The sequence below is a fragment of the Bos indicus genome, chromosome 26, assembly GCF_029378745.1.
Source record: "Bos indicus isolate NIAB-ARS_2022 breed Sahiwal x Tharparkar chromosome 26, NIAB-ARS_B.indTharparkar_mat_pri_1.0, whole genome shotgun sequence".
In the NCBI taxonomy this organism is placed as follows: domain Eukaryota; kingdom Metazoa; phylum Chordata; class Mammalia; order Artiodactyla; family Bovidae; genus Bos; species Bos indicus.
The window spans coordinates 10422956-10552940 of record NC_091785.1 but is presented as its reverse complement, the minus strand read 5'-3'; the positions used below and the strand labels follow the sequence as shown (position 1 = coordinate 10552940).

Here is a 129985-nt window from a genome sequence, read left to right as displayed (position 1 = left end):
AAGAACCGAGTCCTAATCACTGGGCCACCACCAGGGAATTCCTCCATTGGCTTAAGTTATAATGAAATTGAGACCTTTTTTTTTCTATCATCATGGTAGAGTTAATGCATCTATAATTAAGGAGAGAAAATTTAGTATGGATATAAAATTTTTGAACACAATTAATATACTTGTTCTTTTTTTGGGTGAAAATAATAAATGCTATCTTTTTTGTCTGTAATACAGTATCATGTGTATAAATTAAAAAGTTTTTTATTGGAGTATAGTTGACTTACAGTGTTATGTTAGTTTCAGGTGTACAGCAACATGAATCAGTTACACATATACAAATAGCCATTCTTTTTTTTTTTTTATATTCTTTTTCCATATAGGCCATTACAGCATATTGAGTAGAGTTCTCTGTGCTATTACTTGTTATCTATTTTATATATAGTAGTATGTATATATCGGAGAAGGCAATGGCACCCCACTCCAGTACTCTTGCCTGGAAAATCCCATGGACGGAGGAGCCTGCTGGACTGCAGTCCATGAGGTCGCTAAGAGTCAGACACGACTGAGCGACTTCACTTTGACTTTTCACTTTCATGCATTGGAGAAGGAAATGGCAACCCCCTCCAGTATTCTTGCCTGGAGAATCCCAGGGACGGGGGAGCCTGGTGGGCTTCCATCTATGGGGTCACACAGAGTCGGACACAACTGAAGTGACTTAGCAGCAGCAGTAGTATGTATATATATATCAATTCCAATCTTCCATGAAAATGAGACTTTTAAAATGTTTTGGGTATTTGATTTTCTTTTATGAATTGCTTTTGCAAATTATTAGCTTGTTTTCTCTGTGTTTTTCAATTTGTCTGGGCTTTTAATTTTCTATGGATATTTGTCATCAGTTTGCTATATATATTACATATATTTTCTCTTTAAAATTTTTCAATTGCAGTGCCTTTCTTTAGTTATTAATTCATCATGCAGAAGTGCTAAGATATTACGAGTTAAGTCTCTTGAAGTTTTCACTTTGGGTTTCTGGATTTTCTGAATCTTAAGATAGTTTTTCTTTACTGAGGTTATACAAATACATTTCATATTCTTTTCAATATTTTCACAATATTTTTTTCTTAGAACTCTGGACCATTTGAAATTTATTTTTCAGTATGAGTAGGTATTTAATATGTATTATTTTTTCTTTCTAAATAGCTATTTAATTTAACCAGTATCAATGATCATATAGTCTTTTCTGATTCCACTACTATGAAAGCCACCTTTACTCTTTCAGCTTATATCACAAAATCCTGAATCTTCTAAGCTTAACATGATTTTCCTAGAGCAATTCTTCTCAGAGGGGAGTGATTTCATCTCCCAAGGAAGCTTCCGGCAATGTCTAGAGACATTTTTGGATGTCACTACTATAGGAGTCTTACTCTAGGGGTAGAGGCCAGGGATGCTGATAAGCATCTGACAGTGCACAGGATGGATCCTCAAAGAACATCCCAACCCCAACTGTCAATAATGCTGAGGTTGAGAAATCTTGGCCTATAGAGTCATCACAGTGTCATTTAGTTGCTAAGTCACATCAGACTTAGCAACTCCACAGACTGTAGCCTATCAGGCTCCTCTTTCCATTGGATCTCCCAGGTAAGAATGCTGTGGGTTGCCATATCCTTTTCCAGGGCGGGGATCTTCTTGATTCAGAGATTAAATCTGCATCTTCTGCATTGGCAGGCAGATTCTTTACCACTGAGCCACTTGGGAGGCTCACAGAGTCATCACAGTATATGAATATAAGCCTGAAAAAAGTCCTGTTTAGAAAAGGTATGTGAACACATTTTTAAAATCAGCATTTAAAACTACTGTTTTTTTGTATCTGTTGACAAATCCTCTGAGAGTTGTTTTGCAAATGAGCTTGTCATCACGATTTAGTACCTGTTTTGCAGGCAAGAAAAACAAAAGACCTTTCCTCATTGTCATTTCTATGCAATGTTCCCTATTCTGATAACTAAAATATTTTATACTCACCAACTGTAGAACACCATGTTTTATCCTCTGGATGACAGATACATATATTAACTGTGTGTTCAAAGCACTGGCTTTTACTGGATCAGATGGGGACCAAGTGTTCAAACCTGATGTCACCTCTTATAAGCAAGAAAACCAGACAGAGAATCATCTGATTGATGAGGCTGGTTTCAGTTCCCACCCTAAACCAACTGAAGCAAGGTATCTGGGCTTGGGGTCCAGGCATCAGTATTTTTATCATATGAACCAGATGGTTCTGAGGAAGACCGGGGTTTGGAGGTCACTGCCTTGCAGCGCTCACAGACATCCTGCCCGCAGGAGGAGAAGCTCTAATCTCTGTGCAGCAAATTGTTCCAGCCTTGTTCCTTCCCCAGAGATGAATTTGGTTCCAGATAGTGAAATAAGAAGGGGGGCTTCCAGGGCTAAAGATTTTCCTTGTACTCACCAACATAAAAAATGTAGTAAAATGATGATTCATAATGACACAATTTCTTTGAGTTTTTAAAATGTATAAGGAGAAATCATAGGGGTTGAAGAAACAAAAATAACAGCTAATGATAGTTTACTAGCTTCCTTTCATCTCAAGGTTGATTTAAACATTAATTATCATAAAACTGGACTACACTTAAAAAATATAGTAAAGCCTAGGGAACAAGAGCAGGAGGATTTGGTCTGAATGATGCTAGGTAGAAAACGCCATGGAGCACCTCAGTCTACCCACTGGGACGTCTTGCAAATAGTCTGATTAACTAAACTTTCCATGATTTATTGAGATGGTTGGCATTTATGGCCACCCAGTCCCAGAGATAAAAGAGCTCTCAAAACAGCAATGACAGGGCTGAATTTCAAAAATTGCTTCAACAACAGTGAAAGAATTTTCTTAAGTACATTGAACAATTAGGGGAAAGTTATCTTGAATTCTTTAAATCTTGGCATTCCCAATTTTTCAGCTTTTAGTAGATTTATTATATTAATTATCAAAATGATTTCCTGAAGAACATGTAAAAAAACCAGAAAATTTGCAATGAATTGACAAAAAATTCTGGTATATCTTTCCAACAGGGAATATAGAGCTTATTCTTAATCACATTAATACAGAATAAATGAAATATATCAAAACAAACAATAACAAATCCAGAAACTTTATGAAAACAATTTTAAAACAATGCCCTTAAAGACATAGAAGAAAAGCAGTTTTTTCCCCTGCTCTTTAAAATCTATGCTATACCTAATGAAGAATGGTATAATTGAGGATCATAAAAGACTCTAGCTGTCATTAGTTGCTTTAAAAATTTTTTTCCAGGGCCATTGAAGGGGTAAGTGTGAGAATGTGTAGATTTAGTTATGACGCCTAGAAGCACCAACTGAAGCCTCGGTCACAGGGGCACCTTGCAGAGAGTCCCACCTGGAAGGGACGGTCAATGGTAGTGGAATCCAACAGACCTGTGTTTAAATTCCAACTCTGCCTCTCATCAGCTGTGGACCCCTGGACAATTTTCTGATTTTCTTTTTTCTTACCTATAAATTGATAACAATAATAACACCTTTCTTGCATCACTGTTGTAAAGTTTAAGCAAAATATGTGTGTGAGGTGAACAGCATGATGCCTGGCACTCAGAGGCTACCTAATAATTTGTTATTTATTGTTCTTAACCTTATTTCTAGGATTATGTTCAATTTGCCAGGCTTGAGGTGGAGAAGACTGGAAATTAGGTTGATTACTTGGCAATTCTCTACCTCATATTTTAATATATACATAGACCCTGGAATGGGCAACCCCAACAACAACCTATGGTCTTTAGCTGGCAGAGTTTGCTGTATGGACTGGCCAGGCTGCTCTGGGCATCATGGGCTTTGCCATGACAGCACCTAGCAAGCAGGGAATCTGGAAGTTCTCCATCTAATAACCCTTGTGGACAGCCAAAGTAGAAATTTACTTTAAGGTTACATAATTTGGTTGTCTGTAGCAATTAAAATATCAAGTTTATTATTAGCTGTGTGTGTACCTTGCACAAACCTTTTCTGAAACAGGCAAAGACTTTTAAAAGACCTTCCACATTTTGCCCTACTGGGGATTGTCCACCTGCTACACCTTTCTGGAACCTGAAAACACTGACTCTGAACGTGTTTATGCATGTTGTGCTTCAGTCGTGTCTGACTCTTTGTGACCCTGTGGACTGTGGCTTGCCAGGCTCCTCTGTCCATGGAATTCTCCAGGCAAGAGTACTGGAGTGGGTTGCCATGCCTTCCTCCAGGGGATCTTCCCAACCCAGCGATCAAAACTGCATCCCTTGAGCCCCCTGCATTGGCAGATGGGTTCTTTACCACGAGTACCACCTAGGAAGCCCAGAAGTTTTTATAAATTCATCTAAATACCCTTAAAAAATTTCCTTACTTATTTTTTCACCTTTAAGAAGTCACTCCAGTTCCAGAGCATCTTTTTCTGCCCTCTTCTTTCTCCAAGAGATAGCCAAATGAGGAGAAAGACAAGCATATTCTCTTGCTTCTAATATAAAATATGAAATAAAAAAGCTTTTCTTTCTCTTTCTTCCCAAAAGGTTATCACTTATTTTCCTCTTTTATTTACCTAAATGTGCAATTCATTCTCTTTAAAAGAAATTTTTTTCCCAATATAAATTTTTATAACTCTCTGATGGGAAATCTGGCAATAAGTATTAAAAATTTAAGTATTCTTAATTCAGAAATTTATTTCTAGGAGCCATCAGTAGTGAACAAAAATATTTTCAAGGAGAGAGTGAAAAGTTGGAAACAGCAAAAATAGCCACATGAGTGAAATGGTTACAGAAATTCTACTTTATCCTTACCACCCAATACTATTTTGTTATTACAAAAATATTATAAATGTTTTATCATAGCTAATGCAAAAGTGTTTATATTTTAATGGGGATAATGAAGGCTATTACACAGTATTTATTGGCTATTTTTTAAGTTATAAGCAGACGTGAGGAGAAATGGGACCAGAGAAAAATCTATAAAATATTAAAAAGGAATTTTCTCTGGGGAGGGGGTTCAGTTACTGGTTATTTATTTATTTATATATTTTTGTTAGCTTTTCTTTATGTTTAAAAAAATGTCTGTCATTAACAGATTTTTCTTTTGCAATGATACAAGAACACAGTTATTTTTTTCAAACTTGAGAAAACATTCCCAAGCCTATTTTAATCTAACAGAAAGGCAGTGTCATTTAGGAGCAAGAAGAACTATAGCTGTGACCTACCTCAGTACAAAGTCCATTCGCTGAAGGTTCAGGAATGCTGTATCCTCAGCTCAGACACTACAGTATCAAGGGAGGTTGAAGTAGGAGAGGAAGCAGGATGCCGACCACGCAAAGCTTCTTCCCCTATAATCGGCCATCGTTTCAGAAACCAGCTTCACTGCCTCAGGGCTAAATTCTTCTGCAGTTGCGTTCATCTGTGGCTACCCTTTTCTCTGACGCCCTGGTGGAATTCATTAGGCAGTGTTTCCCAAGTGCAGATGTACAAGACTGGGCTATGGAAGATTTTAGCTGATACATGTGCATGGTTTTAAATAATGTTATATCACTTCGTATGAGAATTAGTCTCTGTATTAGTTTCCTATTGCTGCTGTAACAAATTACCACAAACCTGTCCTGTGCTTAGTTGCTCGGTTGTGTCTGACTCTTTTAGACCCCATGGACTGTAGCCTGCCAGGCTCCTCTGTCCACGGGGTTTCTTGAGGCAAGAATACTGGAGTGAGTTGCCATGCCCTCCTCCAGGGGATCTTCCCCACCCAGGGATTGAACCCAGGAATCTTGCATTGCAGGGAGATTTTTTCCATCTGAGCCACCAGGGAAGCTCATGATGTAAGTTTATTCTCTTATAGTTCTGAAGGTTAGAAATCTAAGTTGGAGGGGTTGATCGGGTTATATTCTTTCTGGAGACTTCCCTGCCTTTTTCTGCTTCTAGAGGCTTCCTGCATTCCTTGGCTCCTGGTGTATCACACCAATTCTGGTTGTTCCATTGTCATAGATCCTTTCTTTGACTTTGATCTTCTTGCCTCCCTCTTATAAGGACCCTTGTGATTACATTGGGCCTATGCAGATAACCTAGAATAAACTCTCCACCTCAAGTATCCTAACTTAAGCACATCTCTAAATTTTCTCTTGCCATATAAAGTAATATATTCACAGGTTTCTGGGATTAGGACATGGACATCTTTCAGCTGGGTGGGGGGAGGGCATTATTCACATTATTCATCCTACTATAGTCTCTCTATATAATTTCTTTCAATCTTTTGAGTGCATCAAGAAGAAAGTCTAACTTTGGTTTATGTCTCTTTTTCTAACACTTGTTAACTTCTCTTTCAAATGAAGAGCCCATATTGAACAAAAGCAAGGCAGTTCTGAAACTCCAGTGTCCTGAATAGTAATCAATTTTATTCTCAATCATTTCCTTTTCATTGTTGCTATGTTTATGCATGTGCACTCTGACTCTATGTGATCCCGTGGACCGTAGCCTACCAAGCTCTTCTGTCCACAGGATTTTCCCAGAAGTACTGGAGTGGGTTGTCATGCTCTCCTCCAGGGGATCTTCCTGACCCGGGGATTGAACCCAAATCTCCTGCCATCTCCTGCATTGCAGGCGTCTTCTTTACTGCTGACCCACCAGGGAAGCCCTATTATGATTCTGGTTATCCTCAAATTTTAGCAAATAATATTTTTCCCTCTCATTTACAGTAATTGTAGGAAGTTTAGTTTTAAAAGTTATTTAATTGAATAGGCAAAGTGATTTTGAGGCTTTTAAATAGGTAGTACAAAAGGTGGCATACAGACGGGGCGAACATTATGAATAACTACAGTTTAGGAAATACTGCCGTAGTAGAACCCACCCTAATTAAAATTAGGGAAGAATCAGGGAATCCAGGGATGGTTCTGCCTCTCACTTAGTTTTGCATGATGCCTCCCCGGAACAGACAAAATTTCCTTTCTGTCTCTTTTGACTGTTGGTTCTGTAGCTGCTTGAGGATGAGCCAACAAGACAGAGAAAAAGACCTTCCTTTTCATTCTTGGCATTGACAAATTGCCAGCAATCTATGGGGTAACATGCCGTGAGTGTTGGATTAGTGCCTATCACCTTGCAAATCTTGCTGAAGGGGAAAGAAAAGTCCTTGAATGCTGGTGGTCTTATTCTAGTAAATGACTGTAGATCAGGGCAGCGTAAGGAGGAAAAGGTCAGATCCATAGGAAAAGCAGCGATACAAAGCTGCAGCGTTCAGACAGGAGATGATCCTTTCAGTTTGAAGGTAGAGAGGAACCGGTGAGAAGGGAATAAATGGAGAATGTGGAGGATCAAGGGACTCTTCATGATGAAGACATTTTCCTTTTTTCTTTTTTTCAATTTTATTTTATTTTTAAACTTTACATAATTGTATTAGTTTTGCCAAATATCTTCAGAGACTTCACCAGGCCTTTCCTCAGGAGGCATTTGAGGAGGGAGGCTTCATCATTGCCATCACTTGGGGTTTTTCCTTGACACCATTCTCGGTGTGAGAAAGATTTCCTGAGTCCCTTGCCAACTTGCTAATAATGTGCTGATATAAAACTAGAGTTTAATTTTCTCTCTGTTAAAATCATAAGATATCTTAAATTATGAGTCTTATGTTAATAAAGTTTATAAAAGGATTTTCTTTACCTTTTATGTAATGTGCCCATGAATCATAGATTCTGTCTTTTCAGTATGTCTTGTATTTCACACTGCTTTGCTCAAATCTTTGATTATTTAGAAAACTAAGTCTTTTCAACAAAAGAATAATTTTTTAAAACTTGTAATTTTCTATATTTGCCTTTCAAACTTTAAATAATTGGAAATACAGATATGCATTGCACCAACCTCCCCACCCCAAAAATCTATTTAAAGAAGTTATTTAGTAGTGAACAATTTTATAACATTTTCATTTCCCACCATACACATGTATCAGTTTTATGGTATGAATAGTATTGTTTCACTATTTCATTATTAAACTGTTGTTAACATGTAAACATAAGCACTTTCCACATAGCCTTGTGATAAGTCCTGTGGAGTATGAGATTAGTAATTTTCCCTTCCCTCCATCCCAGTGCCGATGTGTTGGCTTTTGTTTTCAATGTGCAGAGCTTCTGCATCCCATTCTGTTGGCAGCATGCTTTGGCTACCTGGGACCAGGTGTTCATCACCTATAACAGAGTTTCCAGAAATCCTTTCTTGGAAGAGGGGGAAATGGCAGGGCACAGAAGGTACTTTTTTGTTGTGGCTGTTAGGTGCTAACTCTGATGAAGCTTATGGAGGGCACATAGGACTTCAAATAAATTAACTTTCTCAGTTCAGCTGAGAACTGGTTTGGTTAGGAGAACAGTTGGCACACAAAAAATCCCTGGTGCTTTTATGTATACTTTATCTGTGCATGCTGTGCATGCTAAGCAGCTTCAGTCATGTTTGACTCTTTGCAACTCCATGGACTGTAGCCTGCTAGGCTACTCCGTCCATGGGATTCTCCAGGCAAGAATACTGGAGTGGGTTGCCATGCCTTCCTCCAGGGGAGCTTCCTGACCCAGGGATCAAACCTGTGTCTCCAGCACCTCCTGCATTGGCAGGTGGATTCTTTACCACTAGCGCCACCTGGAAAGCCCCATACTTTATATAATGCTTTTAATGATTGTACCTCACAATCTGCACTCATCTCACACGCTAGTAAAGTAATGCTCAAAATTCTCCAAGCCAGGCTTCAGCAATACATGAACCGTGAAATTCCTGATGTTCAAGCTGGTTTTAGAAAAAGCAGAGCAACCAGAGAGCAAATTGCCAACATCTGCTAGATCATCAAAAAAGCAAGAGAGTTCCAGAAAAACATCTATTTCTGCTTTATTGACTATGCCAAAGCCTTTGACTGTGTGGATCACAATAAACTGTGGAAAATTCTGAAGTTATGACCAACCTAGACAGCATATTAAAAAGCAGAGACTTTGGCAACAAAGGTCCATCTAGTCAAGGCTATGGTTTTTCCAATAGTCATGTATGGATGTGAGAGTTGGACTATAAAGAAAGCTGAGCACTGAAGAATTGCTGCTTTTGAACTGTGGTGTTGGAGAAGACTCTTGAGAGTCCCTTGGACTGCAAGGAGATCCAACCAGTCCATCCTAAAGGAGATCAATCTTTGGTGTTCATTGGAGGGACTGATGTTGAAGCCGAAACTCCAATACTTTGGCCACCTGATGTGAAGAGTTGACTCATTTGAAAAGACCCTGATGCTGGGAAAGATTGAGGGCAGAAGCAGAAGGGGACAACAGAGAATGAGATGGTTGGATGGCATCACTGACTCAATGGACATGGGTTTGGGTGAACTCCGGGAGTTGGTGATGGACAGGGAGGCCTGGTGTGCTGTGGTTCATGGGGTCGCAGAGTCGGACCCGACTGAGCTAATGAACTGAACTGAACCATACTATTTTCATCATTATTATTTGTATTTGGGTTGGCTCTGTGGGAGATGTAATGAGACTGATGAGATTTTTGTTTGTTTTATTTTAAAAGTGACTGAAGTTTTGATGGGACTGAAGTGGCAACCCACTCCAGTATTCTTGCCTAGAGAATCCTGTGGACAGAGGAGCCTGGTGGGCTGCTGTCCATGGGGTCGCACAGAGTTGGACACGACTGAAGTGACTTAGCATGCATGCATGCATTGGAGAAGGAAATGGCAACCCACTCCAGTATTCTTGCCTGGGAAATCCCAGGGACAGAGGATCCTGATGGGCTACTGTCTATGGGGTCGCTCAGAGTCAGACACAACTGAAGCGACTTAGCAGCAGCAGCAGCAGCAAAGTCCTCTTACATGTTGAAATTGGCTAGGAAAAGTATTTCTTAACCTATCAAGAATACCAACAATCTGTTTGCATTCTACCCCAAAGCACTTAAATCACACAGAACTCTAAAATGTAATGAGAATCACATCAATGTTTTGTAATCATGGGCAGAGAATTGTGTAGTTAAGTCAGCGGAAGCTTTTAGAGCACTGACATTTCCCCTTAGGTCCCTATACATGTTAGTGATGGTGTCAGCATAAAATTCAGCTTTGGTTGAGTTGTTGTTTAGTTGCTAAGTTGTGTCTGACTCTTTGCGACCCCTTGAACAGTAGCCCACCATGTTCCTCTGTCCATGGGATTTCCCAGGCAAGAGTACTGGAGTCGGTTGTCATTTATTTCTGCAGGGGATCTTCCTGACCCAGGGATTGAAGCTGCATCTCCTGCACTGGGAGGTGGATTCTGTACTGCTGAGCCACCAGAGACAAGGAATTAACTTAAATTATAATTCTATATTTTCTTTGAACCAATAATTCTGGTTCAAAGATACTTTATCTTGTAGGTACAAATTATATTTGTACAAAGTTTAAACTGATATTTGTACAATATTTTCTACAATACTGCATGTAATTACAAAAAATCCTAATTCATCATAATCTCTATTAATGATGAATTTCCATGTAACCTTTAATAATGTTCCATGTGAACTGATGGAGAATGATTTCTAAGAGATAGTAAGTGATCAAAGCAAGACATGGTAAAGACTGTACAATATGGTACCAAAAGGAGAAAAAACTAAATGGCTATCTGTGGATTCATTTGAATAAGCAGAGCATAATCTGTAGAAAGACACACAAAAATATTGGTAAGAGTTAGGTGTCTTTGGAGGAAACAGTGCATGATAAGGAGTTGGGAGAAAGAGGAAAACTTACTTTTTATTCCCTATTTTTATCTTTCAGATTTTGTGCCTATGTATGGTAGAATAGAGTATCTTCCCCAATTCTTCATTCTTGTATAATAGCATTTTATATCCACACTTTTTGGCATGTGGTTTGCAGTTTCTTCCTGTAGGTGAAGCAGACTATTCTGCATCATTGAGGTAAGGCTTGGTCTTGTGATCTGAATTAGCTGAAGGCATGTGAACCAGCAGAGGTTTAAATATTCTAGCATGATCTTGTTCACCATCTTGTGTTCTTGGGATCGGTCACATGAAGAACATAATCCTGAGGGCTGCTAGTTCCAGAATGAAGAAAAGGTATGGCGCAGACCAGGACCCAACCTACAGCTTTGAGCCAAGCCCAGGTGATCTGTGTAAAATGGAGCCACACCAGCCAAACTGTGGACTTGTGAGCATAAAAAAATAAACGTTTGCTGTGTAAGCCACTGAGTTGTTTATTGCGCAGGATTGTTGTAGCAGTAGCTGAATAGGGCAAATCCTATCGAAGCTCTCTTAACTGACCCTCACTTAACCAGATTCCTATATTAACCAACACCCTTTTTTTCTCTATGTAAACATTAACTGATGGCCATTGCCTCTTAAATATTCATAATTAGCAGGGTAATCTATTACAGTCACATCCTTCCACTCCTTCCAGCTGAGTCATATGCTTACTAAGAGACCGATATCTGTTCTCAGTCTTACCTATTTGTTCTATCAGTTGAGTTATTGATAACTCATAGTTTATGATAACTCATAATTTAATTAAATGTGGCTAAAATAGGATGTGGGCTTCCAAGGAAGTATTAGTGGTAAAGAACCTGTCTATCAATGCAGGAGATGTAAGAGACACAGGTTCAATTCCTGGGATGGGAAGATCCCCTGGAGGAGGGCATGGCAACCCACTCCAGTATTCTTTCCCGGAGAATCCCCATGGATAGAGGAGCCTAGTAGGCTACGGTCCATAAGGTTGCAAAGAGTCAGACATGACTAAAACAACTTAGTATGTATGCACGCAAAACAGAACGTATTGCCTATACGAAAACTACCATGTGATCTTTGAATGAGCTCAATAAAAGTCACTAAAAACTGTGATAAAATTAGTTTAATCTTGGTAAATAAATACTATAAAGACGTAAAAGGATTTTATTTAAACTTGCTTCCCAAATTTTAAAAAATTGTCATCCCTTTTAAAGACACTAAAACTAAAAATGATCAATTATAGATTATTTATTGGAGAATGATTATATAGTATTCAGCATCCAAAGACCTTGACTCTGCATGCAAATATTTGTGAACTACTACACTTATCTGTTTTAAATTAAACTGCTGAAAGTACGTATTGTGCATTATTTATTAAATTTATGATTCCTTGAGGCTCATAGACAGTTTTCCATTAATTACATCTTCATGGAAGGAAAGGTCCTTTCCAGGTTCGCACCTGGAATTCATTCCTGAATGAATTCATTCAGGAATATAGAACTGACACTAAAACTTCCTGCTACTCTTGGAACTCTGTACTGAGTCCTAGACTCAGTGTCTGGCATCAGTTAGAGACTGAAATAAAGCACGACTTTAGAATCCCTAGTGCCTCTCTTCTGGTCCTCAGTCAGGCTTTCAGAAAGCTGCTTTAAATGCTAAAGGGTATGAATGCAATAGTATAAATTCCACTTTGATAATGAAGGCATAATGGCTGATCAGTTTAGTTTATCTTTAAAGCAAAACAAGAAATAATGAGCTCTCAAATGCTATCACTTAAGACTACTGTCTATGAGTTCTAGTACACTATTTTCAAAAAGCTTTATTCACTTTAACCTTGTTTTAAAGACAGTAGTCTACAGTGAAAAATTTTAACAACTAGAAATTCAGTTTATCCTAGTCATCCTCAATCTTGTCTCTGCAACCCCCTCCCAATCCCCCAGCTTGTAACAGTAAAACTCCAGGAATAGTTTGATGTGGTTTGTTTTCCATTCTGCTGTTCTTTTCAAGCTTGATGTGGATCAGGCTTATTTCATGGCTTGTCTACTAGATGACCATGTGACTATTGCTCAGACTGTGATTTTGAGAAAGCCACAGATTACAGCCATCTGAAATATTTTCCCAAATAACCTCCCGACAAGATTTTTCTAGGCCAGCACTCCTATGCTTACATTCAATCCTTTGAAAAAAAAAGGATGGGGAGTGGGTATTATTTGCATGAAGCCACTATATATATTTGAAATAAGAAAGACAAAGGCCTCCTTTAATTCTTCCCTGAAGTGTACAGTTAGCAGAGAAGAGTTTGCTAGAGCTTCTTAGATGAAAAGCATGGACTTGGCTCTGACTGAAAGGAAGAGATTCTGAGAGTTCAGATGTGGACATTTGCTTGAGAAAGAGCAGCACAGTTGGAATAATTCCTAGCTGGGATGCCATGATAAGAGAACACCTCAGCAAAAGCAACAAGGTGAAGGAGGCCGGTGTACATCTCACTGCTATTTAAGTAGACTAGTATTTCCCCAAAGCCTCTTATGGGCTTGGAAGCAACTCCTATCTGAAAAGTAGGTATATTGCAGTTAGGGATATGACTTCATCAAATCTATGATTTTGCTGTATACTCGTTTAGCAGCATCGAGGCCCCAGATGAAATCAAAGTGGTTCCAATCCGGCAATAGTTTGAAGTAACGGAGATTCCTGATTTGGGGGAGTATCCTGGCCACATCTCGGGGTGTGATAAGAATATCATTTCCACCTGCCCAAATAGCAGTAGGTACTTTCATGGCAGTCAGGTCATATAGTGGAGGATGACTCTACGGAAGACAGAGAAAGGACATTTCATGAGAGGAAGCTCCTCAGAGCAACAACTGACTTCAAATAAGTAGAGAGACTACTAGATGAGTATTTACAATGACCATAGGAAGACAGCATGCAATGGTCCCCATATTCAAGGAGTGTGAAGGAACAAGGCAAAATGGCTAAATAAATATTTGCATATAAACTGTGGAAAATTCTGAAAGAGATGGGAATACCAGACCACCTGATCTGCCTCTTGAGAAATTTGTATGCAGATCAGGAAGCAACAGTTAGAACTGGACATGGAACAACAGACTGGTTCCAAATAGGAAAAATAGTATGTCAAGGCTGTATATTGTCACCCTGTTTATTTAACTTATATGCAGTGTACATCATGAGAAATGCTGGACTGGAAGAAACACAAACTGGAATCAAGATTGCTGGGAGAAATATCAATAACCTCAGATATGCAGATGACACCACCCTTATGGCAGAAAGTGAAGAGGAACTCAAAAGCCTCTTGATGAAGGTGAAAGTGGAGAGTGAAAAAGTTGGCTTAAAGCTCAACATTCAGAAAATGAAGATCATGGCATCTGGTCCCATCACTTCATGGGGAATAGATGTGGAAACAGTGGAAACAGTGTCAGACTTTATTTTTCTGGGCTCCAAAATCACTACAGATGGTGACTGTAGCCATGAAATTAAAAGAGGCTTACTCCTTGGAAGGAAAGTTATGACCAATCTAGATAGCATATTCAAAAGCAGAGACATTACTTAGCCAACAGAGGTTCGTCTAGTCAAGGCTATGGTTTTTCCTGTGGTCATGTATGGATGTGAGAGTTGGACTGTGAAGAAGGCTGAGCGCCGAAGAATTGATGCTTTTGAACTGTGGTGTTGGAGAAGACTCTTGAGAGTCCCTTGGACTGCAAGGAGATCCAACCAGTCCATTCTGAAGGACATCAGCCCTGGGATTTCTTTGGAAGGAATGATCCTGAAGCTGAAACTCCAGTACTTTGGCCACCTCATGCGAAGAGTTGACTCACTGGAAAAGACTCTGATGCTGGGAGGGATTGGGGGCAGGAGGAGAAGGGGACGACAGAGGATGAGATGGCTGGATGGCATCACTGACTCGATGGACGTGAGTCTGAGTGAACTCTGGGAGTTGGTGATGGACAGGGAGGCCTGGCGTGCTGCGATTCATGGGGTTGCAAAGAGTCAGACACGACTGAGCAACTGATCTGATCTGATCTGATCTGATACAAAGGAGGGTATGTTAAATGCTACAAAACATTCCCCAAATATGATGGAAATGAAGACAAAGAAGAAATTATTTTCCACTGAGGTTTCATGTAAAGAGCAGTCATTTGAAGGGCTTCCCTGGTGCTTCAGATGGTAAAACGTCTGCCTGAAATGCAGGAGATCGGGATTTGATCCACGGGTCAGGAAGATCCCCTGGAGAAGAGCCTGGCTACGCACTCCAGTATTCTTGCCTGGAGAATCCCATGGACAAGGGAGACTAGTGGGCTACCATCCAAGGGGTTGCAAAGAGTTGGACACATCCGAGCAACTAACACTGTCATTTTCATTGAGGAAAGGTTGTATTTCAAAGATAAGGATGAAGGTGGGCAGGCAGATAGAGCATGTGTGCTGTGGTCAGGAATGGCAAGCTGCCCAGTGTACCCCAAAAGGAAACTATGTAAGGGAATACAGTAAGATATAAGACTGGAGACAGTCAAGGTCTAAATGCCAGGTTAAGGCAGTTGGGCATCCTTCAGAAGTTTTAGAGACAAGGCAGGGTCATTTCTCATAGCTCTGCCTAGTTTGTGGGATGACTTGAAGAAATTTGTTGGGAAGGGGTCCCGAAAAAATACAGGCAGGCAGTTTGGATTATCCTCAGAGCAGGATAACTGAAGCTGTTGTTCAGTCGCTAAATCATGTCTGATTCTGTGATGACATGGACTATAGCCCATCAGGCTCCTCTGTCCATGAGATTTCCCAGGCGAGATTACTGGAGTGGGTTGCCATTTCCTTCTCCGGGGATCTTCCTGACCCAGGGATCGAATCCACATCTCGGGCACTGGCAGTCCTATTCTTTGCCACTGAACCACCAGCGAAGCCCTCAGTTGAAGCTGTAGAGATGGCTAAACTATTCAAACACAAAGGGGAGAGATATGGGAAGAATTGTGGAGAATTCTGATAATTGAGAGCAGTGAGGGTTAGAGAGTAGCTAGTGAGAGGATAAAGAGAGCAATCAAAAAGGGAGGGAAAAAAAACAGAGTGTTACATTATGGAAATCCAAGTCTGGGTGGTAAGTTGCAAGGAGTCTATGGTAACTAACACTACAAGTGAGAACAGGCAATTATGTTTGGCAATTAAAAGCCACAAATGATCCCATGGACTGAGGCCTGCCAGGCTCCTCCATCCACGGGGTTTTCCAGGCAAGAATACTGGAATGAGTTGCCATTTCCTTCTCCAGGGGATCTTCCCCATCCAGGGATTTAACCCAGATGTTTCACATTGCAGGGAGACTCTTTATAGTCTGAGCCACCAGGGAAGGTACCTTAAATAGAACAGCTATAATAAAAGGATGAAGACTCAAACTACCTTTTCCAGTGTTCAGGAGTGAGTGGAGAAGTAGAGATACTTAACATATTTAGATATTAAAAAATGTTGATAAAAACAGAATGATGGAAGCATGGATTGATAGAATTGAAGGCTTGAGGGAAGGGTTTCTGTTTGTTTTTTTGTATGAAACAGGAGTTCATTTAAGATAGTAAGAGAAGCCAGTAAGAATAGATGAGAAGAGATGGGATTGAGGACACAAGACAGGATAACTTGGATAAGAGGACCATCATATTCTGAGAGTGAAAGGAAAGACAGAATCAAAAAGACAGAGAGATTTTAAGGTGGATTAGAGGGAAGTTAAGAAATTTCATTCATAGAACAAATGATTATCAAGGGACTATTGAGTGCCAGCTACTCTACCAGCTGGCACAATACTGAACAAAACAGAAGAAAATTCCTACCCTCATAAGGCTTATATAAGTTAATCTTTTTATTCTCAAGAAAACATAAAATGGACACAGAGGTTGTGTTGGGAACTTATGAAGAGGACACACTGTTGAGAACGGAATTAAAATTGACTTCCAGTCCAGGTTCGATGCACGATACTGGATGCTTGGGGCTGGTGCACTGGGACGACCCAGAGGGATGGTATGGGGAGGGAGAAGGGAGGAGGGTTCAGGATGGGGAACACATGTATACCTGTGGTGGATTCATTTCGATATTTGGCAAAACTAATACAATATTGTAAAGTTTAAAAATAAAATAAAATAAAAACTGACTTCCAATGATACAAAATTGCAAGCAAATAAAATAGAATTGGCCTGGAGTAGGGTAGGCCCAGCTAGCTTAACTGTAAATTCTGAGAACATTTACACTCTCAATTTTCACATCATATACTTCAATATTAAATCTTTTGGGTCAGTTTTGCCTCAATAAAGCTGTAAAAAGAGAACTTGATAATAATGGTTTTATGTGTATGTGATTTTTTGGTCTTATTTTCTTGTAAATATAAACAATATATAAATATAACATGTTCATGAAAAACAATGAAAGAGAACAAAAGTGTGTGAAATCCAAAATAAGAGCCTCCTTTTACTCCTTTATGTGCATCCACTTCACCTTTTCTTTCTTCCTTTTCTTGAGAGTTATCACTTTAACATGTGCTGTTTATTTTTTGGCCTTTTTCTAAGCATTTGCAAATATATGCATCTGTGAATTTATATTGTCTGAGAAACAGGAGAAAACTTTTGTGGGTAATGAAAATGTTCAATATTTTGCTTGTGATATGGTTACATGAATGGATATATTCGTTGAAACACTGAGTTGAGCATATAAAATCAGTGACTTATACTGTATGTAAATCACATCTTAATCATGCTAATAAAAAATAATATAATTATATACCACACTCATTGTCTTAGAAGCTAGCAGATTCATTTCCCTAACAATTCAATCTGTTACTGAGAAATTGAGGGCTTCCCTGGTGGCTCAGCAGTAAAGGATCCGCTTGACAATACAGGAGACATGGGTTCGATCCCTGGGTGGAAAAGATCCCGAGAGAAGGAAGTGGCAACCCACTCCAATATTCTTGCCTGGGAAATTCCATGGGCAGAGGAGCCTGGCAGGCTAATGTCCATGGCATTACAAAACAGTTGGACATGACCTATTGACTAAACAACAACTGAGAAATTGACTGGTCTGATCGACTCATTTGAGGCCCAGAAACAATTTAATTGACCTATGTTTGTACCCATAGCTTTAAGCATGCCAGTTTGGGAAAATAAAGGAAAAATTTAATTTAACATTTTTAGTTCATACTGAGAAACCCAGCTTCTGACTTAGAAAAAAAAATGGAAGCTTGGCAACAGCGTTGATTAAAAGCATTGGATGGCTAAATGAATACATAAATTTTGGTATGGAAAGTTAGAGGGAAAAAGATGCCTTAAGACTCCACTCCTTACAAGTGGATAATTCTCTTAACTTCTATGTGCAATTTTATTTTTTTCTGTTGGTATCAAGAAGTATGTATTCAGTTACTATATAAATTTTATCATACAATTTTAATTATTATGCAGCCATTAAAATTATATTAAAAATGTCTCTTGCAACATTAGTTATGTTTTGCTATGACTATAAGTAAAAAATAAGATTGAAAGTTGTGGAAAAGCAGTGATGTTGTGATTGGAAGAAATGTAACAAAATATTGATCTATCTAGTTATCTCTGGGTGGAGGGATTATAAACAGTTTAATTTCCTTAGTATATACTTCTTTTATTTTTAGATTTTTTGAAATAAATAAATATTTAAAATACACTATGAGAAATCTCTGTATACCAATGTGAATGTGACCAAGTGCCAGCTAGGATTCTTTTTACTGTCAAATAATTTATCATTATAATTTTTCAAAGCCAGCCTTCTAGGGTTGCTCTGAGTAACTCACCTGATTGTAGTGACGCCTGTTTTCAGCTTCACTTCCCCAGTCATAAGCTCTGAATTCATCAGAATGATAAAGCTGGAATGAAATGTTTTATAGAAAAGTAGTGTTGAGAATAAGAATTACGATTGTTAATAGCAAATCTTAGAAAAATATACTGTATGCTGGGAAGAAAATAAGGCTTCTGCATCACCGGAGGATATAAATAAATTTTGTCAGTGTGCAAAACAAGATCAAGAGAAAGGCAGGCCATGAATTCCTTGGTTTGAAGGAAAAGCTAGTGAGAACCCGAGACTCACTGAGGGAAATCAAACGGCAGGTATTTCTCTCTGGGGAAGGCTCAGTTCTTCTGAGGTTCTCCAAGTTTGTTTAGTTTCAGCTCAGAGCCTACTTTACAAGCTCGTATTGAAAATGGGATTCATTTATGTGACTGACTTGGTCTGCACATACCTTGTTCTTTCTCTTAAAATCCGGGGAAATGCAACTATAAAGATGCAGAAAAAGGTTAAATGGAAGCTAGCTGCCAAGCTTCTTAGAACAGACATGCTAACTCTGTCCTTTCAAATATAAAGAAAATAAGGGGAATGGTTTTCCGTGACAAAGACACTACCTGTTTTAAATGCAGGATGTTCTGTATTGATGATCCAGTGGGAGCATGGGACATATACACATCCATTCGGCTCTGAAGATAAAACAAAACAAAACATATTAAAGCAATGACCACCCAATGAAAAAACTGTGCCTTTAAGAAGCAGAGAATAATTATGCTAAGAATGAATAAACAAATATTGCAGTAGAATGGCAAGGCAGAATCCATTCCATTCCATTCCACGCTGTTTTATATGTTTCAAGTGGTGCATTTTATTTGAGGCTAACGTGATCCAACAAGACAGGGCACAAAGAACAAGTTTAAAGCCTCTTTCCTAGGATTTTATTTTATTTTTTAATGCACTGTATTATAAAATCAAGCTGACTATAGTAAGTGGTGGCTAATTCCAAACATGTGAAACTGCTACCTATTGTTGGACAACTATTAGCTTAAATTTGACCAGAGATGAAAGGATGAAGCTGCCTATTCTCTTCTCCAGTCTTCACACTGAATATCTAATCTTCTAGGCAGAGAAAATCTCTGCCTTTAAAATGAATTAAGAACACTGCATTAATTTATGTAATATGATAGATGCATCAAAATGAAACAAAGGGAACTTCCTTGGTGGCTAAGTGGTAAAGAACCCACCCGCCAATGCAGAAGACACAGGTTTGATCCCGGATCTGGGAAGATTCCACATATCGTGGAGCAACTAAGCCCATGGGCCACAACTATTGAGCCTGTGCTCTAGAGCCCAGGAACCACACTACTAAAGCCAGCATGCCTGGAACCTGTTCTCCAGAACAAGAGAAGCCACTGCAATGAGAAGCCCACGCACCTCAACTAGAGAGTAACCCCCACTCCCTGCAACCAGAGAAAGCCTGCACAGCAACAAAGACCCAGCACAGCCAAAAATAAATGAATAAAAAACAAAAAGAAGAACCAAAGGAAAGCTGGAATTTCTAAAAGCATCAAACGGCCCTCGAATCATTATACATACCATATTCATGTTTTTCTTGTTGGATCCTGCCCATAAAGACATAAATTCTCTACATATCACCCATAATATTTTATTGTTGCAGATTTTGATAGAAGGTGACTTCCCTATACTTTCTTCTAAAAAGAAACCTTTGGTACCAAACAACTTCTGTAAAAAATAAAAAATAATTATTCTTTCAAGAATCATTTTCAGACTTCTTGACATTCCCTTCACCCCGGAATGAGAATTCTTAGGAATCTATTTATATTCATTTATTTTTTTCCTGTTTTGCTCAAGGAGACCAAGTTATTTTGGAAAAGTAACTATTTATAAATCAATCTTTACCTAGGGAATATCATCAAACATAATTTACAAGGAGATGGTAGCAATGATCTTCAGCCCCAGATTAGCTAATTTATCCATTATGAAAGCTCCCCTGACATCAGTCCAATCAGGGATTACCTATATTTCTCATTAACTGGCAAAAGAAGTAGAACAGTTTCTCCTTTAAGGTCAAACATTGCCTTGATTAGGAAAGAAAAGCAGGGTTTTACCCATGTGCACATCACCTTTCTGATAGTGTACCAGAGTGCATGACTTTCATGCTAAAAAGTAGAGGAAAGTGTACTGAAGGGAGGGTGCCATTGGATAGAAGAAAATGATGTCATGGGCAACAGCTTGATTAAAACTTCTAGAGTTTATAAAAGCAAGCTTGGGTGGGGATCTCCGATGGAATGACTGGAGCTTCTAGGGGCAACAGATATTATGGAGGGGTAGGAGTAGAGAATGGGACTTAAATTGGCAGAAAGTTTGACAATAGGGAATTAGAAACTGAGATAAATTAGGGGAAATACCTACCTCAGACCTGACCTATGTAGGCAAAGCAATACATATGCAAAACAGGTATACTTAGTGATACATGTGTCTATCTCTGGATTTACTTTAACTAGTTTGCCTGCTTGGAGAAGGCAATGGCAACCCACTCCAGTACTCATGCCTGGAAAATCCCATGGATGGAGGAGCCTGGCAGGCTGCAGTCCATGGGGTCGCTAAGAGTGGGGCATGACTGAGCGACTTCACTTTCATTTTTCACTTTCATGCATTGGAGAGGGAAATGGCAACCCACTCCAGTGTTCTTGCCTGGAGAATCCCAGGGACCGGGGAGCCTGGTGGGCTGCTGTCTATGGGGTCGCACAGCGTCGGACACAACTGACGTGATTTAGCAGCAGCAGTTTGCCTGCTTAACTCTGCCCCAATGTAGAAAACATCCCAAATTAATGGATGCCAACACATTTTGAAATAGAACTATCAATCACACAAAAGGGAAGTTACATTGTGGTTTAGTCACTAAGTCGTGTCTGACTCTTGCGACCCCATGGACTGTAGCCCACCAGACTCCTCTGTCCATGGCATTTTCCAGGCAAGAATACTGGAGTGGATTGCCATTTCCTTCTCCAGGGGATTTTCCCAACCCAGGAATCTAACCTAGGTCTCCTGCATTGCAGGCAGATTCTTTACCAACTGAGCTATGAGGGAAGCATTGTATTCAGTCATTCAGTTGTGTCCCACTCTTTGCAAATCCATAGATTGTAGCTCTCTAGGCTCCCCTGTCCATGAAATTTTCCCAGCAAGAATACTGGAGTGAACTGCCATTTCCTCCTTCAGGGGATCTTCCTGACCCAGGGATTGAACCCATATCTCTGCATCTCCTGCATTAGCAGGTGGATTCTTTATCACTGAGCCACCTGGGAATCCCTAAGTTTATTGTTGCTGTTGTTCAGTTGCCCAGTCGTGTCTGACTCTTTGAGATCCCATGGACTGCAGTACACTAGGCCTCCCTGTCCCTCACCATCTCCCGAAGTTTGCTCAAATTCATGTCCATTGCATCGGTTCATGTCCATTCAGCCATTTCATTCTCTGACACCCTCTTCTCCTTCTTCTCTCAATCTTTCCCAGTATCAGGGACTTCTCCAGTGAGTTGACTGTTCACATCAGATGACCAGAATACTGGAGCTAGAGCTTTAGCATCAGTACTTCCAACAAATATTCAGGGTTGACTTCCCTTAAGATTGACTGGTTTGATCTCCTTGGTGTCCAAGGGACTTTCAGGAGTCTTCTCCAGCACCACAGTTCAAAGGTATCAATTCTTTGGCTCTCTGACGTTTTTACAGTTCAGCTGTCACAACTGCACATGACCATTGGGAAGACCATAGCTTGACTATACGGATCTTTGTTGGAAGAGTGATGTCTCTGTTTTTCAACACATGTGTAGGTTTGTCACAACTTTCCTGCCAAGAAGCAATCACTTTCTGATTTCATGGCTGCAGTCACCATCTGTAGTGATTTTAGAGCCCAAGAAGGGGAAATCTGTCACTACTTCCACCTTCCCCCCCTTCTGTTTGCCATGAAGTGATGGGACTGGATGCCATGATCTTAGGTTTTTTAATATTAGTTTCAAGCCATCTTTTTCACTCTCCCTCTTCACTCTCATCAAGAGGCTCTTTAGTTCCTCTTCACTTTCTGCTATTAGAGTGGCAGTATTTGAATATCTGAGGTTGTTGATGTTTTTCCTGTATATCTTGATTCTAGCCCGGCATTTCTTATGATATGCTCAGTGTATAGGTTAAACAGAGTGACAACAGGCAGCCTTGTCATACTGCTTTCTCAATCTTGAATCAATCAGCTGTTCTATACAGGGTTCCAACTTTTGCTTCTCAACCCACAGACAGCTTTCTCAGAAGACAGGTAAGATGGTTTGGTATTCCCATCTCGTTAAGAGCTTTCCACAGTTTGTTATGACCACAGAGTCAAAGGCTTTAGCATAGTTGATGAAACAGACATAGACCTTTTTTTTGGAATTCCCTTGCTTTCTCTACGATCCAGCAAATGCTGGCAATTTGATTTCTGGTTTCTTTTCGTTTCTAAACCCAGCTTGGACATTTGAAAGTTCTTGGCTCACATAATGCTGAAGCCTAGCATGCAATATTTTAAGCATGACCTTACTAGCATGGGAAATAAGTACAATTTTCCAATGGTTAGCACATTCTTTAGTACTACTCTTCTTGGGGATCGAAATGAGGACTGACCTTTTCCAGTCCTGTGGCCACTGCTGGGTCATCCAGATTTGCTGACATATTGAGTGCAACACCTTGATGGCATTATCCTTTAAGGTTTTGATTAGTTCTATTGGAATTCCATTGCATCCATTAGCTTTATTAACATCAGTGATTCCTAAAGCCCACTTAACTTCACACTCCAGAATGTCTGGCTCTGGGTGAATGACCATGTCATTGTACTAACCCAGTTCATTAAGATCTTTGTTGTACAGTTCTTCCATGTTTTATTTCTATCTCTTCTTAATTTCTTCAATGTCTGCTAGGTCTCTACTGCTTCTCTCCTTTACTGTACCCATCTTTGGGTGAAATGTTCCCTTGATATCTCCAATTTCCTGAAGAGATCTCTAGTCTTTCCCCACAAAATATGATCCACTGGAGGAGGGAATGTCAAATCACTCCAGTATACTTGCAGTGAGAACCTCATGAACTGTATAAAAGAACAAAAAGATACGATACTGAAAACAGTATTGCATAGGAACCTGGAGTGTTAGAGCAATGAATTAAGGAAAATTGGACATGGTCAAGCAGGAGATGGTAAGAATAAACATAAACATCTTAAGAATCAGTGAACTAAAATGAACGGGAATGGGTGAATTTAATTCAAATGACCCTGACATCTACTATTATGGGCAAGAATCCCACAGAAGAAATGGAGTAGTCCTCATAATCAACAAGAGTCCAAAATGCAGTACTTGGGTGCAACCACAAAAGTGACAGAATGATCTCGGTTCGTTTCCAAGGCAAACCATTCAACATCACAGTAATTCAAATCTATGCCTCTATCACCTGAAGATGGTAGAGAAGCTGAAGTTGATCAGCTGAAGCTGAAGACCTAGCAGACCTCCTAGAACTAAGTTTATTAAACAATACCAAAAACCTACTATCAAATCAATCATTAGGGCTCATGAAAGTTCTTCCTTGTGTTAACTCACAAATCCTTTTTTTTTTTTTCCCATTCCTACCTCTCCACCACAAACCAGGATCTCATCTTAAAAATGAATTATTGATATCCTGACTTGTCTCTTTGATCTCATTTTGGCCACAACTTATTTTATCCTTCAATTCACATTTAAGGGGCAATCTTGATAAAATACTAGTCAGTGAGCTTTTTAGAGAAACAAAAAGCAAACAGAGAAAAACTTTTAATGGATAAAATCTTAAATTCACAATTGACCATCAAACCAGTTTTCCAACCAATGGAAAATAACCAATAAATAGTTGAATGAATAATTCAGCTGTAAAACCTTTAGGCTTTGGCATTTTCACTTTAGTAAATTGAAGCAAGCTCCCATATGGAAAGGGGTATATTATTCCAACTTATCTAACATCAAAGTCAAGGACATCAGTGATCAAATCAAAAAATGTCTTCCATTTGAGCACTGTGAATTCATTGACATGCCCAGTGGAACAAGAACAGAACAAGGAAATTGCCATAGCAGTCAGCTCAGCTAGAAATTCTGAGTTATACTCAGGTCTGTTAATAACTGAGTATAGTGAGTTATATATGAGAGCTGTAGATGCTGTGACGTAGACACACACACACACACACACACACACACACACACACACACAGCACCTGCCCCCAGAGTCTGGGATCTACAGATTTCAAAATGTCCTACTTTCGTTTCATAGATTTTCAAATAATAAGGGTCTATCATCCAAAAGGAGATCCTCATATACACTGTGGCAAAAGGAAGAACTTACCTTGATTGCAGAACTCGGAAGTTGGAAAAATCTGGTAAAAATGCCCGTGGGATATTTGAAAGAGACCACAGGACCCAAGGCAAAATTCATTTTGATTCTTTGTGCCAGTTCAGGCATGGTGGCAAAGGCTACAAACCCTAAGAAAACATGAGATAAGACAACCGCATTAAATTTAGGAGTAGTGATGTAATGTTTCTACTAACAAAAGTGAAGCTCTCCTTTTTCATTTTATTCTTCTACTGCAGCAATTGGGGGGGATGAATTGGGCAACTCTTCTGAGTTATTCTGCAAAGTTAATCTATTTTCAACCCTGTCTACTCTCAAATCTCCATTTCTTTCTTATTCTGGACATTTAACTTGGTTGGGGAAAGTTAGGGATAAATTGCTGAAGCAACTCCTGCCAAGTACACTGAGCATGCCCTCAACCCCCACCAAGCAGGGGCTAAGCGCTGGCAGTATTCTCACTCTACTCCAACTTGGAGATGACAGAGTCACGGAACCTCTAGAAATAAATGATCAGTTTGTAGGAGGTAAATCAATCAGCTCTTTATGCATCACCATATAGCTATTCTGGAGGAGGAAATGGCAACCCACTCCAGTATTCTTGCTGGGAAGATCTCATGGACAGAGGAGCCTGGCAGGCTGTAGTTTGTGGGGTTACAAAGAGTTGGACGTGACTGAGCACACACACACAGCTATTCCACGGTTTTTCTTTCTCAGAGTGGAACGAGATTGCATTGCTCCCAGTGCTTCATTGCATACTTACCAAACCTCCAGAATCTTCTCTGCTTCCAAAAGGTCCACCATGGTCCCAGGAAGGACCAAGTGTCTGCATTTATAAAACAATAGCATTGCATTTGTATCTAGCAATATGAGGGTGAAGGTGGTGGGGCTCAGGCCCACACAGGAAAGTCTATGTGGAGGTTCTCTTTGTTTTGATTCCCTGTTGTGCTTTCCTGGGCCCCCCTCCATTGTGTGTGTGTGTGTTTACGTGCACGCAAAACCATAGCAGAAGTTTTTTTTTTTTTCTGAATTTCTTGTTGAAATATTGAAACTGTCTTAACCAGAAAAGGAGCTGGCTGGGCACTGATACAAAAACTGAAACAGGCATAATAGCTCTCCCCAGAAGATGTCTAGAAACGTGCAGAGGTAAGTTTTTGATGGTCATACTGGCTGAAGAGTCCTACTCCACGCTGTATTTAATGGGCTGGGCCTGACTTGTTAAAAGTCTTGTGAAGAATCGTTCCTTCCCACATAACAGAAATTTCTCTGCTCAGGATGCAAATCATGCTCACTGAAAAATGTCATGCTTGAAATGCAATGCAGAGCCCTGATAATCAAATTGACTATTTTCCCTGCCAATCAGGTAATGAGAGCACATCTGAGTCTTACCTACTTTTCTAGTCACACTCAAATCATCTTTCTCCATACAATCTCTCCACAGCACCCGAGAACCCCATCAGTGAAGTCAAGATTACCTGGTGTGAATTTTGGGTGCCATCTCTAATGTGTTAAGAGACCTTGAAGGAGCCAGTTAATTTCTTTGAACTTCTGTTTTTTCTATGAGATGGGAATAATAGTGGTAGGCTTGTTCTAAAGCTTAGAGAGGGATATTGTAGTAAAGGTCCTGAATGAAAAGCCCTAAACATAGAAAATGCTTCTGTTAGCAATTATGGTATGATTATTTTCCTGTTAGTGGCAGGTTTTTTTTTTTGTTGTTGGGGGATAGGGTCCTCTTACTAGTTCTTTGATACTCCTTTAGTATATTCTCTCTAATGCTCATATGCTGCAAGCTAAGTTGCTTCAGTTGTGTCTGATTCTTTGCAACCCTATGGACAGTAGCCGGCCAGGATCCTCCGTCCATGGGTCTCCGGGCAGGACTATTGGAGTGGGTTGTAATACCCTTCTCCAGGGGATCTTCCCGATCCAGGGATCAAACCCAGGTCTCTCATGTCTCCTGCACTGGCAGGTGGGTTCTTTACCTCTAGCGCCCCCTGGGAAACAATGCTCACAGCCTCACAGCTCTCCTAAATTTGTAAGCTGCCTATCAGTATAAATAGGCTTCCCTGGTGGCTCAGCTGGTGAAGAATCCTGCAATGCGGAAGACCTGGGTGTGATCCCTGGGTCGGGAAGATCCCCAGAAGAAGGGAAAAAGGCTACCCACTCCAGTATTCTGGCCTGGAGAACTGTATACCCCATGTATAGACATGTATACTCCATTGTATAGTCCACGGAGTCACAAAGAGTCACACATGACTGAGCAACTTTCATTTTTACTCTATCAGTATAAAGCACTGGTAAATACATGTTTGTTCTTGATGATAATAGTGGTAATGTAGGATTATTTATTATCTCTCACACAGTTTCACCCAAACTAAGAGTACATTTTCCTTTAACCCAGTCTCTTAAAATTAGAAATTTTAGTGGAAGATTGATAACAAATTCATATTTTTAGTAGTATAGGGTTTTTAAATTTTTATTTGGAGCTAGATTATTGATTTCTTTTTTGAAAAAATTTGGGAAACCATTAAGAAGTATACATTCAAAGTACATTTCTTGGACTTTTAAAAAACTTTCTATACAGTGCTTATAGTTAACTGTATGCTAAGTCACTTCAGTCGTGTCCAACTCTTTGTGACCCTATGGACTGTAGCCCTCCAGGCTCTTCTGTTCATGGGATTTTCCAGGCAAGAATACTGGAGTGGGTTGCCATTTTCTCCTCCAGGGGCTCTTCCTGAGCTAGGGATCAAACCCGTGTCTTTTATGTCTCCTGCATTGGCAGGCGGGTTCTTTACCCCTTGTGCCACCCATGAATCATACACTGAATGTATATGCCCAATTTACTTATTATAGTAAGTTTTTGCATTCTGATTCACAAAGAAAACATTACTATATCTTTTAACATTTGTTCAAATATGAATATAATCCCTCTTTTTTATTTTTTAATAGTCCATGTGGGTTGTGAGGAAGGTATGATTGATGTATATTTAACATTCTTCAAGGATATTTCATGCAATTTGGCTTTACTTTTTCAGCCTGGAGGAGATCTGGAGACTCAGTCTTCGGAAATATTTCTTTGGAATTCCTGGCAAATTACATCACCATTACAACTGTGCTGCAGTGACTGGAAATGGATGAAAGATTCTTCCTACAAACTCACAGTCTCTGGAATTCAGGTTTACAGCCACTAGAATTACATTCCCACCGCAGGACATATAATTAAGGACACTGTAAATGTAGAACAGTGACTGTTCCTGATTCCAAGGTGAACCCTTGCATGGCTCTGACCCTTGTAAAAATGTTGACCCTTGTAAACATACCTATTGTAGTACCAAGTGAATATCCAACGAAATACAACTTCTGCTGACCAGTTTTATTTACAATGAAGTCTATTATTCCAGGGAGATCATATTTGGCCATTTCATGAAAGCTAAAGAATAAAACAGAACCTTATAAATATTTGCAGCTAAGTTCAAAACAGAGCACTTGCTCATTTATTTTTTATACACAGAATTTTGTGCTGTCCACTTACTTGGTTTGTGTTTCATTATTTATCCAGTTACATGTAGGCTATTGTGGTTTTTGTTTGCTACGCTTATATGTGTTACTTTCTAATAGCAGGAATGATTTCAAGGCTTGTGTATACTACATTTTCTGAAATTCAGTCTTGACATTCTTCCTCTTCACTCCCTTCTCTTGCATTTCTTTTGCTGCCCTTTACCTAATCTGGTTTGCACACCTCTCTCTCAGTCTCTCCCAGGGAACTTCAAGATGCTTAGGGCCATTTAACACCCAGATTTCAAAATGGAAGTAATTGTAAATCATGATTGTATCATGTACTAGCTGAGTAGTTTTCCGTAAGTTACTTAAATGCTCTGAGCTTAAGTGTCATCATCTGTAAAATAAGCATGGCAGTGCTATATGGCAGGGGAGCTTTGGGGGCTGGATAGTATTAAAGGAATGACTCTAGCAGCAATTAGACATTCAATCAGACATTGCTATTATTATTTCTGTCCATATATGGTTATATTCAATATATAGCAAAATCCTGTAGTACTGGTTCAGCCAACATTAATACAAATGTTGAGAGAACAAAAAATGCTTACATAATATATGGTTGAGTTAGGTACTTCACAAACTAAGGACCTGCTTATTAAAAGAACATGAGAGGAAATATAGATTGATACTTTCCAGTATAAGAGAATCATTGTGATGCCTTACAGTAAACAAGCTGCAAGTTCCCAACCAAGGACCAGCTACATGAAGTATTTCGTGATGCTTCCCCCTGGGCAAAAGCTTTCACCATAACAATCTGGCCTATTCTTCCTTTCCTTCCAACTTGTCAGTAGGTACAGAAATAAGGTATGGAATATTTCATTAATATGGTTCTGTTCTAGCAGCAGGCTTCAAACAACCAGGGAGTTTAAGCCTGAGAAAGGATACTGCAGGCATCAGCCTCTTCTCTGATGACAGCAGAAAACACTTTCATTAAAGCAAACAGTCAGCATGTCAAAAGATTCTTTCCTATTGCCTAATAACAAGGTTGTAAAGATCTCATATTAGAGTTTTCCTGAAAATGGTATTCTATACATTCTCAACCACAGTTCCTGTAGGTATAATATAGTACTGATATACATCATCTTTACAAAACTAATTGACAGTCCAAGAGAAAAAAAATTGTAATAGCATCACTAGGATAAAAATATAAGCTTCGTGAAGGTGGAGGCTGGTTTACTCTTGAATGCTCAGGGACTAGAACAGTACATAGAATATGCACTCAGTAAATATTGGCTGCATGAGTGCATACTTTGTTCCAGAAATTTTCTAAGCTGTCGTTCGAGGCATACTTTGTATTGGATAGGAACGTATGTTAAAATGACCTTGTTGAAATGATAATTCACTTGTCTAAGAATCAGTGTAAATCAGAGCGTCCTGCTGTTTCTTTCCTTTGAGCTGTTAGTAGAGACTGCAAGGAGCTGTGTGACTCCAAGTATCATACATTATTATTAATACCGTCCACACTATTATATTTAAAGGACTTGTCTCAAATTGTGTTCATGGTCTTTCTTAGATATAGTTTACCTAAAGGCCCAGAATTTCTCTTCGTTCACTGAGAGTGTTTTGTGTCTTCTTGACCAAGTGTTCCCCCGACTGTTCCCCATCCATACATCATAACCAGCATCAGCTAGAAGGAATCCAAGGCTGCCGTTGGCAAAATTCTCAAGCCAGGAGGTATTGTCTGAAAACAGGGCATGCTGTAGATATACAACTGGTCGGGCACCTAGAGGGAGGCAAGAAGGCAGAGAGAGAAATTTATAACAACTAAAGCGTCTCAGAAACATAAGAATCACACGCGCACACACACACACACACACACCCCCCACTGGAAAAAACCAAAACCAAAAAAAGACACATAATAAATATATTTTAATTCCCAATCTTGTCCAAATTCTATCCTCCCTTCTTTTTTTTTTTTTTAAACGAGAGGGAGAGAGAAAGTGAACATCAGGCTTCAAGGCCCAGGAGGTGCATATGTGCTAATCTCCTTCCAACCCATCTCGGAGGAAACACAGCTAAATGGGAAATGTCTATTTCCAAATGTCTCCGGTAATACTGAGCAGGAGCACCCACCGGGTTAGAAACTTTGCTGCTGCTGCTGCTAAGTCACGTCAGTCGTGTCTGACTCTGTGCGACACCATAGACGGCAGCCCACCAGGCTTCCCCGTCCCTGGGATTCTCCAGGCAAGAACACTGGAGTGGGTTGCCATTTCCTTTTCCAATGCATGAAAGTGAAAAGTGAAAGTGAAGTTGCTCAGTCGTGTTCAACTCTTAGTGACCCCATGGACTGCAGCCTACCAGGCTCTCCATCCATGGGATTTTCCAGGCAAGAGTACTGGAGTGGGGTGCCATTGCCTTCTCCTCTATCCTCCCTTCTTAAGCAAAGTCTTTCCTATAAATGTTTGTCCTTTTATACTTCATAGTGGCTCCCCCCAACTCTTCATCATGCTTGGTGTTGCAAGATTTAGCAAAAACAAAAATAAAGATAAACAAAAAGACCCAAGATGCCCTGTTAAATTTACATTTCATATTAATAATGAACAAGCTTTTTAATATCAGAGAAGGCAATGGCACCCCACTCCAGTACTCTTGCCTGGAAAATCCCATAGATGAAGGAGCCTGGTAGGCTGCAGTCCATAGGGTTGCTAAGAGTTGGACACGACTGAGCGACTTCCCTTTCACTTTTCACTTTCATGCATTGGAGAAGGAAATGGCAACCCACTCCAGTGTTCTTGCCTAGAGAATCCCAGGGACGGGGGAGCCTGGTGGGCTGCCACCTATGGGGTCGCACAGAGTCGGACATGACTGAAGCGACTTAGCAGCAGCAGCTTTTTAATATAGGAGAAGGCAATGGCAACCCACTCCAGTACTCTTGCCTGGAAAATCCCATGGACGGAGGAGCCTGGTAGGCTGCAGTCCATGTGGTCACTAGGAGTTGGACACGACTGAGCGACTTCACTTTCACTTTTCACTTTCATGCATTGGAGGAGGAAATGGCAACCCACTCCAGTGTTCTTGCCTGGAGAATCCCAGGGACGGGGGAACCTGGTAGGCTACCATCTATGGGGTCGCATAGAGTTGGACACGACTGAAGTGACTTAGCATCAGCAGCAGCAGCTTTTTAATATATCATAAAATGAGGCATATGAAAAACTCATTTGCTCTTTATCTGAAATTCAACTTTAACTGGGCATCTCATATTTTATATAGTAATCCTACCCATGTCACACTCCCATTTTTTCATTTTGAAACTCTTGAATTCTTAAGCAACATGATTTTAGCTGCCTCTGAATGTGGATGGGAGATGAGATAATGCAGAGCGATCACAGTAAATGATTTGGTAAATAAAGACCACTGAGCCTTTGCAGATACTTTGCTTACTCTTCTCTCTCCCTTCTCGGAAGATTTGTGGTTACATTTCCCTCATAGTTCAAAAGGATACATAGCAGTACTGTTTGCAATAGCCAGGACATGGAAGGAACCTAAATGTTCGTCAATAGAGGAATGGATAAAGAAAATGTGGTACATGTATGTAATGGAATACATCTCAGCCATGAAAAGGAATGAAATTGGGTCATTTGTAGAGATATGAATGGACCTACAGAGTGGCATACAGAGTGAAGTAAGTCAGAAAAAGTAAAACAAATATCTTATATTAGCACATATATATGGAATCTAGAAAAGTGGTATAGATGATCTTATTTACAAAGCAGAAATAGAGACACAGATGTAGAGAACAAATACATGGATATCTAGGGAGAAAGGGGGTTGTGTGGGAGAAATTGGGAGATTGGGATTGACGCATATACACAATCTCTTTCCAAAAATGAGGAAATCCACTTTATGGGAATACAGCAATTTCTCACGTGAAATATAAGCAATGAGTTGACATAAGGTAGGCTCCACCTCCACATTGACTCCCTAAGAAGCAAGTCTGGCAGCAGTCAACTAGATCAGTCTTGCCATTTGTAATTTTCAGTTCTTCCCTGCCTTCAGAGAATTGGAATACAATGAGACTTCCTGTTAACTGTATAAAAATGAATCCAAAATTCAAACCAATTTTGATAAATCAGTCACTATCTTAATGAACAGCCAGTAACTTCTCCTGTACTAAATTTTAGTCATGTGCAATTCTCCTTCTCAAGATAGACATGTCTTGTACCTGTGATCTTGGTGTCTTTTCGCCCATGGGGAATCCGATTGACGCTGAGTATGTACCCGTCTTGAGTGGTTACTTCATACTCCTCACTGGGGTAGCCATTATAGGTGATGATTTCACTCTGCTCAGTAAAAATAGAAGCATTAGCTACACATTTTCTCTAAAGGTTATCAAAAGGAGCCAGAACAGAGCAGCTAGTGTGTGCTTATTAGGGTAAATTATTTGAAATCTGCAGCCCCAGGTAACAGTGAGATTAATTTACTACATAAAGTCATAATTAAAAAAATAAGTAGACTATTAGAAAGTGTCTGCTAGTGGTGAATGCTTTGGGGGATTTGGAGATAATATCTACCTTTGACCCGTTCTTCTGACAAAACTATATTCTCAAGTCAGTTGTCTCTTTTAAAGTACATATAGACATATTTTAATTGAAATGTAGTTAATTTACAAATTTGTGTTAGTTTCTGGTGTATAGCAAACCAATTCAGTTTTATACACATATACACAATATATATGTATTATATATATTCTTTTTCATATTCTTTTCCATTACGGTTTATTATAGGATATTGAATATAGTTCCCTGTGCTAGGCAGGAGACGATAGGACCTTGTTGTTTATCCATTCTATACATAATAGTTTGCACTTGCTAATCCCAAACCCTCCCCGTCCCCCTTCCTTTGTAACCACAAATCTGTTCTCTGTGAGTCTGCTCCCGTTTCGTTAGTTAGTTCAGTCACTCAGTTGTGTCCAACTCTTGATAAGTTCATTTGTATCATATTTCAGATTTCATATGTCAGTGACTTCATATGCTATTTGTCTTTCTCTTTCTGACTTACATGGTATGATAATCTCTAGGCCCATCAATATAACTGCAAATGGCATTATTCTTTTTACAGCTGAGTAAAGTTCCATTGTGTATACACAGAATGTAGGTATTACATCTTTCTGAAGTTTTTATTTTATACTGGGGTATAGTTGATTAACAATGTCGTTTTAGTTTTAGGGCTACAGCAAAGTGACTCACACACACACACACATATATATAAAACAATTGATGTTTATATATACAAATGTCAACTGTGAGACTGCACTTGGTTCAAAGGAATAAAACCACGGTCCAGTAGAGGGCAGTCACATATATTGTCCAGAGGGCTTAAAATCTGTGTTTGCTCAGTTGCCAGTCATGTCTAACTCTTTGAGACCCCATGGACTGTAGCTCTCCTGGCTCCTCTGCCCATGGAATTCTCCAGGCAAGAATACTGGAGTGGGCAGTCATTCCCTTCTCCAGGATCTTCCCTACCCAGGGATCAAACTCAGGTCTCCTACACTGCAGGCATTCTTTACTGTCTGAGCCACCAGAAAATCTCTAAAAATCACTTATGTTTAGTCTATATCAGATATTTTCTGCTATAACAGGAACTTCAATAATCTTACAACCTATTAATTTGCTTTACTTGATGTTCTTTGGAATTCTCCATCACTTACAGTACTCATCCACACTTCAGGATTTGCTTCTTTTTCCAAATTGAAGAATCCAGCAGCATTTAGAGTTCCACAAATCAAATAGGCTGTTGTTAGAAACAGCCACATGGTGGGAATGCCTGATAGAAAACATTTAATAACCACAAGTTGTTATATGTCAAAAGTGATTAATGAAATGAAATAGTCCCCCCGTGAAAACTTGAATAACATCCTGAGAAAGCTGAGACAGTGTAGAAGGGAGTAAATACAGTGAGCCAACTCTGAACACGATTAATCTATTTTTTCACATAGAAACTGCCCTGACATAGTTCAGTTCCAGATGGTGAAAAATTGAAAGCATTCCCTCTAAAGTCAGGGACAAGACAAGGGTGCCCACTTTCACCATTACTATTCAACATAGTTTTGGAAGTTTTGGCCACAGCAATCAGAGCAGAAAAAGAAATAAAAGGAATCCAAATTGGAAAAGAAGAAGTAAAACTCTCACTATTTGCAGATGACATGATCCTCTACATAGAAAACCCTAAAGACTCCACCAGAAAATTACTAGAACTAATCAATGATTATAGTAAAGTTGCAGGATATAAAATCAACACACAGAAATCCCTTGCATTCCTATACACTAATAATGAGAAAACAGAAAGAGAAATTAAGGAAACAATTCCATTCACCATTGCAATGGAAAGAATAAAATACTTAGGAATATATCTACCTAGAGAAACTAAAGACCTATGCATAGAAAACTATAAAACACTGGTGAAAGAAATCAAAGAGGACACTAATAGATGGAGAAATATACCATGTTCATGGATTGGAAGAATCAATATAGTGAAAATGAGTATACTACCCAAAGCAATTTATAGATTCAGTGCAATCCTTATCAAGCTACCAACGGTATTCTTCACAGAGCTAGAACAAATAATTTCACAATTTGTATGGAAATACAAAAAACCTCGAATAGCCAAAGCGATCTTGAGAAAGAAGAATGGAACTGGAGGAATCAACCTACCTGACTTCAGGCTCTACTACAAAGCCACAGTCATCAAGACAGTATGGTACTGGCACAAAGACAGAAATATAGATCAATGGAACAAAATAGGAAGCCCAGAGATAAAGCCACACACATATGGACACCTTATCTTTGACAAAGGAGGCAAGAATATACAATGGATTAAAGACAATCTCTTTAACAAGTGGTGCTGGGAAAACTGGTCAACCACTTGTAAAAGAATGAAACTAGAACACTTTCTAACACCATACACAAAAATAAACTCAAAATGGGTTAAAGATCTAAATGTAAGACCAGAAACTATAAAACTCCTAGAGGAGAACATAGGCAAAACACTCTCCGACATACATCACAGCAGGATCTTCTATGACCCACCTCCCAGAATATTGGAAATAAAAGCAAAAATAAACAAATGGGACCTAATTAAACTTAAAAGCTTCTGCACAACAAAGGAAACTATTAGCAAGGTGAAAAGGCAGCCTTCAGAATGGGAGAAAATAATAGCAAATGAAGCAACTGACAAACAACTAATCTCAAAAATATACAAGCAACTCCTACAGCTCAACTCCAGAAAAATAAATGACCCAATCAAAAAATGGGCCAAAGAACTAAATAGACATTTCTCCAAAGAAGACATACAGATGGCTAACAAACACATGAAAAGATGCTCAACATCACTCATTATCAGAGAAATGCAAATCAAAACCACTATGAGGTACCATTTCACACCAGTCAGAATGGCTGCGATCCAAAAGTCTACAAGCAATAAATGCTGGAGAGGGTGTGGAGAAAAGGGAACCCTCTTACACTGTTGGTGGGAATGCAAACTAGTACAGCCACCATGGAGAACAGTGTGGAGATTCCTTAAAAAACTGGAAATAGAACTGCCTTATGATCCAGCAATCCCACTGCTGGGCATACACACTGAGGAAATCAGAAGGGAAAGAGACACGTGTACCCCAATGTTCATCGCAGCACTGTTTATAATAGCCAAGACATGGAAGCAACCTAGATGCCCATCAGCAGATGAATGGATAAGAAAGCTGTGGTACATATACACAATGGAGTATTACTCAGCCATTAAAAAGAATACCTTTGAATCAGTTCTAATGAGGTGGATGAAACTGGAGCCTATTATACAGAGTGAAGTAAGCCAGAAAGAAACACACCAATACAGTATACTAACGCATATATATGCAATTTAGAAAGATGCTAACAATAACCCTGTGTACGAGACAGCAAAAGAGACATTTATGTATAGAATAGTCTTATGGACTCTGTTGCAGAGGGAGAGGGTGGGAAGATTTGGGAGAATGGCATTGAAACATGTATAATATCATGTATGAAACGAGTTGCCAGTCCAGGTTCAATGCACCATACTGGATGCTTGGGGCTAGTGCACTGGAACTACCCAGAGGGATGGTATGGGGAGAGAGGAGGGAGGCGGGTTCAGGATGGGGGACACATGTATACCTGTGGTGGATTCATTTTGATATTTGGCAAAACTAATACAATTTGTAAAGTTTAAAAAAAAAAAAACAACGAACTAGTGAAGGCTAATGTTTTCTCTTATTTTAATAAAGGATTTTCACTTAATTTAAATCTTTGCTTAACTGTGAGTTGCCAGTATATATAAAGAGTCAGAGGACAAGTTTCCACACCATAGAGAAGCTAAAAATGGAGTTATCCTTTAAGCTCCTCTAACATCCCACAAAATAAACAAGAGCAATGAACAATGAAGCTTCAAACAAACAGGTTTATGGTGAGTTTCAAGTGATGTGAAAACAGGTTTATGGTGAGTTTAAAATGATGTAACTATCTCTCTTGTAAACAACCAAAGGCAAATTTTGCACATTTGAATGTTCAGTGTCTCTTCTTTAGCACAGTTTAAAAGCATGCCTCCTCAAAGCAGTTTGACCAACATCACAATGCAGAGTACTTATCAAAGGGGAGCTGCAGTTCAGTGGTCTGAATTTGAAGTCCAGCCTCACCATGAACAAGATTTCTGACCTTGGGCAAGTTATTCAGTAGCTTTGTCTCTTGTTTTTCCTGCTGGTGATATTAGGATAATAAAACAACCTACCTTATGGGATTGTAGGGAGGATCAGTGACAAGCATTAGTCGTAGTGTAAGCTCTTTCACTATTTTTTTTTTTTTTTTTAATCTAAGAACGAGCAAGAGTAACATCAGAGAAACTTTATGGTAATAATTTAATGACAGACTTCTAGAGAAATTCAGAGTTTACTTTTGAAGTTCAGTAGCTTTCCATAAACTTGTTATCTGGCTGCAGTTGATTTTATAGCTACAAATGTTATGTAATTAAAGCCATTTTTGAAATTAATAATAGCTAATGTGTATTGAGGGCTCAGCTTGTGCCAGGCCCTGTTCTAAATGTTTCATGTATGTTATTTAGATATTGAAGAAATGCCATGGAAATAGCTACTGTTATTATCCTCATTTTATCAATGAAACTAGCGAAAGCTTAGAGAGATTAAAGATCTGTCCAAGGTTACAGCGCCAAGAGGACAGGAACACAGGAAGCCTTGGTGCAGAGCCCCATCACTGGCTCCCACTCCCCACCTGCCTCCCGGGTGTTCTGAGTCTTGATCTTACCTAGTTAAGAGAGCTTCTCCTGTTCCTCAGGACTCCTTATCGATGAGGGACTTCTGAACTTTTGCTTGTGACAGTGAGATATGATGATTGCAGCTAGAAGCTAGCAAAATGAGAGACAGGAAGCCCGAGGAAATGAAGAAATCCTGGACAGTGACACACAACCAAGGTTAACCTGTTTGACTGAATCCTCATTTCCATTGAAAGTCTGTCACCCTTGGAAGGGTTCAGCAACATTTTCAAAACAAGGCAGCCAACGTGGAAGTGTGTACTCAGGATCCTAAGGCAAAATCAGAGTTAGCAGTCATCCACCTTCTCAGTACCAGAGTTCACTAGGAGGGTCAACTGAAGCAGTGTTCGTGAAAGTGCTGACAGCCACCCGGTAACCTGCAACGTGCAGGAAAATGACTGATTGCAACAGGTGACAAGTTGAGGCCTTTCTGATTCACTTCTTTTTGTATTTTTTAAAATTTGTTTTTTAATTGGAGTATATTGCTTTGCAATGTTGTGTTGGTTTCTGCTGTACGACAATGTGAATCAGCTATATCCCCTTCCCTCTTGAGCCTCTGTCCCCCCGCCACCGTACCCCCACCCTACCACTCTAGGTCATCACAGAGCACTGAGCTGACCTCCCTGGGTAATACCTTCCCACTAGCCGTCTACTTCACATATAGTAGTGTACATATGCCAATGCTACTCTCTCAATTTGTCCCACCCTCTCCTTCCTCCCCTGTGTCACAAGTCCATTCTCATATTTGCATCTGCATTCCTTTCCTGCAGATATGTTCATCAGTACCATTCTTCTAGATTCCATACGTATATGTTAATATACAGATTTGTGTTTCTCTTTCTGACTTACTTCCCTCTGTATGACAGGCTCTAGGTTCACCTTTGGAAAAGGCAATGGCACCCCACTCCAGTACTCTTGCCTGGAAAATCCCATGGACGGAGGAGCCTGGTAGGCTGCAGTCCATGGGGTCGCTAAGAGTTGAACATGACTGGGCGACTTCACTTTCACTTTTCACTTTCATGCATTGGAGGAGGAAATGGCAACCCACTCCAGTACTCTTGCCTGGAGAATCCCAGGGACAGTGGGGCCTGGTGGGCTTCTGTCTATGGGGTCGCCCAGAGTCGAACACGACTGAAGCGACTTAGCAGCAGCAGCAGGTTCACCTTTGAGGCCAGAGAGTGTTTGGACATATCAATGTAGCAGAGGAAATGAACCCTTATGCCAAAGGGATTTGACCAGCTGTTAACTTTGGCATAGAGACCTGAGGAGAATGAAGACAATTTAGCTCTAAACCCCACCTAAAATACTGGATGACGGAGGCAGAAGTGCCTTCATTTCCTACTTCACTTTGAATGCTGGCAAAGCCCTAGCAGTAATTGAATCTCTTTCTTTTCCCAGTGGGAAGAATGGTAAGTTGCTGCCCAGGATAAAGTAGTTCCAGTTCTATTAGTCTGAACTCATTCCCAAATCCTTTCAAAAACACGAATGTTCATATTTGTCCAGATCCTAAGATCTGTTCCATTTGAGCCAATTAAACAAATGTAGAGTGAAAGGAAACACTCAGCTTGTTGGAGTAGGTGGAAAGCTTAAGTCCCAGTCCACACTCATTCAGTCTCTTTGATGAAAAAGACAACCATACTTTGCCTTCAGTGACAGCGGGCAAAGGTGTGTGTGGCAGTGGCAGAGGTGTGTAGATTTGTCTGGATCCTCTCATGGGTTGAGATTTTAAAAACAATCCTTTTAACAAAATTTCAATGAACTCATTGGAGAATTCTAGGAAGCACAAATGTTGCTATGACTTCTTGTGGAAATAGCATAAATATAGTTAAACTTCTCAGGTCTTTATGGATTGTAGATTAGCTTAAATCCCAGAAGGATTTCAACATCATTGCCTTCTCATAATCTTACTCAGCTTTGAGGTTTATTTAAAGAATCTGGAGACTTCCAACCGATTTTCTTGTAAAGGCACAAAGTCGTCTTTTTCCAGTAAATTCATAGGAATAAACAATCTTGCTTTATACTAACCTGGAATAAGTCCACTGTATCTGTAAAGTGCATTGCACACTAATAAAATAAAAAATTATTACTCAATAGTTTTTCTTCCATTCAGACTCCAAACTATCCTTAAGTTTGGTGACCACTATGGCACAATCTGATGTCTTTGACACAATCTACATTCTCTCATTTCTCCATATATTTAAAAAATTTAGAAATGCATAATTATTCACATTTTTCTATCATATTTCATAGGGGACACTTACCTTTATTCTTTTCTCTATACCAGTGCTGTCCAGTAGAAATGTAATGTGAACTACATATACAATTTACATTTTCTTACAGCCACAAGTTTTAAAGTATAAAGAACAAATGACAAATAAAAAAATAAAAAAAGAACAGATGACATCAAATTTTTATTTATAATTCATTTTATAATCATTTTATAAAATTTAATTTTATTTCTATTTCTTTTAAGCCATTAGATCCAAAATATTATCATTTCAACATGTAATCAATATCATTATTGAGAAATTTTCCATTCTTTTTTTTTTTGCACTAAGTCTTTAAGTTTGAATATTATGTTATAGTGTAGCACATCTCCATTAGTATTACCTCATTTAAAGGGCTGAACAGTCGCATCTGGGGCTTCCCTGGTGGCTCAGAGGTTAAAGTGTCTGCCTCCAATGCTGGAGACCCAGGTTTGATCCCTGGGTCAGGAAGATCCCCTGGAGAAGGAAATGGTAACCGACTCCAGTATTCTTGCCTGGAGAATCCCATGGACAGAGAAGCCTGGTGGGCTACAGTCCATGGGGTCGCAAAGAGTCGGACACGACGGAGTGACTTCACTTCCTTCCTTCCTTCCTTACAGTCACATCTGACTAGTGGTATTTATTGGAGATTGCAGCTCTGTACTCTCAGGCTTATGTTTCTTTTTTCTTGTTTTTCCTTTTATTTTGTTGAAACTTTTCAACCAGATTCTTTATTTTTCATATCGTACTCACCCCAAATACATAACTTTGTATCTTACATGTGCTGTGCTAAGTCACTTCAGTCGTGTCCGACTCTTTGTGATCCCATGGACTGTATGTAGCCTGCCAGGCTCCTCTGTCCATGGAGTTCTCCAGGCAAGAATACTAGAGTGGGTTGCTATGCCCTCCTTATATTTGACATGAATTGAGTATCTGCCTATCAAACTTCCTACTATTTGAATCATCAGCCGTATCTTCTCAAGTGCTTGGCCTCTGCTCTCCAAATGAGCTTTGAGCCTTACTGTCCAGCAAAAAAGATGTGAGCATAAATACTTAGCTACAGTCCTTTATCAAAAGTGTGATATCCAACAGTGTTCTCTTGTGGTCACTACATCTGGAAGAATGGTTTGTTACACTGACTCTATCTACTCCAATAATAAATGCAAACTACTATTTAAAAGTTTTTTTTTTTTTTTAAGATTTAACATTTCCTAAGACAAAATGTCACCGAAATAATATTATTTAAACTTATTTACAGATTTGACAGCTTCCTGGACTTAACTCTTTTGAGAGTATTGATTGAATAAATAGCAACAGGTATCAGTTCATTTCAGTTGCTCAGTCGTGTCCAACTCTTTGCGACCCCATGGACTGTGGCATGCCAGGCTTCCCTGTACATCACCAACTCCTGGAGTTCGCTTAAACTCATGTCCATCCAGTCAGTCATGCCATCCAACCATCTCATCCTCTGCCATGCCCTTCTCCTTCTGCCTTCAATATTTCCCAGCATCAGGGTCTTTCCCAATGAGCCAGTTCTTTGCATCAGGTGGTCAAAGTACTGGAGTTTCAGCTTCAGCATCAGTCCTTCCAATGAATACTCAGGACAGATTTCCTTTAGGATTGATTGGTTTGATCTCCTTGCAGTCCAAGGGACTTTCAAGAGTCTGCTCCAACACCACAGTTCAAAAGCATCAATTCTTCAGTGCTCAGCTTTCTTTATAGTCCAGTTCTCACATCCATACATGACCACTGGAAAAACCATAGGCTTGACTAGATGAACCTTTGTCAGCAAAGTAATGTCTCTGCTTTTTAATATGCTGTCTAGGATGGTCATAGGTATATATGTGTGTAAATAGAACAGCAGCTTACCTGAGAGATTTTGCTTTGAGATTGTGAGTATCAACACAAATTGTCCCTAAAAGAGCCCTGATTCCTTAATATTGAGCTGAGAATATCTTTGTTTCTGGCTAATTCAATAGCCACATAGTAGCCCAAGCTATCTTCATTACTAGCTGGACCACTGCAATCTTCTAACTAAATTTTCTGCATCTGTCTCATTTGTTCTCATTATGCAAACTCTTGTCATCATTTTAAATCACAGATCTGATTCTGTTTTAAGCATTCTTGAGATTAAAAGTCCTTAATGACTTAGCATCCAAACTTCAGTGAGTGGCAAGGAAAGCGTAAAACCAGTGTCCATCTCTTTAAACTCATCTTGCCCCATTTTCCTCCTGTGCTTCTTCAACTTTCTTTAGTAAGCCTATCTCCTTGCCACTGAGAGCTAGTTCCCTATCTGTAACAACTGGCAGAATGTACAGATCTCAGCCAAAATTTCATTTCCTCAAAGAATTGCCTGTCCACTTTGATGAGAGTGGACTCCTTATTGGTGATTCATTACAGTTACATTTAGATTTAATTATGTGAGTAAGTAGCTATAAAATATCTGATTTTTTTTCATTAGCCTTTAAGTTCCATTTGGGAAGGCATGGTGTCTACCTTATTGCCCTTCATGTTTTGAATGCCTAGTTATTAATAGTTCATAATAAATACAACATTATTGCACAAAGATAAAGAGCTTGGTATCCAAAGTCAAGATTTCAGAGTTAGAGAGGTAATATGTTGGGAGAAGTGGCTCAATAGCTCCAAACTTCAATTCCTTAGTCTATAAAATGGGGATAATAATGATATCATTTTAAATGGTGATTATTAAGATTAAATAAGATAATTCATGTAAAGTACTTACAGTTATTTCCTTATGGAAAATGGCTCAATGTACTTGAATTATTTTTTAGGTGGTAATTTTTGCTAAACCATATACTTCCTCTGTGTTTTCTTCCCTTGCATAAACAAGTAACATTTTTATACTGGGGATTCCTATGTGTTTTATTACAGGGAAAGAATGCACTGCTGTGGCCAAAAAATTGAAATAGTTCTTTTGACAACTATAGTTTTTAGTGTAAATTATAAAGACATGTTCTGATTTATGCTTTTCACCTTCTTGTAAGTTTCAGTTACGTGACTGAAACATGCGTTAAGTGTTCAGCATGGGTAAGTGCAATCATTTCTGGGACACTGACAAGTCAAGTGCTAAGATTGGCCAGTCTGATATGCCATAGTCACCAAAGAGGTGCCTCCCTGTGAAAATTTTTGGTGCCCTGCCAGCCAGCCTTCCCCTGCCAACATTCAGATCTTCTTTAATACTCCCCCTCACACCTATAGCTCTTTTATTTAAGTATGCTAAGACATTTTTGAGAAATGAGTCTTAGCCAAATATGTATTCATTGCATGTATGAAAAGTATTCCAGTTTCCATAATACCTAGTCAAGTGCTTAGAGGACAGAGATGGCCAGCCATTCAACAGCTATTTATTGATCACTGAATGTGCCTGGGTAGTTGTGGGTGCAATCATGAATGAGACAGACAGAACCACTGTCACAAGACACCTGTTTTCCCACTCATGTCCATTTAGAAATGGATAGACTTCACATTCTCTGCTTTTTCTTTTGTCTGTAGACACCCAAGTCTTCCCTTAAAACTTAGATCATTTATTTCCTCCTCTGGGATGTCTGCTCAGACACTTTAGCCTTGTGTAATCATCCCTTTTTCATGTATGACTATATTCATACCTGGGGTTCATTGGTGGCTCAGATGATAATGAATCAGCTTGCAATGTGGGAGACCTGGGTTTGATCACTGGGCTTGGAAAATGCCCTGGAGGAGGTCATGACAACCCACACCAGTATTCTTGACTGGAGAATCCCCATGGACAGAGGAATCTGGTGGGTTACAGTCTATGGGGTTGCAAAGAATTGGACAGAATTAAACAACTAAGTACAGCACATAGGCACACCTAGATCATAACATTGAGAGCACAGGAAAGTGCTGTTGAGAATTAGAGTAACCAGCTAGTTATTTGCTGTTTGATTTTGGGTACCCTAGTTATTTCAACTACTTATCCTCTTCATATATAAAACAGATATACTAATATCTAACTCATAAGCCATTGTAAGGACTAAATGAGATAATATATGTCTAGTTTGGTCTTGGTGCATAGTAGGAAATAAATATTAATTCTTATTTCTGTGCACATGCTTCTTCTCTTTCTCCCTCCATTGTATCAGGCAGTCTGGCACTGGATAAAATCTTAGAGCCTATTTAATTGCTTGTGTGAATAAATGGAGATTAATTACTTGACAAATGCTATTATTCTGGCAATACTGCATTGTGAGAAGCAATATAGCATCATGGTTAATCAACAATACTGGCCCCCATATTGAGATAACTTTTCCCCCAAATAGTGGGTCTATTACTTCAGCAAGTTATTAATTTTACAAACATACTGTTATGTCTATAAAGATGTGTAAAATGGACAGAACATGGAGTCCATTTTCAGGACTATTATGAGAATCCAACAAGATAATGTATAGAAAGCACTTAGTATAATACCTGGCAAATGTGAAGTGTTTCAAAATAATAGGTAGAGATGATTTCTATTTTTAATGTTTAGTAAGATAAATATATCAAAGTCTCAAGATGGCAGGAAAATAGGATTTTGCATATGTCATTTAATGTCTTGGTATACTTAATTCCTATGTAAATTAAGATTTATATTTTCCATATGGGAATTTGATAATAATTAAATATATTAATCAATTATCTTTGTATGAGTGAAAGTCGCTCAGTTGTGTGTGACTCTTTGCAACACTATGGACTATACCCCCACCAGGCTTCTCTGTCTATGGAATTTTCTAGGCAAGAATTCTGGAGTAGTTTGCCATTCCCTTCTCCAGGGGATCTTCCCGACCCAGGGATCGAAGCCAGGTCTCTTGCACTGCAGGCAGATTCTTTACCGTGTGAGCCACCAGGGAAGTGCCCCACCCAGCATTTTATAAATAATATTTATTAATCCCTTTCTATGTAACGGGCATTGTGTTAAATTCTTTTAATGCATTATCTCATAACAACTCAATAATCAAGGTACTAGTGTTGTCTCCAGGCTTCTCTGGTGGCTCAGTGGTGAAGAATCTGCCTGCTAATGCAGGAGACGTGAGTTCTATCTCTGGGTTGGGAAGATCCCCTGGAGAAGAAATTGACAACACACTCCAGTATTCTTACCTGGGAAATCCCATATAGAGAGGATCCTAGAGGGCTGGAACCCCCCAAAATATTCAGACACAATGTAGTGACTAAACGACAACAAATATTTCCATCTCACAGATAGGAAAATGTGATTAAAGTGATTCATTAACTTGTCTATGGATATAAAGATAGTAATAGGGCTAGGAACCGAATCTAAACAATTGACTTCAGGGCCTATGTTTAAGTACTGTGCTTTACAAATATGCTTCATGTATTAATACATCTTTGGTATCCGTGACAGCAGATGATGTAGGCAGGAAAGAATGTCACTATTTTGTATAAAAGGAAATTGCTGGAGTCAATGATACATGATATTTTTGGTGTCATGTGGCTAATCAATTGTGGAGTTGGCTCTGGAACTTCCAATATCTAATGCTAACATGAGTATTTGTTGTTGTTGTTTAGTTGCTAAGTCATGTCAAACTCTTTTGTGACACCATGGCCTGTAGCCTGCCAGGCTCCTCTGTCCATGGGATTTCCAAGACAAGAATGCTGGAGTGAATTGCCATTCCCTTCTCCTTCCTGACCCAGGGATTGAACCTTCATCTCTAGAATTGCAGGTGGATTCTTTACCATTTAGCCACTGGGGAAGCCCAACATTAGCATTATCCATAACCATTTCTTGTTACCTCTCAATCATTAAAAAGAAAGATAATTACAGCTCTAAAAGCACCTTGAGTAGAACACAACATGGTACAGAAATGAGAATGATTTTCATTATGATGATCTTTATAACTACTGGTATTATCCTTGAGGTCCTTTAAAGGAAGGACTAACAGAACTAGTTCATTCCACTGAGCCAGATGTATCCATGTAACATCACACTGGTGTGTAGGACACAATATTTGGAATCAACACTGAAAGGACTGGATCTGGAAGATGTGAAAGAAAGTGTGAAATGTTCAGCCTCATTTAGGCAATCTCAGGTATGAAGATGAAGGAAAGGCCTTTTCTTACAAAAAATAGTGACTTCCCCAAATTTCTGACTCAACTAAATGTGGAAAGGAAGATTGTTATGTTAAGGGTTGGGTAATTCTCCAGTGTTGCAAGACAGGTCTCCATGGATATTACATTGGGTAGGGTCAAGCGTTTGCTATCTGAAAGTGTGACTATGGAAAAACTGTCAGAACACACCTATCAACACATTGGCAGATAAATACCAACCAGGCTGCCAGATCTGGCTTTGCTCTCTGCCAACCTAATTTTGACTCAGAACCTGGGTAGCCTGTTTCATTTAGTCACCCACACTCCTGCTCTATTACCCATCTTATACCCTGTCCTTGTTTCTGGTTCAGCCACTCCCTTTCTGTTCTCTGGTGATTTTGCTTTAGTCTCCCTGTTTAATCTTAAATTTTATTTAAATAAATAAATGCATGCTGTGTCCTCATTGCTCTTTTCTTTAGTTGCAGGGAGTGGGGGCTACTCTCTGGTGCTCATGGTGTGGCTTCTCCTGTTGCACAGCATGAACTCTAGTGTGTGCAGGCTTCAGTAGTTGTGGCTCCTGGGCTCCACAGCACAGGCTCAATAGTTGTGGTGCGTGGGTTTAGCTGCTCCAAAGCATCTAGGATCTTCCCTGATCCGGGATTGAACCCATGTCTCCTGCACTGGCAGACAGGTTTTTTACCACTGAGCACCAGGGAAGCCCCCTGTTTACTTTATAGACTTCTCTCTTAAGTAAAAATGTGTATTAAATTCTGCCCTTACCCACTGTACAAAGCCTCAGAAATTCTCTAATAAGCAGGACCTTCCCTGACCAGGACAATCTATATTGGATTTCCTCATCTACATCTTTAGGGAACAATACCAGGAAGTATCAAGAGCTAGAATTTGGATTTCAATAACTCTGCACTCAAGATCCAGATTTGACTGTTATTCTTAAATATTTGTCTGAGTTAGTATTTAAGTCTTCTGAGCATCAATGGTCTTCCTTAAAATAAGATAAGCATAGTACTGGATCACAGAAACAGGGACAGGAATAGACATCTTTGGCTATGCCTTTGATAAATGCCAAATAAGCTAACAAGTGCTAAATAAATATCGTGTGTGTGTGTGTGTGTGTGTGTGTGTGTGTGTGTGTGAAAACCTCTCAGTCATGTCCAACGCTTTGTGGCCCCATGGACTGTACAGTCCACACAATTTTCCAGGCCAAAATACTGGAGTGGGTAGCTGTTCTCTTCTTCAGGGGATCTTCCTAACCCAGGGATCAAATCCAGGGCTCCTGCATTGCAGGAAGATTCTTCATCAACTGAGCCACCAAGAAACCACAAGAGGTGCACGGTAAAATTTTTATATTAATAACTGGTAAGGATTACAAAGACTTGATGTCACCAAGGAGACTCTGACTCCCCAAGTCCTATGCACAGAAGCTTTATAGTGGAACTGAAAAATGGTTCCATATTAAAATGTTCTCCCCTCTGGAAGTTGTTAGTTCAGATTCCTGAACATGTAATTCAAACCAAAAATATTAAATTGATATGACTGATGAGAATGGTGGTGATGTACCTTGAGGCTCTTACTGAAAATAAATTATAAATTAAGATAGAATATTTTTTAAGATGTAGGAATAAAAACAAGAAAATCCTACCTGATTAAGAGATGTAATGTTGTGTACCCACTGCTATAATTAAAATGGATAACCAACAAGGACATATTGTATAGCACAGGGAGCTCTGGTCAATGTTATGTGGTAGCTGGGATGTGAGGGGAGTCTGGGGGAGAAGCGATACATGTATATATATGGCTGAGTCCCTTTGCTGTTCACCTGAAATTGTCACAACACTGTTCATTGGTTATACTCCAATGCAAAATAAACAGATTTAAAAAAATGGTGTAGGGAAAGTGATCAAGATAGCAGAGTAGGGAGAACTGAGCTCCTCTCCTCCTATGAGCACATCAAAATTACAACTATTTACAAAGCAGCTATCGATGAGAATGATCTGAGCACTACCAGAAAATACATGGGGTCACAAAGAGTTGGACACAATTGAGCGACTGAACTGAACTGAACTGAAAGATATAAAAAAAGGAACAACAAGACAGGAAGGAGGAGTGAAGGGAGTGAAGACGTGGTATAATCAAAACCCACACCCCTGGGTAGGTGACCCACTTAAAAATACACTTAAAAACATAGTAAGAGGGTAAATCTTACGTTAAGTGTCCTTACCACAACAAGAGAATGTGGTATCACACTGCGAGAATGAATTGCTAGCAGATCTGCATAACAAGAAATATTCAACTCAGTTCATCATGAGAAGAAAAATAAGACAGAGAAAAATAATGAAATAAGAAACAGGATTTCTCGAGCATTTAACTGAAGAAAAAAATAATGATAATGGTAATAATAATAATTCATTATTAATAATAACAGTAGTAGTTTGCCACTGCTGATAGCAAATGACCATAAATTTAGTGATTTAAAACAGTATTTATTATCTCACTTTCTGTGGGTCAGTAGTTCAGGTATGGGATAGTTAAGTCCTCTGCTCCAGGTCTCACTGGTTCTCAAGCTGCAATCCAGGTGTTAGACAGACCGTTTTCTCAACAAGAGGCCGAACTAGGAAACAGTGGCCTCCCAAGCTCATTCAGGTTTTGGCAGAATTCATTTTCTCACATATGACTGAGAGTCCCAATTCTTTGCAAGTTATCAGCTGGAGGCCACCTGCAGATCCTAGAAGCCACACACGGTTCCTTCCCACATTTGTTTGCCTTATTAAGCCAACAAGGAGAATCTCTTGCTCCAGTTTGCTAAAATGGATTCTTATATAGTAGACTGCAATTAGGGGATGACATCCCATCACCTTTGCCAATTCTCCTGTCTAGAAGCAAGTCTCAGGTCCCTCCCGCACTCGACGGGAAAGGATTACATAAATTTGTGGTTCCTGGGTGGACCACAGATTATTGGAGGGGTTACCTTAGAGTCGGTGTACCACATTCTTATGACTAAAATCCACTTCCTTAGAGAAAGGAAAGTGTATTTAATTTTACAGCCATTCCTCCATCATTCTAATTAGGTCTTGGTAAATTTCAAGGGGTGCATCCTGTCCAAGGTAAAAATCCACATGATTGTAGTGTGGAATTGACTTGTAATAAATGAGCTTGGGAATTGTAGGGAGTAAATTCTCAACATCTTTGAGATCAGCCACGTAGTCCTGTCCACCACTCCACACTGCTGTTGGAACTTCCATATTAGAAACGTTGTATAGAGGAGGTGTAAGCTAAATAAAATTGAAGAGAGAGAAAAATAGTTTTCACAGAAAATCATATTATAGAAGGAACATCAATCATCAGTTGTTAAGCAAGTTCTGTATGTTCTAAATGTTACTGTATATTATGTACATACATTCACCATTGTACTACTATCTTAGAAATAGTCTGAAAATGCAAGCAGCATATGCAAGCAGAATTGAGAGAGAGTGACAGGGAGAAAGAGAGAGCCTGATGATTGTGTATATTCCTGGCTATTGTGAGTTTATCATTATACTTCTTATTTCAGTAAAACCAAACCATATTTTTATAAAATGTAAAATAGAGTGATTTTTACTACTTGCATTGTAAAGACCTACATATTCTATGAACTAAATTATGTTCCCCGCAAATTCATATGTTGAAACCTTAACCCAAGGTGATTGTATTTAGAGAAAAGACTTTTAGGAAGTAATTAAGGTTAAATGAGGTCATAAGATTTGGATCCTAATCCAACAGGATTGGTGGCCTTATAGAAGGGGAAGTGATAAAGAGAGAGAGAGAGAGACCTCTTTCTGCAACCAGACACAAAGAGGAAAGGCTATGTGGACATGCATGGAGAAGGTGGCTGTCTGTAATCCAGTAAGAAAGCCCTCACTAGAACCTGACCATGCTGGCACCCCTGCTCTCAGACTTCCAGCTTCCAGGACTGTTAAAAACATATTTCTGTTGTTTAAGCCACTCAGTCTATGGGATTTTTTTATAGTAGCCAAAGGTGATTAATGCACCATAGGTAATTTCAGCAGAAAGACTAAGAAGAAAAGGTTACATAGACCAACTTATAAATCCTTAGAAAACACTAACTTTGGCCAGGAAGAGGTTTCTAAGACTAGAAATGTGCCTGGGGAGACCCCTGACTTGGTAACTGCACCATGAGTGATCCGCAGGCAGAGTGTTGGTGTAGCCATTCCACATGTCACCGTCAGTAGATGGGTCTTTGCATTAGCAAATATCTTAAGTGTAAGTCCCTTGTAATACTGGGAGACCTTGGATCTGGGCTTAGAAGCAAGCGGTAAATAGGAATGTGTAGCCATGAAAAGACAATGTTAAGAGCAAAGAAGGAAATCAGTGAAGATTAGCACTAATGAGTACTGCATGCAAGGGAATGGTGGGCTAAGGACAGCCTGGTGCACTCAATGCCAAGTGCAATTGATGAAAGAAGACGCTTGCTTTTCCTGACTTGGTAGTGTTCTCAGTAGAATAATACAAGGTATAAATATTCAAATGCAAGGATAGAGCGAGATAAAGAATAGAAAAGCAACACAGCACAGAGGAAGCAAGAATATTAGCAAGCTTTAAGGCACAAGTGGGTCTGAGGAGCTCCTGAAATCAGAATACATTTACTGCAGTAAATTAATACCCTACTCAGAAAGAGCTGGGAAGCCCAGAAGATGTCAAAACAAAAATGAACATCCAGATCAGGATCCAAATGAAATGTGGTGGCTTTTGGCTCAGAATTTTTCTTTTTTCACTTTTTTTTAAAGTGAACAGGTTTGGTGATTATATTGGTAATTACACCTGTCTAACTTATGATGATATTACTTATAGTTGTGACAAAGGTTATTAATTGTTAAAACTTATACATCAGTGTCTCTTTTGCTGTCTTGTACACCGGGTTATTGTTACCATCTTTCTAAATTCCATATATATGCGTTAGTATACTGTATTGGTGTTTAGAGACACTGATGTATAGAACAGTCTTATGGACTCTGTGGGAGAGGGAGAGGGTGGGAAGATTTGGGAGAATGGCATTGAAACATGTAAAATATCATGTAAGAAACGAGTTGCCAGTCCAGGTTCGATGCACGATACTGGATGCTTGGGGCTAGCACACTGGGACGACCCAGAGGGATGGTATAGGGAGGGAGGAGGGAGGAGGGTTCAGGATGGGGAACACATGTATACCTGTGGCGGATTCATTTTGATATTTGGCAAAACTAATACAATTTGTAAAGTTTAAAAATAAAATAAAATTAAAAAAAAACCTTATATATTGTTTACAGTTTAAGTTTTCTTTTCCTCCCTAAAGTTCCAAGCAAAAGATCCATAATTGAACCTGAACCGCCATGTATTTTGATAGAATCTGCGAGCACAATGATGGAGTTAATACCTGTGATTCAGCTTTTATCCAAGTAGGTATTTCTGTCTTATAGGGTAAGGTCATCATCTAAAAAGCTTTTCCTAAAGCAGCTACATACTCTTGCTAGTACAAGGAGTTGTTAATCACAAGAGTAAATAGCACTCTGACACAGTGTGTGAGTTTGTGTGTGTGGGCACACACCTCTCCACACACATACAACTATAGCAGTTTAGGAGAAAATCAGATTTTTCACACTACTTGAAGTTATGCATTTTCACTATCATAGTTATTATGGTAACAGTGAAATTGCTTTAAAAAAAAACTCCAGATTTCCACATGCCGGATTTGAAAAAAATCCATGTATCTTTGTTGCCTACTTGTTTAATTTGAGCTCAGTCTATTAGCCAGAAGCTAAAGCCATCATTGGATTTCCTTAAATACTGGAAAAATTAACAACAATGCCTATTCACTTTAATATGAAATTTTTTCACAAAGGAAAGTTTTCATATATAATGTCAAGATATACATGGACATATCATTATCTGGCAAATAGCATTGCTTTTTTCTAAAGGTGATAATCCTGTCTGGAATACCTTTAATAATTCATAATTGTTTTTGAATGAGCAGTAAATGACATCCAAAAACTTATTAGGATAATGTTAGTTCATTTTATCAGGTTCATTTATGAAGGATGGATAAGAAGCCAGAGAATACGCTTTAGAAATAAAATTGCGCATCTTTAATTCTTTCTTTAAAAATATGGTCTTAAGTGCTGAGAGTTTCTATTTTTTTGAGAAGGAGTAAGTGTAACAGAAGAAAGGACTTTTGATCCAGGAACCCTGGGTGGTATTCTGGTTCTTTATTAGCTAAATAATTTCTGACAATTCACCTAACCTCTCTGAGCTTCTGGAAAAATAGAGACAATTTACCTAACCTAATATTTATCTGGGGAGGTCATGCTAAGAATCAAAAACAATGATATGGCAAGTGGTAAGATCCCCCCAAATAGCATCTGATCTATACAAAGTATCTGGCATAGTGAATGGAGCATAGTGAGTAGGTGCTTGATGAGTAGATACTATTTTTACAAATTTCATTTGCAGTATGCAATTGGTGATTATTGTTATTGTACCTGGTGGAAGTGCTTCATGTTCTGATCAGGGTTTCCCCAATCAAAAGCTTGGAACCGACCAGAATTAACAGCCTATAAAAAAAATACAAATAATAAACATGTTAAAATGATATACAAAAACAACATACATGTAAAGACAGTAAGCAAAAAATATACAAAAAGGATTGACATAATATCCCACGCTTTAGCACATGAGCTAAAAGTCAAAGTTTAATAAGTGAAATAATAAAAATGATAAAAATTGATACAAATTCATGGAACTATCTTTTCTTCCCTTTTATACTTTTCCAGGGAGAAGGCAATGGCATCCCACTCCAGCACTCTTGCCTGGGAAATCCCATGGACGGAGGAGCCTGGTAGGTAGTCCATGGGGCCGCTAAGAGTCGGACACGACTGAGGGACTTCCCTTTCACTTTTCACTTTCATGCATTGGAGAAGGAAATGGCAACCCACTCCAGTGTTCTTGCCTGGAGAATCCCAGGGACGGGGGAGCCTGGTGGTCTGCCGTCTATGGGGTCACACAGAGTCGGACACGACTAATGTGACTTAGCAGCATACTTTTCCAATGAAAATCTTTGAGCAGTGATGCCTTTAAATAAATTCTATGCTGTGTACATAGACATGTTTTTAAAGATGATACATTGATTCTTAAACATCTTGGCTTCAAGAGTTTTAATATTTTTTAAAAGGCACTAGCTATACATTAAAAAATGACTGCTACTATTATTACACTTTATACTTTGTTATCTTATCAGACGGTCTAGGATATTATGACTATATTCCTTAATCTTAAACATTTTTGCTACCTTTGAAAGGAATGCTCACTCAAAGTACATCTTCAAGGCTTTCTGAGGGATAGTGTCTGTCTGTCTCCTGTCTATATGGCCAAACAGCCTGCCATGTCGTCAGTAACATGGCTATAGGCTGAGTGTCTGAGACCCTGTGTGTGCCCTTTTCTTATTTTAAATTTTAGACTTCAAATATTAATATAGAAATATTAACACTTCTAGGGGTTCCTTTTTCTGGTTATTTGTCACCCATTTGGATTGAAGAGGCATAATTTTTACATTTACCTCAAGCACTTCGTTAAATTATTTTCAGACTACTCCAAAGGTTTTTTTCCCTTTAACTTGATTTTTTTCACATGAACTGACTTAATTTTTTTGTTTGAAATGTTTCCCATTGTGATTTATATTCACAGAGGCAGTAGTCTGCTGTGGTTGAAATTCTGTAGGTTTTCAGCAATGAGAGGCAATAGAATGTACCAAATAGTTAGGAACTTGGGTTCTAGCATCAAACAGACCTAGTTTCAATCTAGGCTTAATGGATTATTAAATCTGTGATCCAGGCTGTATATGCATCTTCTCTAAACCTGTTTTCTCATCTGTGCAATGGAAATGACAATAGCATTCTTCAATGTACGCAAAGCATGTGGCACCTAGGAACGGTCAAGAAATCACTCTTTTTATTGATATTGTTACCATCATGTCATTATCTTCATCCTTGCTTTAGCTGTCTATGTAACTTATAACCAAATATTTTATCTCCCCACCCCACTCACTTATTTCTATTCTCAAGAGAACTTTCTATCAAAGGAGAAGAGATAGCTTTAAGAAGAGTCAACTGTGAGGGGTAAGGATTGGCTATGACATTTTTAGAGTGGGGAATATCAATGGCTTCATTGAAAGATTGTTAGGAGAATTCATAACAGACAATGAGATATATATCTGGACAATAAGAACACATTGTAAGTGCTCAATGAATATGGAATCGAAGTTGTATTATCTGGAAAACTATGCCTTTCAGAGTCTACCTGTCTCCTCACCAGTAAGAAGCCCTAAATCTGGAATATCTGTCTTCCTTTTGGAACTTGAACACTTATCTCTTGAGGGTGGAACTCTTCAAAGAATTTCAGAAATCTTCAACTAGTATTTAAGACTATCTATAGCAGTGATTGTCAACTTTAAAGCATGGGAGAAATTTATCAGGGTGTAGGTTAAAATTCAGATTCCTAGGGATTTCAGATTCTTATTCAACTTTCAAAGTATTTTAAAATTAAGATATTTAATTAAATATTAAATATTAAACCTCCCCCACTTGTACATGTGCACACACATACACACACTCAGACCTACGTGGCTTAGAAAGCTATACCAACTGAATTTGACATCGCTGAGCTTGCCAAATACTGAGAAATATAGTAACACACACAAAAAACTTAAATGGAGAGTAAAAACAGAAACCCTTAATCCACTTTAAACCCTCTCTAACATTTAATTTCCTCTAAATTAAGCAGTATTTCCACACTCTGAAATCGCCCATATCCCAGTTGGAGGGTAAAAAGATCTTTCTAGAATAGCATTTATCATGTTATGTATAGCTCTGTTAGAGTGAATGATTTCCCGAAAGAAGAAACACAAACTTTTCCTAGATAAGACAATTAGGAGTAATCTGAAGATCAGAATTCAGTCAGAATATCTAGGAATACACAGAGGACCTGGAGAATAGATGAGAGGAAAACAAATCGACATGAGTTGATCTGATTCCAGAAACATCTACTTGGCACTGGTATAACCCACAGGGTGAGCTCTCCAGACATGCTGCTCGAGGATCTTGCAGAGATACGTGTGTGTTACATCAGGAAGTGGGAGTACATACCTGGGCCCAGTGAAGCATGGTCTGAACAGATGTTCCGGCGGAGCTCTGTGCAAAATAAACATCTAAGCGACTCTGCAAAGTAAAAAGATTATTTCTTACCTGAAGGCTAATCATGAAATCACACCACAAGTGAATTTGAGTATTTTCTTTCCCTCTCTCACCTGACCCAATCTCTCTCTCTCAGAACAAATATGTACCACATCCTCTGAAGACAAACTAAGCAAAGAAGCCCATCTTTAAGAATTTTCTCTTCTCTCACCTCTATTCTCCTGCCTAGGGCAGTATCTGTGTAAAGCCCAAAGAGGACATCCTGTGGTCAAAGACAAAAGGCAATGCGCTTTTTCTTTCCAGGTCCAAGAATATAGTCAAGAGATATTTAATGAAGCCTCAAATCCTCCTACTCAAGCAGATGAACTCTCAGCTTGGGTTGGAAGCCAAGAACATGCTAGTTGCATTCCAGGAGACAAAAAACCTTTGAAATGTGGTTTCCATGCAATTAAGAATGAACTCTCCTTATCTCTGTCCAACAAAACAATTGCTTTCCTGGATCTGACTACTTACACGTACCATGTTTAAGTTTTTTGGATCAAATCCGCTCAAAGTAAATATAAAGTTGCTGCAAATACGACGAAATATCTTCCGGTTGCATACCTTGGTGGCAATGAATTGTTCAAAAAATGTGTGAGGAGAGAACATCTTGTCACCGAATAATACCTGCAAGATCGATTTAAGACATCATCAACTTTCATGGATGTAAATGTCAAGTGGAAAACAAGTGGTAAATCAGTCAAGCACTGGACATGGGTGACATCCGCTCGGTACTAGTCCTCAGTGAAACCAAAAAGCCCATTAAATTTTGTCTTTATAGTCCTCCCAACTCACCTCTTGAAGCTTTTTCTTCCAAGATCCTTTAGTTGAAGTGTTTTTTGGAGCATTCCCCTAAAATACTAGTCTCCATAGGAAATTGGTAAGGCTTTGGGGTCAGTGATATCTTGGTTTGATTCTAAACTCTGTCTCATATTTAGTTTTCTATTATTCTGGATTTCCTCAACTAGAAAATAGAAAATAAATGTGCACTAATAATTTCTGTGTAGATAATAAATCACATTTAAAATACATCTAGTGCAAAGTAGGCAAGGTGGTAGAGTAGGAAGACCCTAAGCTCATCTTCCCCACAGGCACTCTAAAATTAGAACTATTTACAAAGCAACTATTGATGAGAAAAACCAGAAGACCAACGTTTGGCTAATAGGAGAGGAAAAGAGAAAACAAAAACAAAAACAAAAATCTTAACTCTCTAAAAGTTGATACCATGCCTATCATTTCATTGTCAAATCCTGTAAATTTTGTCTTCTTTTTGCACAACCCTGGCTCGGTTTCTCAACTGAAGTGTAACAATAATTTCTATAACCATTCCTTCATCTTTTGCCCTTCTTATATCTTTTACTCTCATTCACTTCCATTTGGTCCCCAAGAGAATTTTTCAAAAAACAGCGTTATGCATGCCATTCCTTTGTGTAAATACCTTCCATGATCACCCACCATATATCTAATATAACCCAAGCTTCTTAACTTGGCATTTAAACCCACATTTCCAATATTCCTACATTTCCTACAGAATCTATTCATACATTTCCAATATTATTTCTCATGGCTTTCACAAATTTAAAGCTAAATGAAGTCAATTACATGTGATTTCCCATGGCTTGTGCTTCACCCCTTCAATGGTACTCAGACTTCCCTCTTAGTTTGGAAAGACTTTTTACAAGACATTGTAAATTGAAATCTTGTCCTTTAGCCCAAACTCAGAAATGCCATCCAGGAAGTCTTCTGTGATTCCAATGACTAGAAACATTTTCTCTGAGTTTGTCTGTCAGTGTCTTTGATCTATCATGATTTTGCGGGAATTTCTATTAGGAATTAGTGAGTTAGTCACATGTGGTAGTTTCTCTATTGGAGTTAAAGCATCTTATGGGTAATATTTCTAAAACTACAAAACTGATCAATCCATTTCTCTGTTCAACATTCTTCAGTGACTTCCCATCACCAACAGAACAAAACTCTTTAACATGACATAGCTGCTTTCTATGAACTGTCCATTATTCTCTTCTTGGTCAAGTCTTCCACCATTCACACATGTACCCCAATTTTCAGTCATGCCGATTGGCTGAAAAGTAGCTTTATAGGCATAGCTGTTTCCTGGTGCCATGCTTTTGAAACAGCAGCTCCTAGATCATCTTTTCTTACAAAATTGAATTGAACTGCACTACACTATAGGTAGATCAAAACATATTGAAAGCTGAAGCAGAGTTGTGCAAATTGAGAATGTGAAGATCCTACCATCTCAAAATATCTCTTAACTTTGTGGGAATGCTGAAATAATTTAACAAGAAGTCTGGTGCTGTTTGCCTGATAATGTAGGACCGGGTTGGACTGAAATATCTGTGGTGAAAGATGCCCATGTACTATGAGGGATCTGTGAGCATTTTTCACATTGTTATCGTAATTTTGCTGCTACGGTCTTTCTTGGTTGTATAGGTATGGATTAAATCACCTTGGGATAATTTGCTTATCTCTCACCAATCAGAACTCCTGGCTTCTATAAAAATTCTTTCACTTTCATATGCTTTCACTGAAATCACTAAACAGTCTAATCACCTTCTGTCTGTCACAGGAGAAGCCCATATTACTATGTAACAGGAAAACACATGAACTCACATAGAACAATTCTCTCCATTGAGCAAATAATCATTTAGTTAGCTGGCAGCTAGCAGAAATCATCTGAGGTCTAGGATACTGCCTATGTTTTAAGGAGTTGACAAACAGAGTTGACGAAGTGTGGGCAACTTTGGACTTATAGTGTTCTATGGAAATCATGACCACAATAACAATAGCTGGAACTTATTAAAGGCTAACAGTGTGTAAAAGATTTATATATATGTGCTCACTTAATCTTCAGAGAAGCCCTACGAGTAGAGACTACTATTATCCTCACTCGATAGATGAATAAAATATTTCCTAGAATTAAGGTCTTGACCAAATTCACCCAGCTATCTAGGATTCAAATTCATGCCATCAGACTCCATACAGTCTGAAATACTACATTATGCTGTCCTTGATACACTAGGGGGCACGGGAGAGAAATTTAACCTACTAAATTAAACCACTGATGCTTTTGAACTATGGTGCTGAAGAAGACTCTTGAGAGTCCCCTGGACTGCAAGGAGATCAAATCTAAAGGAAATAAACCCTGAATATTCATTGGAAGGACTGATGCTGAAGCTGAAGCTCCAATACTTTGGCCACCTGATGTGAAGAGCTGATTCATTAGAAAAGACCCTGATGCTGGGGAAGATTGAGGGCAGGAGGAAAAAGGGATGACAGAGGATGAGATGATTGGATGGCATCACTGACTCAATGGACATGGTTTGAGAAAACTCCAGAAGATGGTGAAGAACAGGGAAGCCTGGCATACTGTAGTCCACGGGTTCGCAAAGAGTTGAACATGATCGAGCAACTGAACAACAACAAATTAAACCAATTCATCAGCCCATCAATCAAATCAGCTTTTGCTATATCTGTGATTGAGGAATCACGTGAGAGAGCAGCCTCTAAATAAAAAATGAAGACGGTAGAGTAGAATGGTATCAGAGTGAGCATCTTGAACTCAATTGGCAAAATTGTATATCATCAGTAAACCTACATGTGTACCTCAAGCATCTATTTTATTCTTTCTAGATGCTCAGTTGTGTCAGACTCTGTGTGACCCCAAGGACTGTAGCCTGCTGGGCTCCTCTTTCCGTGGAATTCTCCAGGCAAGAATACTGGTGGGGTTAGCCATTTCCTTCTTCAGAGGATCTTCCTGACCTAGGGATCGAACCTGAGTCTTCAGCATTGTAGGCGGGCTCTTTACCACTGATCCACTTGGTAAAACTTTATGTCTCAAGTTGTCTTTTCTTGAAATCAGTAGACATAGAGCTAGTTTTAGTTACTACAGACTGAAACCTGGGGAAAAGTCACATACCTTGACTGCTTTTCTGGAAAGATTTGTTAATTTTTTCATAGGACTTTGGGTGTATTTCAAGGTGGTGACTGGAGCCAATGCAAAAAATATCTTAATCCTTTTAGCCAGCTCTGGATTAGTGGAGAATGCTATGAAAGCTGAAAGGAAAGAAAATACTAATTCATGGATTTAGAACAATTCTTACTTAACTCACTTTAAGTGATAGTAAAAGCAGATATATTAAAAAAGAACATAAAGACACTTAGAGTAAGCATAATCTGGGGGCAAGGATTTTTAAATTTCCAAAGATGAAACTGGCTAATTAAGAATAAAGTGAGTTTCCTGTTTCTGAAGGATGCAAATCTACTTACAGAGAATATTACAGAAAGGATTCAAATTCTTTCAAAGGTTAGATTTTATATATACATAGAGTTTCTAATGGTATTATCACCATTAGAAAGGATTTGTAAGTTCAGCCATTTATAAATATGGATGATAATGCTCTCAAATGTCTGGTGTAAATGCTGTTAGCATTGTCAAGGTCTCCAGCTGAAAAGACAACAGAGAAGAGAATGGAGAGCCTTGTGGAACTGCCAATGTGGCCCATCCACATCTAGCCTACCCTAGCACCCACTGGGACCTAACTCAAAGTCACATTGATTGTGGCATGTGATCACTGAAATTTGTAATTTTCTGCTTTCTTTTTAGTTTCCCTTACTAGACTGTGAGCTCTTCAAGGGAAAGATGTATACCATATTTGTCTTTGATTTCCTGTTATCTAACCCAGTGTCTGGCAAGTGTTTGTTGAGTACACAAATGAAGAAATAAATAATTGACTTTCTTACAGTCTTATCCATTAATCTCCAAATTTAGTCCTGAGGGGGCAGGAAAATCCCTTAGTCATCCTCACTTTATTTACTCTTCAGAAAGACAGCCAGACGTGATGTTTTTCCAACTCAAATTTCCCAAGCTAGAGACTGCACAGAGGGAAGAAATTCTGACACCTTTCATGAGAATGAAGAAAATCTCCTGACACCCTCAGATCACATCTGCCCCAAACACACCAATGGTGGTGCCTTGGGAGTGGCCCACGTAGTAGAGTTGCTCTTGTCTGGTTTTCTCTATGATAAAATTGATTGTGGCTGGAAGGTCATATTTAGCCATCTCATCCAAACTGCCAAAGGAAAAAACAAAGCAAAACAAAACGGCATTAGAAAAAAATCCATCTCATTGTTAGGCTTGTAATACTTAAAAATACGTGTTGCAAATCTAGATGCTTAGCTTTTGTTAAATATAAGACTAGAATCAATATATGATGTCAGGCATCTTCTGAGGATCTTGTCTTGATCCAAGAGTAACTTTGTGTTAAGAAACTGAAAAATCTGACTTACAAATCCTACAGAGTTGTTGCAGTTGTTTGGTCGCTAAGTCATGTCTTTGTGACCCCTTGGTCTACAGCATGTCAGGCCCCTCTGTTCTCTGCTGTCTCCCAGAGTTTGCTCAGATTTCTGTCCATTGAGTTAGTGATGCTATCTAACCATCTCATCCTCTGCTGCCCCCTTCTCCTTTTGCCTTTGATCTTTCCCAGCATCGGGGGCTTTTTTACTCAATCTACAGAGGCTTTTCACTGAATTCTATAGCAGATTTACCAAACTCCTTTGGAAAGAAAAATTACCTGGGATACTTATTTTACAAACAGAAAAAGTGAAGAGACTTGCAGACCTCAGCCCAGACAGACTGAATCAACATTTCAGGGAAGAGGCCTCAGGGGCTTTCTCTTCTGCGTGTGGTCAGGAGAACATTCATCCTGGGAATTGTGATGCTGTTTGCAATGGTGCCGTGACACAACTGGATTGGGATGTGGACTTAGGGATTGACAAACGGCTTCCAGGAATAAGGCGGGAGTGAGGTCAAGGAACAAGCAACGTCAGTGACCTTCAAGGCATGGTTCTCAGCTTCTCTACAAATGCCAGGTTTGCTTCTGTGACTCAGCTGGCCTGACTTCTAAGGCAGACAGCACCCCCAGGGACTGCTGCTGGCAGGTTGGCTGCATGGAGAGATTTCAGCACCCTCAGTCTATGGAGGACAGAGTTCCTTCACTCCTCGGTGAATAAACACTGGAGTGTCATCTCTGCTCAAGTGCTTGGCTCATTTTGATTTAACACGAATGTCTGGTTCTCAGGATTTTCAACCAGAAAATTGTCTCTGTTCCCATGTCTTGATCAGTGTCATTATTCCTCTTCATTACGCATACCATGTAAATTTCTGGACTGCGCATTGACAATGTGATAGTCCTGGAATTTGCATTTTGATTTTTTTTCTTTCTTATATACTTTACATACACACAGGCCAAGTGGAGTGTTTAAAACAACTATCAGTGCAATAATAATGGCATTTCTTTCGAGCTTGTGAAGAAAACCTGGGTAGAAGAAGGTATGTTTATTTCCATCTTGTGGATTCCACAACGTGCAGTTGGACAAAAAGGGAAAATTCAAAAGGGTAGTTGCCGGGAGTCAGCACAGGAGTCCCCACCCATGACAAGGTCGTGTGGGCGAGTTCTGGTGGGCAAGGTGAGCCAGAACTCAAGGGGTGCCCCTCTGGGCCTGCCTGAGCATCTACCCCAAAACCAGAGTCTGCCTGTTTTACTGCTTCATAACTTTCACCAACTCTTCTGACAGTCACGGGGGGCTATCCCCGACCACCTTTTCTCTGAAGAAAATCAACTTACAGCTCTAGCTAATTAGCCTCCTGGGCATAATAGGAGTGTTTCAATCCAAACCCCTCAGATGGCTCTCTAATTTGCCTGACAGGTTTACCTGGACTCCTACAGCTACACATACGATTGTTTACAGTCTCCCAACCATGAGAGGCATTGGAAGCTTAAGATATTCAAATAGTATAGAGCCTCTCGGAGAGTTAGAAATTGTTAGAACTAGTAGAAGATTTCATTGTTGAGCCAATACTTGCTACCAAGTTTCCACATCCCCTGTATTGTATCCTTGGAAGTGTATTAATTAATATAGTTGGTACATAGAAAAAATAAGTAGTGGCCTTGGTGCTAACAACTTTAGACCCTTAAGGTAATAAATTCTTTCCTTGTTGTAAACCCACTGCACCTCTGTCCTATAGGAATGCAACTTTATCTAACACCTTCGGAGGATGGCGCCAAACTTTAAAATAATTACTCTTAGAGAAAATAAGTCTTATGGTTGACAAACCTTTATCAGAGTCATAAAATGTTAACAGGCCTTCTGGCCAGAAGATGATGTAAATCACCTAAACCATTTGTATATGATAAGTTTGCGGAAAAGAAAGCCTGGTCTCAATAAGAATCAAAGACTGCTGACTTTGCACGATTTCACACCCCCTATTATCCTCTATGCACAACTTAAGGTATATAAGCTCCCTTTGAAAATAAAGCTATGAGCCTTGCTCAAAGCTTGGTCTCCCCGTGTTGTTCTTTCTTGTTTCTTTTTCTCTCCTTTTCTTTTCTGTTCTTCCTTCATGACATTTAATTGGAGCGTGGGGGTCCTCTGGGACCACTTACTTGCCTGGGCTTCTAAGACCCACTCGAGAAGGTGCCTAAGGTGGGGGCACCTTCAGCGATTCGAGAGGGCGCCTGCGGCCTCCATGGTCAGAGCAAACCTGATGTCACAGGTTATATTGATTTTCCGCATAAACCAGTTATAATGAGCCTCTAATCTCTCTGCTTTTCTATTCTAATCACCAATGCTGTTCTCCAGAGGAAATCCCTAGATCCAACCGGGGCTGGACCCCGGTAGGTAGTTATCTATATAAAAGAGCAATGTACACACTTTAGTCATTAGTAGTGTTCTTCTTACCTGAAGGCCCAGTATTCTGGTGATTTGGGTGAAAATTTCAGGTGTTTTCTGGACCAAGTATTTCCCCGGCTATTCCCCAGCCACACATCATAACCAACATCTGCCAGAAGGAAAGCCAAGCTGTTGTTGGGCAGATTGCAAATCCAATTACTGGCAGATGCAACTAAGCCATGTTGCAAATACACAACAGGCTTTGGAGCTGCAAAACACAGACAATGAGAATTTTTTATCTGAACTTCCTTGGTGCCTACAAGAAAATTCTCTCTTCTGACTCCCTGTAATACAAAAGAAAGGTTAAGAAAAGAAATTTGACACCTCCAGGCAAGTCTAGGTTTTAGGATTTTGAACTACTTCTGAAGCTGGTTAAGTTATTTATCTTCTCCATGTCTTGTTTTTCTCTCTGTAAAACTGGGATTATGTCCAATGCATTGAATTGTTAAATAGCTATTGGAGTCAGAGTGCCCTGCTTCAAAAATTTCTTCTGCTATGCATCAACCTCTTTGTGCCTTAGTTAACTTATTTTGTAATGGGGGATAATAAAAAATGCTATCTTATGGTGTAGTTATAAGAATTAAATTAGAATTAAAATACACATAATTTTGTTCAGCCACAATAATTACCTGCTCTATAATTATTCACATTAATGACATTTTATTTCTCAAAAAGCATCTGATTACAAAGCTAGTATTTTTCCAAGATAAGAACAAAGACAATAAAAATGCCATTTGTTGACTATTTCACTGAATGCCAGGTACTGTGCTAGTTAATTTGCATTGTCAGAAGGTGAAGTGCAAGGTCTTAAGTGAAATGTGCACAAGGTAAAATTCTTCATTTGATATAAAAATTCTGCTCAAAATGTAGAATTGGAACAGTTTGACTAAAGAAAGAGAAAAGAAGAAGGAAATGGGGAAGTGGTGCTGAAAACATCGAGAAGAGCAAGAGAAGTGACTTGGATATTTCTGTCTTTTATAAATGGTTTATGATGCTGTGTAGGTACCACAAGGCTTTCCCACAGGTCCCCTTTGGGGCTCGACCAGCTTCCTGAGATTGAGTAGGCGAGACTGGAGTCTCAGAGAGCCTCAACTATCTGGAAGCAAGGACCAAAATCTATATCCATTAATCCGCCTTTTGAGAAAAAGACAGAAGGAAGAGGTGTTACTAATTCTGCTAAAATACCACCAAAGTGCAGTCACAACCCATAGCTCATCTCTAATCTGAGCCTTCAGGCAGCTTCTCATTGTAGAGACAGCTTTCCTTCCATGCTTTTTGGCATCTACCTGGCAGAACTGACAAGGTAAAAGTTTGGGCAAGAAAAGTTCTCACGAGTATTTCCAAAGGTAATGGAGTTATTTTAGGGAATGGTCAGTTCTATAAAGTGAGCAACACTGTTCCATCTAGATTGCGTACATTTTTTTTTTAATCTTCTGACAAATAACCCTTCTAATATTGAAAAGTTTGTTTATACAAAGCTCCAAAGAATAAAAGGCGCTAAGAAATGAGAAAAGAAGCAAACAATTCTTGCCAAGTGGATCCTGTCTTCTCTCAGATACTAACCTGTATTGTAGGGAGCTAGGAATAGCTCTTTAATTACAATCAAGTATAGAACTAATAGGGTCAGGTTTACTGTAAAAAATAAAATCCAAATTACTTGTGTACAGAACTAATTACAAATGGAATAAAAGCAGTTAGAAAGCTATTGCAGTAGCTTAAAAGATAACTGATATTGTCAACGATAATGGTGTCTAAGCCTGGACTTGAGTGACGTTGAAACTGAGAGTTTTCAGATTAGAGAGACATTTAGAAGGCAAAATTGGTAGGTCTTGGTGATTGGCTGGATATAGAAAGTGAGGGGAGAAAGCATCAACATGACCCTAGAGTTCTGGTTTTTAAGCTGGAAAGTGAGTATTCCTAGAATAAGACCACATTTTCTTTTGTTTCCGTGTTTGTTGTGAAAGAGGGCAAAATGATGGAGAAAAGGAAAGACTGAATAGTGCATGCCGCAATGATTTAAAAACTCCAGCATTATATAAATGAAATGGAAGAGTGGAGGTGATGGTGATGATTTTCCTCCACTAGAAGGAGGAATAGAAGAGAATAGGCTCTAGTTTAGAATCACAGCTGTCCTGCTGCTATCAGCACATCCAGGAATCTCCCCTTAGGCATAATTCCTCTCATAATGAAATAAATCCTACCTGTTTTTGGACATCCTCTTCCATGAGGAATCCTGTAAGTTCCGAGGATATAACCATCTTCTGTGACAACGTCATATATTTCATAAGGATAGCCCCAGTAGGAAATAATCTGGCTCTAAAAAGGGGAAAGGAACATGTATACCTTCATGATATAATGCCTAGATTTTTACCCACATTGCAATATAATACTTTAAGTCACAATCTACTGTTATCTATGTTTTGGAACAGAATACAGCAGGAAAATCAGGATGATTTGAGGTGGGTTTTAAAAGGAAGATGTATGCCAAGGTGTTGGTAAGGTAAGGTGGTAATCATACATGGTAGTTTTCTTGGCATGGTATTATTAAGGCACTCAGGTTCACTCTGTAAATGTTTTTTTTTTTTGAAAAATTATGTCATTGATAGTTCCATTCTTAAAGTTCTAATACAAATGGGTATGGGTGGGGACATGATGGTACACAGTGTATACAAGAAATATGTTTTCCATTGGAATGAAGCATATCGTAAGCATTTGTGACTGGTCTTTTTGTTTGTTTGTTTTTGTTGTTTGCATAGATCTATTTCATTCCACTTTGTTCTAGTCCCCTTCTGATATGAATTTCTGCCTGTTGAGATATTTTTGTTTATAAGCAGCCCAAACCAAATCTGGCTTACTAAACTTAAAATGTACATAAATGTAGTTCATAAATCAGAGAAACTGCTCTATAAAAAACCTCAGAAGAGCCCAAGGATTCTCTAAAAAGATCATCAACAGGAATTTGTGAACTTTCTCTTCAAGAAACCACAATGAAATGGTTAGCTCAAGCCACCAGCAGAGGGAGCCTCACTGCCCCAAATTGAGTCAGGTTTTGCAGTTCTTTGTTTAGTCAACGACGCCAAGGAACAAAGGTTGGAAACACAGATTTAGTCAACTTAGAATTTTTAAAAACTAGACAGGCATACCAGTCATATCTAAAAATGACAGCAGGAAAGCCCCTAAAATGACAATAGCTTAATAATTGTCTTATCTTAAATATTTTTCCTTAATGAACGACTTACAATATTCATAGTAGCTTCAGGATTTGTGGTGCATCCTTTCTTGTGATAACCGAATACAGGTCCAAGAAGAAGCATCCAGCATGTTGCTGCTAAAAGCTGCCACATTTGGAATCTACCTGTAAAAGGAAATATTAATATATTTGTCATCAAAGAGAATTCTAAAAATGAAATTCTGTGTAAACTTTCTATAAGAATACTGTTGGAGGGAGTAGAAAGATCCTTCTAGGTGGTGTCCTAACAAATAATATACTTAATTATTCAAGATTCATCCCATGAAAAATCTGAACTGGTGACTTTTTAGTAAGAAAAGAAAGAAAGAAGAAAGGAAGGAAAGAAGAAAAAAATAAAACCAATATCAATTAAATCTACAATAGATAATTGAACAAAAGAAGGAAATGTATATATAATTCACAGAAAAACCAAAGGACAAACATATGAATCAAAGCACATTTAATATCTCTAGTTATCAGATAAATTAGTACTCTTCTGATGGTGGAAGCGAGTATTGACACAACCTTAATGGAAAGAAATGTGTTAGCACATATTGGAAATTTAAAAATATTTATACACATTACTCTATAATTCCAATTCCAAGAGTTTATCCAAAAGAAAAAAAATATGAAAGCATCATCTGTAAAATTTACCTTATTGTTTATCTTAATTTCCTAAAATAAGAGAGTGATAAAATAAATTATGGGGGAGGAAGAATGGAATTATTCAACACCCAAATATCTTTTTGCATGATATGTGAATTCCCATTATATAATACTAAGGGAAAAATAATGCAATTTGTGCATACATTTTGATCTCAGTGATATAACAAACTATAAAGAGAAAGAAAGGACTAAGCATCAAATTTTAATTATGGTTATATATAGACAGTAAATTTTTTCTTATTTTTAAAGGACTCTCCATTTCTAAATTTTCTATGTCCAATATTGCTCTATCATAAGAAAGAAGCTGTTTTTCAAATAGAAAATTGTGAAAATTATGAGATGAAATATATTCCTCATTTGGCTTTTAAACTACTCAAGTTGAAAAAACAAATAATGACTGCAAAAGTAACAGAGGGGGGCATTTTGCAGGTGATCTCCCATTAAACACTATATAAAATGAAAATCTCAATGATGATGACAAGTCTCACTCTGTAAGAAATGGAAGGATTTTTCAGACTATGCCTTCACTATTCTGTTACAGAAAATTTCATGAACTCCTTTCTTGGATTTGTCAAAGTCATAATCTTTGTTGAGTATATCAGTTCAGTTCAGTTCAGTCACTCAGTCGTGTCCAAGTCTTTGCGACCCCATGGACTTCAGCATGCCAGGCCTCCCTATACATCACCAACTCCTGAAGTTTACTCAAACTTGTGTCCACTGAGTCGGTGATGCCATCCAACTATTTCATCCTATGTCATCTCCTTCTCTTCCTGCCTTCAATCTTTCCCAGCATCAGGGTCTTTTCCAGTGAGTCAGTTCTTTGCATCAGGTGGCCAAAGTATTGGCGTTTTGAATCTATACTATAATTAATATGATTAATAATATATGGATTATGTATGTGGTATGTGTGTGCTTAGTCACTCAGTCGTGTCTGACTCTTTGCAACCCCAGGGACTGTCTCCCACCAGCCTCCTCTCTCCATGACGTTCTCCAGGCAAGATACTGGAGTGGGTTGCCACCTTCTCCTCCAGGGGACCTTCCCGACCCAGGGATCGAAGCAAAGTCTACTGAATCTCCTGCATTGACAGGTGGATCTTTACCACTAGTGTCACCTGGGAAGCTCACATAATACATATGTAGGTTTGTGTTAATATATTTATATACAACAAGTATTGATTAATAGAGCCAAATTCTGGTAAAACACTACAATATGGTAGAGTAATAATGCCACCACCAACAGTGATAATTATTGTAGCTAATATAACTTGTTTTGAACACCTATTATGTGCCAAGTAAGGTGTCAGACGTGATTGTGATGATCTCATTTTCTTTTTAAAATAAACCCAAGGGTTAAGAAATGTTATTACAACTGTATTTCAAATGAAACCTGGTGTTGAGGTCAAGTTGTTTGCCTGAGGTCAGACATATAGGGATGGAGCCAAGGTCTAAACTCTGGTGGCTTAATTCTAAAGGAAATGTGAATCATTAGGCTCTTAACCTTTCTGTCTGAGTTAGGAGATATATGGGCCCCAGGCTGAGCAGCTGGAGTTTGTCCCCTGTGGACAGATGCTCCAAGATGAACAGGAGAAGGAATTGAGCCCTGTCCAGATAAGGCACCACATATTTCTCATTCTCAAGATCAAGGAGACTTTCCCGACTATGCATGTGCAGAAAGGCCCCTTGGAGATCAAACGGGGAGTGATGTCACCTACCCATAGCCCTCTTCACTAGACTCCACTTTGGCTAAGAGAGGGGTGCACACACATGGGAAGAGCCTGAGATATATAAATACGGATGCAGAACCAGGCAAAGCAAGATAATTGGCTAAAGAAAACCCAGGAAAAAAACGCCCCATATAAGTGATTCAGCTACCACGGGGCATGACTCTCTTGGAGCCCGTGTGTTTGTCTATACACACGTACCCTTTTCCTTCTAATAAGCACTTAACATGTTTCACTACTTTCCATATCTTCGTGGGAATTCATTTTTGCAAAGAGAAGGACCAGGCCTTGTTGCTGATTCTGTTCTAGTGGCTAGGATTTAAAGCTCTCACTGCCATGGCCTGACTTCAGTCTCTGGTTGGAAACCAAAATCCAGCTTCAAGCAGCTGCAAGCTGAGGCCTTCTGAGACCAAGACAATTCAGAATAGACTTACTAGGACCCTCTGCTATGTGCCTGCTTAGTATTACATGTGGCCATGGATCACAGACATCAAAATTACTGTTAAAACAATGAAGACTTTTGGAACCCACCCCAGCCAAACCAGATGAGAATCTATGGGTATATAGCTAGGCGCCTGCATGTAAAACCCTCATTTCAAGTGACTCATGTGTATTTCCACATGTGAAAAACAGACTGGATTCCTTGAGAAAAGAAAAAGTTTTGTTCTCATATCTGCCTCTTTGAGACCTAGCATGAAGGTTCTGAGAAGTCAAATATTGCCTGCCATATTAGTAAACAAAGGATGTCAGAGTCATCAGTGATTGCAGCCCTTCAGCAGTGAGCCCCGTGGGAACTAAGGAAGGAAATTAAAAACACCTGCCTTCTAGCAGGCATCAGACTGTGGCCACGCCCTACGGTGAGCCCTGAGGAAACTCAGGTTATGAAAACCCAGGATACTGGTCCCAGACAGCTGAGGTATATATCAAAGGAATGATTTCAGTAAGCCCATATTCTGACATCTTTCCATACACAGAAAAGCACTACATTCCTTAACCTGAGATATCTAGTTTTCTTTTATTAACAATAATCTTGTGTTCCTACCACCTACCTTTTCTTGAGAAACTCCTATGTGTTCCAACTACCCCCTTGCCTACTTGGAGAAGTTTTCTCAGGATTACTTGAGATGCTACCTCCAGGGCTTGAAGTCTTCAGTATGTCCACTGAATAAAGCATATAATAATTCTCAACTTTTAGTGTGTGAATATATCTTTTAGTCAACAGTGCCTATAAATGTTTGCCAAATATATAGATGGGTGAAAGAAAGAATGAGTACTTGTCATTTAATCTTAAAGACTATCGCAAATTGACTCAGTATTTTGTATCACTTGTCTGCTTTCATCTTACCCCACTGAATTGGTCCTCTCTTTCTGACCCTAAGTTTTGAGAGTTCATTGTGTCCTTAATTCATGACTGTATCTTATGGGAATTTGTGTGCTTAGTCACTCAGTTTTGTCTGACTCTTTGTGACCCCATGGATTGTAGCCTGCCAATCTCCCTTGTCCACAGGATTTTTTCCAGGCAGAAATACTAGAATGGGTTTCCATTTGCTCCTCCAGGGGATATTCCAGACCCAGGAATCAAACTCCTGTCTCTCGTGTCTCCTGCCTTGCAGGTAGATTCTTTACCACCAAGTGATCAGCGAAGCCCCTACAGGAAGGTAGTAGGGCAATTTAAAAAATTAGTCTTTTCTCTCAAGACATTGACAATTTAGATGCTCCAGTCTCTGCTGAGTGGTTGATACTTGAGGCCTCTGAGTTGCGATCACTGGCAAGTGACTGGGGTTCCTGAATTAGAGGAGATTGGACACTCTTCTGAAATGGGCAGACTGGAGACTTTGTGGGGCTTGTAGTGATGCAGGAAGAGGGCTGTGTGCTGCTTAGAAGAGCCCTAGCTGTGTACAAGAATGAATTAGTCATGACAGACTGTATTTTGCAGCCATGACTGGAGGAAGGCCCATTTGGCTGCCTTTGTTTTGTTCTCCTCTGTGTTGGATCTGGGTATGGGAGGGTGATACACCCAGGCAACAGGTGTCTTTGTGTTATATGTTTATAAGAAGTAGCAGGTCCTAACCAAACAACCTTTCTGCAGGTACTTCTCACCAGGGCTGTGCTTACATGTGCTTTCTGGGCATGTGTTTACCTGCTCTGTGTAATCTGAGTCTCACAATATTTAGTGTAATTGTTGGGTAAATCTACCTTATTTACTCCTCCTTAGTGACACTGCAACAATCCTCTAATTTCTTTGACCCGTTTCTAGGATAGCTTCCTCATGAATGTGTTGTACATTGACATCCTGCTGATTCCATGTAGAACTAAGAAGAGAGAAGACATAATGTTTGACTAAGAAGACAGAAGACATTGTAAATTCCAGGGAACTTTTAATCTTTAAACATAAAACCTTTAGCCTCAAGAACCCAGACTAAATCAATATAGATTATATTTATTATTTTCATATTATATGAATACAATTTATATTTTATATGTAGATAATATAATCTGTATAGATTATATTGATTTATTACTCTAAAGCATTTATGTTGCTTTGCTGTAAAAGTGACTTCCATTTTAATAGCAAAATGGTATTTTTAAAATCAACTCATGGAAAATGTTATAATATATAGACATAAATGTATGTTTTTAGACTCTCTATATTTGTATATACATATATATAAGCTATGTACATGATTGTTGGAGAGTCTTAAAATATCATAATTAAGACTCAGTATGGTTCTACAACCAAGATTCTGTTTAACTTTTTATTTTTCCATAGTCTTATTTGCTCTTAGAATTTTATCATTTGAATGACATCAGTTAAACATAACTTGACCCAAATTTTCCAGGGAAAACCTTAGGAAATGCTTGTTTGATATTTTTTCTCTTTCTCTTCATTGTACACTCTGATGACAAAGGAATGGCTACCCTCTCCAGTATTCTTGCCTGGAGAATTCCATCGACAGAGGAGCCTGGCAGGGTCCATGGGGTCACAAAGAGTTGGACATGACTGAGCAATTAGCACTAACACATACACTGTGATGAAGGGGAGGCTAAAACAATGCAAGTAACCAAAAACTGGAACCTTATCTTTGAAAACTTTCCTGTAGGCAGATGCCCCCCATGACTGTGATGAGAGACTTAATGAAAGTGGTTTTAAAAATGATAACACCAAGAATGGTAAGACTTTCCTCTAATGTTCAAAATCTCCTTTCTCTAATGATCACTTTCTTTCTCTCTTTCTTGTTATAGCCCCAGGAAGTACTATGAGACTTGCAAAAAATTGTTGGTGTATTTTCCGCTTCATATTGGCCTTAACTATTTTAAGTCAAATGCATGTGGGTTATATAGGTAGTTCTCATAAGCCATGCATTTTGCACTGACAGATACATTGATGATGAAACCAAGAATAACAATTACTCAACAAAGGAAATAGTGAAGAATTTTATTCTGTTTTTCTCATTGTTCAGTTATAGTCATGTCAGCTTATCAAGCAAACAAGTAACCAGGGATTATGCTGATGCTTGGACAGCATTTTCAATGAATCCCCACTCGAACCCTTAATGATGTTGCAGAAATGGAAGTGAAAGTTAGCCAGATTATACAGGTATAAAGACTCCACAGGTAGCTCTAAGCAAGCTTTGGTTCTGAAAGCACACAAAGGTCAGTTTCTCTGGATGGTTCTTTGATGAATCTCAGTCAGCTCAAGGGTAAAATAAAGCCAATAATGAGTCCTGAGTGCTTTGTGAAAATTTTTAAGTTAAAATTCTAGATCTGTGCTTTGGAGGGTGTGGAGGCCATGAGAACTTGATCTCAGATCTATGACTACAGGGAGTAGAACTAGTTATGAGCCACAGCTCCTGTGCTCTAGCATCCATCATTGTGTCCCCACTGAAGCCAAACATTTTAGGCACTCTCTAAGTATTGGCTATCACTATTAGCTGTGCTAGTTAATGTAACCTCCCTGAAACTTAGTTTCCTGGGAAGATTAGTTTAAGATGATAAATGATAACTAAGATGATAAATCATGTCTATAAAATATCTAACAGAGTTTGGCATTTAATAAACAGTAGCCATTATTACTGGAGAAGGCAATGGCATCCCACTCTAGTACTCTTGCCTGGAAAATCCCATGGATGGAGGAGCCTGGTAGGCTGCAGTCCATGGGGTCGCTAAGAGTTGAACACGACTGAGAGACTTCACTTTCACTTTCATGCATTGGAGAAGGAAATGTCAACCCACTCCAGTGTTCTTGCCTGGAGAGTCCCAGGGATGGGGGAGCCTGGTGGGAGGCCGTCTTTGGGGTCGCACAGAGTCGGACACGACTGAAGCGACTTAGCAGCAGCAGCTATTATTACAACATGTCTTCTACTATTCAGTGATTGCTTCAGATGGGTAAGTCTTGGCTGTGAAACTAGTCCATAAGTTCTTAAAGGTAAAAACCACATTTTATACTGTGCCTGTATTTAAGCTTTTATATCTTTCATTTCTCTACCCTTGCTCATGCTACATATGATATAACTCTTTGAATTGAGTTGTGAGTAAATGACAGGTTATAATGTACTAACATCTCTTTTCAAATAAGAACACAGCAAAGCTGTTAAAAATTTTCTGTTTTCAGACTCATCACAAGAATGAAAATCAAAACTGTAATCAAAAATCTTCCAACAAACAAAAGGCCCAGGACCAGACAGCTTCACAGGTGAATTCTACCAAAAATATAGAGAAGAGCTAACACCTATCCTACTCAAACTTTTCCAGAAAATTGTAGAGGAAGATAAACTGCTAAACTCATTCTATGAGGCCACCATTACCCGAATACCAAAACCAGACAAAGATGCCACAAAAAAAGAAAACTACAGGTCAATATCACTGATGAACATAGATGCAAAAATCCTCAACAAAATTCTAGCAAACAGAATCCAACAGATCTTACATCATGACCAAGTGGGCTTTATCCCAGAGATGCAAGGATTCTTCAATATTTGCAAATCAATCAATGTGATATACCACATTAAAAAACCGAAAGATAAAAATCATATGATTATCTCAATAGGTGCAGAGAAAGCCTTTGACAAAATTCAGCATCCATTTATGATAAAAACCCTCCAGAAAGCAGGCATAGAAGGAACATATCTCAACATAATAAAAGCCATATATGATAAACCCACAGCAAACATTATCCTCAATGGTGAAAAATTGAAAGCATTTCCTCTAAAGTCAGAAATGAGACAAGGGTTTTGTTAAACATAGTTTTGGAAGTTTTAGCCACAGCAATCAGAGAAAAAAAAGAAATAAAAGAAATCCAGATTGGAAAAAAAGAAGTAAAACTCTCACTGTTTGCAGATGACATGATCCTCTACATAGAAAACCCTAAAGACATCACCAGAAAATTACTAGATCTAATCAATAAATATAGCAAAATTGCAGGATATAAAATCAACACACAGAAATCCCTTGTATTCCTATACACTAACAATGAGAAAACAGAAAGAGAAATTAAGGAAACAATTCCATTCATCATTGTGACAAAAAGAATAAAATACTTAGGAATAAATCTACCTAAAGAAAGAAAAGACCTATATATAGAAAACTATAAAACACTGATGAAAGAAATCAAAGATGACACAAATAGATTGAGAAATATACCATGTTTGTGGATCAGAAGAATCAATATAGTGAACATGAGTATACTATCCAAAGCAATCTATAGATTCAATGCAATCCCTTTCAAGCTACCAATGGTATTTTTAACAGAACTAGAACAAATAGTTTCACAATTTGTATGGAAATACAAAGAACCTCGAATAGCCAGAGCAATCTTGAGAAGGAAGAATGGAAGTGGAGGGATCAACCTGCCTGACTTCAGACTATACTACAAAGCTACAGTCATCAAGACAGTATGGTATTAGCACAAAGACAGAAATATAGATCAGTGGAACAAAATAGAAAGCCCAGAATAAGTCCATGCACCTATGGACACCTTATCTTTGACAAAGGAGGCAAGAATATACAATGAATTAAAGACAATCTCTTTAACAAGTGATGCTGGGAAAACTGGTCAACCACCTGTGAAATTATGAAACTAGAACACTTTCTAACACCATACACAAAAATAAATTCAAAATGGATTAAAGATCTGAACATAAGACCAGAAACTATAAAACTCCTAGAGGAAAACATAGGAAAAACACTCTCTGACATAAATCACAGCAGGATTCTCTATGACCCACTTCCCAGAGTAATGGAAATAAAAGCTAAAATAAATAAATGGGACCTAATTAAACTTAAAAGCTTTTGCACAACAAAGGAAACTATAAGCAAGGTGAAAAGACAGCCCTCAGAATGGGAGAAAATAATAGCAAATGAAGCAACTGACATAATCTCAAAAATATAAAAGCAGCTCCCAGCTCAATACCAGAAAAATAAACAACCCAATCAAAAAATGGGCCAAAGAACTAAACAGACATTTCTCCAAAGAAGACATACAGATGGCTAACAAACACATGAAAAGATGCTCAACATCACTCATTATCAGAGAAATGCAAAACAAAACCACAATGAAGTACCATCTCATGGTGGTCAGAATGGCTGCTATCAAAAAGTCTACAAACAGTAAGTGCTGGAGAGGGTGTGGAGAAAGGGAAATCTCTTACACTGTTGGTGGGAATGAAAAGTAGTACAGCCACTATGGAGAACCATGTGGAGATTCCTTTAAAAGCTGGAAAGAGAATTGCCATATGACCCAGCAATCCCACTGCTGCGCATCCACACCGATAGAAAGAGACATGTGTACCCCAGTGTTCATTGCAGCATTGCTTACAATAGCTAGGACATGGAAGCAACCTAGATATCCATCGAATGGGTAAGAAAGCTGTGGTACATACACACGATGGACTATTAATTAGTTATTAAAAAAAAGAATGCATTTGAATCAGTTCTAATGAGGTGGATAAAACTGGAGCCTATATACAGAGTGAAGTAAGTCAGAAAAAAGAACACCAATATGGCATATTAATGCATATATATGGAATTTAGAAAGATGGTAATGATGATCATATATGCAAGACAGCAAAAGAGACACAGATGTAAATTACAGACTTTTGGACTATGTGGGAGAAGATGAGGATGGGATGATTTGGGAGAATAGTATTGAAACGTATATATTACCATACATGAAATAGATCACCAGTCCAAGTTTGATGCATGACACTGGGCACTCAAAGCTGGTGCACTGGGATAACACTGAGAGATGAAATAGGGAGGGAGATGGGAGGGGTTTCAGGATGGGGGACACATGTACACTGTTGGGGGCGAGAGTGAGGCACTCCGCCCGTGGCAAAGGTCATGAGGAAGGAGGTTCGACATATGCAAAGGCGGGATCGAGCCTCAGGAGTCCCCCTGGAAATCCTCGAGCATCTACCCCCATAACCAGAGCCTGCCTGCTTTACTACTTTGTGCTCCCACCTACACCTCTGACTTTATGGGGGGCTGTCCCTCACCACCTCTTTCGGAGAAGGAGTTAACTTAGAGCTCCAGTTAATAAAAACTTCTGGGCGTGACAAGACTGTTTTAACCTACAAACTCCTCTGAAGGTTCTCTAGCCTGCCTGACAGGCTTGTCCAGCCACATGTGATTGCTCACAGCCTCCCAACCGTGAGAGGCACAAGATGCTTTAAACCTTCTAAAAATAGGTTCCTTAGAAAAGTTAGAAAACTATTAGTATAAGTATAATGGACTGATTAGAAATTGTATTGGTGAAGGGTTTTTCATTTGTTGAGCCAATGTTTGTTGCTAAGTCTCCATATCCCCTGCCCTTACACACATTAATGAATATATAGAAGAAATAAGTATTAACCTTTGATATTAATCACGTTAGACCTTAGGCTAAGTAAATTCTTTCCTTAACTAAAACCTACTACACCCTCACCCTATAGGAATGTAACTTTATTTGGGTGGCGTCTGTTTTAAGAATAATCACCCCTGGAGAAATAAGTGTCCTGGTTGACTGACTGCTGTCACAAGGAGAGGGTCATAAATTGTCAGCAGGTCCCCTGGCCAGAAGATGATGTAACACCCCTAAGACCTCTGTATACATTTGTATGAAGCACCTGACTTTGATAAAAGTCAGGACTGCTGACCCCACGTGACTTTTGCATGACATCTCAGTGTATAAAAGTAGACCATGGAAAATAAAGAATTGGGATCAGTTTCTCGAAATACTGGTCTCCCCATGTCGCTCTCTCTCTCTCACTCTGGCTGAGTCTCCATCTGGAGCACGGAACCCGTCATGCTTGCTAATTATGCCTGGGCTTCTAAGATCTGACGGGGGAGGCCTCAGTGTCTCCTCTCCTTCGGGAGAATGGAAGGACGCCTGCGGCCTATGTAAGTGGTGCAAACTTCTTGTCTTGAAGTTTTATTGGTCTCCCGCGTAAACCAAGCTACTCAGCCTCTTTTCTCCACTGAATTTTCTTACTGAGCTATCCTCATTCTATTACTCTTTCTATCTTTGATAAATATTTAAATAAATAGGTCGCCTACGCCGTCTCTCCTTCGAATACCCTGGATCAGCCGGGGCTGGACCCTGGCAGTACACCCATGGCTGATTCATGTCAGTGTATGGTAAAAACCACCACAATATTGTAAAGTAATTAGCCTCCAATTAAAATAAATAAATTAATTTTTAAAATTTCTGTTTGTTTATAACTTTCACCAAGAATTCTTTTTTATCATATGAAATACCTTAGTTATTAAATGTTTAATATATATTTCATAAGCCATTGATTGAGCATGTATATGCTTAATCATCATAAATTATTATTTTTCCACAAGTAGAAAATGCCAATTTAGGATTTGAACAAGGTTTATTTACTCCATGTTCTTTTCACTGAATTTTGCCTTTTCTTATAAAATATTCTATAGTGAAAATATCTTAAAGTATTAAGAGGTGTCTTAACATATGCTGAGTGCATCATGTGAAATGCTGGGCTGGATGAAGTACAAGCTGGAATCAAGATTTCTGGGAGAAATATCAACAACCTCATATATGCAGATGATAACACTTTAATGGAAGAAAACAAAGAGGAACTACAGAACCTCTTGATGAGGGTGAAAAAGGAGAGTAGAAAATGCTGGCTTAAAACTCAACATTCCCAAAATGAAGATCATGGCACCCAGTCCCGTCACTTCATGGCAAATAGAAGGGGAAACAATGGAAACCGTGACAGACTTTATTTACTTGGGCTCCAAAATCACTGCAGATAGTGACTGCTGCCACAAAATTAAAAGATGCTTGCTCCTTGGAAGAAAAGCCATGGCAAAGCTAGACAACGAAGCAAAAAGTGGAGACATCACTTTGCCAACAAAGATCTGCATGTCAAAACTATAGTTTTCCAGTAGCCATGTATGGATGTGAGAGTTGGACCATAAAGAAGGCTGAAAGTGAAAGTGTTAGTGGCTCAGTCGTGTCCAACTCTTTGCAATCCCATGGACTGTATCTCACCCATGCTCCTCTGTCTATGGAATTCTCCAGGCAAGAATACTGGAGTGGGTTGCCACTCTCTTCTTCAGGGGATATTCCTGACCCAGGGATCAAATCTGGGTCTCCCACATTGTAGGCAGATTCTTTACCATCTGAGCTACCAAAGAATCAGTGATTTCAAGTTGTGATGCTGGAGAAGACTCTCAAGAGTCTCTTGGACAACACAGAGATCAAACCAGTCAAGCCTAAAGGAAATCAACTCTGAATATTCATTGGAAGGACTGATGCTGATGTTGACGCTCCAATCCTTTGGCTACTTGATGCAATGAGCCAACTCATTGGACAAGACCTTGATGCTGGGAAAGATTGAGGGCAGGAGGAAAAGGGGGCAGCAGAGGATGAGATAATTGGTTGGCATCACTGACTCAATGGATATGAATTTGAGCAAAATCCAGGAGACAGTGAAGGACAGGGAAGCCTGGCATGCTGTACTCCATGGGGTCTCAAGGAGTCAGACATGGCTTAGCAACTGAATAACAACGGAAAATCTGGGCACAGTGTAACTTAGTAGAAGATTTGAAGAGAGGAATAATTCTGATAACAGATTTGAGTGTAAAATTCTTATCATCAACAGAATTGAAAATGAGATAGGGACAATAATATGAAACTCTGTGTATGCATGTTGCTTGGCAACCAAATAAAAAATAACAAGAGAAAGCCTGTGTTCGCAAGCACAATAAAATGTAACTTAAATGTGTGGTATTCTCACAGCCCAAGGGAGAGGTGACAACTGTGATGAAAATTATGTATATGTATATAGAAAAGACCCTGATCCTGGGAGGGATTGGGGGCAGGAGGAGAAAGGAACGACAGAGGATGAGATGGCTGGATGGCATCACCGACTGGATGTGCATGAGTATGGGTGAACTCCGGAAGTTGGTGATGGACAGGGAGGCCTGGCGGACACGACTGAGCGACTGAACTGAACTGAACTGAACTGAATATGTATATGTACGTTTATAAGTATATATCAGGTGGCACTAGTAAAGGACCCACCTGCCAGTGCAGGAAATGTAAGAGATGCAGGCTCGATCCCTGGGTTTTAAAGATCCCCTGGAGGAGGGCATGGCAACCCACTCCAGTATTGTTGCCTGGAGAATCCCATGGATGGAGGAGCCTGGCAGGCTACAGTCCATAGAGTCACGAAGGGTCAGACATGATTAAAGCAACTTAGCATGCATGTATATATATATACCAAGTATAATATTAGTAAGAAAATTCTGTCATAAGTGATGGCATATCATTCCTATTGTCAATGACAGCATACTTTTCCCTTTCATCTTTTATTAATTAATGAACTGAGAAGGATGAGAAAAGAGGTGTAGGAAGAGAGAGTGGGAGAAAGAAAGTAATCATATCACGGATAATTATTTGGACTAAATGGTAAAAGATGCAAATTTATAATGAATCAGTGTTACATATAATTGTAACCCAGATAAACAATACACAGAAAGATCATTCTTCCTGTCCCAAAAGAGAGACAATAGGAGAAAAGTTAAAGAAAGAAAGAATTATATATTAACGCTTCTAAGCAATCTGGGTGCTGGTTTTGTTTTGTTTTTTTTTTTAACTTCCTATCTTAAAATTGTCTATGTTTAAGTAATTTTCCAATGTTTAGTGGTTAGTATACAAAACTCCAAAATCACTGCAGATGGTGATTGCAGCCATGAAATTAAAAGACGCTTACTCCTTGGAAGGAAAGTTATGACCAACCTAGATAGCATATTCAAAAGCAGAGACATTACTTTGCCAACAAAGGTCAGTCTAGTCAAGGCTATGGTTTTTCCAGTGGTCATGTATGGATGTGAGAGTTGGACTGTGAAGAAAGCTGAGCACGGAAGAATTGATGCTTTTGAGCTGTGGTGTTGGAGAAGACTCTTGAGAGTCCCTTGGAGTGCAAGGAGATGCAACCAGTCCATTCCAAAGGAGATCAGTCCTGGGTGTTCATTGGAAGGACTGATGCTGAAGCTGAAACTCCAATACTTTGGCCACTTCATGCGAAGAGTTGACTCATTGGAAAAGACCCTGATGCTGGGAGGGATTGGGGGCAAGAGGAGAAGAGGACGACAGAGGATGAGATGGCTGGATGGCATCACCGACTGGATACACATGAGTTTGGGTGAACTCTGGGAGTTGGTGATGGACAGGGAGGCCTGCCGTGCTGCGATTCATGGGATCGCAAAGAGTCGGACACGACTGAGCGACTAAACTGCATCGAACTGAACTGATACAAAACTCCCAGTAAATTCAAATGACCCTTAATCTACGTTCTCTATGTATGTTCCAGTGAAATATTAGTATATGGCAATGAAACATTTGTTTATATTTATTCTGCCATCAGATAATACATCCTTATTTCACCAGCTATGCAGAGTGTGGGGAAAGTTTATAATACTTTTCTCTATCATAATGTAGAATTATAAGATGTATTAGGGGTTAGTGAAAGAACGTTGGAAGAGTGGGAAGACAAAAAACCTCTTGGGCTTTTCTTTTCCTATCTGGAACAACACTCAAGGCTGAAAATATATGCTCTGTGCAGCCTATATCTGCAGGCTATTGTGAGGGTCCAAGGTGCTAATGTTAAATACATCATGTTTAAATTATGAAGAATTATAAAATGCAAGAATATAAGGCAGCGTGCACCTTCTCTTTAGAAAGATCCAAGGGCAGAAGTTTTTCCTGGAAGGTGATAGAGAGACTTTCCAGGAAATCCAGTGTTGATAACCATATACTTCAGTTCAGTTCAGTTCAGTCGCTCAGTCGTGTCTGACTCTTTGTGACCCCGTGAATTTAGCAGAAGCTTTGAGAGCTTTCCCCTGTGTTTACTATTAAAATGAACTGACAAATCTCACAATCAAAACCACCTGTGAGATTTCTCCTGCTGTCTTCCTCATAATCCAGCCTTTTCTTCACTCAGTTCAGTTCAGTTCAGTCTCTCAGTCGTGTCCGACTCTTTACGACCTCATGAATCGCAGCACACCAGGCCTCCCTGTCCATAACCAACTCCCGGAGTTCACTCAGACTCACGTCCATCGAGTCAGTGATGCCATCCACCCATCTCATCCTCTGTCATCCCCTTCTCCTCCTGCCCCCAATCCCTCCCAGCATCAGAATCTTTTCCAATGAGTCAACTCTTCACGTGAGGTGGCCAAAGTACTGGAGTTTCAGCTTTAGCATCATTCCTTCCAAAGAAATCCCAGGGCTGGTCTCCTTCAGGATGGACTGGTTGGATCTCCTTGCAGTCCAAGGGACTCTCAAGAGTCTTCTCCAACACCACAGTTCAAAAGCATCCATTCTTCAGCACTCAGCCTTCTTCACAGTCCAACTCTCACATCCATACATGACCACTGGAAAAACCATAGCCTTGACTAGACAGACCTTTCTTGGCAAAGTAATGTCTCTGCTTTTGAAGATACTATCTAGGTTGGTCATAACTTTCCTTCCAAGGAGTAAGCGTCTTTTAATTTCACTACTGGTGTCCTAATTTCCAGCTCCATCATTCTTTAGCCACATCCACTGTTTGTCCCTGTTCCCCCTGATTCAATGGCATCATGTATTCTGTCCGCTGCTCACTCTTCCTTGTCCCATACGCATTCTCTCCCTAACCATGTGCTTTCATGTATTCTAAGTGAGAAAGAAATCAAATCCATACAACCTACCCTGACCACTCATCTGAGCTCTAATTCTATATTTCCTTGAGTGTTCAGGATGTATCCACTTTTTCTTTTTTAAACCTTTAATCCAGCATGTTTCCAAATAAAATCACCCTCTTTTTTTTCTTTCTCAATTCCTCTTTTGTCCCCTCAGTTTTAGACTCTTTTCCCCCTTCATCCTGAAAGCTGGGATCTTAGACATTTTCTTATATTCTATGGCTTCTTCAAACCCTATCTCCAAATCTTTAACTAAATAATAATGTTCTTCCTTCAAACTTTTAAAAACTCTCCTTCAAAACTTTGCTCAGATTTTCATTTTTGCTATTATTCTCTCAAAACTATTTTCAGTTACTTCTACTACCTCTCTAGCCCACAGCTTCATTTCAAATACCTGTATCATTTTACTGGGGTCCTGGTTGGGCTTTCATTAGTCTTTATGACTCAAATCATTATGTATTTTGCTGACAGATTGATTTGTATAAAATTCATTTTTTCACGCCAAATTTCCATTCAAGAAATCATAATGAAAGACTTGAACTTATCCTATCATGCTGCAGTAACCCATACAAGACTAGTTGTCTCATAGATAGATAGAAGTCAATTATTTTCAGATATGAGGCAGCAGGGTAGAGTATTATTAATACTACTCAGAAGCAGGTATATTTTACAAAGCCAATAGAAGAATCAAAACAGAATGCTAAAAAATCTTTGATCATCTTAGAAGAAGGCAGAAAAGGGATAAATAGATAAACAGGAACTGAAAGAAAGTAGGAGGAAAGAGAGAGAGACACACACAGAGAGAAACAGAGAGGGAGAAAAAGAAATGATAATGGAAAACAAATGGAAAAGATGGCAGACAAACCCAAATGTACCAAAAATTATATTAAATGTTAATGCACGGAATATTCTAATTAAAAGACAGAACTTGTCAGGCTGAATAGAAAAGCAAAGCCCAGCTACAAGCTTTGCACAAGAGACACACTTTAAATATACAGAAAAATAGGTTAAAATTAAAATAAATAAAGGAGTATGCCATGTAGGGGTAAGCATATGAAAGCTGGCATGGGTACATGGGTATAATGATATAAGACAAAGCAGACTTTCAATACTCAAACAAAGAGTATTGTTTGAGATAAAGAAGAATGCTTATAGTGTTTATTAACCTGGAAGACAAAAGCCAGTTCATCAGAACAACAAAACAACCCTACATGTGGAGGTAATAATAGAGATCTTCCTTGATGACTCAGCCATAAAAAATCTGCCTGCAATGCAGGAGATTTGCATTGCGGGGAGAGGTGGTTTCAATCCCTGGGTGCGGAAGATGCCCTGGAGAAGGAAATGGCAACCCACTGCGGTATTCTTGCCTGGGAAATCCCACGGACAGAGGAGTCTGATGGACTAGAGTTCACGGGGTTGCAAGAGTTGGATACCAAAGTGTGACTAAACAACAAAAACCTAATAACAGAACTTAGGAATGCAAAAGAAAAAAACCTGATGGAACCAAAGGGAATTCAGCTTTGTAGTTGTAGATTTCAACATTTGTCTTTCAGTATTTGATAGAAAAAGTAGACAGAACATCAGTAATGATACAGAAAATCTGAATACTATAGCTAAATTGATCTAATTGACACTTGCAAAACAGGTCTAAAGACCACACAGCTGAAAAATTAAAAAGGAAAATTAGGAAAAATGTATAATTGATGGGTAATTAAAACACTACTAATCAAAACCAGGGATGCTGCCAAAGTGGTACTTAGAAAGTTATTTATAGATATTTAACTTTATTAGGAAAAAGAAAGGTTTATAATCAGTAATCCAAACTTTTACTTTATTAAGTAGAAAAAGAAAGTTATATTAAGCCCAAAGTGACGCATCGGTAAAGAATCCGCCTGCCAATATAGGAAACTTAGGAGGTGCAGTTTCCATCCGAGTCAGGGAAAACTCTTGGAGTAGGAAATAGCAACCCACTCAAGTATTCTTGCCTGGAAAATTCCATCGACAGAGGAGGCTGGTTGTTGAAAGTTGCAAGGAGTCTAACACAACTGAGCACACAGGCACACACAGACACACAAAAAGTGAGTAGACAGGGAAAAAGCAATTATCAATAAAATAAAGAAGAGAGTATTAGAGAAAATTAACAAAGTCAGAGCTGGTCATAAAGCATGAGACAGATAGTCCTCCAGGATGAGCAGCTGGAGTTCCTTCCCTGTGGACCGATACTCCAAAATGAAGATAGCAGGAGAGAGAGAGGAGGCTAAACCCTGCCCAGATAAAAGATAAGAGACCACATATTTGTCATTCTCAAAGCCAAGGAGACCTTCCCAACCTGTCTGCTCCTTGGAAGTCAAAAGGGGAGTGATGCCAAGCTACTCATAAATCTCTTTGCTAGATCCGTCCTGGCTGAAAGGTGTGCGAGCACACAGGAGGATCCTGAGATATACCAAATACAGACTCAGAACCAGGCAAAGCAAAATGATTGACCAAAGGACATTGGAAAGAAATGCCCATATAAGTGATTTAAGCACCATGAGGATGTGATTCTCTCTCTGAGCCTGCCTCTGTGCCTATCCACACGAAATCTTTTTCCCCTAATAAACACTCCACTTGTTTCACTACTTTCAATCTTTGTGGGAATTCATTTCTGCAAAGCCATACGGGCCAGGGCCTTGTCACTGGTCACTGGTCCCTGATGGTCTAGTGGCTATTATTCAGGCCTCTCACTGCTGCCACCTGACTTTAATCTCTGGCCAGGAACCAAAATTCAAATGGCTGTAGGCCTAGGCCACAAGAGATGGATCAATAATTTGGCAAGATCAATAAAATTGATAAGCAATAGCAAGACTAATCAAAGGAAAGCTGTTTCAGGCAGAAATAGAACATTTGACTAGCCCTATATCTATTAAAGAAATTAAATCTGTTTTGAAAAAACATATTTCAGACCCAATGATTACACTGGTAAATATCCTATTTAATATTTGAGAAATAAATTATTAAAATTTGGAGAAACAATTAAAATCTGTATTGTTATATTTATGGAATTTTAAAGAAAATTCTTATCTTATATCCAGAGCTTCTGCTCTATAAATTTATACTAAGAAGACAATTCTCAAATTTGAATGCAGGGGAGATTTCTTTTTACAAAATTGCTTTTATGCTTGTTATTTATCTTAAAAAATGAAAAACATTTAAATTATAAAGCGAAGCTTAAACTTTAATACTAGTGAAATTTTATAGATCTAGCCATTAAAATGTATATGAAAGTAAAAGTGTTAGTCGCTCAGTGTCTTATTCTTTGCGACCCCATGGACTGTAGCCCACCTCGCTCCTCTGTCCATGGAATTCTCCAGGCAAGAAACCTGGAGTGGGTAGCCATTTCTTTCTCCAGGGCATCTTCTCCACCCAGGGATCAAAGCTGGGTCTCCCCCATTGCAGATGGATTGCTTACTGTCTGAGCCCCCAGGAAAACTGCTATAAAGTGTGTATAAGGACTCCATAATAATGAGAAAACACACATGGAATGTTATGTTAAATGGGAAAAAATTACTGTTGGGAGGAAAGATTATAGTCTTTATGCTAAGGTATGCAAGGACTTTCCAGCAGATACATAGACAATTAAATAGTTTAAAAAGAATCAAATTCTAGATCTTTCACTCACATATATATTCTCTCCTCAAATTGATATGGCCTGAGATTTCTAACTTCAATGAGATTCTCATTTTTTAATGTTACAAAGGAAATGCATAACTCTCCTCTCTTGAATTCTTAACTATGATGAATTATCTGAGGTTGTAAAAAAAAATGGGGCCTCTAACGAAGGATAGTGGGGCCCCTAACTTTACAGCATTGACACTGGTATTAGGAAAGGGAGAGTTTAATAAAGTATCAATCCTTTTTCAAAAGCAGGTAACCTCTACAAATCATGTAGTTGCAAATTCTTTGCTTTCAAAAAATTGAAAAAGGATCTACTTGACTTGTTAAGAGGTAAATCATTAAAAATCATTTTTTGTAGATGCACCAGTATGACTTGTGATGTGGAGCTTCAAAAAGTTAAAAGAGTTGAATGGTATTAGGTAAACATGGTTTTCCAGTACTTACATTTATCAAATAAATGGAAAAGAATTGATTAAAGAATTTTGTCACCTGTGAATAAATAATAATTCTCACTGGGTGTATGAATTAAGAGGAAAAGTTCCATTCATATCAGTAAGAGAGTCGTTGCTATTAAGATTTGATTTTAAGACTTAATAATGATTCATTGAACTTTTAATATATTTATGATCCTTTGACCAAATGAATTCTACTAAAGTTATAATAATAAATCACTTAAAAATTAAAAGAAAAATACAGCCTTATACTTTAGTGAAAACAGCTTAAATTTTAATGTATATCCACTTTTCAGTCCTAGAGAAGAAGGATCATTGATCAATAAAATAATTTTTAAGCATATAAGTAAATGCCACTAGGATATATATTTATGGAAATATGTAAAACATCTGTTAAAAAAACTAGGATGGAAACATGAATTCAATAAGAAAATAAAAGGCAGATAAAATTTAATCCATTAAATAAAATATTTTAATGGATAATTTTAGATATCAAAAAACTATTCTATTGGATATATTTTAATAATTTTATAATAATTTCAATTTAAACTGGCAATATTTATGAACTACCTTTAAATACATTCTTTGTAACTATTTAAAATTATAATAAATATTTTTCATATATCAGCCTAAAAATATGTTAACATTTATAGAGTTTTTCAAAATTTGTTTGTGCCTATAGAAACAATACCAAATTTTAAGCAACTACAATCTTATTTCTTTAATATCTCAAACAAATAAACAAACCAAAAAAGTATGATATTTGCAAATTCTGAAAGGATTACTGCTAAATGGTTATGGTTATATTCAAGTACTAGGATTACAAGTATTTCCTCTTCTACTAATTTGCTTCTTGGTTATGTATTTTCCTCAATGACTTTATTAGTTTGAGTTATTCTTTCAATTAAAATGTACTAAAAAGTTTATTATAATGAATATTTATGGTATAAAATATAATAATAATGTATTTATACTGAATAAAGATATTTAGAAATAATTAGCTATAAATTTAAATGCAGTGAGCTCTGAATAAAGGCTCTAGAAGTCTTCGTGTGGGGCAAAGTCCACAAGTTTTAGTATTTCCACCTTGTAATAACCTTTTCACAGTTCCCCAGTTTTTCTTTATTATGAGATTTTTGTCAATGACATAAACAACTGGGTTTGCCAGAAGCCCATTGTCTGTCAATTAAAATATTTTGGCCTCTGACACAATTTCCCTTTTTATTTGACATTTTCAATCTGATACTGATTAAAGTGTTAGTCACTCAGTCATGTTCGACTCTTTACAACTCTGTGGACTGTAGGCCACCAGGCTCCTCTGTCCATGGAATTCTTCAGGAAAGAATACTGGAGTGGGTAGCCATTCTCTTTTCCAGGGGATCTTCCCCACCCAGGGATAAAATCTGGGTCTCCTGCTATTGTAGGTGGATCTGCTATCGTTGTGTTTACAAAAAGTTAGATTCCGTTTTGCCTTTATCTCAGCAACCTTCACAAAAGTCTGATATTCTCATCTCTTACCAAAGTATAGTGACTCATAAGATCACACAAACATCGGGAGCAAAGTTAAACAGAGTCTAGATTTAAATTTGTTCTCTATTTTTGAATTCCCCCTTCCACAGAGGGAAAGACTTAGTGACTCAGAAAGACTAATGAGGTTATTAACAAGTGAAAGAAAGGAAATCATTGCGCAATCAGATGTCTAGGCCTGCAAATTTCAGACTTGAGGATTAAGAACCTTTCTGTCAAAGGAAGAAGGACTAGGCAACTGTGACAAGATCTTTAAATAGGGTGGAGAGGCTAATAGCTCTGTGCTCCAACGCCAAAGGCAACAGGAGAGAAAGGAGTTTTAGAGTGAATGGGAAGAGCAAACGCAAAAGAGAAAAGAAAAATAAATAGCATATATTTTCATGGCTCTTCTACAATATGAAGAATGAAGCACTTGTTCTACATGGCAAGGTAGCCTCTGAAAGTTTGATGCCTCAAAATCTAAAATAATAAGATAAATAACCAAGGAGGAGATGTTAATTTAAGTAAAATGTGAAAGTTGCTCAGTCATGTCTGACTCTTTGTGATCCCATGTCCATGGAATTCTCTAGGCCAGAATATTGAAGTGGGTAGCTGTTCCCTTCTCCAGGGGATCTTCCTAACCCAGGGATCAAACCCAGGTCTCCCACATTTCAGGCGGATTCTTTACCAGCTAAGCTACCAGGGAAGCCCAAGAATACTGGAGTGGGTAGCCTATCCCTTCTCCAGCAATTTCCTCACCCAGGAATCGAACTGGGGCCTCCTGCATTGCAGGTGGGTTCTTTACCAGCTGAGCTACCAAGCAAGGAGGAGGTGTGGAGGAAATATTTTTTTCCTGAAGAACTATTAAAGCAAGCTGCATTAGAGTAAAATGACTCCTTCCATATTGTCATATTTCCTGCTTGAAGTATGAAATGTATTGTCATGATTATTTATTTGATAGATAAATGATTACATATATTTTTTAAACAAGAGAAAAACCTGGTAAGAACTTCTTTCTTAATTCTAGAAACAGAAAATAAAGAATAAGTATATTGTAAAAACAAACAAAACAACCTGCTGACTTTGATATATAGAATTAAAGGATAATCATTCAATCTCTCAATGTCTGGGAGAGGATGGAGATACTAGTCCATCAAATTGGCTCATCTTCATCTCCCTAGCTTTGAATGCAGGTCTGTAATCATGAGGACTGAAGGAGAATATACTCTTAACATCAACATTAATATTAATCACTTTTTCACTCATTCAACAAGGCTATTCATTATGAAGCAGCAGCAAAAAGTGGCAGGACCTTCAAAAACTCTTTGAAGGGTGTTCATAATGTCCAGAAGCAGGTGTATGACTTAGTACAGTGACTTCTGTTAATCACTTGGTCCCACATTTCCCTGCAGATGACCCTACTCATAAGAAAGAGTATTCAGGCTTCAGGCCTTTGGAAGGAGACAATAAAGGGCTTTAAATGCTGAACAGTTTTTAAAATGTTACTTAAATATTACTTCCCAAACCTCTAGATACACACCCCCGAGGAAAGATCTCTTAAATTCTTAAAAAAGTATCAGTCACTAGCATTTCCAGGTACAGATTTGTGATATCACCTCTCTTTGAGTTTCAAAAATAGCAATGTCTGCTTTGTAAGTGCTACAGCTTTCTGAAAGTGAAAACTCACCCTAACATATCTAGAAAACGGCAATCTATCTTCTCCATTTGGAGTGGCCATGTTTTATTCTTGCTGTCTTTTGCTATCAATATACGATATTCCTTACCAACAACTAAAGTTCTGTACCTCCAAATATTTCCTATGTCTCATTGAAATACCATGATCCAGACTCTGCAAATAAATAAACAGTCATTACCCAATCTCTGAAATGTCCGGGGATCTGTCTTCAAATCCTGGGAGCTTCAGATAGATTTCAGCTTCTTTCAGAGACAGCTGTCAATGGAGCATGATCTGTTTGAAACAGCTCAGAAGATGTTGCAACCAGAAATTTCTCAACTGGAGGCAGATTAATCATGCCTTGAAACACAACACATGCTTCCCAGACAACCTTGTTAGGTGAGTTCTTAGCCTGTGATGAAAAAAAGAGTTGTCATGGACAACTCTTGCCTTTTATTGCCTTAGCTTTCCTAGATTTTTTCTTCTTGTTCAGTCACTAAATTGTGTTTGACTCTTTGCAACTCCGTGGACCATAGCCCACCAGGCTCATCTGTCCATGGGGTTTTCCAAGCAAGGATACTAGAGTGTATTGCCATTCCCTTCTCCAGGGGATCTTCCCAGACCAGAGATTGGACATGTATCTCCCACATTGGCATGGGGATTTTATACCACTGCACCCCCAGGGGAGCCCCCAAATTTTCTCTGCCTTGTTCTATAAATTTCATGTTAGAATTGGCAGGTGACACAGAAAATGTTGTTTCTAATCCTTTCAACTGAGCCCTAGAAAAACAGTATCTGATTTAAGATTTCCAGCTGGATAAAGGCAACAAATAAACAAAACAAAAAACAGAAAAAAAAAAAAGAAAAAGCTTTTTCTCCTACTCTCTAACCAGTCATTCCCCCTAAGTAAGAAGCTCCTGTGTCTACACTGGGCAGAGGAGGCTTGGTGTTCAATTCAGTCCAGTCTTTCATTTATGTCTGATCCTTTGAGACCACATGGACTACAGCTTGCCAGGCTTCTCTGTCCATCACCAATACCCAGAGCTTGCTCAAACTCATGTCCATCCAGTCAGTGATGCCATCCAACCATCTCATCTTCTGTCATTCTCTTCTCCTCCTGCCTTCAATCTTTCCCAGCATCAGAGTCTTTTCCAATGAGTCAGTCCTTCGCATCAGGTGGCCAAAGTATTAGAACTTCAGTTTCAACATCAGTCCTTTCAATGAATATTCAGGACTGATTTCCTTTACGATGTGTTAGATAGGGGCTTAGATAGGGGCTTAGATAAGGGCTTTATAAGGGCTTTTTAAATTTTATAGGGACTTAGTGTTAGATAACCTATAAAAATTTTAGAATTGCACATTTCTATTTTCCACTTTCATACTTGCAAGAATACAGTTCTAATTTGTCTAAAAAAACTAACCAAACTTCTAAAATGACCCAAAATTAACATTTTACAAACAATAAGAGTCATCTGAAGTGGAGAAAGAGTATTTTTGTTAGTTTGTGAATTTTCATCACTGAGTCAGGAATATCTGTTTCCACTCAGCATATAGGAGATGCTGTCAACACCCTGTCTCAGAATTTTGGTCAGGAAGCCAGAACTCAGTCGCATGAAACTAATTTAAATATCTTCAGATTTTTTAGGATTGTGTCAATTTGTAATTGGATTGGAGTTGATTTGATTCAAAATTGCAGTTGGAATTGGTTTTGCTTCTGTGACTCTCTTTCAGCAGTGTAATTAAAATTATTTAGAGATTTATTTGATTTATTAGAAAGACTTTTGTATCTCTATATTTTTAACAGAAAATTACAGTTTCAAGCAATGCATTCTACTAACATGTCATTTTGAGTCTCAGAATGAAAAACAAAACCAACTGGAATGATAGTATACATGTTGGCAATACACAAATAACTGGAATCCAGTCTAGGGTAGAAAATCAGATTATTCTTGAGCAAAAGAAATGGGAAGGTGAAGTTTTCAAGTACTGGATAGTTGATGTTGGATATATTATCAAAAATTTTCTGCAGTGCATCCCTCGGCAAAGGAAATCCATACCATTCTGGTTGGAAAATTTTTAGAGTGAGTTGACTTATTCATCCATATAAGGGGTCTCTACTGTTTTGCTATTATCTCATATAATTAGGCTGTAATCTCTGTCTCTGATATTCACTCCCACATATTCACCCTCCATTTTATCCAAAAATGTTGCAACATAATATTGTATATAAGGTTTTCACATGGTATTTTATAGTAAATCTCATCTGTTTCCTACTTTTCTTACTCTACACTGTGTTTGGTGAAGGGGACTGGCTATTATGTAGAGTTAAAACACTTGCTTTGTACTATGAAGTGAATAACCTCAGATATGCAGATGACACCACCCTTATGGCAGAAAGTGAAGAGGAACTCAAAAGCCTCTTGATGAAAGTGAAAGTGGAGAGTGGAAAAGTTGGCTTAAAGCTCAACATTCAGAAAACAAAGATCACGGCATCCGGTCCCATCACTTCATGGCAAATAGATGGGGAAACAGTGGAAACAGTGTCAGACTTTATTTTTCTGGGCTCCAAAATCACTACAGATGGTGATTGCAGCCATGAAATTGAAAGGCTCTTATTCCTTGGAAGGAAAGTTATGACCAACTTAGATAGCATATTCAAAAGCAGAGACATTACTTTGCCAACAAAGGTTCGTCTAGTCAAGGCTATGGTTTTTCCTGTGGTCATGTATGGATGTGAGAGTTGGACTGTGAAGAAGGCTGAGCGCCGAAGAATTGATGCTTTTGAACTGTGGTGTTGGAGAAGACTCTTGAGAGTCCCATAGACTGCAAGGAGATCCAATCAGTCCATTCTGAAGGAGATCAGCCCTGGAATTTCTTTGGAAGGAATGATGCTGAAGCTGAAACTCCAGTACTTTGGCCACCTCATGAGAAGAGTTGACTCACTGGAAAAGACTCTGATGCTGGGAGGGATTGGGGGCAGGAGGAGAAGGGGACGACAGAGGATAAGATGGCTGGATGGCATCACTGACTCGATGGACGTGAGTCTGAGTGAACTCCGGGAATTGGTGATGGACAGTGAAGCCTGGCGTGCTGTGATTCATGGGATCGCAAAGAGTCGGACACGACTGAGCGACTGATCTGATGAAGTGAAACCACCTAGGATTTTGCAAGCCCCAAATATCTCGTCTTTAAATTTTATGTGCTTTGTGCTTAGTCTCTTAGTTGTGTCCAACTCTTTGCGACCCCGTGGACTGTAGCCTGCCAGGCTCCTCTGTCCATGGGGATTCTCCAGGCAAGAATACTGGAGTGGGTTGCCATGTCCTCCTCCAGTTAAATTTTATAGGGGCTTTTTTATAAACAACTTTTGTTTTGATGATAGCCATTCTGGCAGGTGTGAGGTGACAGTTCATTGGATAATAGTTTTGATTAGCTTTTCTCTGATGGTTAGCTATGTTGAGCATCTTTTCATGTGCCTGTTGGCCATCAATGTCTTCTTTGAAAAAATGTCCATTTAGGTCTTCGGCTTTTTTATTCTTCACCACACAGCATACAGGATCTTAGTTCCCTGACCAGGGATTGAACCTGTGTTCCCTGCAGTGCAAGTGTAGCATCCTAATCACTAGACTGCTGGATAATAAACATATTAAAAAAATTTTTTTTCTGACGTTGAGTTGTATGAGCTGTTCATGTATTTTGGATATTAATGTCTTACTGATATATCATTTGCAAATATGTTCTCCCATTTAAACCTATGGTAACTGTCTTTTCTTTGCCTGCTTCTATCCCACTTCTTCTTTCCTAGCTTAAAGTGCAGCCAGTTAGGGAATCTCTAGATCTTTAGCTTTCCAGGTAAAGTTGGATACCAGGCTGTTTTTTCCCAAACTGTAGGGTATATACCTTGAAAGTGAAAGAAAAGTGTTAGTCACTCAGTTGTGTCTGACTCTTTGTGACCCCCATAGACTGTAGCCAGTCAGACTTCTCTGTCTATGGGCTTCTCCAGGGAAGAATACTAGAGCGGGTTACCATTTCCTTCTCCAGGGGATCTTCCTGACCCAGGGATCAAACCCGGGTCTCCTGCATTGCAGGCAGATTCTTTACTGTCTGAGTCACCAGAGAATACCTTACCCTCTCCAAGTTGCTCTGTTGAAGTCCCTTCCTTGGTCCTGAATTGAGAGGCAGGCACCCACATCTCTGCTCCTTGGAGGAGGGAGAATGTGTAGGGAAAAGAAGAGGTAGAATACACAGCATAGTATTAGGTTTCTCCAAATACCCTCTCCTGAAACCCATAGTTTCTGACCTTTTCAGATCCTTACTATCTTTGTTGGAGGAAGTCATTGAGAGGAAGTGACTGTTGCTTGACCCATGAGCTGGATCTGGGCAACCAGAGGTTCCTCACCGGCTCCCCTGTCCTTGGAACGTGCCTTCTGCTTGCTCTTTCTGCATTAGAAGCTACCCCAAAGACATAGCTTTGAGATAATAAGTTTGTTCGTTTGCTTGTTTCACTTTTCATTTATATTGGAGTATTGTTGATTAACAATGTTGTGTTAGTTTCAGGTGTGCCATAAAGTGATTCATTCACATATATACATAGTAAGCTGCTGTTGAGACCATCTGGGCTATGTATGTGACTGGACCCAGTTAAAATTGCTATATAAATGTTTAAGATTCTAGTGGACAGGTGCAGAGATAACCTGTCTTGTGGCCGTCCAAGACAAGCCTCCTAAATAAGTTCCCTTCCTTATCAAATTCTGTCATCTGCCAATCTGGAGAGACCTGCCTCTTTCTTCAATCTCTCCTTACTCTTAATGTATGGGCCCAGTTTATGACCCAACAGTGTATGAGAATCAAAGAAACATTTTCTCTTACCTTTGTTGTTAATCTTGCATAGGAGTATAGCCCTTCACTTTGGCATACTGTTTTTATTGCATTGAGTCTAAATAGAACTTTCCATGTTATCTCCCTCAAGAGCTACTACAAACCTAAAAATTGATTAGTTAATTTTAGTCCAATGAAACCCACTTTGGACTTTTGACCTTCAGAACTATAAGGTAATAATTCTGTGCTGTGTTGTTCCTGGTGTCCAGCAATAGAAAATTAACACATTATCTATCCATTTGTTGTATGTTCTTCCCATTAGATTCTGAGTTCTCTAAGGTTGGGTTCCCTGGTGGTAAAGAATGGTAAAGAATCTGTCCACAATGCCAGGAGGCACAGATTCAATGGCAGACACATCTGCCAGATGGTAAAGAATCTGCCCACAATGCCAGAAGACACAGATTCAATCCCTGGAATGGAAAGACCCCCTGGAGAAGGGAATGGCTACCCATTCGAGAGTTCTTGCCTGGAGAATTCCATGGACAGAGGAAACTGGTGGGCTATAGTCCATGAGGTTGCAAAGAGTTGGACATGACTGAGTGATTAACACTTTCACTTTAAGAGTAGGGGTATTTTTAATTTAGTGTAATAAAGTATATAAGGGATTCCCTGGTGGCTCAGAGGGCTTCCCTGGTGGCCCAGCCTGTAAAGAATCTGCCTGTAATATCGGAGACCTGGATTTGATCCCTGGATTGGGAAGATGCCATGGAGAAGGGAACAGCTGCCCACTCCAGTATTCTGGCCTGGAGAATTCCATGGACTGTATAGTCCATGGGGTTGCAAAGAGTAAAACATGACTGAACGACTTTCACTTTGGTGGCTCAGTGGTAAAAAATCTGCCTGCCAATGCAGGAGATGTGAGTTCACTCCCTGGGTCAGGAAGATCTCCTGGAGAAGGAAATGACAACCTACTCCAGTATTCTTGCCTGGAAAATCCTATGGACAGAAGAGACTGGAGAACTATAGTCCATGGGGTCACAAAACAGACACACCTTAATGACTAAACACCACCAGCAATAACAATAAAGTGCAAGCAAAAATATATAAAATGTTAAAGTTTGACCAATTTAAGTTTATTAAAGAAAGAGGTTAAATATAGTTCTAATGCATTAGCACTCATTTCAATTTTTTGAAGTACCAGTAATAAAACTGTGTTTATTTCTGTTGGCATGTGGATTTTACTTCAAAAAGTAAATGAGAATTGTTTCCAAATTCAGTTGATAGTTATATTAAACTTTTACTTATTCTCTCTCTTCAGGTACTTCATTAAATTTCTTCATAAAATCATGAAATTTTAGGGCTCATGGAATACTCAGATATTATGTATTCATACTTTTTCATTTAAAGAAAAGTTGCATTTAAAAAAGTTAGAATTACTTAAATGTTGTAACAGAACTAAGGTTAGAACTGATTTTCTGTACAGTGTTAATTTTACTAAATTACTGTTTTCATTTACTGAAAGTCACAAGGAGCTTTAATGTATATATGTACATGTACATATAACTATGTACACACAGATTATTTGCAGAACATTCACAGATTCCAGAGATTATGAGGCAAATATATCCCCGAGGGACCATTTTTTCCCCTTGTCAATCACAAGCACACAGGTGGGCACAACAGAATTGGTAATCTTTTCTTCTCATGCATCATTTGAATTTAGAGCATTAGATTTGTTATGCTTCATCAATACACATAGGCTGTATGTATTCTCTGTAATATATCGACTATTATGTGACAGCAATGTTTTTAGAAAGGATTTACTCATTCAGAAACTTATAGTTTAGTGGTAGAAGTTTGAAGTGTACACAAATAGCTAAAAATGCAGAAGGCATTTGTAGTTATTTTTTTGTTTGTTTGTTTTTCAGACAAATACTATGATCCCTCAATGGAAAGGAACTCATTAAAACCACTGAATTCATTTGATAATGAAAAACCACCCTTTCATGCAGGGGTTCATTTACTAAATAGAATTTAAACATCTTCATGACTAAGGTTTTCATCTAAAAAGTGACTGTGGAAGCATTATGAATTCTTTGCAATTTATTGCAAAAGCTTAATGCAAGTTTAATCAAAATTCCCGTAATTTTTGAAAACTTGCTGAAAATGTAAGTTCTACTAAGAATAAAAGGGCAAGACTATTTAAAATATTTTAAAATATTATTTATTTAAAATATTTAGAGTAACAAGATAGAATTTATCCAGCTTTATTTTAAAATATATTTTAAAGCTATTGAAAATTTTTAAAGTGTATCATAGTACAAGAATTGACCACAGATTTACAAAACAGAATACATAAACCAAAAGCAATCACAAAATAGAAAAAATGTAATATATAATATATCACATGTGTGTGTGCTCAGTTGATCAGTCACATTTGACTCTTTGTGACCCCAGGGACTGTAGACCACTAGGGTACTCTGTCCAAGAGGTTTTTTGGTCAAGAGTACTGAAGTGGATTTTCATTTCCTCCTATAGGATATCTTCCTGATGCAGGAATTGAACGCCTATCTTCTGTGTATCCTGCCTTACAGGTGGATTCTTGACTTGCTGAGCCATTGGGGAAGCCCCAAATACATTGCATAATATACAATAAAAATAATATACATTCAGTGGAGTAAAGAGGTACATGTATGTTAAAGGTTAGAATGGGAAAATTAGTTGGATAGGTCTTGGGATCTTAGAGGAAAAGCATCATATTTAGAAAGAAGGAATCATTAAAAACATTCTTAAATTTTGAGATGATATTAATAGAAAACCTCCAAAACTAACACTGATGGGGAAGAAAAATAATTTTCCCTCTAACTTTCTAGGTTCTTGGCTGAGACACCACTGTAATAAAAGACAATTTAGTAAGAGAAAAAAACAAGCAAGTTTCACACCATGTATGCCTCCTGTATAAAACATAGAAGAGATCCAGGAAAACTGAGTCATTCCCAGAAATGGCCCAAGCCCACCACCTTAAATACCATCTCCACCTAAAGACAAAAAAGATCTTGGGGTGCAGGGAGCAGTTACGAGAGATGAACAAGAAAACACAGTAAAGAGTTATGCACATTTAAGGCACTGTCTTCTCCATACACAAGGTTGTCTAGAGATTTAAAGTCATTCTTCTCTTTCTAAAAAGACGTGGAGACTGCCTTACAAGTGGGGATTTCACTTATAAACTTGTGTCTCTCACAAAATGCTGCTGCTGCTGCTGCTGCTAAGTCACTTCTAATTTGTACTCAATTAGAGCCTTTCCTCTGTGTGCTGTTTCTTAAAAAATAATCGGATTCATGTTGATGTATGGCAAAATGAATACAATATTGTGAAGTAATTGGCCTCCAACTAAAATAAATAAATTTAAATTAAAAAAATAATCAGACTAAAATAATCATTATGCCAAAGAGGCATGTCTTAGGGTGACACAATTTGCTCCCTTTCAACACTATTAGTCATAAATTGAAATCTGTATTTAGACCCAACTCTAAAGCATATGTTCTAATATTCTGTCTTGCAATAAAGAAAAAAAAATATGGCATAAACTGTGGGGGGAAAAGATCTTCTCTTGAGCCTATGTTTATTTCCTCTGTACAAACTAACCAAGACTTTAAGATTAGTGTTTGAAAATAGTTTAATGTTTAAAATTCTTCTGTTAAGAGCTCAAATATTTGGCTGTGCTGTTTGGCTCAATAACTTCAGACTAAAGTGCAGTTAAATCAGCCTAAAGGTATTTCCCTAATTGTGTTATGCATTGACTTCAACTTAAAAATACAGGAAGAAAAATAAAATAAAATACAGGAAGAGCTATACCTTGGATCATGTATGACTAGGGTCCAGGATATACTTTTGATTGAGGACACTTGCCTTGATAATTTGAAAACACATGAATGACTTGGTACTGGAATCTTGCAGCACTTGCAGAACAAGTGACAGGTGTTATTAACCACCTGCCTGTGTCCTTGATGATCACGGCTTCTCTGGAAAGATTTGCCTTTCTTATTCCACCATGCTGTTTATTCAATGGATATAAAACAGACTCCAGAAAGAGCTTTTAATTGTTATTAAGAATAGTTTGCTCACAGGTGATATAAGGGACTTTCCAAGTGGCACCAGTGGCAAAGAACCAACCTGCAAAGCAGGAGATATGAGACTAGGTTTCAATCCCTGAATGGGGAAGATCCCCTGGAGAAGGGCCTGGCAACCCACTTCAGTATTCTTGCCTGGAGAATTCCATGGACAGAGGAGCCTGGCAGGTTACAGTCCATGGGGTCACAAAGAGTTAGACACAATTGAAGTGACTTAGCATACATGCATGCATGCATGTGATGTAAATGAAATAAAGTTCTGACCTGGGTAAACAAGTAACCAAATATGTCCAGGAAGAAAAGCCTCCTCATTAATCCTAATTATTCCTGAAAGCACACCTTGATATTTTGATAGGAGGGTGAAAATTCAAGTAATGGCAATATATTCTTAAATTGTCAAAAAACAAAATTTAACTGAGTAAATTCAAAGATCTAATTGGGTTTATTCAATGATTTATGAATCAGCATCATTTTCCCTAAACAGAAAGGAATTCCAAAGAGCTACAGGCTGGGAAAGATTTTTAAGGGCAGAAAGGGAGTGGGACAAGAAAGTCATAAACAAGGGAAAGGATTATTTCAGGAAAGCTCACTTCCCTGTAGGGGAAGACAGGGGTCTATCACGTCGGTTGCCTCCTTACTGCTGGGCTGTGTAATTCCAGATTGACTGGTTAAATTTCATATTCCTGGAAAAGGTTGAAACTGCAATTAAGTCTTGGTTTCTTGACATAGAATTTGGCGCAAGTGACTTCATTTTGAGCATTAAAACAAAACAAACTAAAACACTTCCCCACTTTTGATCAGATCCTCAAATTAGTTCAGAGATGTGATCAAAATTTAAGGCACTAGAGCCGCTGGCAGCTACTGCTCTGGAGTTCGCCCAGTTTTTGCTGATTCTCAGTGTGATACTGACAGGTACTGAAGTTTCTGTTGAGCCTCTCCTGTAGTCATAGGTCACAATTTCAGGTTCGCTCTTTTTTTTTTTTTTTCATTTGATCATTCCCTTTATTCTATTTTTGATGTTCCTGTCTTAAGGAGATCATATGCTTGGGCTTATGCATGCAGTATCTGGAACATGCATTTAAAGTCCTTGAGAGAATACAAGGCACCAGCAGAATTACCATGATTGTTATAAGCAGGATAATTCTCAATGTCTGGAGTGTGCTTCGAAGCCATAGTTGGTGAGACCCAAACCAATCAAAATCAAATAAGTCAAAGAAAGATCCCACTGAGGGAATAATCATTTTAAGCCAGGTGGCTGCTCAGTGATCTTATGTAACTGAATTTCAATGTCCCCAGAGGCACCAATCCAAGTGCAGTACATGGTGTTGATCACAGCATAGATAACCCTTTGCTCAGCTAAAGGATAATTCAGGGTTATCATATTACAGGGCTTCCCAAATGGCTCAGTGATGAAGAATCCACCTGCCAATGTTGGAGACACAGGTTCTATCTCTGGGTCTGGAAGATCCCCTGGAGAAGGAAATGGCAACCCACTCCAGTACTCTTGCTTGGGAAACCCTGTGGACAAAGGAACCTGGTGGGCTACAATCTATGGGGTCACAAAAGAGTTGGACACAACTTAGCCCCTAAACAACAAGTTCTCCACATATTATTATTCCTATTGTATTATAAGAACAACTTTTCCAGTGAGTCTAAGGATTTTTGTTGGGCAGCTATTGTTTTATATATCCCCAATACTTTCAAGAGTCAAGGAAGGCTTTCTGATTATAGACTTATTTGCAGGCCTACCTCAGAGATATTTCAGGTTCAGTTCCAGGTCACTGCAATAAAGTGAATATCACAATAAACTGAGTCACATGACTTTATTTGCTTTCCCAGTGCATATAAAAGTTATGTTTACACAATACTATAGTCTATTAATTGTGCAATAGCATTATGTCTAAAACAATACTGTACATACCTAAATTGTGAAGTCTTTCGTTGCTAAAAAGTGCTAACCATCACTTGAGCCTTAAGCGAATTGCAATCTTTTTGCAATAGTAACATAGGTTCATTTTAGCTTATGGGAAAAGGCTTAAAAACTTAAAAAAAAATTCTTTTAAATATCTTTCAGTTCTCAGCTGGGAAAAACAATAAATATTTCTGCAGTACTGAGCAACTTCTTGAACTCAAGTGATATTCCCAATAAGGGTGCAAAAGCTATATTATTTTCCATCTTCTACCTTAGTACTATAGAAGGATCTGGGCCAACTCACTTTGGTAAGAATTCTCACCCTTTGCCAGTTCTAGTATTCCCAGGATCCTATCTGTAGCTTAGATATCTATCAGAGTTTGGAAAGGTTTTCTTTTTTTTAATTTGGATGAAAATTAGTTTTATTTTTTTTAGGAATATTTTATTTTTTTAATTTTTTATATATTACACATGTTTTCTATGTTATTTCCTTAAACAGCCAAGAGAAAACTAAAATTAATTTTTAAAACCTTTCTTTTAAAAATTAATTTTAGTTTTCTCTTGGCTGTTTAAGGAAATAACATAGCAGTTTACTAGAAAATCTCTCAGAGTCCCATTGACCCTGGGAGGGCTCCATACAGGAGCTGTCCTTTAAGGGTAGATATAAGGGTAACCCAATCAATGGACATGAATTTGAGCAAACTCCAGGAGATAGTGAAGGACAGGGGAGCCTGGCGTCCCAGTCCATGGGGTCAAAAAGAGTTGGACACGGCTTAGTGACTGAATTACAACCACATAAGGGTAACCATAAGGTAACTAAGCAACGTTTAGTTTACAGTCTTGTAGTCTCTTTAGATGGAGAAGGCAATGGCAACCCACTCCAGTACTTTTGCCTGGAAAATCCCATGGATGGAAGAGCGTGGTAGGCTGCAGTCCATGGGGTTGCTAAGAGTCAGACACGACCGAGCGACTTCACTTTCACTTTTCACTTTCATGCATTGGAGAAGGAAATGGCAACCCACTCCAGTGTTCTTGCCTGGAGAATCCCAGGGACGGGGATTCTGGCAGCCCTGGTGGGCTGCCGTCTACGGGGTCGCACAGAGTCGGACACGAATGAAGCGACTTAGCAGCAGCAGCAGCAGTCTCTCTAGAATGGAAAGACAAGACAGAGAATGACTAGAATGAGTACTCAAATAAAAGGTGGTAGAAGAGAGCAGTAGCAATCACAACACCTACTGTCTTTTGAGTTTTTTGTGTGTGTCTTTAATTTTCTTTAGCATTTCCAATAAATTTTTTAAGGAAGCAATTTCAATACTGAAGAACCTCATTTTGTTTACTTTCAGGATCCTATTTTCAAGCATGCTTTTTAAATGATCTTATTTAATTAGAATGTTTCTCATTATGGCCATGGTAATTTCCCTGAGGACTGCCTGTAATTCAGTAGGATTTTAGCTGCAATCAAGGTGAACTCATATTTCTGTCTGGCCATATCTGGGGGCTCCCAACCTGGTGCTTACCAAGCTAAGTTCTGAGGAAACAAAACAGTAATCTTGTCTAAATCTACTTGTTTTGAGTAGGATTTTGTCACATTCATAGACATTTGTATCTTCTAAGACCACAGCTCTTGGAAATAAAATAGATAGGTGTGCTGGTGGCTTGCTTAACTCTTGAGAATTCAAAGGTTCCATATTTATTTAAACTAAGATCATGGCATCTGGTTCCATCATTTCATGGCAAATAGATGGGATAATAGTGGAAACAGTGGTAGACTTTATTTTTGGGGCTCCAAAATCACTGCAGATGGTGACTGCAGCCATGAAATTAAAAGACTCTTTCTCCTTGGAAGGAAAATTATGACCAACCTAGACAGCACATTAAAAAGCAGAGACATTACTTTGTTAACAAAGGTCTGTCTAGTCAAGGCTATGGTTTTTCCAGTAGTCATGTACGGAAGTGAGAGTTGGACTGTGAAGAAAGCTGAGTGCCAAAGAATTGATGCTTTTGAACTGTGGTGTTGAAGAAGACTCTTGCGAGTTCCTTGGACTGCAAGGAGATCCAACCAGTCCATCCTAAAGGAAATCAGTCCTGAATATTCATTGGAAGGACTGATGCTGAAGCTGAAACGCCAATCCTTTTGCCACCTGCTGTGAAGAACTGACTCATTTGAAAAGACCCTGATTCTGGGAAAGATTGAAGGCAGGAGAAGGGGATGACAGAGGATGAGATGGTTGGATGGCATCACTTACTCAATGGACATGAGTTTAGGTAAACTGTGGGAGTTGGTTATGGACAGGGAGGCCTGGCGTGCTGCAGTCCATGGGGTCACAAAGAGTCAGACATGACTGAGGGACTGAACTGAACTGAAACCTATTTATTTGTCTATTTTAGCAAAGTTTTGGGGGCTGTTGGAGCCAAACTAATACTTAAAAGGTATGTGCTACTGGGTTGGGAATTGTGTTGTGTTTTACAGTGTACCCCGTTGCACAAAACTTTTCTTGAGGTTGGTGAGCTACCTAGTGTCAATTGAACCCAATCTATGACCAATATATCCTAACATGGAAGTCTTTAGATTAGGTGGTAAGTGCAATACTCAATCCATGCCCACCACTTTTTGACTTTTAAGATTCCCATTGGTGGTAACCATTATATATACAAAAGAAAGCAAACATGTGCATTTTAATATATCCAGGCAGTTAACAAGAGATGCTGCTGCATCCTGGCCAAGAGAAGGCCCTGGGTGCACCACCAACACCTCCCATCATGGAACCTCGGAATGCAGAGAAGATGGACTGGGGACTGAGAACTGGTGGCTCTACGTTAAAGGGGAACTGGGAAATGCCACTAGCAGTTCCCAAGTGGATCTTGAGACAAAATCAAAGATTAAGAGTTTTCATTGATTAATGACAATTGTGATCTGAAGTAAAAGATAGAGGCTTTGCTCCAATCAGAACTATTTACCAGCTCAAGCTGACTTGCCCTGTATTGAAAAGTAGATTATATCAGAAACTCCATACAAACATCCTGGACCTCAGAAATGAGAGGAACTTATCTAGGGCCCTTAGAAATGGTGAGAAAGACAAAGAGCTCAAAAGGGTTTGTAGGTGTCACGTCTGTGTTTAACCAAATTTGTTAAAAAAAAAAACAAACAAATTCAAATAAGTAAATTTGAAGATTTAATTGGCTTTATTCAACAATTCATGAATTGAGCAGCATCTCATCTAGGAAATAGAAGTTCCAAAGAGTAGCAGAAAAGAAATGGTTTTTAAAGGCAGAAAGAGATTGGGATAAGAAAGTCATAAACAGAAGAAAGGATTATTTCAGGCAAGATCACTTCCTTTGGGTGAAGGCAGAGATCTATCAGGTGGATTGCTTCTTTAATGCTGGCCAGGAAATTCCAGACTGTCTGGTTAAAGGTATCATTCCTTCGTGAAGTTACCATTGCAATTAAATTGTCCTTGCAGACAAGGAGCTTAGCACAGTTAATTCCATTTTGAGTCCATTGTTTATTTTTAAATCATATACAGGCATATCTTGTTTTACTGTACTTGGCTTGACTGTGCTTTTCAGATATGGTGGAATTTTTTGTTGTTGTTTGTTTTGTTTTACAAATGGAAGGTTTTTGGCAATTTTGCATTGTCAGATGATGGTTAGCATTTTTTTTTAAGCAGTAATGTATTTTTAAAATTAAAGCATGTACTTTTTAAGATATTATTTTATTTTAGTATCTTTTAGATATTATTTTATTATTTTATTGCACTGTAGTAGATTACAGTATGGTATAAATATAACTTTTATATGTTGTGGTAAACAAAAAAATACCTGATTCACTTTATTGTGATGTTCACTTTATTGCAGAAAGTGAAGAGGAACTAAACAGCCTCTTGATGAGGTTCATGAAACAAGAGAGTGAAAAAGCTGGCTTGAAGCTCAACATTCAAAAATCCGAGATCATGGCATTCGGTCCTATCACTTCATGGGCAAATAGAAGGGGAAAAAAACAGAAACAGTGACAGATTTTATTTTTTTGGGTCTCAAAATCATTGTGGACAGTGATTGTAGCCATGAAATGAAAAGATGTTTGCTCCTTGGAAGAAAAGCTATAACAAACCTAGACAGCATATTAAAAAGCAGAGACATCACTTTGCCGACAAAAGTCCCTCTAGTCAAAGCTATGCTTTTTTCTGGTAGTCCTGTATGTATGTGAGAGTTGGGCCATAAAGAAGTCTGAGCTCTGAAGAACTGACACTGTTGAATTGTGGTGCTGGAGAAGACTCTTGAGAGTCTCTTGGACAACAAGGAAATCAAACCAGTCAATCTAAAGGAAATCAACCCTGAATATTCATTGGAAGGACTGATGTTGAAGGTGAAGCTCCAATACTTTGAACACCTGGTAATAAGAACCAACTCATTAGAAAAGACCCTGATGCTGGGAAAGATTGAGAGCAGAAGGAGAAGGGGGTGGCAAAGGATGAGATGGTTAGATAACACTGACTTGATGGACATGAATTTGAGTAAACTCTGGGAGACAGTGATGGCATGCTGCAGTTCATGGGGTCACAAAGATTTGGACATGACTTAGTGGCTGAATCACAATAGTGCTTCATTGCAGTTGTCTGGAACCAAACTGCAATATCTCTGAGGTATGATTGTGTAAGGATATTATTAATATCACAGGTCTGTCGTGTCATGATAAACATTTTTTTAAAAAGAAATTCAGAAATAAACTTGATTCTGATTGAGATATTAAGCTTCTATTGGTTAAATTCAGAGGTAGAAATTGTGAAAGCCTCATTATGTCAGATGAAATAAAAAAAACTAAGCATTAAATAAGGTGAGGTTAAAGATGGGATCCTGATACTACTGTAGTTATATGGTAGGAAAAGATGATTAAAATGGATTAGGGAGTGTAATTCTAATAGGAATATATCACTTCTTTAGATTGAGTGTTGGAGAAGGAAATGGCAGCCCACTCCAGTCTTCTTGCCTGGAAAATCTCATGGACAGAGGAGCCTGGCAGGTTATAGTCCATGAGGTTGCAAAGAGTCTGACACAACTGAGTTACTTTTCCTTTATTTCCTTTCCTAGATTGAGTTTATGTGGCCATTTAGGGGTAAAAATAGAAACATTAAAAAGCAAAACAGGATTATAAATCAGTTATACCTTTATTGTTTTAGAGGAAAAGAATTGCACTTGGTTTAAAAAAAGAGAATTAATATAAAGTGTTCTCAAGGATAGACTGTATTACTGGAATTGAAAACTATATGGTATAATATATGGGACTGAAGAATAAATATATGGCAAGAAAGAAATGAGAAAACAGGAAGAACTGGAATATATAGAGTCTTGAGATAATTTATAAACAAAATACAACATATGGAAGTGTTTGTTTATGTCCTGATTAGGACAAACTAATTGTAAAAAACACATTTATGAGACAATCATGGAAATGTGAACATTGCCTGGATATTTGATAATATTGAGGACTTTTTGATCTGCTTGGTGTCTAGGTGTGATGTTTATATTGTGGTTGTATTTTTAAATTGTCTTTATTTCCAGACGAAATGATATGATGTCTGGAAGTTTGCTTTAAAACAATCTATTGCTGGTGCGGTGGGATATAAATACAGCAAACTCGGCTATGGGTAATAATTATTTATGCTGGACGGTAGATATTTGGGGACCATATTAGATTCTCAATTTAAGCATGTGAAAACTTCAAAAATAAAAGCTTTTAAAAAATAACTAATAAGAAATGAAGCAGATAAAATTTAGAGAATTGTGAGTTTTGCATTAATTTTTGGAAACAGTATTTTAATGATTAAGCCAGTTCCAAGTGTTTGCTATTTACATGTGATTTTAAGGCAATCTGGCATATTAAAGAAATGGACGGTAGGCACACGGAGAAAATCTTGTTCAATTCTTTGTTATACAAAATTAGTAAAGGCATTAATTACAGACACACATGGTAATAAGCTTCAATTATTAAACAAAAGCTCCTATGTGTCTGCCTGTGCCACACATAAAAGAAGATATAAAAAGAAACAAACTGGGTTCCCTGAGTTTACAGACTTTATATACACAGACATGATTAAAATACATCAAACATACATCCTGCACAAAGGAAAGTGGTAAGAGCCATAAAAGAGGTAAAAATGTAGTTTTGCATGCTATCATATGAAAGATTTTTTTGTATTAGGACTTGATCTGAGGCATGGAATTGGTGCTGTGGAATATTAAGCAAACATGGGTTTTCAAGTCAGACAGAATTGAGTTAAAATTTTCTTTCCACTATTTTCTGTGAGATTTTGCATAAGGAATTTATCCGCATCATCCTACTTCTTAAAATTTCTATAATGTCAGGTTTGTAATATTTTTGTGGGAATTGTGATGCCATTATAAAGAACTAAGCAAAGTGCTTGTTTTCCCTATCTTATGTTTTGTGAACTTCTCTAGGACTCAATTCCTATTTTTTGAGATAAGTTTTCCACAGTTTTTACACAGGGTCTTAGTATGTTGCAGAAACCAGTAATCGAGAAACCAAGCTCCACCCTTGGAGAATTGGAGAACTCAGGTTTATTACGCTGGCAGGCCCAGAGTAGTTAACACTCCAAGCTTTGAGCCCCAAACAAAGGGGTTTCAGAGTTTATAGACATACTATAGTGGGCAACACTAGCTGTTAATAGGCTGGTTTAAACTAAGCGGTTTCGAGCGTGTGGGACCCGCAGTCAAGATGGGGAGGGAGATGCCTGACCTCTACACAGACAGGCATGATTAAGCAGGTTTGCAGGGGCTGGGCAATTGCAAAGAGTAGGACAAGGGTGAGTGAGATAAGTTCCAGTTCCTAGTATTGTAAGTCCCCACTTTCTGAGACTACGTGACATATATGATCCAGACTTTGCAAGAAGCAAGCTGAGTTACAGAGGCAGAATGAGCAGGAGGTTATGTACAAATTTAACTTTTCCTCTTCAAATTACTACATAAAATGAGAATGCTCATGTGTGTGTATGTGCTAAGTCGCTTCAGTCATGTCCGATTCTTTGAGACCTTATGAGCCTGCCAGGCTCATCTGTCCACGGGATTCTCCAGGCAGGAACACTGGAGTGGATTGCCTTGCTCTCTTCCAGGGGATCTTACGGACTCAGGGATCAAACCTGCGTCTCTTACATTTCCTGTACTAGCAGGTGGATTCTACCACTAGTGCCTCCTGGGAAGCCGCAATGAGAATAAGCAGGATCAATTGACAAAATGTGTATGACCTGATTTAAGAGGAAAAGCTAACCAATCTGATCACATGGACCACAGCCTTGTCTAACTCGATGAAACTGTGAGCCATGCCGGGTAGGGCCACCCAAGATAGACAGGTCATGATGGAGAGTTCTGACAAAACATGGTCCACTGGAGAAGGGAATGGCAAACCACTTCAGTATTCTTGCCTTGAGAATCCCATGAACAGTATGAAAAGACAAAAAGATAGGACACTGAAAGATTAACTCCCCAGGTCAGTAGGTGCCCAATATGCTGCTGGAGATTAGTGGAGAAATAACTCCAGAAAGATTGAAGAGACAGAGACAATGCAAAAACAACACTGAGTTGTGGATGTGACTCTTGATGGAAGTAAAGTCCAATGCCAAAAAGAGCAAAATTGCATAGAAACATGGAATGTTAGGTCCATGAATCAAAGCAAATTGGAAGTGGTCAAATAGGAGATGGCAAGAGTGAACATTGACATTTTAGGAATCAGTGAACCAAAATGGACTGGAATGGGGAAATTTAACTCAGATGACCATTACATCTACTACTGCGGAGAAGAATCCCTTAGAAGAAATGGAGTAGCCATCAGAGTCAACAATAGAGTCTGAAATGCAGTACTTGGATGCAGTTTCAAATATGACAGCATGATTTCTGTTCGTTTCCAAGGCAAACCATTCAATATCACAGTAATCCAAGTCTATGCCCCCACCAGTAATGCTGAAGAAGCTAAAGTTGAACGGTTCTGTGAAGACCTACAAGACTTTTTAGAACTAACGTCCCCAAAAGATGTCCTTTTCATTATAGGGGACTGGAATGCAAAAGTAGGAAGTCAAGAAACACATGGAGAAACAGGCAAATTTGGCCTTGGAGTACAGAATGAAGCAGGGCAAAGGCTAATAGAATTTTGCCAAGAGAACACACTGGTCATGCAAACACCCTCTTCCAACAACACAAGAGAAGACTCTACACATGACATCAACAGATGATCAATACCAAAAAAATATTGATTATATTCTTTGCAGTCAAAGATGGAGAAGCTCTATACAGTCAGCAAAAACAAGACCGAGAGCTGATGGTGGCTCAGATCATGAATGCCTTACTGCCAAATTCAGACTGTAATTGAAGAAAGTAAGGAAAACCATTAGGTATAACCTAAACAAATCCCTTACAATTATACAGTGGAAGTGAGAAATAGACTCAAGGGATTAGATCTGAGAGACAGAGTGCCTGAAGAACTATGGACGGAGGTTCATGACATTGTACAGGAGGCAGGGATCAAGACCATCTCCAAGAAAAAGAAATGCAAAAAGGCAAAATGGTTGTCTGAGGAGGCCTTACAAATAGCTGAGAAAAGAAGAGAAATGAAAAGCAAAGGAGAAAAGGAAACATATACCCATTTGAAAGCAGAGTTCCAAAGAATAGCAGGGAGAGATAACAAAGCCTTTCTCAGTGTTCAAGGCAAAGAAATAGAGGAAAACAATAGAATGGGAAATACTAGAGATCTCTTTAAGAAAATTAGAGCTAACAAGGGAACATTTCATGCAAAGATGGGCACAATGAAAGACAGAAATGGTATGGACCTAACAGAAGCAGAAGATATTAAGAAGAGGTGGCAAGAATACACAGAAGAACTATACAAAAAATATCTTCATGATCCAGAAAATCAAGATGGTGTGATCACTCACTTAGAGCCAGACATCCTGAAATTTGAAGGCAAGTGGGCCTTAGCAAGCATCTCTATGAAAAAAGCTAGTGGAGGTGATGGAATTCCAGTGGAGCTATTTCAAACCCTAAAAGATGATGCTGTGAAAGTGCTGCATTCAATATGCCAGAAAATTAGGAGAACTCAGCACAGGACTGGAAAAATTCAGTTTTCATTCCAATACCAAAGAAAGGCAATGCCAAAGAATGCTCAAAGTGAAAGTGAAAGTGAAGTTGCTCAGTCGTGCCCGACTCTTTGCGACCCCACGGATAGTAGCCTGCACCAAGCTCCTCTATCCATGGGATTTTCAAGGCAAGAGTACTGGAGTGGGTTGCCATTTCCTTCTCCATGGAATCTTCCCAACCCAGGGATTGAACCCAGGTCTCTCACATTGTAGACAGACACTTTACCACCTGAGCCACCAGGGAAGTCCAAGAATGCTCAAGCTACCACACAATTGCAGTCATCTCACAAGCTAGCAAAGTAATGCTCAAAATTCTCCAAGTCAGGCTTCAATAGTACATGAACTGTGAACTTCCAGATCTTCAAGGTGGATTTAGAAAAGGCAGAGGAACCAGAGATCAAACTGCCAACATCTTTCGATAGTAGGAAAAGCAACAGAGTTCCAGAAAAACATCTACTTCTGTTTATTGACTATGCCAAATCCTTTGACTGTGTGGATCATAAGAAACTGTGGAAAATTCATAAATAGATGGGAATACCAGACCACCTGATCTGCCTCCTGAGTGTATGCAGGTCAGGAAGCAAGAGTTAGAACTAGACATGGAACAACAGAGTGGTTCCAAATAGGGAAAGGAGTACATCAAGGCTGTATATTGTCACCCTGTTTATTTAAATTATATGCAGAGTACAACATGTGAAATGCTGGGCTGGATGAAGCACAAGCTGGAATCAAATTTGCTGGGAGAAGTATCAATAACCTCAGATATGCAGATGACACCACCCTTATGGCAGAAAGTTAAAAAAAAAAACAATTAAAGAACCTCTTGATGAAAGTTAAAGAGGAGACTGAAAAAGTTGGCTTCAAGCTCAACATTCAGAAAACTAAGATCATGGCATCTGGTCTCATCACTTCATGGAAACAGATGGGGAAAGAGTGGAAACAGAAACATTTTATTCTGGGGGGCTCCAAAATCACTGTAGTTGGTGACTGCAGCCATGTTATTAAAAGACGCTTGCTCCTTGGAAGAAAAAATCATCACCAACTTAGACAGCATATTAAAAAGCAGAGACATTACTTGGCCAACAAAGGGGTCCATTTATTCAAAGCTATGATTTTCCAGTAGTCATGTATGGATGTGAGAGTTGGAGTATAAAGAAAGCTGCGCACCGAAGAACTGATGCTTTTGAACTGTGGTGTTGGAGAAGACTCCTGAGAGTCCCTTGGACTGCAAGGAGATCCAACCAGTCCATTCTAAAGGAGATCAGTCCTAGGTGTTCTTTGGAAGGACTGATGCTAAAGCTGAAACTCCAGTACTTTGGCCACCTCATGCGAAGAGCTGACTCATTGGAAAAGACTCTGATGCTGGGAGAGATGCGTTCTCTTGGCAAAACTCTATTAGCCTTTTCCCTGCTTCATTCTGTACTCCAAGGCCAGATTTGCCTATTACCCCAGGTGTTTCTTGACTTCCTACTTTTGCATTCCAGTCCCTATAATGAAAAGGACATCTTTTTTGGGTGTTAGTTCTAAAAGGTCTTGTAGGTTTTCATAGAACTGTCCAGCTTCTTCAGCGTTGCTGGTTGGGGCAGAGGCTTGGATTACCTATGGTTAATGGGTCATAAAGGAGAAAAAGAAAGATATACACAGCTGAATGCAGAGTTCCAAAGAATAGCAAGAAGAGATAAGAAAGCCTTCTCCAGCAATCAATACAAAGGAATAGAGGAAAACAACAGAATGGGAAAGACTAGGGATCTCTTCAAGAAAACCAGAGATACCAAAGGAATATTTCATGCAAAGATGAGCTCGATAAAGGACAGAAATGGTATGGACCTAACAGAAGCAGAAGATATTAAGAAGGGATGGCAAGAATACACAGAAGAACTGTACAAAAAAGATCTTCACAACCCAGATAATCACGATGGTGTGATCACTGACCTAGAGCCAAACATCCTGGAATGTGAAGTCAAGTGGGCCTTGGAGAGCATCACTACAAACAAAGCTTGTGGAGGTGATGGAATTCTAGTGGAGCTATTCCAAATCCTGAAAGATGATGCTGTGAAAGTGCTGCTCTCAATATGCCAGCAAATTTGGAAAACTCAGCAGTGGCCACAGGACTGGAAAAGGTCAGTTTTCATTCCAATCCCAAAGAAAGGCAATGCCAAAGAATGCTCAAACTACCGCACAATTGCACTCATCTCACACGCTAGTAAAGTAATGCTCAAAATTCTCCAAGCCAGGCTTCAGCAATATGTGAACTGTGAACTTCCCAATGTTCAAGCTGGTTTTAGAAAAGGCAAAGAAACCAGAGATCAAATTGCCAACATCTGCTGGATCATGGAAAAAGCAAGACAGTTCCAGAAAAACATCTCTTTCTGCTTTATTGACTATGCCAAAGCCTTTGACTGTGTGGATCAAAATAAACTGTGGAAAATTCTGAAAGAGATGGGACTACCAGACCACCTGATCTGCCTCTTGAGAAATTTGTATGCAGATCAGGAAGCAACAGTTAGAACTGGACATAGAACAACAGACTGGTTCCAAATAGGAAAAGGAGTTCGTCAAGGCTGTATATTGTCACCCTGTTTATTTAACTTCTATGCAGAGTACATCATGAGAAACGCTGGACTGGAAGAAACACAAGCTGGAATCAAGATTGCCGGGAGAAATATCAATAACCTCAGATATGCAGATGACACCACCCTTATGGCAGAAAGTGAGGAGGAACTCAAAAGCCTCTTGATGAAAGTGAAAGTGGAGAGTGAAAAAGTTGGCTTAAAGCTCAACATTCAGAAAATGAAGATCATGGCATCTGGTCCCATCACTTCATGGGAAATAGATGGGGAAACAGTGCAAACAGTGTCAGACTTTATTTTTCTGGGCTCCAAAATCACTACAGATGGTGACTCCAGCCATGAAATTAAAAGAGGCTTACTTCTTGGAAGGAAAGTTATGACCAACCTAGATAGCATATTCAAAAGCAGAGACATCACTTTGCCAACAAAGGTCCGTCTAGTCAAGGCTATGGTTTTTCCTGTGGTCATGTATGTATGTGAGAGATGGACTGTGAAGAAGGCTGAGTGCCGAAGAATTGCTGCTTTTGAACTGTGGTGTTGGAGAAGACTCCTTAGAGTCCCATGGACTGCAAGGAGATCCAATCAGTCCATTCTGAAGGAGATCAGCCCTAGGATTTCTTTGGAAGGAATGATGCTAAAGCTTAAACTCCAGTACTTTGGCCACCTCACGCGAAGAGTTGGCTCGTTGGAAAAGACTCTGATGCTGGGAGGGATTGGGGGCAGGAGGAGAAGGGGACGACAGAGGATGAGATGGCTGGATGGCATCACTGACTCGATGGACATGAGTCTGAGTGAACTCTGGGAGTTGGTGATGGACAAGAAGGCCTGGCGTGCTGCGATTCATGGGGTCGCAAAGAGTCAGACACGACTGAGCGACTGATCTGATCTGATCTGATCATGGATCATGCATTAATTATATTAAACTCTCTGGCAGAGAGAAGACGTTCAACAGATAGTTGTTTAAAATGAATACAGAAATCCTCACAATGCTCTGAGGTTGAAATATAGATCCATATTTACTGTATACCTTGGTATGTTACCAACCTGTTATACATAGTTGACTTGTTTATAGTTTATTTCAGCTATAATTTAGTATCTTTGATGAGGTTTTGCATACACTGTTATTATGAGCAACCCATCTAAAAGCTACTTAAGGTGGATTACCTAAGCAGACAGTCCTCATCTATATTTTAATTTGTTTCCCTAAGTGACTGCAGCCATGAAATTAAAAGACGCTTACTTCTTGGAAGGAAAGTTATGACCAACCTAGATAGCATATTCAAAAGCAGAGACATTACTTTGCCAACAAAGGTTCATCTAGTCAAGGCTATGGTTATTCCAGTGGTCATGTATGGATGTGAGAGTTGGACTGTGAAGAAGGTTGAGTGCCAAAGAATTGATACTTTTGAACTGTGGTGTTGGAGAAGACTCCTGAGAGTCCCTTGGACTGCAAGGAGATCCAACCAGTCCATTCTAAAGGAGATCAGCCCTGGGATTTCTTTGGAAGGAATGACGCTAAAGCTGAAACTCCAGTATTTTGGCCACCTCATGCGAAGAGTTGATTCATTGGAAAAGACTCTGATGCTGGGAGGGATTGGGGGCAGGAGGAGAAGGGGACAACAGAGGATGAGATGGCTGGATGGCATCACTGACTCGATGGACATGAGTCTGAGTGAACTCCGGGAGTTGGTGATGGACAGGGAGGCCTGGCGTGCTACGATTCATGGGGTTGCAAGGAGTGGGACAAGACTGAGCAACTGATCTGAATCTGATCTGAAGTGCTATTTCAAAATAGGAAATTTTCAATATAGGAAATTCTAGAGTGGCATCCTCCTTGTATACTTTAAATAATTTTTCCTGTTTTGTTTAGATTATACATGGCTTTTGTGATCTGACTTCTTTGAGTGGGGCTGCAAAAATGACCAGCTGAGACACAGCAAAGTAAAAAAGTTTTGCATGTGAAAGCACAAATCCTTTCCTGTGTCTTCCATTATTTTCCATTCTTTACTTTTTTCTCGCCTCTATTCCTTCTCCTCCCTTCTAACATCTACTTAGCTACTTCTACCTTCTTTCACACTAGAAGAGAAAACTCCCATTGAACTGGCATTTTTCCCTTACTAGATGTCTATGTAGAGCCTAGTAACTCAGATATCCAGAATAATCTGAGTAATACTTTATAAAATCCTAAGCATCACCTTGTTCCATTTCCCCTCTTAGATAACTCTAGAAATATTTAATTTGAAAATGCAACAGAGCTGTGTAATTAACTTTGTGCAGAAGAGTATTTGAACTAGAATATGTGGATTTCAGCTCTGACAATGCCAATCACATATCCTTTATTAAAGTGCTCAACCTTTATGAACTTCAATATCCTCATTTGGAAAATGATAGGGATTAAACTAGGTAATGCTTAGTATCTTTTTTTTTCTTTTTTTTTAAATTTTATTTTATTTTTAAACTTTACATAATTGTATCTTTTAATTTAGGATTATCTTGATTTTTAAAAATATGAATTGCATCATATCTAATAAGTTTTAGATCACAACACAGTTCAGATATATTGGTCTTCCTGTGAGTTATACACAGACTATGAATACATACTTGTAACCCCAAAATAAATTAGACCAAATTTTGGAAGGGGATGTGAGCAACAATATGATGGTGCAAAGTAAGATGTATGTATGAGGCACAACTCAGGGAGGGTCTCTATTCAAGGCATCTGGGCAGTAGAGCCTAGGGATGGTGCTAAATATCCCAGAATGCCCAGGACAATAAAAAGAAATCTGTCCCAAAATGTCAACAATATTGAGGGTAAGAAATCCTTTACCTCCCAACTTCCTGAACTCGGGTTGCCAGTTGCTTCCTAACCTACTTGTGTTTTTTTCTCCCTAGAAAGGGAAAGTGAACTGACCTCAAGTCAACTTACAGTCTACTTTGCCCTTTCATGGAGTGTAACAGTCAAAAGAGCAAGTGATAGCCCCACTGCACAAATGAAGAGACTAAGCTTTAGCAACAGAAGATGATAGAAAACAATCTACTCAATCTCCAAGCGTGCCGAAGAGGCATCAGTAGTCAACCCCAGGACTGTCTCTTGGCAATACTCATGATTCAAGGCTCATTGTCCACCTGGAGTTTAGAAGAAACCTGAATGGGAGGATTGGAAGAGAAGTTTCACCTCTCTGAGTTCACGGTCTCTCAAGAGTTTCTAGATACATTTCCAAGGGAAAAAATAATTTTAAAGCATTTTTTTTCAATTAAAAATGACCAATGAAAAGTTTGTTGATGCTAATATATTTGAAAGTCAACATTACAGAAAGAAGCATTGCATTTCAAACAGTACAGAAATCATGTAAGCAAGAAGAAACTATTTTGGAAAAAGTAAATGAAAAATTCTCTAAATCCAGAACTACTTTTTGTCTTCGGCCATCAAAGAAACAATTTCATTGTAAACTTCTTGAGGTGCATCCATTGCCCAGATAAAGTCCAAGTGATTGTAATTTGGAATTTCCTTGTGGTAAATGAGATTAGAGAGTTTTGAAAGCAGAAGGTCAACATCCTGAGGGTCAGCCAACAGGTCATTGTCAGCACTCCATACTGCAATTGGGACATTCATGGCTGTTAAATTGTAGATGGGAGGTGTGGGCTAAAACACAAGAGGAAAAGAATCAGAATTTTCATAAGTAAATTCACTTTAAACTCAATACTTATTCAGTGGGTAAATCAGATATCACTTAAAAATTGAGATAATTTATAAATAACATTATATTTGTTGCAGGTGCACAGCAATGATTCCACACGTCTACACTGTGAAATGATGACAACAAAAAATCTAGTTAACATCTAACACCGTGTGTGGTTTTATAAAAATATATATATATGTATAATTATATATACTATATACATATATATATATAGAGAGAGAGAGAGAGAGAGTGGAAGAGAGAGAAAGAGAGAGAACTTTTAAGATTTACTGTCTTGGCAAGTTTCAAACGTACAGTGCAATATAGTAACTGTAGTCTCCACACTGTAATTGCATCTCCAGGTCTTACTCATTTTATGACTGGAAGTTCATACCTTTTGACCACCTTCATCCATTTTGCCCATGTCTCTAGCAACCACCAATCTGTTTTTTGTATCTATTAATTCCAGATTTTTCATGTTTTAGATTCCACGTTTAAGTGAGGTCATATAATATTTATCTGTGTATGAATAACTTATTTCATTTAGCATAATATTGTCAAGGTCCATTGTTGTTACAAGTGGCATGACTCAGTTTCATAATTAAATCTGAAGAATTTAAAGACTCTAAAGGTATAAGCTTCTCAAAATGGGCTGAGTCATTTATGTTTACTTTGTCTGACTTCCTAGTGTAGTCATTGGAAAGGTAGTCAGTTTGTTAAATGAGTTGTATTTTAAATACTTGCCTGATTTTTACTAAATATAGGTTCAAATTCTTAGAAAATCTATTAGTAGCCCCATTTCCTGTTTTGACAAAAATCACCATTCACACAGATTTTAAAGGCAGACCAATGGGACAAGAAAATCACTACTAATTTTCCCACTGTTCACAGAGAATTTTGCTAGTTTTTAAAGATGATATTCTCAGGAATTCTGATTTAATACATTAAAATTTCTTTACCCTTATGTCATAGCCAATTCACAAAGAAATGTTTTATTATATGTATTTTTCATAATATTTTAATACTTTATTATGCTCCTTTATATGTTGGACAGAAGGGAAAAGTGTGGAGAATGCCCATGAGAATAAATCCACTTTTCTTCACTCATATGCCAATGTTAGAAGTGTTTTCCAGGACCAGCTTCTGGATCTTAAATCATCATCACTTCCCCAGTTAGCTGACACCATCCTGAGTTGTGTTTGGCTTGGTTGCAGGGAGCATGGAGTTGGGAGTGGGTGGATGGAGTCTCTGGTTACTAGTGTTAAGAGCTGAGGACAAAGGCAGCATCTGAGGTGCTGCTGGTTTCCAATTCTTCCCCAGAGCCTTCACGCTCTAGTGTCTGTGCTCATTCAGCTGCCCTCAAAGTACCACACGACTGCAGTAAGAAACTTTCAGAACTTATCACCCCTGGTGGCATTAGACAGACTTCTGAGGTCTGGACAACAACTTGACTTTGGAAAATACATGTAAAGTTATTGCAATTTCATCTTTAACCTTTTATATCTTTGTCTTTCAAAATGTGAATAACTACTACTTAAGATGCTTACCTGATGATAATGCATTAGGTTCTGATATGGGGCTCCCCAGTCAAAAGCTTGGAATTTCCCAGACTTAACAGCCTAATGGAGAGAAATTAAAAACACTAAGAAATTTTAAAAAGTTACTTGGCTGTGTGGATAATAACATACCAACATTTCCAAGTAGTTTACTTTTAATTTAAATATTATTTATTTTTTTCTCATTCCAAGAATGAAGACTATTAATCCTAGAGAACAATTTATTCAAGTTTAAATGCAGCTCTCCTTTAAATAATTTTTCTTGCCACTCAAGTCGTGAAAACCATTTATTTCTTGCTACCCAAAACTCCCATAGGTGCTTTTATAGGATTTTCATTCACATGGATTGATAATTTCATCTGGTAGTCCCAGGCCAGAAAAATTCCCTGCTAGGAACCTTTGACAGACTATTTTAAGACTTTGCTTTAGGTAAATTGGTGATGGTTGAGGCCCACAATAGTTTTAACAGCTTGAAATGATACCTGTCTCCAGTGGAGGGTGTTTTGAACAGAAGTTCCTGCTGGATTATGTGCTATATACACATCTAAGCGACTCTAGAAAGCAAGCACATAAGCACACGCACACACTTAGATATACGTTCAGTTTCTTGAAAACACCTAAGACTTAAATTTTTCTGACCCATATCAAGTTTTACCAGCAGCATTACTGGCAGGATATGAGCAAAAGAGTTGTACATCACTTTATGACTTGCAAACTCTGATTATATGGGCTAATTTCAAGGATGTATAGCTAAACTAAACAATTTTGAGTGAGAAGAGTTGTCAATGTATAATATAAAACATGAAAAATACGATATACTTTGAGCTAGATTGTTTTGTTCTATGATCTACATATGTTGGGGCTTCCCGGGTGGCGCTAATGGTAAAGAATCTGCCTGTCAGTGCAGGAGACACAAGACACAGATTCAATCCCTGGGTCAGGAAGATCCCCTGGGGTACAAAGTGGCAACCCACTCCAGTATTCTTGCCTGGGAGATTCTATGGACAGAGGAACCTGGTTGGCTACAGTCCACGGGACTGCAAAGAATCAGACATGTCTGAGCACAGTACATACTTTACATATGTTAGCTCACTTAATCTTCACAATGACTCATTTCATGGATAAGGAATCAAAATGAAGGAGTTCAAGTGTGTTGCAAAGGTAGGATCTGAATTATGCTTTTAACCTGAATCCATATTTTTAACTTCTTTGCAATACTGCATTATGTTGTATGTGTTTTTAAGCATCCACTTGGTGCAAAGCAAATGAAATAGAAGGTCAAGAGTATGGACAAGATCTTACATAAAGAGTTGCTCTGAAAGAAGTTTTGGAAAGTTTATAGGGTTGACTATCGGCATTAAAATATTTTAAATAATATTCATCCAATATCTAGACGTATTTTTCCTACAGAGGAACTTGACAACATGGTTCCATACCTCACCTCACAGAATTTAAATGTCACAACGATTTTCAGGTGATCAGAAGTGAGTAGCGAGTTTTCTGTTTTTATTTTTTCTACAAGCTGTTTACTTCAGAGCACAATGAGGTTATGGAAGGGACCTGGAGGCAACAAAACTAGGAGCCATGACTTGTGACTTCTCTTGGGCTTATCTGCATATTGGACAGAATTTTGAAGTGACTCCTGGTTCTAATAAAGTACCATTCCTAAGTGATGATAAGACAAGGAATTAAGAGTGTTGCTCAAAATAATCAGAATAGAAATTTCAGGGCATACAAACCATGTTGAAGTTTTTATTGTCAACTCCAGTAATGGCAAACAAGGCATTCTTACAAAGGACATCCAGTGTCTCACGGGAGCACATTTCAACACCAAGAAATTGTTCCAAAAAAGTGTGTGGGTAGAACATTTTGTCACCAAATATAATCTGAAAAATAAAAGCATCATTACAGATTTGCAAATAACAAGCTGCAGAAAAGACTTCTTAATTTGTATAGTTTACTGACAGAAATATACATTATAATGTCTGTTTCAGTATTTCTATATGTTGTCTTAGGAAGTTTAAATACTTTCTCTCATTGAATCCCAATGATAAAGATGTGGAATGGGCAGGGCAGATATGAATACTAGGTATTTTTTGTTGCATTGAGAACTGTACTGGCTGATGAAAATTGTAATGTGTAAAGAGGTACAGTCTAGTTAGGGTAATAGGAGCTATGGGATTAAATCATAAAACAACACTGTAGAATATCAAAAGTAAGTTCCAAGATGTGTGGTTTCAGCAATAAATGACAAAAAATCAGCAGGGAAAAGGATGACTTCAAGCCATATTTTCATGAAAACGTTAAAAAGACAAAGAGGTTTGGTAGCTTAATAATTGAAAGGACTCACCCTCATTATTCTTGAGGAAGGTTGACACTTGGTTACCCCCATTTTATTTTATTCATTTTTTATTGAAGTATAGTTGACTTACAATATAATATTAGTTTCAGTTATACAACTTAGTGACTCCATATTTTCAAAATTACACACAAAGTTTCAAAATTATACACATGCAAAGCTATTATAAAGTATTGACCGTTTTCTCTTTGCTGGACATTTTATCCATGTGACTTATTTATTTATTACTGGTAGTTTGTACTCTGTCATCCCCATTTTATACAGGAGAACAGAAAGCTAATAAATAGTCAGGATCTGGTCTAGTGAGAACTGGATTGCAGCTAGAATCCTGATCCAAGCCTCAAGGTTCAGACTTAAGGTCTAATACTATCTTTTTTTAAAACCCTCTCTACACTGCCTGTCAGAAATTCTGAATACAAGTAAAAAATAAACATGTTCTGAATCAGTGCAGCCTGTAAATATATTCAGGGTCATCACACAATTTTACATTTTGAGTAAAAGTTTTACAAATATAGTTGCAGGTAAAAATCTTTTAGGTTTTAGACACCTGTGTTAGTTTAGTGAGAAAAAAATGAACAGCACACACCTGAGTGAAAATAAAAAATGAACAGCACACAACCATAGAAGACAATGGCAGCATTAAATTTTGTAGCCTGAGGCAAACTGTTCTCCTAATGGAATGTGTGTGTGTGTGTGTGTGTGTGTTGGTTTCAGTGGGTGGGAGAAGTTGGTGATTAAACTTTGGATAAAGGAAAGATTATTAAATCCCTAACATATATGCCTACATAATATCTACAGTTTATTGAAATCTATTCTACTGCCCTATGAAAGCCCTATTTAAAGAGTAAAGACCTCTTAGGAATAAGACTTGGAAAGCCAAGGGTATTTGATGAGGGCTCTCCAAGTTCTTGCTTTACTTCACCACTATCTTACGCTTTCTCTCCTTTTCCTTTCCCTTCCCTTTCTTTCCTGTTCTTCCTTTTCCCACTTTTCATGGACTAGGTAGTATTTTATTAATAAAATACTAGGAAGTATTTTATTTGATTCTTTTGTGTTGCTTTTAGCTCCTCTTCCCCATGCTGAGGGTGGAAACATAGCCTTGAAGACTTGTGTGGATACTTGGTAAATAAACATCCATGAAGGAGCAAAAACACTCCCAGGTGTTGCTAGCACACAAAGAAATGGAGAATTAAAAAAAGTGGGGATCTCTTAAACTATAATGGGGATTCGAACATGGTGAGTGCTATTCAAAATATAATATAAACACATTCGTTTCCATTCTTGGATATAAACATGATTGTCCACCAGATTTTTTTTCTCTCTCTATCACTTTGAAATCCACAAACAATTCAATATCTTAGATCCGGGTAAAGGGAAACACATACCTTGAAGAGGAAGTGAGGAATAAGTGCAAGTTTGTTAAACAGGCTCTTGGTGTACTTCACTGTGGCAACTGGGGCTAATGCATAGAAGACTTTGATTTTTTCAGCCAATGTGGGATTGGTAGAAAAGGCGATAAAACCTGAAATAGAACAAGGAATATGTGTAAAGGTAGGGATGTGTGTGTGTGTGTGTGTGTGTGTGTGTGTGTGTGTGTATGAGCTTTACAAGTAGGACATCATTACTTTGGACTTACTAAGGGACAACCTGAAATCAACAAAATGGTCAGATTTTAGTATATTTTATTTTCGTAGAGTCTCTGGGGACATGAGGTTTGCTATTGTTGTTTAGTTGCTAACTCGTGTCTGACTCTTGCGACCCCATATACTGGAGCCCAGCAGGCTCCTCTGTCCATGGGATTTCCCTAGCAAGAATACTGGAGTGGGCTGCCATTTCCTTCTCCATGGGATTTTCCCAACCCAGGGATCTAACTCACATCTCCCATTTGGCAGGCAGATTTTTTACCACTGAGCTACCTGGGAAGCCCTGGACATGAGGTTAGAACTTTCAAAAGTTACATTTAACTCTTTTATCTGACTTTTGAAAACAAGCCAACTTTAGAATAATCACGTGGTAATAAAAGTATTATAACTTATATTACAACAGGATTGGTTCAGTTTAAATTTATCTCATCTCATAAAAATGAGATAATTAACATTTAACATGAATAAGGTATATGAGTGGAAAGGTTAAAGCACAAATTTGAACTGTTGTTGAAACAGAGTTTGAAACTTAGTTCTGTGGTTTATTAGCTTTGTGACCTTGGAAAAGAGACCTAAATTCTAAAAGTTTTCGTTTCCTCATCTAAAAATAGGTATAATAATGAATACTTCCTTAGGTTGTTTAGGAAATAATTAAGTTGAATCGTGTAAAATATTTACCAGGAACTAGTCACATAGTAATGCCTAATAAATGAGTGGCTGAGATAATTCCAATATTTGTATACAGTATTTTCAGCCCCTATCTACTTTTAATTGTTTTCATGAACAGTACCATATAAATAGACTGGGTTCTAATCAAACAATTATTAACTTAAATTCTTTACAGTTGAATTTCATAGGACAATCTCTCCTTACTGTTAATAATGACATGTTGACTAGACTTAAGAGCAGCTTGAAACAAAACTTTTCAGATTTGTGCAAAACTTAAATAAAGCAAAAAAAAAAAAAAAACTTTTCAGGTTTATGCAACTCAGAAATACCAGCCTGACCCCACTGGAAGAAGAACATTCTTTCCAATAGCACTGTGTTGATTAAGGAGTTCTTTATCTGGCTTCCTAACTCTGAAGATAAGAGCCAGCAGGTCACCCAGAGCACGCAGGAATCATTCACAAGGAGAGTCAGTCTCCTCCTGCTAGAGTATTAGTAGCAGCATTACTGACACTGAGTGGGAGTCAGTAGGTCCATATAGGGTCGGACAGGTAATTTCTCAAAACAAGCTTAATCCCATTGTAGATGCAGTTCCATCAAGGATACTTCACTAAACTTCATGTACACAGCAGATTGACTGGTAGATATAAAATAGAAGGCGGAAACAACTTCCTGAAATTTATGAGTATGGTGACACAATGACAAACTGTCGACTGGTGAGTAAGAAGAATGGAAATGTTCAAAATTTAAATAGTCAAACGACCAGTAGCTTGGAGTGATTTTCTTTCAGGACAAGCGGTTCTATTTACCTCAATAAATCTTAAGGACATTTCTGCATTTCAGCTAAGTGCAATAATTGTATAACCCTGTATCATTGAGAAAAGGTTAAGTTTGTTCAACATGTTCTGTAATAAAGCATAGGAGTCAGTCATAAGCACCCCTCTGACGCTCCCCAATCTGACTCCATGATTTATTTTTCTCTTCATAGAAAATGCTACCATTATCTAGCATCGTATGTATTTACTTATCATTTTCTCTGCCTCCACCTGCTAGAGTATTCGTAGTAAAAAGACAGAGATTTTAAACTATTTACTTTTTTGCTGTAACCTTAGGATATCTTATATGAGACCCATAAATAGGATTGACTGAATGAAATAAACTGAGACCAGAGACCATGTGGTACAAAGTTTCAGAGCATTGGTTTGGATGTCAGATTTCTGGACCTGGCATCTGAGCTACCCTACTTATAATAACTATGTTATCTTACACAAACTATTTCTTCACCCACTATTTGCTTGCCAATTTTTGGGCTCCAAAATCACTGCAGATGGTGATTGCAGCCATGAAATTAAAAGACGCTTACTCCTTGGAAGGAAAGTTATGACCAACCTAGATAGCATATTCAAAACAGAGATACTACTTTGCCAACAAAGGTCCATCTAGTCAAGGCTATGATTATTCCAGTGGTCATGTATGGATGTGAGAATTGGACTGTGAAGAAAGCTGAGCGCCGAAGAATTGATGTGGTGTTGGAGAAGACTCTTGAGAGTCCCTTGGACTGCAAGGAGATCCAACCAGTGCATCCTAAAGGATATCAGTCCTGGGTGTTCATTGGAAGGACTGATGGTGAGGCTGAAACTCCAGTACTTTGGCCACCTCATGCGAAGAGTTAACTCGTTGGAAAAGATCCTGATGCTGGGAGAGATCGGAGGCAGGAGGAGAAGGGGATGACAGAGAATGAGATGGCTGGATGGCATCACTGACTCGATGGACATGGGTTTGAGTGAACTCCGGGAGTTGGTGATGGACAGGGAGGCCTGGCGTGCTGCGATTCATGGGGTCACAGAGAGTCGGACACGACTGAGTGACTGAACTGAACTGAACTGATACATACAATGGGAATAATAATGGTCTTATATCAGTGGGCTGTTGTAGGCATTGCATTATATAATGAATGGAAAGCAATTAGCAAGCATGAAGACCAACATAACTGCACGACCACTGGTAAAGGATCTATACGAACTACACTATTTGCTAATTGCTTTTACCTACCAATGGTGGTGCCTTGGGAATGGCCAACATAGTGTAGCTTCTTCTGTCCTGTTCTCCTTAAGATGAAATCAATTGTAGATGGAAGGTCATATTCAGCCATTTCATCAAAGCTGTAAAAAAGACAAAATAAACTAAATACACATCTTTGTTATAATTTCTGTAAGTCAAACCTATTTAAGCTAAAGCTTCCTTTGAAAAATAGAAAACTGGATGCTCTAAATATTGCTGCTTACAGACTATTTGAGTGTCAGGGCTCTTTGGGGGTGACTTCTTTAAAGAGCTGACATTATTTCTAAAGCACAGCATGGTAGCTGCAATTTGATCCAATGTGAAACACCATAGTATTTGTAGTTGGGGACTACTTCCATCCCTGAGTCTGACTGTCAGATTTAATAATGATTTAATAATACACTAAATAATTGTATTTAGTGTTCCACTACCGTGAAATATGAATAATTTCTCTATTTTATTCTTTACAAGTCATCCAGAATAATTTTTTGAAAATGAGAACAGGCTATGCCCCTCCCTGTTAAAACTTTCCAGAGGCTTCTTACACTTAGAACGAGCTCCAAGGCCCTCATTGTGACCTACACTGCCCGCCCTGATCCGGGCTTGTCAGCATCTCTAGTCTCCTCTCCTCTTGGTCTTCCTCATCCTCACTACGCTTGGGACAGATGAGCTTCCTTTCAGTTCCTAGAATTTTTAGAGCGCTTTTGTTTCTCAGTTCCATCAACCAACTTCTCTTCTGTTCTCCACTTCCACTAGTAATTCCCAGAAGTAAGGCACCAGAAGGCCAGTAAGAGAAAATCTTTGATAATCTCTCCATGGTGTCTGAATTTCATTGTCTCCCCCTCCATTTCATTATTGCTGATGAGAGATGTTGTCCATGAACCCCAGCTGTGTTTAAATCCATGTGGATGTTCCTTTAGAAATAGCTGAGGGCAACAAATTTCCTTGCTTACTCATTTTGCTCAATCCTTGTGGAAAAGCAGATTCAGGGAATCTTGTAATAGTGGGCACTGGGATCACAGTTAGGAGGAAAACGACCCTTGGAATGAGGTGTATGAAAAATCTAAGATAGATTAGCATCAAAGGACTTCCTTCTCCTCCTACTTAAAGTGTGATTTGTTAAGATACGACTGGATTGAAAGCAGCGAATACTGATGATTTTTAACTCAATGTTTATTTTTAATTCACCCTTTCTTTACCTGAAAGCCCAGAATTCCGGGGAGTCTGGTGAATAGTATAAATGTTCCTGGGCCCAGGTGTTTCCTCTGCTGTTCCCCAGCCACACGTCATAACCAGCATCTGCCAGGAGGAAGCCCAGGCTGTTCTTGGGCAGGTTGGAAATCCAGTTTGTGGCTGATCCAAGAAGACCATGCTGCAGAAACACAACAGGTCTCTGACCTAAAGAAGAAAATTATTCAAACCTTTATAAACTCACTCCTTATTCTTAGATAAACATGAATATAGGAAGACTATAATTAAATAAGTTTGCTTGGTGAGGTGAATATTTTTTAAATTGTTATCTTAATTGCCGTGATATTTTCTCAGATGACAAAATATGTGCACCTGTATACTTTAAATTGGGTGCAGTTGGTTGCATGCCAGTTAAACTCAAAAAGCTATTGAAAAATTATATTATAAAGAAATTCAGCATACTGTTAATTAAGTGGATTTGTTATTCAGGGACTCTGAGTTCCCACCCAGCACAACAAACTAAAATTGTGGGCCAGTGTGCTTCACATCATAGAAGCCAATGTAAATCTGGTGTCACTCAGACCCTCAGCTTAATCTCAGAAGTTCAAGGTGGTTCAAGGATTTTTTTCCCTGTGAATAACTTAATCTCATGTTTTAGAATTAGAATAAATTTGACTGGAACGTATTTGATTCAAGATTCGAGACACTCATCTTTTCCCTCATTCCAGTCCCCCCAAGCTTCCCTGGTGACTCAGTGGTAAAGAATCTGCCCGCCAACACAGGAGGTGTGGGTTAAGTCCCTGGGTTGGGAAGAGCCCCTGGAGAAGGAAGTGGCAACCCACATCAGTATTCTTGCCAGGATACTCCGTGGACAGAGGACCCGGGCAGGCTACAGTCCATGGGGTTGCAAAAGAGTGGAGCACAACTTAGTGAGTGAACAACAGCCAGTCCTACCTAAATGATTAGCATTATTCTTTCCATGAGGAATCCGATAGACCTGAAGGATATAACCATCCGCAGTTATAACTTTATGCATCTCACTTGGGTAGCCCCAGTAGGAAATCATCTGACTCTGAACGGAGGAAAAAAACAAAAATTAGCTTCATGAGTTTACTGGGCCATTTTTATGATTCTTATCATAAAACTTCTTATTGATTGTTAACATATATTATGTAAAGAAATATTTCAAACTTTATAATAAAACATATTTTAAAAGAATTAATGAGAGCAAATAGCATTAATATCTTTGGAAGTGTTTTTAAAATATTAGTGATATGAATAACTTACAACATTCATACTGGCTTCAGGGTTCTTAGCAATTTTTCCAAGGAAACAAAATGCATTTCCAGACATGTGGATGAAACACACTGTTACAAGTAGCCACCACATTTTCAACCTATTAGGGGAAAAAAGTTATTACATTATGTGGTAAATCCTACTATATAACATGAAGTCATGATATTGAGCTGCCTTGCTCTTTTATTCACATATTTTTCACTTATTACCTTCTCTGTCATATCGTTCTCCTGTTTCTCATCACTTTGTCAATTAGAAGACTTTTATAACACTTCTGCTATTCTGGTAATTTATTCAATTATGTACATGATTCTAGTTCTCCAAAGGACCTTATATCAACCTACCCTTGTAGATATTTGCTATTTACCATCAGTTATGGTTTGAGTTGGTCTCCCACTGACACCCCCAAAATAGATATATTGAAGTCCTCAATATCTCTGAATGTCACTGCATTTGGAAGTAGAGTTATTACAGATGAAATTTAAGTTAAGATGAGGCCATCCAGGAGTAGGGTGAACCCTTAATCCCATATGAATGGTCTTCTTCTAAGAAGACGGCCATGTGAAGGCAGAGAGAATGGAAGCCAAGGGGCAAAAGAGATTACTGGCAAACTACCAAAACCTAGGAAGAGACATTGAAAGATTTCTTTATATGTTCCAGAAGGAGCATAGCCCTTCAAACACCTTGGTTTTAGATTCACAGATTCCACAAATGTAAGATAATAATTTTCTGCTATTTTAAGCAACCCGCTTGTAGTACTTTGCTCCAGCAGCCCTAAGAAAATGATACGCCATCTGTCAGAAAAGAGAGAGAAAGCTAACACTCAGAATGGTTGTCTTTCTTGAAACTGTAAATAAAACAAGGAAGTCTGTCTCTTTTGTATGTGAAAACTTGCTTTAATCCCCTCAAAATGGCAGACCAAATGTTACTCAAACATTGACAATACAGATAAATTTTTATATTATTGTTTTAAAACATCTGGATTCAAAGATGACCCACTTAATAGCTCTTTTGTTCACCTGCTGTATCTCACATGATAAATACGACAATCAATAACCACTGCTCTATTTTTAACTTCAGGTGTTCTGATTCCTCTCCATTCCTATTGCAAAGATCACCATCAACTCTTCCCCTTTCCTAATGAATACTTTTCCCAAGGGATGCCTGCACTAACATACCCCTGCTCCCACCCCTACCTTGCAAATGCTCCATTGTGTTCCATTTGCAACCATGTAATTTTTTCAGTTTCAGACTTAACATTTTCCCCTAGGCTCTGTTCAAATACATCATAGCCAAATATGGCTGTAGGTTTCCACAGCTGCAGTCTTCTGCTCTAAACTTGACATGATCATTTGACCAAGAAAAAAAAAAAAGTGGCCCAAGGAAAACATGAAGGAAGGGCATGTTCTCTGCCTTCAAGGAACTTACAACCTAGTGATAGTTCAGTGGTACTAACTCTTTCTACTTGCTCTCTTGCCTGTACTGCTCATGCATTTCTCAGTCCCTTTCACTTCAGGTCAACTCAGGGCTTGCTTGCTTGCTCTTAAAATCCCATAGGTAAACTAAGGGTTTAGACTTTGTCAAACAAAAGGATGGCTGGGTAACAAGGTAGCTACAGAGCATCCTGCTCAGACCTTGGCTCAATAAGCATTTGTTGCTCAATAAATGAAAATTAATCATACTATTAGCAGCACTTTTCAAACCTAACTTTTTGTTAGCTCCGTAAGTGATTTCTAATAAGTGGGATTCCCTTGTGGCTCTGCTGGTAAAGAATCTGCCTGCAATGGGGGGGACCTGGGTTCAGTCCCTGGGTTGGGAAGATCCCCTGGAGAAGGGAAAGGCTACCCATTCCAGTATTCTGGCCTGAAGAATTCCATGGACTGTATAGCCCATGGGGTCGCAAAGAATCAGACACAACTGAGTGGCTTTCACTTATTAGAAGTCATATATGTACTAACAGATAAAATAAAATTAAAAATGACTGACCTTACTATTCTTAAGAGCTACCTATGTCCCTTTATCTTTTATCAGAAATTAAAATAAATATTCTATCTCATTTACTACATGAATCTCTTCAAGGTTTATTAGGGTTATTTTTTCCTAAAGAAATTAATTTGTGTATGTTCTCTTGATCAAGGCTGTATAGAGCTCAATTCAAAGCTTCCAGGTTTTAATGGTAGAGGTAGCCTAGGAGAGAAGGCAGAGAGAAGGAAACAATTAGAGCTGAGAGGGAGAGAACCAAAGAGAAAGATGTCCATAGGATATCAAGACTGGTGACTGTGAGGAACCTAAGCTGGTCTTTTTTGATAGCTATAAGCACTAGACATTCCTTGAATATCATTTGAATTGCTAAAATAAGTGAGCTTTTCCAGAAGACCCCACAAACATTGTTAATAAAAACTGAATATTTTTCCAAACTCCTACTACTTCTCATAGAGATTGTGAACAGAGTACCATTCTACCCATGTTGATTTGAAAATCAGTCAGGTTTTATTTCAAGTTAGAAACTGCACAGTGAGGAGATCGAGCCCAGTGGACATATGGCTTGTACCTGTTACACATTCAGAGCATTGCTTGTTCTTTCCTTTTCCCAAATCATTGAAATCAAGCCCCAAAGAAGGAGAAAAAGAAGAAATCTCCTAGAAGAAAACTATATACATATAATCAAGGTTTAAAAGTTCAATGGAAAATGATATTTTTTAAGGTAGAAATAAATTTCACACATAGATACATTACTTTTGAAGTATATTAAATAAACTTTATAACACCAGAGAGTCATACTCACTGTCACCAAAGTGAATGCCTTCTAGTTTCTTGAAGGTAAATGAAAAACCTAGCTCTCTTCGTCCTTCTTTCTCTTGCTATATGTCTCTCTCTATATATATAGATATAGTTATAGATAGGTGTACATGTGTATGTTTTGGGTGACCTTTCCCAAAAATGTACAGTCACTGATTTCCAGTGAACTCCAATATTTGCCAAATAGCAAGTCAAATATTACATAAGCGGTAAACCCGCAAAAGGATATAGTTTGAAAACATCCTTAGAGATTCATTCTTCTTGATTTATCACCTGCTGAAATTCTGCCTCCTGCTTCCTTGTTCTTTGGGTTTTCTTAATCCTAGCAATTATCAAGTCTTCTCCCACACTTGGGTAGGAACACTTTAACTCACAAAGAATCACATATATATATTAAAACAAGTCAATGTGTCCCACTGGAATAATTTTCAAAATTTGAGAGCAAAATAATTTTTATCACAAGCTTTACATGGTTGCTTTGCCTAAGTTAAGAAATAACTAATGCCAAATATTGCACATGTAAACAGAATGAAATTTTATCTATTTACGTATTGAGATGGTATTTTATTATGTTTTGAACATTTAATATGAGAAGAACTGTACAAAAAAGATCTTCACAACCAAGATAATCACGGTGGTGTGATCACTCACTTAGAGTCAGACATCCTGGAATGTGAAGTCAAGTGGGCCTTAGAAAGCATCACTACAAACAAAGCTAGTGGAGGTGATGGAATTCCAGTTGAGTTATTTCATATCCTAAAAGATCATGCTGTGAAAGTGTTGACTCAATATGCCAACAAATTTGGAAAATTCAGCAGTGGCCACAGGACTGGAAAGTTCAGTTTTCATTCAAATCCCAAAGAAAGGCCATGCCAAAGAATGCTCAAACTACCGCACAATTGCACTCATCTCACATGCTAGTAAGGTAATGTTCAAAATTCTCCAAGCCAGGCTTCAGCAGTACGTGAACCATGAACTTCCTGATGTTCAAGCTGGTTTTAGAAAAGGCAG

At 38.6% G+C, this 129985-nt stretch overlaps 3 protein-coding genes across 3 annotated transcripts; all 3 read right to left on the bottom strand.

Annotated features, from left to right (window-relative positions):
• Positions 1-12006: 12006 nt before the first annotated feature.
• On the bottom strand, positions 12007-34223 carry LIPN (lipase family member N). The gene is made up of 9 exons (XM_070780395.1): positions 34119-34223; positions 32634-32751; positions 29996-30194; positions 28234-28343; positions 24914-25050; positions 20115-20261; positions 19136-19207; positions 18532-18603; positions 12007-13543 (listed from the first exon to the last, which is right to left on the bottom strand). Exons 1-9 carry the CDS (start codon positions 34221-34223, stop codon positions 13310-13312), a joined length of 1194 nt encoding a protein of 397 aa, XP_070636496.1. The 3' UTR covers positions 12007-13309.
• Positions 34224-48415: 14192 nt separating this feature from the next.
• LIPK (lipase family member K) lies at positions 48416-89544 on the bottom strand. Its single transcript, XM_019988591.2, has 10 exons — positions 89359-89544; positions 66314-66429; positions 65276-65390; positions 63084-63282; positions 60306-60415; positions 59263-59399; positions 55806-55952; positions 55239-55310; positions 52581-52652; positions 48416-49340 (listed from the first exon to the last, which is right to left on the bottom strand). Exons 2-10 carry the CDS (start codon positions 66416-66418, stop codon positions 49107-49109), a joined length of 1191 nt encoding a protein of 396 aa, XP_019844150.2. The 5' UTR covers positions 66419-66429; positions 89359-89544; the 3' UTR covers positions 48416-49106.
• Positions 89545-114997: 25453 nt separating this feature from the next.
• On the bottom strand, positions 114998-129115 carry LIPF (lipase F, gastric type). Its single transcript, XM_019988594.2, has 10 exons — positions 128961-129115; positions 126167-126275; positions 125834-125951; positions 124888-125086; positions 123680-123789; positions 120704-120840; positions 118699-118845; positions 117442-117513; positions 116951-117022; positions 114998-115366 (listed from the first exon to the last, which is right to left on the bottom strand). The coding sequence occupies exons 2-10, from the start codon at positions 126266-126268 to the stop codon at positions 115130-115132; spliced, it is 1194 nt and encodes a 397-aa protein (XP_019844153.2). The 5' UTR covers positions 126269-126275; positions 128961-129115; the 3' UTR covers positions 114998-115129.
• Positions 129116-129985: the final 870 nt, after the last annotated feature.

Coding starts and splice junctions, on each gene's coding strand:
- LIPN (XM_070780395.1), bottom strand. CDS start 34,223: ATGTGGCTGTTTCTAACAACAGCCTATTTGATTTGTGGAACTCTAAAT. Junction 28,344..29,995: donor GAGAAATTCTGGGCCTTTAG/GTAAACTATATC, acceptor TTTATTCTTTAG/CTTTCATGAAATGGCCAAAT. Junction 19,208..20,114: donor ACAAGAAAAACATGAATATG/GTATGTATAATG, acceptor TTTTATCTTCAG/AGCCGAATGGATGTGTATAT.
- LIPK (XM_019988591.2), bottom strand. CDS start 66,418: ATGTGGCAGCTTTTAGCAGCAACATGCTGGATGCTTCTTCTTGGACCT. Junction 63,283..65,275: donor AAGAGGATGTCCAAAAACAG/GTAGGATTTATT, acceptor TGTGTTTTGCAG/CTCCAAAGCCTGTTGTGTAT. Junction 52,653..55,238: donor CCATGCTTCACTGGGCCCAG/GTATGTACTCCC, acceptor TTTTTTTTATAG/GCTGTTAATTCTGGTCGGTT.
- LIPF (XM_019988594.2), bottom strand. CDS start 126,268: ATGTGGTGGCTACTTGTAACAGTGTGTTTCATCCACATGTCTGGAAAT. Junction 125,952..126,166: donor CTGAAGCCAGTATGAATGTT/GTAAGTTATTCA, acceptor TCCTCCGTTCAG/AGTCAGATGATTTCCTACTG. Junction 123,790..124,887: donor CCGGAATTCTGGGCTTTCAG/GTAAAGAAAGGG, acceptor TCTTTTTTACAG/CTTTGATGAAATGGCTGAAT.